Source organism: Sturnira hondurensis, unplaced genomic scaffold (genome assembly GCF_014824575.4).
Source record: "Sturnira hondurensis isolate 20B ecotype Veracruz unplaced genomic scaffold, ASM1482457v3 Scaffold0017338, whole genome shotgun sequence".
Lineage (NCBI taxonomy): Eukaryota > Metazoa > Chordata > Mammalia > Chiroptera > Phyllostomidae > Sturnira > Sturnira hondurensis.
This window is the reverse complement of record NW_028089969.1, coordinates 346,610-490,788: the sequence shown is the minus strand read 5'-3', so window position 1 is coordinate 490,788 and position 144,179 is coordinate 346,610. Positions and strand designations below refer to the sequence as shown.

The 144,179-nt window shown below is 42.3% G+C and overlaps 3 protein-coding genes and 2 pseudogenes across 8 annotated transcripts; 1 reads left to right on the top strand and 4 right to left on the bottom strand.

The window, feature by feature from the left end:
* Positions 1-4,390: 4,390 nt before the first annotated feature.
* On the bottom strand, positions 4,391-22,367 carry CIDEA (cell death inducing DFFA like effector a). Of its 4 annotated transcripts, none has more exons than XM_037067612.1 (5): positions 22,266-22,367; positions 13,747-13,891; positions 12,851-12,997; positions 7,031-7,212; positions 4,391-4,879 (listed from the first exon to the last, which is right to left on the bottom strand). In XM_037067612.1, exons 1-5 carry the CDS (start codon positions 22,301-22,303, stop codon positions 4,732-4,734), a joined length of 660 nt encoding a protein of 219 aa, XP_036923507.1. In that variant the 5' UTR covers positions 22,304-22,367; the 3' UTR covers positions 4,391-4,731. The 4 variants fall into 4 exon arrangements, with proteins under 4 accessions (XP_036923507.1, XP_036923509.1, XP_036923510.1 ...); XM_037067614.1 differs by lacking the exon at positions 22,266-22,367 and adding an exon at positions 22,087-22,234; XM_037067615.1 differs by lacking the exon at positions 22,266-22,367 and adding an exon at positions 21,984-22,005.
* A 1,880-nt stretch (positions 22,368-24,247) lies between these two features.
* Positions 24,248-24,633, bottom strand: LOC119001978 (guanine nucleotide-binding protein G(I)/G(S)/G(O) subunit gamma-5-like). Its single transcript, XM_037067639.1, is given in 2 exon segments — positions 24,248-24,568; positions 24,570-24,633. Coding segments are annotated over 2 exon segments (216 nt in total). The 5' UTR covers positions 24,621-24,633; the 3' UTR covers positions 24,248-24,403.
* Positions 24,634-60,952: 36,319 nt separating this feature from the next.
* Positions 60,953-138,803, bottom strand: IMPA2 (inositol monophosphatase 2). Of its 3 annotated transcripts, XM_037067609.1 has the most exons (9): positions 138,487-138,803; positions 138,113-138,121; positions 108,168-108,301; positions 100,766-100,870; positions 98,446-98,491; positions 96,379-96,487; positions 63,764-63,872; positions 62,865-63,016; positions 60,953-61,508 (listed from the first exon to the last, which is right to left on the bottom strand). In XM_037067609.1, the coding sequence occupies exons 1-9, from the start codon at positions 138,580-138,582 to the stop codon at positions 61,393-61,395; spliced, it is 876 nt and encodes a 291-aa protein (XP_036923504.1). In that variant the 5' UTR covers positions 138,583-138,803; the 3' UTR covers positions 60,953-61,392. The 3 variants fall into 3 exon arrangements, with proteins under 3 accessions (XP_036923504.1, XP_036923505.1, XP_036923506.1); XM_037067610.1 differs by lacking the exon at positions 138,113-138,121 and having other exon boundaries at positions 138,487-138,802; XM_037067611.1 differs by lacking the exons at positions 138,113-138,121; positions 138,487-138,803 and adding an exon at positions 127,680-127,701.
* Positions 111,241-112,243, top strand: LOC119001961 (ubiquitin-conjugating enzyme E2 D3-like; annotated as a pseudogene).
* On the bottom strand, positions 130,106-131,939 carry LOC119001959 (GTP-binding protein 10-like; annotated as a pseudogene).
* Positions 138,804-144,179: the final 5,376 nt, after the last annotated feature.

Genomic DNA, 144,179 nt, shown 5'->3' with positions numbered 1-144,179 from the left:
ACTGCCCGAAATCAAGCGCACATTCCAAAGGCCGCCTGGAGGTTTCCAGTACCGCCTGCCAGGAGGCGGAGCCTGCTCCTGAGGGCACTCTGGGTCCCAGGGAGGAGGAGCCTGGCGGAGGAATCTCCCCTCTCTCGCAGAGGTTTAGAGGTCGCTCTAGGAGGAATCCTAGGAGATTCTTCTCGCTGTTGATGTCTCACAGCCAGGGCACGCAGGGCCAGCTTGGCCTCCCGGCAGCCTCCCCAGGTAGCGCACCCCAAGACCCTCCCGAAGCAACCTATTCTGAGTAGGGACCCGCACAGTCAGCCACACAGGCTCCCTTAGCTCTGCACCTACAGGAACCTTGTGTTATTTAATGTGTCCATCCACACTGGCAGAGACTGCAGGGCAAATGAAAGAAGTTAATAAAAGGCTTCCTTTAGGTTTGGGGGTCTGGACAGGCTCGAGCACGGGAGAGGTAGCCCCAGATTCGGAGAGGAGAGTGAGTGCCAAAAGCACACTTCAGCGGCGGTGTAGTGCCCCTTGTGTCCTGGCCTGGCTGTGGTTTGGCAGAACGTTCTCCCCTGTGACAGGGAAGACCTGGTTTTGAGCAGTGGTGGTATGAGCACTCCATGCAGGAAAGGCAGGGAAGATGCAGTATGACCTACACAGACTGACCTTTAAAGGTCACAGGCAGTGGGCATCTTGGGGGAGGCTTGGATAGGACACAACCCCTGATGGTCAGAGTGTGTCCCTCCAGTGCCCTGGCACATTAGCCATCAGAAGTCCTGTAAGATGAGGGGAGAGCACTCAGTGGAATGGAGATTTGAAATAAAAAGTAGTACACTGACAATCATTTAGAAAAGCCACACTGCTTTTAACATTGTATATTTTAACCACACACACAAACACACACATTCATGCACACAAATATTGGGGTGAGAAAGGTCTACTCTTTGCCCACTTGAGTCTGTGGACTGAGACTTTAACCTGCTCCCAGAGTTTGTGGCAGGGTTAAGTTGGAAGCTACGTGTAGCATGTTTTGACCTTGGCTTCTCTCTGAGGCTCCAGTGATGGAATCTCCTCAGGGTTGTATTGTTTTCAGGGTGTGACAAAACTAAGAGTTGCCAGAATAAGTCAGGTGTTTGCGGTCGTTCATGTAAGAAGTAGGATGGTGCTTCCAACTTCTTTATGGAAACTAACATAATTGTAGTAAAGAACTGGAGTCCCAAAAAAGAAAGGTAACAAAAAGAAGGGATGCTGCCCAAAGTTTCCTTTTTGTATAAATAAATTATTTATCCGAGAGGAGTGGGAGCGGGGGATAGGAGGCGAGCACTTATCCCTGAGTGTGAGCAGCACTCCTCCAATTTGGAGGCAGATCACTGTCTGGGGTTGGTTGCTGGCTGTGAGCAGGCTGGGCCCAGCTTTTTGCAGAAAGCCACATTCCCTCAGGACTAGTGTATGTCCCCAGTGGGCCATGCGCAGATAGGGCCAGGCCATGCTCTGTGAGAGGGGCTAGGGTGGACATGCCCACCTTACATATCTGCATAGGAAGAAAAGCATATAGATGATGCACTGTGTGAAGAGAAAGAGAACTCTCTTTTGTGCAAATGGATCCCAGTTTTAGGATTCTAGTCTGAAAAAGTCTATAGCAATGTCATTGATTTGGGACCCAGGGCCAGCCTGCTAACATATGGCTTCTGCAGGGCTGGGGAGAAGAGTAGAATTGTGGTGAACTGAAAAGTGTTAACAGGCTGACAAAAGACTCTCTGTTTACATTTTGTAAAACCGTGCCAAGAAAACTTGTCTGGGAATGGAATTCCTGAACCACCTCATTTTGATCCTAATTTTATCGATGAAGGAAGAGACTTGTGGCAGGGAAGTCTCTTCACAGAAGGATGATTTTAACCAGAACTATGAGGTAATAATGGCTTTTAGAATATCTCATTCTAACACCCTCAGCTCTTGCCATGCCTGTTCTCTGTCCCCTGCTCAGGCAGAAAGTGCACCCTGAATCTAGCCCACTCCAGGACATGTGGTGGTATGTGTACCTCAAAAATGGGGCATACTGACACAGAAGGATCACGAACACTGAGCCATAGGAACAATTTTCTGTTTTTCTAAATTATGATTCTAGAAGGCAGTGGATTGGAGCTCTGAAACTTGGCCTCATCCAGGGCACAAAGAAAGACCCTGAGCCCTTGAAAGGGACACATGCCAGCAGTGCAAACTCAGCTAATGACTTAGTTATTGGTGACATCTAAATCCCTGCGGCGCCTTCTCCACAGAGTCCTCACTTGGTGCCGTTTGCAGCGCAGCTGGCAGTGAGGCTGTAGTTGAAGTCCGCCACACTACTCCTGCCAACCACAGGACCACGCCCTTCTCTGAGCTAGTGGGCTAAATGTGGGTTGTCGGGAAACTAAGATTAGAACAAGAAAGTGTCTTGTTTGGAATGCACGGCACCTAATCTGATCCAGAGATGGGAGGGAGCAGCACCTGCTGAGACCCTTCCCATAAATGGAGCAGGTTTTAATTCAGCCCATTTTTTCCCATCAGCAGTATCACAAAGGGCTCTCCAAAGGCTTTGATTTCAGCAGAATCAAACTTTGTAGCCCCCTCTCCACTGCCCTTGTGCATAGGAGGCTACAGCCCCCATGGGCTTGTTGGAGTCCTGGAGAGGCCTCCTCACCCCAGGCCATCCCAGTAAGTCAGGGCAGGGAGGGCCATCTCAGAGTACTCAGAAACTCCCAAATTCTGAAAAGTCCTTCTTTTGAATTAATCCCCCTTTTGATGATGAGATGGCTCTTCCTCATTCTCCTTTTGCTTAATTTCCCCTTAAAACAGGCCCGAGTGCCCTCTGGATACAGTGAGGACACACCAAGTGAGAGCAGCAGCTGAGTCAACAGGATCAGGCAGTTCAGTGAAAATTCCTTTTTTGGAAGCCAGGCAGTCACTTTCCAGGACTGCTGAATCCTTGGGAAGTGACGCAAGCCTGAGTCAGCAAGAGGCAGGAGCGAGCACTCCTTGGAAGGTGCCTCCTTGGAAGGTGCCCTAAGTGAGCAGCTTCTGGGGCGCTGTGCTGTCCTTTCACCCCAGACTTCAGCACACAGGGCTGTGGGAAGGGCTCTCCCAGCAGGGCTCCTTATATAGAAAACAGTTGACCAGAGGCTCTCACAGACAGCACAGGAATTGCCTTTGAGCAGTCTACGAAACTCCCTTTACCAGCAGCGCGTCTTACTCTGTTATCTCTATCAGAGAAGAGCCTGGGTTCTGAGGAATGTCACAGTGGTTCCTTTACTGTTTCCCTTCCTGCCGGGGGTCCCTGGTTCCTGGCCCAGTTCTCCAAGTAGGCAGTTCAGACACAGTGCCAGCCCAGGACCGGAGCGGGCCCTGGTGACAGGGACTGGAGAGGGGAACTCTGGACTGTTTGTGAAGGGAAGAAACCTCTGGGCTCACCAGGGATGGTTTGACAGTGGGCAGAAACCACAGAGGTGGTTTGGGATGCAGGAAACCCTGGCTTCTAGGGTTCATGAACGGCCTGTGGCGTCTTTTCACTGGGCTTGAGCTGTCAGCCAGGAAAGGAGAAAGATACCTGTGGCAACATTCCTAATAGGAAACCCACAAATCTGAATAGAAGTAGATCTGTCTCCTAGCATGTTACCCTTATTCTAGTAGCAGCACCCCCATTTCTTGTAGGGAGCCACATCTCCCCAGCTGACCCATGTGGTTGGGGCTAGCCTTCCCAGTCTGCAGGATCAGGCATGTGGCCTTGTGTGTCACACCACCTGCGGGGACCGTGGTTCAAAGAGGGGCCTGGCTCAAAGAGTCCCTCTGGAGGCAGTCCGGGACTTCCTGCTCCGGAGCCAACATCTTCTTGCCATGTGAAGAGGTCCTGCTTGAGGATGATACCAACTCGGAGGCAAACAGGACCGAGAAATGAAGAGACAGGTTTCTGGCCACCTTGTTTGAGGGCCCATATCTGCTGTGTCTGCAGCTAGAGCCCCGCTGTTCTCCTCCACTGCCTCCTGGCTTGTGGCAGCCAGAGTCAGAATTCTGTTACTTGTAACCAAGGGTCCCAACTGAGAACACAGGTGACATCAGGAAGTGAAGACAGGGTCCACTAGCATCGTTTATCAGGTCTAGGAGTCAAGCAGTTTGTTTTTTTTTTTTTTAGGAAAAAAGCTGAAAGTGCTGTTTGAAGACATCCTTAAGCTTTTGGGTCCCTTTAGCTCATTTAGGGTCCACATTAAAAACAAATCACTAACATTTGACAGCTCATTAGTTCTGTCTCACCATATACTAATAAAGACTTAAAAGTGGTTGTATCTGTAAGCATAATATTTCTGGCTGAGTTTTGCTTCTAGATGGAAGAAGAAATGGTCACCAGAAAGTATTACACATATTACGAGTCGCTCTTGTGATTGGTTTATTGCAGGAGGTGAGGAGCCAAAAGGGCCTAATGCAGGTGGTGTTGCTCCTTAGCCACCCAAGACACTCCTACTTTGGAGTCCCTTCCTCCCCACACAGAGGCACCTACACATCTGCCACTCAGGGCACCCCGCTGCACAGCCCCTGTGTCATGTGCTGTCTGGCCCCCTTCCTTTTATCTGGGTACCATTCCTGAGCAGAAGTGATGGACAGCTTACAAGTGCATGTATATGTCGTGTATAAGTGAACATAAGCATCTTCAAAATTTGTCATTTGAGAAGGAACATGTGGGTCAAGGCTGGTTAAGCCCTTCAAAATGCAACCCTATCCAACTGTGAATTTCTGCCTGAGGCACAACCCAGGAGAAGTCGGCTCTTCTGTGTCACCCAGCACTCTGAGCATGTGCTTGCCCGTGTAGATGAGGAAGTGTCCGGTTACTTGGGCAGCATGGGACAGGAACCGCAGCAGGCTCCTGTAACAGAAGGGACAAGGACGTACATCAGGCTTGGCGTTCTGAGCCAGTGAAGAACAGATGGAGTGGGAATTTTTCACAACCCTCATCCCTGAAACATGGGCTCAGAGTAGGCAGTGCTCATACCCCCCTCTCACTCCACTCGGGTTAGGGAACACACAGATGCTACTCGGAATGTCTGAGTAGGACCTGGAACTCTGTTTCTGGTGAGCTCCCAGGTGATGCTGACGATGCCCACTGGACCTACCCTTCCACTAGCCCCCTAACTAGAAAGAGCTGAGTAGGCTCCTGAGAATAAATACTATGTCCTATCTTTGGCCACTTGCTTACTCTGGTGGCCTTGGGTGTGTGGGGCTTGTTACTGAAATCAGTCAAATCAGGTGTGAACAGAGAAGTTAGCTTAGAGAGAGGCTTACAAAAATTGCAGCTGTGATTCTGTGACCCAGTTTGCTTAGGGCAGCTGGGACATCCCAACTTGACCCTGTTGGCATCTAAGTTCTAAGGCTGCGTCTGGGATTCATGTTATTTTGGACTAAAAAAGTTGCTCTCATTCAAATTCTTATCTGCCAAGTTCAGAGCTAAAGGGCTTCATCCCAGTTTTAAAGCTGTCACTTCCTAAAGACAGCCAAATCTGGGGGTCAGCTGTGTGGGTCAGGACAGCCCTTGGCTCCTGGTGTCCCCAAGAGGGGCTTTGGCAGGGGGTGCCTTCCATCTGGGGGCCTTTGTGACTTCTGTAGCTGCTTGTGGTGTCATCAGACTTATCTGATGCTAAGAATCAGTGACAAGAAGGCTGAATTTTTGGTGAGGTTTTACTTTATTATACTTTTCTAAGTTGTAATTTTTCTGTCTCACTTTAAAATTCAAGCAATTTTCTCCCATTTCAGCAAAAAGATGAAACTCTCCTGGGAGTCAAGATTTCAACAGCAGGACAGTGACAGTTGTCTAGGAGTTTGGCCCCTGACGGTTCTGGTGGGAAACGGAGGCTACGCAGAAGTCATCACAGACCTAAGCGTGTTCCAGACCCTGGAGGGCTGTCTGTGGAGAGCAGTCTTGTTTCTGAAGCCTTTCTCCTCCTGAGCTCTGGGGAAGTCAGAGCAGTCCTTACAGGACAGTGGAGAAAAGGGCTCTCAGAGGAGCAGGCAGGCCTGCCCAGAAGGGCTGTGCAGACAGCATGGAGCCAGCAGTTACAGCCTTTTTACATCAGCTTCAAAGACCTTCTGCCACTGTAGTCTCTCCGCCCATCCATCCCTCCATAGAGAACTAGAGCTATGGAGGGAGCATCAATGATGAGTTTACTGGAGGGACAGATGTAGGTGTCTTCCAAGCCTATGCAATCATGAAGAACTTGGAAGCAACCTTCTCATTTTAAAGATGACAAAACAGAGGCTCAGAGAAATTAAGTAACCTGTTAAAGGTCATACAGCTACTTGCTTAGAGGCTGAGAGCAACTGTAGGTGTTCCTCTTAGTTCAGGGCTCAGTGACATGGTGTCCAACCTGGTTACATCCAAGGAGTGTTTCTGGTGAACACACAGAATTTGTTCAGATAGGTTGGGGTGGGCACCAGGGATCTGTCTTCTATAGGCTTCCCTGTGATCCACATTAAAAACCAGCCCAGAGCTCAGCCATGTTCCCATGCCACCTTACTGCTGGCTTTGAGGTAGTGGTGATACAGAAATACTGTAAGAGAGTATTTATCCAGGTTTGGGTGGCTACTGTCTACAAACCAGGTCAGAATCTCCATGGCTCTGATTTTTGCTGTCATTGCTGAGAATTAAGGTTTAAAAATGCACAGCTCTAGTTTTTTTTTTAAAATTGGTTGTTCTTTACATTTATTAAATTTTTGTTTCCATTAAGCATTTAATGGTCTTTGGAGAAAGAAATACATATATTTTGGAGTAAGACTTTTTGTTTTCTGAAATAAGTCTGGAATAAGAGCTAAACTACTCTTATGACTGTGAATTACTCAAATGACATTATGAATTAGAGTGAATTTCAACAGCTACATTCAGGTCAGGACCTCCGAGGAGCAAGCTGGGGACAAGCTGCTGGGGATGGGCTGCTGGGGACAGGCTGCTGGGGACAGGCTGCAGGGACCAAGCTGCATGTGGCTTCCATGCAGTTGACCCTCAGTTGACCCTGAAGTCTGTTACCTCAGCAGGGCCTTGAGCCCTGTACACCGAAAGTTGTAGGACACTGAGTACATCTCATACATGGTGGCCTTCACGTTGAGGCAGCCAAAGATATCCTTGGGATTCAGCTTGTACAAGTCGAAGGTGACTTTTGCTATTCCTGATTTCTTTGGTTTCTGGCGGGCGGTGATGTAGTTAGTACCCTAGGACAGCAAGGGAGGAAGAGAGATAAGGAGCATCCTGCCTATGACATGCAAATCCTGTAATTCTGGTTTTATGCCTGTGTTCACTGTTGGTTTAAAAACTGTCAGTGACTCAGCTGCTAATTATTTGAGGAATGTTCTTAGCAGACTAATATGCTGATACTGCTCCCAGGTCCAAACCCATAAGAAAGTACCCTTCCTTAATCTGCTTTGAGTTCAGTGACTCAGGATGACTGATTGGGCTTCCGGGCCTTGCTTTCAGGACCTAGGGATCGATGACTGGCTGTGCTGTGAACCCGTGGTATTGAGAGGAACTCAAGCTCATCACTGAGGGTGACCATTGTTACTTGATTGACATGGATGGTCTCATGACTATGAAACAGTCTGATTAAAGAGAAGCAGTCAGCATTTTTTTCCATTTTATAAGAGGCTTCTGGACAGAGAGTTTCAGAATCACATGGCCAGAAGAGGAAGGGGCAGTGTGAGAACTCTTTTAGGGCATCCCTTATTTTCTAGTAACTGCTCTGGAGGAAAGCTGACTTCCTGGGGACACCTAAAGAGGTTTGGTTCCAGGACCCACTCCCAGTCTACTTGAAACATCACAGACCCTTTAGGGTGGGAGGAGAAAGTGTTTATAAACAGCATTGCAATATAATCTTCCCCACCAAGGGCACTGAAAAGAAAAGAGCTGTGCCAGGGTACACACGCCAGACCCAGGGCTTGCTCTTCCACACACGGGTCTTGCAGTGTTTAGGTTTAATGTACGTAAATCAATAGTTACAAAGCCTGTGTTGGTTCTGGGGTTGGGAGTGGTCAGGCTATGAATGTTAAATCCATAATGAAAATAACCTACTACATCTGAGGTGAAAACAAATTCCCATTAAAGCACTCCAACCCTTTTGCTGGAGCCCTCTTCTTCCCTCCCACGCAGACCATACACAGTGAGATCCAGGCTGTTGCCCAACGTTGAAGGCACATGAGGTCCTGCAGCCTCTTCACTTTAGGGAGTGCAAGCACCCCATCGTTTAGGAAATATATATTTTTTTTAAAGATTTTTATTTATTTATTTATAGAGGGGAAGGAGAGAGGGAGAGAAACATCAATGTATGGTTGCCTTTTTGTGCATCCCCTGCTGGTAGTTAGCCTGCAAGGAACCTGTTCGCAACCCAGGCATGTGCCCTGACTGGGAATCGAACCGCGATCGTCTGGTTTGCAGGCCCACGCTCAATCCACTGAGCTACGCCAGCCAGGGCCTAGGAAATATTTTTAAAAATCAAGATTATACTGCTGCAACTGTTTTTTTGTTGCCTCATGTTCCTTTCTGTTTTATGAAAGTTTTTTGTCTTACTTTCCCTAAATGTCTTCCTTGAGTGTGGTCTTAAATCCAAATTAAGATGTGCTCACAAAGCTAATGCACTTGCTATCTGACTCAGGGCATGTGGAGATCTGTACTGCTGATTAAGGAAGGAGGAAATGAGAGCTGCTGAGGGGGCTCTCATTTGAAATTCAGAAGCTGCTTCCTCATAGGCTTTGTGACTTTGAGACTAAAGAAGGGAGACCCCTGGTGGTTATTTCTGGGCTGGAAGTTCTTGCCCAAGTCAGATAAAATTTGCCTCACTGGTAAAAACACCTCCAAGTGGGGTAGGATCTTTATTCAGTTCTGAGGTGCACATTTCCACCTTAAAGGAAGGTGGCTAAAAAGTGGAAGTCAAGGGAAGACTCTAACCCAAACTCACATGTCACCCAGGCCACACTAGACTGAGGATGGCTTTAGGCCTCTCCTAAAACCATCATATCTCAGACTTACTTGTATCCCATGCTCCCTATCACTGCCCTATGGGCATCCCAGTGCCCATCCACACCTGGGGCTTACACATGGTACATATGTTCCATATTAACCAATTCCTCCCAGTGACTTCCATGATCTACCGGCATGATCAGCTGCTTTAAAGATACTTTATTTTAAATTGTATGCTTTTTATAATTGGTCTGTAGTTTTCTTCTTCCACTTGGAAAGATTACAAAGTATTTGACATGTAAAGGAGCGTATATATATGTAAAAATAAGGAACAATAAGATGCATGTACCTACTCTACATAAAAAACCAGTATAACCCTATCTGCCTCTCCCAATTATATTCTTCCATTTCCCAAGAGAAAAACAACTTAAGTTGTGCATCATTCTATTACTTAAAAAAGATTAGCATGTGTATCTTAAGTATTATATAGCTGATTTTATATGCTTTTTGAATTATCTATAAGTTGTTAAATGCAGAGGTTCTCAAAGTGTAATTTGGAGACACCTGGGGGATCCTGAGGTCCTTTCAGGGGATCGAGAAGTCAAACTATTTTTATAATAAACACTAAGCTGCAATTTGCTTTTTTACTCTCATTTTCTCACAAGTAGTGGCATTCTCCACTGTACATTTGGGAAAGCTGCATAACTCAATGAATCAGTATTTTCTAAATAACTAATTCATGATGTTAAAAATCATCCCTGCCAAAGACATCCACTAAAGTGCAAGATGGACCAGTGCATTCCAATGTAACAGATGAGGCAGACTTCACAGGTGTGTCTTCAGATTCCAAGCTGCACCAGCCTTTGGGACACACCACCACTTGTTGAGTTGTGGTGTAGTATCAAAAGAGCATCCTCAGCCATCAGAAAAGACCATTAAAATACTCTTTCCTTTCTTACTACCTATATCTGGTAGGTCATACTTTTTTCACACACTTCCATCAAAACAATATATTACAACAGATTGAATACAGACACAGATATGAGAATTTAGCTGTCCTTTATTAAGTGAGGGATTCAAGAGGTTTGCAAAAATGTAAAATAATTTTACTCCTCATTAAATATTTGTTTTGAGAAATAGTTATTTTTCATAAAAATATGTTATTTGCCATTAACTGTTTTGGGTTATTGTTTTTAATGAGTAATACATTTTTAAAAATTCTCAATTTTAATTTTGAATATGAGATCTATATCTGTAGCTTAGAGTTTCTAAGCCTTGGCATGATGACAGTTGGGGCTCAATAAAGCTTCGTTGTGGGGGCTTTCCTGTGTGTTGTAGAATATTTAGCAGCATGTCTCATTCACACCCACTAGATGTCAGTAGTATATCCCTGTTCCAGAGGTAAAAAACCAAAAAGGTTTCAGACTTTGCTAAATGTCCCCTGAGGAACAAAATAATTCCTACTTGAGAACCCCCTGCTCAGTGAATATCTATAGGTTCTATTGATCTAACTCACAGAAACAAAGCTATTTGGGATCTTCATTAATTTTTAAGAGTGGAGAGAGAGATGAAAAAGTATGAGGACCAAAAAAAAATTCTGAGGACCCCTTGCTTAGTGTATTATTCTGCTATGTTTTCGCCCAACATAGTTGGTGAGATTTATTCACATAGATGTCTGTAGTGGTATATCATGCATTTTCACAGCAGAAAAGTACTCTATCCAATGAATATACAAGGGTGTGTTTATTTATGTATATTGATACAGAAGCACTTGGCTGGGTATTTTGTGCTGGGTATATGTGTAAGAATGGACTTGCTCGGCTCAACTCAATGGGATAAAGGCAAGTAGTTTTAAACACTTGTTGGTGGGAGCATAAGAGGGTTCATTGTTCCACATCTTAAAAACCAGAAAAATTTAAAAGCCTAACAATACCAAATCTGGTAATGGTGTAAAAGAGTATCTTGCTGTGCTCTTAGGTTTCATCAGTCACCAATGAGGTTGAGTGTTTCCCCATGTTTTATTGTTCATTCTGCAGATGCTTGTCCCTTGTTTCTGATCATTTTTCTATTGGATTGTCTATAGTTTCCATTTCTGACTTGTGTGAGACCTTTAAATCTGAGAAATACTAATTATTTTTCAGATTATCTTGGAAACACCTCCCCACTTGCAGCTTCTTGTTTTACGTCCTTTATAGTATCTTTTGATGAACAAAATTTTTAATGAAGTTGAATTTATCATCTTAAAAATAGTTTGTGTGTTGTGTTTTGCTTTAAAAAAATAACACCTGAGAATGCCAAGTAGATCTTCTCAGTCATGTCTCCAACTTTCTTCCTGTTCCCTACCTCTCTCTTTTTGTGTTACAACATGGGCACCTTCTTTTGACATAGCTCTGGGTCTTTTATTATTATCTATAGTCCTCTTGCAGTTTTCATTCACTGTAACTGCTATTATTTTTCATTTTTAGAAATTTTATTTATCCTTTCAAGTCTATTTAGTTTTAAAAGCTCCTTTTTGTTCCTTATTACTTTAGATTACTTTTTATGCCTCTTTGAACATTTTAAATACGCTATTTTATACCCTGTACCTGATGATCCAACATCTGAGGCCTCAGCAGGCCTGACTTTGTTATTCTCTGTTACTCTCACACTTAGTGCTTGAGTCCTGTGTTTTGTATTTTATTGGGAACTCACATTTGCTGGAACTTTAGGAACAAAATTCTTTCAGCCTGGGTCAACGCATTCATTCTGAGCCTATTTGCTCCTGCTAGTTACATGGGGCACATCAGCTCTCGATCACTGGGACTGGAGGGAGAGGCTATTCGAATAAAGAGTATTCAACAAGTAAACTCCTTCCACTGATGCTTCCTCCCTGGATTTCTGTAAACTAAACTTTCAGCTCGGGTGACTTTAGAATCAACGATCCCTATAACCCCACGAAGGCAGCTGTCTCACAGATCCCCAGGAAGAACCTCTAAAAGTCTCTGCTTTATGGGCAGCTCTGACTTGCACTTTTCTGTTAGCCCAAGACTTAGTTTCCTCCTCTCAGCATCCATCAAAACCAAACCCTTAGTCACTGAGGTCAGTGGATGCCCACAGGTGAGAGCCAGCTTTAGTGTTTGCTTTCCCTTCTGGATTCTGGCTCCCACAAAAAAAATTTGGCCTCTGAGGATTTCCTTTTCTTAAAGATCAGTTAGGCATATAAAAAGATGTTCTAATATTTGTTTCACATTTCTAGTGGGAGGGTTTTCCAAGATATAGTTTAGAAACTATATAATCTATAGTTTTCCTAGAAATAAATAACTTTATTCTATCTCTTTTCTTTTTAAAAAATATTTTATTTATTTGTTTTTAGAGAGAGGGAAGGGAAGGAGAAAGAGGGGGAGAGAAACATCAGTGTGTGGTTGCCTGTTGTGCACCCCCTACTGGGGACCTGGCCCACAACCCAGGCATGTACCCTGCCTGGGAACCAAACTGGCTACCCTTTGCTTTGCAGCCCCATGCTCAACCCAATGAACTACATTAGCCAGGGCTGTCTCTTCACTTTTGTAAATACACACTTTTGTAGTCACACACACAGTCTAATTTCATTGGCTGTGTTAGCTTGTTGGCCTCCTAAGGATAGAAGACAGTGAAAGGTCAGCAGGTCATATCTACAAGCTTTAACAGGATCCGTAGCTATTCACTGCTCAAACCCTAGATCAGAGAGCATCAGCTCACAAAGATGCTACATTTCCTAGAAATACTTATATGAATGCCTCTGAGGGTGATACATCCAGTTATTAGGTGCATATATAAAGGATATTTTAGAAAGTGGGCAAGTCAACACCAAAGTAGGGAATTCATTTTTGCAGGTAAAAAGTCTACCCAGTAGCTATTTTGGATAACAGTGTGTTTGCTTACCGGTGTCCACTTCTGTCCTTTTTCCAAGATCATGAAATGCGTGTTATCTCCCAAGGTCTGAAAGAACTCTTCTGTGTCCACCATGGTGCCGTCTTCCTCCAGCACCAAAGTGACCAGCGTGCTCGTGATAAGTAGGGCATCCAGAGTCTAGGTTGGCAATACATCAGAGACATTTGACCATTGACAGACATTAACTATGTTATAGAAGAGCTGGGGGATTTTGATAAAAGTTTAATGGTCAAAATATATCTGAAGTGGTATCTATGATTCAGTCCTGGCTTGGAAAAAGACAAATTAATTAAGATTTTAAAGGGACCTATCTCCAGAGATTTCAATGACATAAGATAAATGATTACATTTAATAATATTTACAGTTTCTAGAAATACCTGTTTTGACAGATAAAAAGAACAATCCTCCACATATGATATTTAAGGAGCTTGAGTCTTATGTGACATATTTGAATGTGCCTCTTACTTAAGAGCCTGCACGTTGGATGCTTGTTTCTCATTTCCCTGGGTGTCTGTGTCTAGGTTATGCCTCCTGTGATTCTCCCGTATTTTATGATCTAGGACACTTAGATTAAGGAATATTCTTCACTGGCCTTTATAACAAAAAACAGATTTTCAAAGTCTGCTGCTTCCCTATATTCTCTCTTGCCAAACAAAGTTACATTATCAACTGATGGCTGTTTGTAAGGTTTTTGTCTTTGTACTTAAATCTTTTATGGTACAAAGATGCAGTAATGTTTCCTTTCATTCTTATTTAACCACTTAGAAATGGTCTCCCTTAGACTTTTCAAGGCCAAAGACATGGACATTTCATTCTTTGCATTGGCTTAGTACCAACACCCTGAACCTTCTAAGGACTGGTGGGGAGGCACTGTGGCTGGTGGTACCTTGCTGAGCAGCTCCTTCAGACTGCTTGCCATCACCCCCCGCCGGCTGCTTCTGTCGTGGTTGGAGACTCGGAAAGGGCGAGCTGAATGCATGATGGGAGTGAGTAGGACTCTCTTCGTCTGTGATCCTACAAATGTCAGGGGCCTGGAAATGGAGAACAAAAGTAAAAGATATATTTGACTCTAAAAGGAGTCTTTAAAGAGAGGTTTGGAGTAGTACAAATATCAAACAATTTTAATATCTACACCTAAAAGAAAGAAATCCAATGGTTGGAAATTATAAAAAATTATGTGTCACTATCTATTTATCTCCCAATATCCAAGGAACAAAAAAAATAATACATAAAATTAAAGACACAACCATTATTACACCAGAACACTCAAAGTCCTTGCAATGCAACATTATAATCTGGATCTAGAAACTGATTAAAAGTGAAATTTTTGCTGAAAGTAATTGCAGAAATCAACCAACCAACCCACCAACCCACCAACCAAAGTCCTTGCAGTAACTAGTTGAGAAAGAATGATAAAGGTATTAAAAGAAATAAGAATTCTATTCTGACCCTGACTGGTGTGGTTCAGTGGGTTGGGCATTATCTACAAAAGGAAAGGTTGCTGGTTCCATTCCCAGTCAGGGCACAGGCCTGGGTCACATGGGTGCACGCACACAAAGTAGTTACATATTTGTACAATAAGACCAAGCCAGAAATTGATCACTACAGCAATAAACCAATTTAAAAAATTAAGTTAGGGTCAACAAGCAACAACAGAACACTGTAATAACTGTGGTTGGAATAACAAAGAAGGAACAGAACTTTGGACCATATATCACATGATCCTTTGAAGTAATTTTCATATTTATCAGAGAATTAACTCAAAATTTCTCTACAAAAAAAGAACTAATGTGGAAAAAGAGAAGAATAATAGCAAAACAAGTCAAGAAAATTTTTTGAGAAAAAAATCTCTACCTATGGTTATTAAATTTTCACCACCTAGCAACTATGAAAAAGTAATAGAATGGATAAATGAGAAATACAATAGCTGATAAGATGCTTACTATGTATTCAAGCTATTTAATAAACCCATATTTTGCTCTATAAATATTAACTCAATCTTCAGAAAGCGGTGATAGTTTAAATATTCTCAATTTACAGATGGTGAAAATCAGGATAGTGAGCTGCCCACAGCCGGTAGGAGCCAGAGTTGGGATTCAGCCCCAGGTACCTGTTCTTTGTTTCGTAAAAGTGATAAGTTACTAGTTACTAACTAAATAATGAGAAAAGTTTGCATATTAGTGAACATATGAAGCTTTCGATGGCAATTAAAGAAATATGAAACCATCTTTGATACTCCACCACATGCTTAGAAACCAAAATGCAAGCAGTTGTTTAAAAATAACTCCATAAGAAGAAACAGATGTGCCTTGCTGGTAGTACTAGAGCACAGGTGGCAAACACAAGCTCCGTGGGCCGAATCAGGCCCTCCACCTTGTTTTATCCGGCTTGGCACCTTGTTTCTACCTGGCGGCAGCTCTGAGCTCCTTGCCCCTACTTAAGGAGTAGTTACATGTATACAGTCCTAAAGTGCAACATTCAGCCCTTTGAAGGCAACTGCCAGGCTGATGTGGCTCCCGGTAAAAGTGAGTTTGACACTCCTGCCCTAGAGGGTGGTTGCACTTTTTGGAGGCAAGTCTAGCAACATGTAAAGAGCTTTCATCCAAGACTGTAGACTATTTTACACTGAGGAATATATCCACGTAGAAATTATTCAAAAGAATATAAACAGTAATTAGCTCTTTGTAAAGTATATGATTGTCCAACCACTATGCCATATACCTGAACTTAATACAAAATCATATTGAAAGTAAACTATGATTGAAAAAAAATAAAATTAAAAAGAAGAAGTTAGCCCTGGCTGGAAGCTCAGATGGTTAGAGCATCACCCCAAACACGAATGTTGCAGGTTCATTCTCCAGTCAGGGCACACAGGAGAATTTACCAATAAATGCAGAAATAAGTGGAACAACAAATCAACGTCTGTCTGTCTCTCTTCCTCTCTAAAATAAATAAATAAAACATTTAGAAAAACAATGTCTTAAAAAAAGAGAAATTAGCAACATTTCAGGCAGATCTTGCTTCATGTTGGGTGCTGTGATCAGGGACATGTGACCTTATTTAATCCCCAGGACCTCAAGGCACCAGCGCCTATAGCTACACTCTTCCTAGAGGAGGACCCACCTTTAGATGCTCAAAGAGTTGTTGACAATTTAGACAAATACTTGCACTGTGAGATTCTAGAGAACGACACAAAGGACAACCCTGTAGAAAATACCAAGTAAGGACCTGACTGCTTTCTAACACTTATGACAGTTTGTTTAATCCAATGAAGGCTAAATTTCTAAATACCTGTACTGCTTTAAAATGCCTATCACCTAGGATTTAGCACTTTATTTTTATACACACACATTGTCTTGTTTATTATGCTTTGTTTTTCCAACTAGATTGGAATTTCCTTATGGACAAAGGCTTCTTTGTTGTATCCATAATGCCTAGCTTAGTGCTGAGCTTAGAACTTCTACATAGTATATTGTCTAAACTGAAGCTTTATAAATGGACATAAATGAAAATTCAATGCCTCACAAGTAATTTGCAATCTGGGAAACTGATTGTATCATAATGAACCAGCTCTCAAACACTGTCAGGCTCAGTTTATGCTATCAACAGTTGAAGGAGGCATCCCATAATAGTGAGTGTTTGTGTCTTATCCCTGTGCCTCATCAACAGACTGGAATTATGGAAACAGACCTAGATTATTAGCAAGAATTTGGCCTGAAACATATTCAGTCAGCATCACATTAGTGCCTCATCAGTGCTCACATCTGAGCACTTGCTATGACCAGCAATGTGCTAGCCCTTTACATAAATTAACTAATTATCACCACAACCTTACAAGGAAAGTATTATCCACTTCTCAGATGAGAAAACTGAGGCTCAGAGTGGTTTCTCAAGGACACTCAGTTAAAAAGGAAGAGAGGTCTGAACTTCACACCTCAACAGTAAGCATCAGTCAGGAGCGCTGTGAGGAAGAGCTGCTTTAGGACCGAAAGGACAGCAGTGTTCTCAGTTCGCCCCTCAGCCCGTTTCCTTTCGACCACTAGAGTCACTATATACTCAGTTTCCAGGGAGGCAACAGCAAGGGGATTGTGCCAGGTCAGTGGTCTCCAGTGGGGCTCCTCGTCAGAATGACAAGAGGCCCACTGGGTAAATCAGAGCCTGAGCCAATGCGGCAGTGGGACTAGCATCAGCCTGTGAACATTTGCCCTGATTCCCAGGAATTACAACAGGTTCCTTGTCACACAACACAGTGAACAAGCTGCTCACATTCTGTTGAACTGATAGAGAGAATTTGTTTAGTCTCAACCCTGGTGACTGTGTGGACGGGGCAGCGAGGATTATTCATATTATAACTTACGTTTAGAACACAGGTGGCAAACAATAGGCCCGTGGGCTGAATCTGGCCCTCCACCTTGTTGTATTTGGTCCATCACCTTGTTTCTACCTGGCAGAAGCACCGAGCTCTCACTTAACTGTTAAAGAGTAGTTACATTTATACAGTCCTAAAATTACATTCAGCCCTTTGAAGACAACCTTGAGGCTGATGTGGCCCCGGGTGAAAATGACCTTGACACCCCTGCTATATATCTTAGCACCCTGCCTAATAACTCTACAGGACCAGTATTACAGATGGGGAAAATAGGCTCAGGACATGGAGAAATTAATTAGATCAGAGTCAGCAAGTGCCAGCACAGGGGTTCAAATCTAGCCCCCACTTTCACAACATGGGGCCTTCCCTACCAGGTACAAACCCTCCTATAGCAGAGGGGAACCTTGGACCCTTACCAGCAACAGCTTCTCCTGCCACAAAGTGGGAAGTCATTGCCATTGCCCACGAGGCCTTCTAGATTCTATGGCCACTGAGACCAGGGTCTGTCTGTACATTTTTTACTTCCCCACAGCACTCACTCTGTGTTGGCACATGACCTAGTCACTGAGTAAAAGATAGGACAAAATCAGAGAAATAGGAGAACAAAGTTCATGTCTTGGAATGCTAGGTCCATGCCCTGGTGGCCATGGCACACCTTGTGGGCATGAACAGCTTTGACCTAGTTGGTCCCATATCTCTCCATTGGATACAAATGCTCACACCTGCTCCAGTGACCTAGCACAGCTGATTATACAAAGTTCTTGTTGTCCTGTAACTTCTGACAAGAGCTGGCAGTTATTTCTGGTTCTCCCTCTTCACACTGCCCTCAGGATGGTCATTCTTACTAAAAAATTAAGTGGGGGCATACAGTCTATTGTTCTTACCCGTTACAGGAGACCTGGGTCATTGTTGGAGAAAAGGCTCATGGAAGACACATAAACATTTCTGACAACCTGAAAATTAAATTCTGCCCCTTTTTGCTATGATCAGGATAAGTGATTGGATGTACCAAATTATGTATAGTCAAGACTGTCTTATATACAACATAAAAAGGGGTTAAATTAAATTTTATATATACTAAATCTATTTAACAAATACTATATGAATGCTTATTCTGCTCCAGCTAAATGAACAGCAGAGTTAACCAGCTAGCTACATGAGCGAAGCAATACAGGGTGGGAGAAAACTAGGTTTACAGTTCTGAGCACGGGAAACATAGAATTCATTCTTGTATTATTATTTATTAATTATTGCATTATTTTCCATATAAACAACTATAAAAACTATAAACCTACTTTGTCCCACCTTGTGTATTAATCCAACTCTCTTCTGGTTTTCTTAGTAGAATAATTTATGTCACTGGCCGTTAGCACAATGCCTAAAATATGTTGCTATCTCCCCCTCAATTTCTTACAATATGTTGAAACAGGAGCACTGAGAAGCCTTAAAATTCTGTTCTTAGATACACCACATATTAGTCACCTTTCCACCCGGGAAAGTGTGGACAATCATATGAAGCAGGAAAGGAAGCAGCTCACGAAAAGGAAGAATACAGACAAGGAAACATACAATGCTGTTCAAGGAAATAGATTGTTTCAGGGAAATCAGATGATAAGTGAAGTCAGACTTCATAGAATTAATCTTCAAAATTGTAAAGGAACATATCTTTCAGAAGTGAAGGAAACAGTCTGTATTTTTCCTCAAGGGAACAAGGCGTCCTCAACTTATAAAATTGTGAGAAATAAAGCTACAAACAGACTGACAGTGGATGTGAACTTTACTCCAGTAAAACAAAGCAAACCCCCACAGGCCATGAGAAAGCAACTTTACGTGGCACCCTGTGGGTTGAGGTTCATTCAGAGAGTGCTGGAAGAGAAGGCAGGCCCAAGAACAGGGTCTCTGTCAGCCACAGAGAAACGTTTTGGTGTCAACAGTGATGAGGTGACTCCGTAATTCTGGGTAAGAGACTGCGCAGGAAACTATACACAGTGAATCAATGACCAAGGGAACCCCATATTTCATTGCTATGTGGAAAAAGAGGAACCCATATGAAGTAATAAAACACAGACAGGGGTGGGCTATAAGTCAACTGAGCACTATTGCCAAAGCCAAGAGTGACAAGGGAATGTTAAGGAGGGAAGTATTGATTGCAAATAAGGGAAAGCAGAGAAATAAGACGGCTTGGGAAATATTCCTGGCTTTGGTGAGGTCTCCATGAGCTGTAGAAATTTACTTGTAAGTAAACTTAGGGATATAAGCAAGGGATATTATGGTAAAAATTTGTACTGTCAAGCTGAAATTGCAGCTTGACAAAAACCTAGAGTTTCTTATTCAAGAAAAGGAAAGATGTACTAAACAGCTAAAAAAGCAGCTATAAAATGCAATGTATGCATCAGCTTTATAAGAACTTCAGAGTTGGCCTGAATGTTGTCACTGACAGGGCAAAAAGACAGGGCAGGCTCTGTCTGGGATGACACACACGAACCTCCTCAAAGTCCAGTGTGTGTTAAAAGACTTCAGGCTCCTTTTGTTACAACTAAGGCCTTTCTTTAGTGATTAGAGATGAGTAACGGACTAATGACTGGTTAAAGATCTGATAATCACTTACACATAGCTGATCTTAAAAAGATGTGATTCGGTCACTTTCTTGGCAAAATGCAGTTATTTTTTAAAAATATTTTATTTATTTATCTTTTTAGAGGGGAAGGGAAGGAGAGAGGAAAGAAACAGCAATGTATGGTTGCTTCTCGTGTATCCCCTGCAAGGAACTGGCTGGCCCCTGCCGGAAACTGGCCTGCAACCCAAGCATGTGCCCTGACTGGGAATCGAACCTCGATCGTCTGGTTCGCAGGCCTGAACTCAATCCATTAAGCCATACCAGCCAGGGCCTGACTCTGTCTTCTATTAGTAAATAACTGCATTTTAGCCCTGGCTGGTGTAGCTCAGTGGATTGAGTGCCAACCTGTGAACCAAAGGATCGCTGTTTCAATTCCCAGTGAGGGCACATGCCTGGGTTGCAGGCCAGGTCCCCAATTTGGGGTATGAGTGCGTGCAAAACGCAACCAATTGATGTATCTCTCACACATTGATGCTTCTCTCCCTCTTTTCCCCACCCTTCTCCACTAATAAATAAAAATAAATAAAATGGTAAAAAAGGAAAGAAAGAGAGATAGTTAGGACATATTCTCCAGTTAGTTTTATTAAGGAGCACTGAGAGGAGAGAGATGTCCTGCAAGACCATAATTACAAATGTGGCAGCGAATGGCTCATGTGGCTGTTCAGCCTGGACATGGTTTTAAAGAAGGGCCAGGAAGAAAAGTGTGTTCTTTTCAACAAGTATTACAGATTATTTTCTTCCTGTTTAGTTTGGAAGCAGGTAGATTCCAAAGAATTACAGCTCTCAGTTTGGAAGCAGGTAGATTTCAAAGAACTGCAACAATAAATAGCTGATCGCACCTAGAGCTTGCCAAGTTCAGAAGGAAGGTGTTTCAGGAGATAAGATATTTCCTTATCCTTTGATTTGCCAGTATTTCATAAGCCAGTTGAACCCGTGGAAACCTCATACAGATACACTTTGGATTTGGGGACACTCTTGTAGGGGTCAGGTGCAAGGGGAGGGTCAGCCTTAATTCTGCAGGTGTGTTGCCTCCTCCTCCTCCTGGTCCAGGCAGTACCAGGGAGGAGCCAGTGCCCTCTTACCCCTCCCTGAAATTCAGCCCACCAGCTCCTCAGTGTTCTGAGGAACTTGGAGAGTGGGTGCTTGGATGTTCATGGGAGAAAAGTTTGGAGAATGAACTCCAAACTCTTCACAGTTGTTATGCCTGGGAGTGGGAGTGGGAGTGTGGAGTGGGTAGTGGGGGAAAGAGAAGAAAAACAGGAAGGAAACCAAGGACCTTACCTTGATGATTAAACCATGTTAGGGAACACACATGAATCAAGTCTGTTTCTCACCTTCCCAAGGTCCCACCACCTGACATCTTTTCCTTCCCCCCCCCCCCGTTTTAAAAAAGAAAGCCAGTGCAGTCCAGACTGTTCATCTATACATTTTGGAAACTGTTTTTCTAACCTTCAGTTTTACACACAGCCTCTTTAAGAACCCAAGTTCAGAGCCTAGTTTTATAAAGTGATTCTCCCCTCCCTTTCACCTACTCTGTCCCTCCCCTCCATACAAATGGGATCCATCATCTTTGAAAACTTGCATTTTAAAGTTCACAGGGGCTTCTCCATCCTCTTTGGAGTACTTCTGAGATCTTCAGAGAAACAAGGTCTCTTTCTTAAACCTCTAAAGTTACAGCCACGTGGAATCTTTAGGATTTATCAACAGGGGTTGGTGTGGTATGTCGACAGGATGTGTAAGAAACCCAAGACGGGAAAGGAGTGGAGCTAAGCCAAGCGGCTACGGGGTCTGCGGGCTCCGGATTCCTGCCTAGGCATCTGCCTTGGGATGCAGGGTTTCTCTCCAAGCCCCGCCCGCTACAAATCCGGTGGGTTCAGCAGCCCGGCCCGGGAACTTACAAGTGCCTCCCCGGTCAGTCAACCCTCCGGTTGGAACCCACAGCCCGCACTCGCTCGGGGGGGAAAACCTGGGTGCCCGAGGCCTCTGAGTGTCCCCACCAGCTCTCCTCCGACGCCCCAGCTCCCCTCGCGAACCGGAGGACCCCGAGAAGCCCTGTCCCCACGCACCTGGGTTCTGGGACGTCGCCCTCCTGTGTGTCAGCCCCTAAGGCAAGAGATGCGGCCACTCCCGCACTCGCCCCTGATACTTGCTTCGCGGACGCCCGCGCGCGTGGGGCAGCCACACCTGATGCTTGCAGCCAGCTGGAGGACAGGGAGGAGACCGGCTCTGGCTCTGCCTACCCAGCTGGCCCGCGGCGTGGGCGCCAGGGAGTGGGTCGGGCCGCGGGGAGCCGGGCGTCGGGGAGCGTGGGAATGTGGGGCCCATGGGGTGCAGCCGGAGGGGGCTCGCGGAGGGGGCGTGAGGGGTTCACTGCGGTGCTGGGCGCAGGAGGCTGCGGGGCGCCTTGCTCGGGACTCGCCTGATCAGGGCTCCCGCGTAGTCTCGGGCTATCTCCATGGGTCTGGTCTCTTCACAGGCGCAGCCTCTACCGGAGACCGCGGCCTCTTAAAGCGCCGCCTCTTAAGCGCCGCCGCCAGCCCCGCCCACCGCGGCCAGACCGGCGGGGAGCGGACCTTGGCGGCGGCCTCGCCTGCGGTCGCGGTGTGGCGCTCCGGGAGCGCGTCCGAGTCCACGGCCTGCCGGCCTCGTCGAGGGGCGCAGCTCTCCGAGACCGGGGCAGAGAACAGGACCGACGACCCCGAAATCCCAGATACTGCATGGGTCTCTTCATGGTCGCCTGTGAGCCTTCCTTTACCTTGCAATTTCGGGTTGGGGCAGTTGACATCATCAACCCCGACAGAATGGCTTTGGCTGTGGAAAGGTGGATGTGCTGGTTTAAACTCAGGTCACAAGGCGGGGGGAGAGTGGGGTGCAGGATGTGCGCCTTAGTGACCCCCCAGGCCGTGCTCAGTCAGCGCTGGGGGGTCACTGCCCCCCCCCCCGGCCCGCCCCCGACTCCTGGAGCTATTTTCAGAGGCGAGGACGTCGGGGCAGACACTGGGACACACCAGAGGCACCTGAGCTTCCTTCCGTGAAGTTGCCTCCTGGCTGTGTCATCGACATTTCAGGAACAGTAAGAAAGGCATTCAGAATAGAGGGGTAAAGGAATCATTTGGACTTCATTGACAATCTTTTTGCTATAGGCACGGGACTTCTCAGAGTAGGGAAGGCAAGAGGGAACCGAGCCAGGACTAAGGGTGATTCTATCCACCTTCCGCTTACACAGATGTCCATGTGGGAAGATGCAGTTCTACACGTTTCAGACAAGCTGAAGAAGAGGGGGAAGGTGGCACTTCTCAGGAATTCAATAGAGCTCTTAATTACAAAACTGAAGAATTCTCTTGAGATATAGGGTTTGGGACAGATCCTTAATTCCAGTCATTTAAAAGGTGTACACTTTCTGGAATAGAGATCTGCTAGTGCATACCCTCTTGCGCATAATTCAGTGATTGGCTCTACCAATTATTAGCAACTGATGACTGCCCTGTTGTAAGCCATGTTCCCAAAGAGCTCTAGCTTGACCTGAAGCTCATTTCTCCTGCCTCAACTTGTTTTTAGCACGTTGACTTAATGACTTAAATTGTGCCCCTTCCACCTGCCCTACTCCTCAGCTGAGCTCACAGAAACAAACACACTCTTCTTCCGCTTTGGAGTCACCGGTGCCAACGAGCCTCTTGTTATGTGAAGGAATGTTGAAGCTGAAAGCAATTTCCTCCCAGAATTTTGAATTCAAAGGGGCCTGCTGAGACTCCCCAGTTCCAGGGCCCAAGGAGGGTTTGTTTCCTGCCCAGGGCCACTGGGGCTGGAGGGGGTGGCACTTAAGAGATGATTAGCAACCTCTCCCACTGACACCCTGCTGTAGCCTGAATGTTTGTCTCCCCAACTCCCACATACATATATTGAAATCCTAATGCCCAATTTGGAAGGGGCTTAAGTCTTGAGGGTAGAGCCCTCCGGGATGGGAATAGCACCTTATAAAAGAGGCTCCAGTCTTGGCTGGGTAGCTCAGTTGGTTAGAGTGTCCTCCTGGTATGCTAAGGTGGGGTACAAGAAACAACCCGTGAATGCGCTAATAAGTAGAACAACAAATTGATGTTTCCCTCTTTCTCTCTAAAAAATTAATAAATATAAAAATAAAAGAGGCTCCAGAGAAGTCCTTAGCTCCTTCTGCCATGTGAGGACCATGAGAAATCAGCTAACCGTGAAGCAGGAAGGGTGGCCTCCCCAGAACCCTGTCCCCACGCTGGCACGCTGATCTCTGACTTCCAGCCTCCAAAACTGTGAACAATAAATTTCTGTTATTTATAAGCCACCTAGTCTATAATATCTTTTTAAATACTATGTATTTATTTGTCTGCTGCTGTGCGTGTATGTAAAATAATCATCCTCGTGAAATAGAAATTCATGAAAATTTAGAGGTAGGTAAAAAAGCCGAAGTCTGTATAGTGTGGCATGTGTTCCAGGGATAAGCTTTTTGTACAGGCTTCACATTTGGATCTCTCTGAATATGCACTGGTTCATTGAAAGTGGTTTAGAACATCTTCAGAGATTCATTCACTACAAAAAGGAACGGATGTTCTGGGATCTGAAGGGAGTGGTACTTGAAAATACTCCAGTCAGTGGGGGGTCATGTTGAGCATTGTGCAGACAGAATTGTTTCAGATCTGCAGCTGCCTGGGAAACTTCGTTGAGCCCAGCCTGGAGCTGGGCTTAGAAACACCTAGAGCTGTTGAACCACTTCCATCATACGGGTGGCTCTGGAGGAACCAGACATGGTGCATGCGAAAGCTGGGCAGATTGGTCAGTAGTGCTTCAGTGAGTCGAGGTCTGTGGGGCCAGATGGGGAGGCAGCAAAGCGCGGGGCCCAGTCTTATAGCATTCTCTGAGGGCAGCTGGATCAGACTAAGACATACCACAGTTTGATAGATGAGAAAATGGATCCAGGTTATGTGGACTCTGGCCTGAGAAGTCTGTGGTTGTGGCTGCGAGAGACAAATTCACACGGACCACAGAAGTCCTGTGGAGAAAAGGGGACAGCATGGGAACCCTTTGAGTGAGAGAGAGGGCCCTGACCCCCACCAGGACAAGCTTTTATTGCTTTTCTGGGTACACTACATTGAGGATGGTCCTCATTTACTATGCACAAATTTGCTGCAGGTGATTACCTTTTACAGATACAAAGGAAAGAATGTTGCTAATTACTTCAAAGGGAAGGATGTTGCAGACCAAGGGGGAAAGTGGTTGAATTGGTTACATCCATACTTGGGAGGTTTAGTGCAGATTTTAGGAAGTTAAAGATATGCAATAAACGTTTTCTGCCTCAATCCAGGGTGAGGGAATTTAGGAAAAGCAAGTGTCATAGCAGCCTAGGTACAATGCAGGCCTGATTCTCCACGGAAGAACCTATCCATGGGTGTGCGTCCTGTGTGCCAGACTTCACTCCCCATTGGCCTTTCCGAGATGGGGCCTGGGCTACATTCTCATGCCACTTGGAATGGCTCCTTATAGCCAGTCAATTCAAGTCATTCACTTTTTTAAAAACCTTTTATTGTGAAAAATTTCAAATATAAATGACATTACATGAGCACCCTTACACCCAGTGCTTGGGTCCAACCACTGTTAACATTTTGACATATTTGCTAGTTTTTTATGTGTATTTTTTATTGTTGTTCAAGTACATTTGTCTCCATTTTCACCCCACCACGCTCCCCCTTTATGTGTGTTTTTATTTGAACCCCCCCTTCACATAAAATCATTTAACTTGCATCTCTGTAGAAACAAGATCATTCTCATCCATACTACAGTGACATCATCACTCCTAACAAAATAAAAATGATCTGGTAGCCCCTATTAGCCTATAGTCAAGCTCCCCCACCGTTCTGGTTTATTGACACCTTATGTATAAGGCAGTATACCCATGCCTGAGATAGTGTATTAGACCTGTTCTGGAGCAGTGACGATCAAGATGATGGGTGATTCTCACATACCAATAACCAATCAGGGCAATAGGTGCTATTCAATCACTTATCCCTAGGGCCTAGAGAGGCCTCTCTGTCAGAAGGCATTTAGTGTAGGCTTGTTAATGACTGACTGAACGAATAAGGTGCTATGTTAGCAGTGATACAGGAATGCAAATTGCAAAGGGAACAAAGTAATGAATTCTGCCCAAATAGTGTCCAGGAAAGGACAAAGATGAGTGAGGTGCATGATGTGTGGGGGTGGTTGTGACTATTCTGCAGTGCTTTTAGGAAGGCCAAAGGGACAAAGGGATAGACAGTAATGGCACATCTGGCAGTCCTGGGTGGGTGTGGGCAGAACGCTAGAAGAGAATGGTAGGAACTAGTTAAGCAACCATGTTGGAGTGAATCTGCATAGCCCCGAACACATAGTGGGTGTTGCTCTGGGTGGGGAGCCAGCCAGTGTGGCAGGGTGACCTCTTCAGACATAGGTTTGGAAAGGACATTCTGGGGATGGCACAAAGGCCAGACTGGACCAGGGAAGACTGTAGATGATCCAAGTAAACAACCCATGGGCATTGATAGTGGGCATAGAAAGGAGGAAGGAGCCAGGGGAGATTTTATAGGATGTGGTGATGAACAAGCAGGGGAGCAGCAGGAGACAATTCCAGGATTTCTAGTTTGGGAAACTGGAGAGGCGGCATGTCTTTGAATGAGAGGAGAAATACTGGCGGGGAAACAAGTTTGTGGTTGGAATTGAGATTATGTTGAAATCCATGGAACCGTGGGCCACACTCAGAAGTGTGTGCTGGTGCCTGGGGAGAGGCCCTACTGGAAATCAGGGCCAGCCAGCTACCTCCCTGCTCCTAGGTGGGGATCTGTATCATATAAGTGGGAGGTTCACTCCAGGAGGATGTCTGGAGGTGGAGGTGAGGGCAGGGCACGATGTGCTTCTAAGGACTCAGCTATAAAGCCCAACAGATGGCCACAAAGAAAATGGGTTAAAAGGCAGCACATACCCAGATGTGCTGGGAGGGTGCCTTTCCAGCACATTTCCATCTTCTGGTTCTCATACAAAGCTCCTTTCCCATTCAACATCACTTAGTATATTTTATTCAGCAACTACAATGTCTCAGTACAACTAAGATTACAAATACAATACTAATCTTAGTACAACTAAGATTAGTTTTGTGCATAATTCAGCCACTGATTGTTCACATGTCTCTGTAGAACCTGTGTGTCCCCCTGACAATGTGCCTACAGGAGGCCTTCCAGCATGCCGACCTTCCCACTCCCTGCAGCTGTCTGTGAGGTTTATGCTACAGTTGACTGGAAACCTTCTCCAAGGCAGGGCTTCCTCTGACCTTTCAGAGTCCTGACACGTGATTGGCTGAGCGCATATTCTGGAGCACAGAGATCCGGGTTCCTAGTTGGGCTTTACCTCATTGTAGCACGGTAACTGCACAACTCTCAGATCTGCATCTGTAAAAAGGCACACGGCTTTCTGTGTCATAGAGTTTGGGGAGAATCAAATCCTGTGAGGGGCAGGCTGGCCTTGTCCAGTGTCCAGCCCAGAGTGAACATGACTACCATACAGGTGGTGGACAGCCGGATTCCAGCTCCTAGCCAGGGGCAGGGTTTCTGGTACTGAAACTGCTTCTTATGTATAGGGGCTGCATTACAGACAACATTTATGCTTCAGCTCAAAGAAACTTGTGCAGACATCTAATCCTATTTCTATATTTTATGTACAAAGTGGATAAAACAATGGATGTTGAGTCTGAACTTTGGCCTTGCTTCTTTCAGATTTGTTATTTATGGGCAAGTTTTCAATTTTTTTTAAACAAGTGAGCTTGAATTTCTTTGTTTCTAATAATCCCTGATGATCAGTATTTCTTAGTAACTTCAGTGGGTTCCAGTGAGGGTTAAATGAGATAATGCTTTTGAAATACATTGTAAACTGCCAGGCACTAACAAGTTTAATATCTTGTGGACAAAAAGGGGCCACATATTGGATGGGCCCAAAAATATGTTCTGTTTTAAAGTAAAAATAAAAGACAAATTTTTCATTTTCACCAATAACTTTATTTAACAACATATTCACTGTTCTATTCCACTACCTTCTGCCATCTACAGGAAGCTTCATAATTCCATCTTCCTGAAACTTTTTAAAAATGATATTTATTGATTATGCTATTACAGTTGTCCTGATTTTTCCCCCTTTGAACCCTCTACCCAGCACCCCCTACTCCTTCAGGCCATCCCCCCACCATTGTTCATGTCTCTGGGTCATGCGTATAACTTCTTGGGCTATTCCACCTCCTATACTGTACTTTACATCCCCATGCCTACTCCGTAATTACCTATTTGTACTTCTGAATCCCCTCACCTCTTCACTCATTCTCCCCCTCCCACCTCCCATCTGACAACTACCTGGTAACTACTTCTTTTCTCTTGCTGCTTTTAAGAGTCTCTATCTTTAACATCTGCCTGTTTGATAATGATGTGTCTTGGAGTGGGCCTCTTTACATCCATCATAATTGTAAAGTACCTCAGAGACAAAGCACCTCTTTGTCTCTGTGCTTCCTAGACTTGCATGTCTATTTCCTTCACCAAATTAGGAAAGTTTTCTTTTACTATTTTTTCAGATAGATTTCTAATTTCTTGCTGTATCTCCTTTTGGCACCCCTATGAAGCAAATGTTGGACCTGTTAAAGTTGTCCCAGAGGCTGCTTATACTCTCCTCATTTTTTTAGATTCTTTTTTTATTGTTTTCTTAAATTATGTTTTATTATTCTATTACAATTTTCCCAATTTTCTCCTTTGTGCCCCCTCCACACCCAACTCTCCAGCATCATCCCATCTTAGTTCATGTCCATGGGTTGTATATATAAGTTCTTTGAGTTCTGTTCCCTATACCATTTTTGACCTCTCCCTGACTACTTAATGCATACCAATTATGCTTCTTCCCTGTACCTTTCCCCCGCATTCCTCCCCCTCCCTCCCCACTGAAAACCTTCCACGTGATGTCCATTTCTCTGATTCTATTCCTGTTCTAGTTGTTTGCTTAGTTGTTTTTATTGTCTTTCTTTTATTTTTTAGGTTCATTTGTTGATAGTTGTGAGTTTGTTGTCATTTTACTGTTCCTAGTTTTGATCTTTTCTTAGATAAGTCCCTTTAACATTTCATATAATAATGGCTTGGTGATGATGAACTCTAACTTGACCTTATCTGTAAAGCACTTGATCTGCCCTCCCATTCTAAATGATAGCTTTGCTGGATAGAGTATTCTCGGATGTAGGTTCTTGCCTTTCATGACTTCAAATACTTCTTTCCAGCCCCTTCCTGCCTGCAAAGTTTCTTTTGAGAAATCAGCTGATAGCCTTATGGGCACTCTTATGTAGGTAACTCTTTCATTCTCTCTTGCTGCCTTTAAGATTGTCTCTTTGTCTTTAATCTTGGGTAACTTAATGATGATGTGGCTTGGCATGTTCCTCTTTGGGTCTAACTTCTTTGGGACTCTCTGGGCTTCCTGGTTTCCTGGAAGTCTATTTCCTTTGCCAGATTGGGGAAGTTTTCCTTCCTTATTTATTCAAGTAAGTTTTCAATTCCTTGCTGTTGTTCTCCTTCTGGTACTCCTATAATTCAGATATTAGAACTTTTCAGGTGGTCCCAGAGATTCCTCAGCCTCTCTTCATTTAGTTCTATTTCTGAGGTTATGCTGTGTTCTTTCATTTGGGCCATATTTCTTTGTCTTGGTGCATCTGAGAAGTTGTAAGGGGGTGGGGCCTTAGGAATTCACCTGGGCAGGGCCACCTTCTTTGCTGTGCTGCCTGTGGGGGAGGAGCCAGAGAGGGAACAATGCAGCTCACCTGCTTGTCTCTAGTGCACTTTTCAACAAACTCTCATATGAGACTGGATGTTTCTCCCACCATGGCAACTGCCATAGTCCACAGCCACCTCTGCGTCTCAGTTTCCTCTTAAGTCAGCCCCACCCTCAAAGCCTGCCCCGCCCCCACAGTCTTCTGCCTCACTGCAGGTTCTCTGTTCACCACCTTACTTACTGGTCTGGACGTTGTCTTTGACCATTTCTTGAATTCCATGGTTGTTGGAGTTCCATGCAATTTGATTTTCTGGCACTTTTGCTTGTTTATCAATCTTAGATTGGTTGTTTTTCTCCTTTTGGTTGTGCAAGGAAGCGAAGGGTTTCTACCTACACCTTCATCTTGGCTGGTATTCTCCTTTTTTCTTATTGTTCTGATTGTTTTTCACTTCCTTATGTTCCAAATCATTGATTGGATTCTTGGCTTCATCCATTCTACTATTGTTTCCCTGTAAATTGTTCTTCATTTCAATTAGTGTATGCTTTGTTTTTGACTGGGTCTTTTTTATGCTTCTAAGATCCTCACTAAGTTCCTTCAGCATACTTATAAACAGTATAAAGATGAATCTGATAGATTGCTTATCTCCACTTTATTCAGCTCTTTTTCTGGAGTTCTGATCTGTTCTTTCATTTGGGCCAGGTTTGTCACCTTGTTTTGGCAGCCTCCCTGTGTTTATTTCTATGTATTAAGTAGAGCCACTTTGACTCTGTGTCTTGGCAGTGTAGCCTAATGTAGCAGGTATCCTGTAGCATCCAATGGCACACAGCCTCCCCTATCACTCAAGCTGGGTACTCGAGGTGCACACTTCTTTTGGGCTGAGTACACCCTCCTCCTGTAGTTGAGCCTTGGTTGCTATTGGCAGATCAACAGGAGGGAATTACCCAGGCCAGTCAGCTGCAAGGACTGGCTATTATCACTGACCATCATCCTCCATGCTTTGTGGAGGATAAGTTCTTCAGAGGCAGGATGGTGGTGCTCTAATATGGCCTGTAGCTGTCACCTGGGTGTATTGGCCCTGGGGTTTCCTGGGAGGTACAGGCCAAGGAGAGCCCCCATTTGTGTTTTGTGTGGGGCACCATGCCTGAGCTGTAAAGCAATCTGGGATGGCTGCTACTTGTGCTGGGCTTGGAGATCCCCAGAAAAAGCTAAGCTGTGACTCTAATCTCGCTGGAACTAGGGCTCTCTGAAGCCAGCTGTTTCTTGTTTGATAGTATTTAGGAGCCAAGATCTTAATTCTTACTGAGAAGCAGCTTGGGGTGAGCCCATAATAGGTGGGGTAGAGCCTCTGTGGATCTCCAAGGTGAGTCACTTAGTGTTAGCCAGGTTGATGGAGTCTCAGGTATGGCATAAGCCTACTGGCTCTGTGGGGGAAGGGCTCAGCAAAGGGACAATGGCCTCTGCTTGCCCTGATGCCAGACACTTCAGTCTCTCCTTGTATTCCACTGGTACCTTTTAAGCTGCAACCTCAGTGCTGGAGCTCAGAGGAAGTGAATCTGAGTAGGTAAGTCCCTGTGTGGGTTTCCCAGGAGGAACTGCTTAGGGCTCCAGCAGCCTTATTCACTGACTCAATCCCTGCTGGTTTTATAGCCATAAATTGTGGGGACTTACCTTCCTGACACTGGAATCCTGGGTTGGGGCCCTTGTGTAAGTCTGGGACTTCTCACTCCCGGGCTATCACTCCCGAATTTCTATCCATGTGGGTGTGGGGCCAGCCCTTTCCGCATCCACACCCTCCCTACCAGTCTAGATGGATGAGGTTTCTTCAATTCCATAGTTGTCAGATTTCCATTCAACTCAATTTTGTAGTTCTCAGGTTTCCATTCAACTTGACTTCTGAATTTCTGATGTTCCCGAGTGATGGTTGTTCTATATTTTAGTTGTAATTTTGATGTGGTTTTGTGAAGAGGCAAGCCATGTCTGCCTACATTTCCATCTTGACCAGAAGCCCATAATCCCAAAACATTTTATGTTTTTGAGCAAACAACTGTTATAAATATCTTTTGCAGTCTTCCAGGAACTTGAAATTTTTCCCATTAAGAGGATTTTGTAAAGACCAAAATAAATGGCAATCTGAAGGTGCAATGTCTGATGAATACAGTGGATGAATCAGAACTTCCCAACCAGACAGTTTTTGTCTGGACATCAAAGAAACATGCGGTCTTGTGTTACCCTGATGGAAGATTATACACTTTCTGTTGACTAATAGTAGACACTTTCTGTCAAGTGCTGCTTTCAGTTGGTCTATTGGGAGCAGTAGTTGTTGAAATTAATCATTAAATTTTCTGGTAGGAGCTCATCACTGAGGACTCCCTTCCAATCCCACAACATACACAACATCACTTTCCTTGGGTGAAGACTAGCCTTTGGTGTAGTTGGTGGTGGTTCATTTCACTTGCCCCATGATCTCTTCCCTTCCACAGTAATGTAAAGTATACACTTTTTGTTACCTGTCACAATTTGTTTTAAAAGCAGAATTTTCATTATGTTTCAGTAGAGAATCAATCACATGTGGAAATATGGTCGAGAAGGTTTTTTTTTTGATTAATTTATGTGGAACCCAAACATCAAAGCAATGCAGATAACCAAGCTGGTGCAAATGATTTTCAGCGCATGATTTGGATATTCTGAGTATGTCAGCTACTTCCCCACATGGTATAACATTGATTGTTCTCAGTTAATGCCTTGATTTGATAGCTGTCAACTTCAACTTGTTTATCTGACCTTGGAGCATCATCCAGAAAGAAATCTCCAGCATGAAACTTTGCAAACTTCTGGGAGGATGGGGGGTGGGATGGGATGGGAGTAATAGACAGAAAACTGTACTTGAAAAATAGTTTAAAAAAAAAAGGATGACATACTTTAAAAAAAAATAAAAAAAATAAAGAGAATTAAAAATCTCAAAAAAAAAAGAAACTTTGCAAACTTCTTTTGACACATTTGATCAGTCACAGCACCCACATTCTCCCTACACTGCACAAATCTTTTATTGTGTTTCAGTTGTATTTTTACCTTTCCTGAAATAATAAAGCATAATATGCCAAAAATGTTGCTTATTTTCTTCCATTTCAAATATTAAAATGGCTATACAAAAATTCACCAATTTTGTTAAGTTTTTTAAAAATGCACAGTGATATCACAGCTGTCACAGTAAAGCTAACAAAATTGTTTCAAATTAAGTTAAAGACAATTCAATGCTACTAGAGCTATCTTACAGAAAAAAAACAAATGAACTTTTGACCAGCCCAATACTAAACGTGACAAGCAGCATGACAGTCTTACAGACTCAGAGACTTAAAGTAGCCACATAGGAAGGTCTGACATTTAAAACTTTCTGACATTTAAAACTTTCTGCTTTTTCTGACTAAAAGCAGGTCATGGCTGGCAGTCATGTTCCAGGCTAGAATCTTCCCTGACAAAAGTCAGTCTTTACCTCAACTGAGCCTGTCTATTGTCTTTGCATCTCCCATAATAATTTTGGAATGTCAAATTTCCTTTTCTGGACCCCTCAAAACACAGACACCACACCAGGGGGAGACCACAAGTCCTCACACTGTTACTGTTATCATGTTACTTGTCACTTTTTATACAATCCCAGAGGTTTCCCTGTTTTGCTTTCTTCCACCTCCCCAACCTATCACCAATGGATTTCATGTAATACACTTATATCTTCTCTTTGATTGTAATGTATAAAATAAGATGCAAAGCTGCCATTTTTCCGGAAGCATTTTCTCAATCCGTTAAGGTTTTCCTTCCTGGCAATTGTCGGTTTGGCTCAAGGTCATAAAAATTCTTACAGGTTTAGGTGTTTCTTACATTGACAGTCTTATTATGACATTGATAAGGGCATAGAGCCCTGGAAAGGTACTAACTCAGCTACTGTTGACTTCATAACCAGGGTGTGTTTCACAGAACTGTCAATAAGACAAAAAATTTCTTTCAGTTTGCTCCCTTATTTCCCACAGCCAAAGTTCCCAGAGTCCTCCTATTTCCATATTGCTTTCCAGCAATTCCATATGTTTATTCCATACCAAGGTATTAAAATAATTCCATGTTTATTCATACTAAGGTGTAAATGATTGCTATTTCACTCAGCTATTCCATGAGAATCCTGGTCATTATTCCCCAACCTACCCCCAGTGCATTCTCTGCCAGCTCTTGGGATTGCATTAGAGATGCTTTGCCCTTTGGCTTCCTGTTGATTTCATTAAAGAGAGGCACTGGTGGACTTTTTTAAAAATTAAAAACAATTGTATTGCAGAATAACATACATATGGTACAGGGCACAGCTCTTTGGTGTACAACTAATACAATTTTTATTTATAAGCACCTTAGATCAAGATAAAGAATATTTGCAACATTCAAGCAGGCTTCCTCTTGCCCCTTCTAGGCACTACTCTCCATCCTCCACCAGCAATAACATTATTTTGACTTCTACACAGATTAGTTTCATATGCTCTTGAATTTTAGATAAATTGAATCAAACAGGATATTCTCTTTTATGCCTAGCTCTATTTGCTTGTCACTGTCTGTGAAATTCATCCACATCATTGCATAAATTAATGGGTCTACTGTTGATAGATATTTGGCTAGTGAGAAAAAGGCAAGGCTACTATGAGCATTTTTCTACATATCTTTGGTGCACATTGTGCTGCCTTCTTTTAATTAAAAAACAGGCATGGAATTACTGGTTTGTGGCATGGGTATAATTTTAGCTTTGTGCGTATTATTGGCAGGAAACTGGAGATGGAAGATCAGTAGGCAGCAAGATTGGGGAACCGTCCACCCACCTGTCCTTTCTTTGGTTCTGGTCCAGCTCCAGTACCAACACCCCTGATCCCTGTCTCCTCCCTTCAAACCCAGGGCGGTAATAGCTGCCTAATGTTGCTCTTGATTCCAGGACTGCATCATCCCCGTGACCTCTTTCACTCCGCCCACTGCTGTCAATGGCCCCTTCTTTAAGGTCTTCCCAGTTAAATCCTTCCAGTTTCACTGCATGCCACCCAATTTTCTCCTACCTGCCACGTTTCAGGTGCTACCACCGGAAGTGGACCGTCCCTCCCCCTTTGGAGCTCATTTGAGAGAGCACAGATGTGTCCACAGCAATTACAGTACAGGGTGCTATATGAGAAAGGAGGAAAGTCTCCATTTTCCCCCTCGGGGAGAACAGGGAAGATTTCAGAGGGGAGCTGTGTCTTGACCATATGTAGTTTTCTTTTAGAAAAAAGTGAAGATCTAGGCAAGAAACAGAAAATGTCTATAGAGACATGAAGGTAAGAGTGCATGCAAAACTTTACATAACCTGAGGCTGGTAACTTGGATGAAAGGCAGAGAAATCAAAGGGACAGAGGGACAGGTAGGAGAGGGACACATCTGAATGGGGTGATCAGCAGGACACATTTGAACAAAGGAAAAATTAGCAAATCTCAGGACTGTGGTTCTGATGGAGAGACTTCATTTCTCAGGGGCAGGTGTGGAAGGTATGATTTAGGGGTTATACACAAAGGCTGGCTTGGGCATCTGCATTCCCACCAGTGCAGGTTTGCGTTCTAGTGCCTTTGAAACCAAGTCACAAACACACAGGACTGTGCCTTGATCATGAGCTGGGTAACAAAATTTGAAGTGAGTTTTCATAAAATTGGGTAGCATTGCTTGTGGTCAACTAAGCTGTCTTTTTTCACATGAGTTAATTAATGAGATGGGGACCACAATTAGGACAGAGGAACGGGGTAGGTGGGAGGAGAGCAGATCTGGTGGATGTATTTATAGTCAGGAGGGGCAGGACCATGAATGGGGTATTAGTTAAGTCACATTTTATAGTCCCAGGGGCTGAGAAGCCCCTGTGGTTTGGAAGGGATGTTCATTCAGAAAGTCAGCGCACAGTCTTCCATTAGTATCCCAGTGGTCTCACATTCACACACAGAATAACCAGAATCCAGAACTGGGGAAGAACATAGGTTGTACTGTGGTGTGTGGTGGAGCTGAACTTGAGCCATCCCCACCACTTGCTGGGGTAAGTAAGACATTGGCTAAGTCAGTCTGTCTGAGGCTTAGCTGTAATATGCTCAGAACAGGTTGGGTGACAATTCACCCTCCTTAGCAGAGCCCCATCTAAAGGCACTCCATGGGGTTGAGCATTGTAAGCAAGGCTGCGGGGAGAGGTCAGGTCAGGAAGGAAACTTGTACAAGGAGCCCTTGATCTGGACAACTGTTTTCCAACTAGATTAAAAGCAAAAATGCCTTTAATGCTGGAATGGATGTTAAGATTTTCACAATTTTTTGTGTAGCCTACATTAAAGACTCAGTTTTGAACTCTTACATGCCTGTGCTATTCAGTGAGGCCCTCAATGCAGTGGTTCTTAACATTTTGGGGTGCAAGTTCCCTCAAGTATCTGATGAAAGCTATGGTCTTTTCCCCAGAAAGGCTCATATGCTCACCTCACTTTAAGAGTCCATGTGCTACAGGCTGGAAGTTGACCCAACCCACAGTGAGCAGGTTGCGCTGGGCTGTGAGTGCCCTGGGCCACTGGCCTCCAGTCCCCGTCTGAATCCCTGAATCCCATTTTGGTTGTTGTTACTGGGTGTGGATGTTTCTTTTCCTTCCAAATGTAGGAACAAAGGTGATGTTCTTTTCCACTGACTTCAATTTGAATCTTTCTCATCAAAGAAAGTGCCCAAAGGAGCCTGTGTTTTGGGGCTAATTCCAGGGTGAACAGTCCTTGGCCTTTCCTAACTGGGCAGAAGGGCACAGCAGAACTCTGTTTTATGTAATCAGTTGTGCCAATGTCAACACCATGACTATAGAAACCAGCACCAGACTTAACACAAAGTGTGCTGATCGTTTACTAAAGTTTCAATAAAATTTTAACTCTACAGATAATACACAAATACCCTGTTGTCATGAGAGTTTTTCCTTAAAACATTACAGAATAAGGCAAAAGCTTCTCAGACCACCCTCACCAATTCTGGCCCCTTTCCTGCCCAGTTACTCTGCTCAATATAAATCTTACATGCCTTTTTCTACACTGTTATAAACACATATAAGTATTTCTTTGTGTGGTTGATTTACATAAATGGTATCATACATACAATTCTCCAAAATTTGCTTTTTCACTCAATAATATGTAGCTCTTCCTATCTTAGTACACCTTTAACTCAAATCAGACTTTTTAATTGCTGCATAATATTTCACAGCATCATATATATTTAACTTTCCCATTTTGCTGAATATTGAGCTACTTTTAATTGTTCACAAGTATAAAAATGCTGTAAGTGCATCTGGTGTACATGTGTGTTTCTCTGGGGTACAAAATAGAACCTCAAGAAATGAACTGGCTGATAGATCTTTCTGGAATGCCATTTTCCTCTCTTCTATTAAACTGTCATCATCACAATAATTTAATAGCTGTCATTTATGCTTTCCTTCAAAACTTACTTAAAACTTTTTCAAAAAATATAAAAATCATTTCCAAAAATGGAACAATAAGTGGCTTGTGAGAAATGTATTTGAGAAAATGTCCAAGCTTCCTAATGAGCAAAGGAACAGAAGTCAAAACAGTACCCAGATGCCACCTTTTGCCTAGGCTTTAGTGAAGATTGTTTTAAAAACCATCAACACTGGTGAAGGTGTGACAAAACAGGAATTTATACTCTTACTTTTGGTGGGAGTAGGAACTGCTCCACCTCTTTGGAACGTGATCCAGAAATATTTATCTTGTGCAGGAGAAATGATCATTAGCTTTTTAAAAAATGATTTTATTTATTTATTTTAGAGAAGGGAAGGGAGGGAGAAAGAGAGGGAGAGAAACATCGATGTACGGTTGCCTCTCACATGCCTCCTACTGGGAACCTGGCCCGCATGAAACCCAGGCATGTGCCCTGACTGGGAATTGAACCAGTGACTATTTGGATTGTAGGCTGGAGCTCAGTCCACTGAGCCACACCAGGCAGGGCTGAAATGATCACTAGCTTTGCTCTGTTAGTTCCACTTCTAAGAATCTACTCTGGCAAATACCAGTATCATTTTTGCCTATTTTATCTTCTCAATCAATCTATAAACTCCATGTTTCTCACATGGAACTGGGACATTGGGAAGCTACAGTCCAGGATACCAGATCTAAATGTTTACTTGTACTCCTCCATTGTCCCTTTCTCTCCAGGGGCTCTTAGTCCTGTCGCCCAGGCCTGCCCTCTGTTGCCTCCAGCCTGGAACTCCTGCTCACCCTGGCACCTCCACTTCTACTCTGCAGGAAATGTCCAACAGGCCTGTCAGGTCATGGTGGCCCTGATGGGAAGCCAGCCCCCGCCTTGCCTGTGGCATGGTTCAGTGCCTTAAGGGGTGGATGGAATACAGCGACTTCTGGGCCAGGGTCACTCAACATCTGCATGTTCAGGGTGTCTCTGCAGATGGGGTCATGCTTACTGTGATGGCTCAGGTCTCTGGCATGTTTTTGGGATGGGTAATGTTCCTGGGACCCACTCTTCCTTTTCAGGTGGGGCAAGCCAAACTCTGCCTGCTGCAGAGTAGGTATTTCCTGGAGGGAACAAAAGGAACGTGCATGGAAAGGGCGAAGGTTTGACATTTCAGGAAGATGTATAGTAGAGCAATAATAGATCATGTATCTCAAGCTCTCTCACTTTATGAATTACTAAGCACATTTGTTAAATAATGTGTCTGGATTCAACGGTCAAGAATTCAGGATAAGGATAGCTTTCCTAAAAAAGAAATTGTATTACACAGCTTGAATCTTCACCACTTCATTATTTTATAATGCCTAGGATTAGCCCTTGGAGACAGGTTGTTCCTACCTTTTCACTTTATAATTAAAACAATGTATAATGGTGGAATCCCAAGAATCATGTAAATAAGTGATAATTGCTTAAAGGAGAGAAAAATATCAGGAACCCAGTAATAATAGTTGCCTATAGATTGCATTCATTATTGACATACATGCATTTTTTTCTTGCCTTTTAAAAAGTGTATCCTGATAACTGTCTTCTCGGGTCCCTCCACTTCTTTCCTATTATGTTTGCAATTTCAGACAGTCATTTGATACACGGATTCAATGAGCTGGTCAGTAAATATTGCCAAAAATAGAAAAAAAAATGAAAACAGGAAAGCTTAACACTTCTCCTCCTGAAAAACCTAAAATTTAGTCAATGTTTCTGTTTATCTATATAAGTGGGAAAAAGAAAATTACATAAGGCTTGTAAAAAATTTTTCTGTTCTGTTTCTAATGTCTTTGGTGAATGACTCTCTTAGAATGAATGAGGGATTGATCATACTTTGTACCAGTGACACACATGTGCACATACTCAAGCACACATACACTCTGCAGCCTCCGCCAGCATCTCCATGTTGAGTAACATGAAGCCTGTCTTTTTAAGTTGTTCAGAGAACTACTAACAGTGTGTGCCTGAGTGTGTGACACTGGGGATGAGAGAGGTGGGTAGGAAATCTGATTCTTAGTCTATAGCCTTTGCACTTTCTGAAGTTTGTGCATTTTAACTTAAACCACATGCATGTATTACTAATTAAAAATATTATTACTAATTAAAAAAGAGTTCTTTTTTAAAAATCAGCTCATTAATCTCTTTGTTGCCTCTCTGCTATACAGGTATAATTATGGAGAATTCTTAAAAGAAAAATAAAACTTACTGAAGGGCCAAGTCAATCCAGTGGCAGAAAGGAAAGTGTTTTTTAACAAATGAGGTGGGAACTACTAAAAAGAAAAAAAAAAGAAACTTGGCCCCTATATCACCTCATCTACAAAAATTAATTCAAGATGGATCACAGAGCTGAACATAAGAGTCAGAATCATAAAGCTTCTAGGAGAAAACAAGAGAAAGTAATCTTTGTGATCTCAGGATAGACAAAGATTTCTTGGACATGGCACCAAAAGCATTAATTACAAAACAAAATTTAATAAATTGGACTTCATTAAATTTTAAAATATCCCAGTTATCAAGCAATAATCTCAAGAAATTTGATAGTCAAGTTACAAACAGGGGGAAATATTTGGAGAAAATATATCTGACAAAGAACTCTTAGCCAGGATGTTTAGAGAACTCCTGCAGATTAACAATAAAAAGATGAACCAAATAAAAAAGGGACAAGAGACTTGAACAGTCACTTCACAAAAGAGGGTATACAAATGGCCAGTAAATACATGAAAGGTACTCAATATTACCGGTCATTGCTGCTCAAGTAAGTTCAACATTTGAAAATCAATCAAGACAATTCATGTTACCATCTCAGTAGACACTTAGAAAGCATTTGGTGAAATTTAATACCTGCTCATAATAAAAACTCTTAGCAAACTGGAAATAGAAGGGAACTTTCTCAACTGTTGGAAACCGAACTGCCTGGTTTCAGAAGCTGTAACCCCCCATGGCTAAGGCTGAGTGAGCGACCTTGGGACAATAAGCCACTTAAGGAGACAAAGCTTATCTCCCTGGCAGGGGCACTGCCTCTACCTCTTTTACTTCACCCTTCCTGTCCCCCAGTGCATGATGGGTTAACCAATGATGGGTAAGATTCTTCAAGGGAGGGACAACCTAAGACAGGCATGATTATGGGGAAGCCCTCAGGGAAGGACTTGGGGGGGCTATAGCAAAAGGGAGTGATGGACCCTTGCCCCTTGGCTTTGACATAGCCTGAGTCATCAGTCTGTCTGTGAGAAGTCTCCTAATCTCTTAGCTGCCTTACTCCCCCTGCCTGACTGAAGCCTGAAACCATGACAGAGGGCAGTGCAGCCCTGTGTTGGAAAGGGCGGGTTCCCTGGGGTGATCAGGCCTAAGAAAGAATACATAAAACCCTGTGAAACCTGCTTTGATAAGAATGTTCTCAATTAAATGATAAGGGTCTAAGCAGGAAATGAGTTTGTTTCCCAAAGTTTTGTAGCCTTTTAACTGATAGACCCTGAGTCAGAATGAGCCCTCATAGTTCTTTGTATGTTATCTATTGTTTGATCCTTACTGCCTGACAATGATTGATGAGCTTTACCTGTATTCCTGTGCAAAATGAACCCAATAAAAGCCCATTCACGAAAAGGTTCTTCTTGGCCCTTCTCCTTTGAAAGATTGGCCACTTTTCCTCCCCAAGCAGATCATGTCTTGGTAGGCTTATTCTCATCTGCAGTGGATGGGGGGCTCTGCAGGCAAAGCTCCCCCACACTCAACCTGATCAAGGACACCTAATTAAAAAGAAGAAAGAAAAACTACACTGGGCTTCATCAAAAGTAAAAATTATAATGTGTCAAAGGATACTAACAGGGAAAGTGAAAAGACAAGTCACAAAGTAGGAGAAAATATTTGTAAATTACATATCAGATAAGGGTCTTGTACCCAGAATATATACAAAGAACTCTGATGACTCAACAACAAAAATAACCTGAATAAAAAATGGCAAAGGAGCCCTGGCTTGTGTGGCTCCGTGGTTGAGTACCAGGATGTGAATCAAGGGGTTGCAGGTTCAATTCTTGGTCTAGGGCCCATGCCTGGGTTTCAAGCCAGGTACCTAGTTGGGGGCGTGTGAGAGGCAACCACATGTTGACGTTTCTCTCCCTCTCTTTCTCTCTCCCTTCCCCTCTCTAAAAAAAAAAAAAAAATTAAAAAATGGCAAAGGAAAAAATAGAAGATTAAATTAAAGAAAGTAAAGGATATAAAGATATTTTCTTTAAAAAAAAAGAGTTTAAATGACCAATAAGTACATGAAGAGCTGCTCAACATAATTAGTCATTAGGGAAATGCAAATCAAAACACAGTGAGGCACCCCCCCCCACACCACTAGGATGGCTATAGTATGAAAAACAGAAAAGAACAATGGAACACAACAGTGGTGATATGAATGTGGAAAAATTGAAACCTTCATCCATTGCTGGTGGCAGTGTAAAATGGTATAGTTGTTATAGAAAATAGTTTGGCAGGTCCTCAAAAGTTATTGTAGAGTTACCATAGTTCCAGCAATTTCACTTCCAAGCATGTATTCAAAGAATTAAAAGCATATGTTCACACAGAAATCTGCACATGAATATTCATTGCAGAATTATTCATTATAGGAAAAAGTGGAAATAATCCAAGTATCCATCAACTGGAATGCACAGACTGCTCAGCATCACTAATCATTAGGGAAATGCAAATCAAAACTGCATTGTGTGTATTACTCCACACACATTAGGATGGAAATTTTTTTAATATATTTTATTTATTTATTTTCAGAGAGAGGGGAAGGGAAGGAGAGAGGGAGAGAAATATCAATGTGTGGTTGCCTCTCATGTGTCCCCCATCGGGAACTGGCCTGCAACCCAGGCATGTGCCCTGACTGGGAATCGAACCGTGATCCTTTGCTTCACAGGCCCACGCTCAATCCACTGAGCTACACCAGCCAGGGCAGGATGGAAAATTTTTAAAAAACAGAAAATAATAAGTGTTGGTGAGGATATGGAGAAATTGGAACCCTTGTGCACTGTTGGTGGAAATATGAAATGGCACAACTATTATAAAAAAAACAGGATGGGACTTCAGGCCAAGATGGAGGTGTAGGTGGAAACACTGTGCCTCCTCGCACAAGTAAGTTTAAAGAAAACGAAGTTTTAGTAACAAAAACACAGCCAAAACACAGAAAATTGAACTGTATGGGAGTCTGACAACAGCAAACCATTCAGCAGACTGGTAAGAGGGGCAGAGTCAGTGGCAGAGGGGGCTTGGGCAGGAAAGATCGTTTGGTACCAACTCAGGAGAATAGGCGGAGGTGGTTGGTGGATCCCAGGCATGGAGTGGTGACAGGCGGACCCAGTGAGGGTGTAGGGTGGCTGGCTGATTGTGGTCACACATTTGCGTGCAGGTAAACCAAGTAAAGGAGTGAACAGTGAGACAGACCGCTCAGGCTAGGGCCCCAGTGAAGGGAATTAGAACCTGAAAGCACTAATTGGAAAGACTTTCGGGGTTGGGGTGCCAGGAGAGGCTCCCAGGCCCAGAGAAAGTTTGTTGGAGAGACCCACAGGGTCCTGGAGAGTACACGGGCCCACACACCTGGGAACCAGCACCAGAGGGGACAGAAATCTGAGAGAGTGGCGAAAAGCGCCATTTTTTTCCCTCTCTGACCCCACCCCCACATACAGCATCACAACCCAGCAACTGGGTCGCCCTGCCCTGGTGAACACCTAAGGCTCCGCCCCTCATACATAACAGGCGCTAACAGACCAAATATTATGACCCAAGAACAGCTCAAAGCCCCAGAGCCGATAACCCTAACCGAAAAAGAAATAGAGAACCTCTCAGATGCACAGTTCAAAACACTGGTGATCAGGATGCTCACAGAACTGGTTGATTTTAGTCAGAAATTAGAGAAACAAATGAAGGCTAATCTAATTGAAATGAAGGGAAATTCACAGGAAACCAATAGTGATGAAAAGGAAACTGGGACTCAAATCAATGGAATGGACCAGAAGGAAGAAAAAAATGACCAAACAGAAAAATATGAAGTAACAAGAATTCAAAAAAATGAGGAGAGGCTTAGCAACCTCCAGGACATCTTTAAATGCTCCAACATCTGAATTATAGGGGTACCAGAAGGGGAAAAGAAACAGCCACAAGTGGAAAACTTATTTGAACAAATAATAAAGAAGAACTTCCCCAGTCTGCCAAAGGAAATAGACTTCCAGGAAAACCAGGAAGCTCAGAGAGTCCCAAAGAAGTTGGACCCAAGAAGGAACACACCAAGGCACATCATAATTACATTATCCAAGATTAAAATGAAGGAGAGAATCCTAGAAACAGCAAGAGATAAGGGGACAGTCACCTACAAAGGAGTTCCCACCAGACTGCCAGTTGATTTCTCAAAAGAGACCTTACAGGCAAGAAGGGGCTGGAAAGAAGTATTCCAAGTCATGAAATCCAAAGACCTACATCCAAGATTGCTCTATCCAGCAAAGCTATCATTTAGAATGGAAGGGCAGATAAAGTGCTTCTCAGATAAGGTCAAATTCAAGGAGTTCATCATCACCAAGCCCTTATTATATGAAATATTAAAGGGACTTATCTAAGAAAAAGAAGATAAAAAATATGAACAGTGAAAGGACACCAAACTCAGTTATTAACACCTAAAACAAAAGCAAACTAAGAGGACAGCTAGATCAGGAGAGGAACCATAGAAATGGAGATCACATGGAGGGTTAGCAACAGGGGAGTGGGAGGAGGAGGGGGGGGAGAAGGTACAGAGAATAAGTAGCATAGATGGTAGGTAGAAAATAGATGGGAGGAGGGCAAGAATAGTAGAGGAAATATAGAATCTAAAGTACTAGAGACACGTGGTCATAAACTGAAGGGGGGGGAATGGTTGGGGAGGGAGTGTGCAGGGTGGAGGGGAATGAAGGGGGGGGAATAGAACAATTGTAATGGCATAATCAATTTAAAAAAAGAGAACAGAATGAAGAAACAAGAATTCAAAAGAATAAGGAAGCTGAGGAACCTCTGGGATAACTTTAAATGTTCCCACATCGGAATCATAGGGGTGCCAGAAAGAGAAGAGGAAGAGCAAGAAATTGAAAAATTAATTGAGAACATAATGGAGAACTTCCCCAATCTGGCAAAGGAAATAGAATTCCAGGAAGTCCAGGAAGACCAGAGAGTCCCAAAAAAGTTGGACCCAAGGAAGCATACACCAAGGCACATCATCATTAAGTGACCCAAGATTAAAGATAAGGAGAGAATCTTAAAAGCAACAAGAGAGAAGGAGACAGTTACCTACAAAGGCATTCCCATAAGACTAGCAGATGATTTCTCAAAAGAAACCTTGCAGGCAAAAAGGAGATGGAAAGAAGTATTCAAAGTCATGAAAGGCAAGGAACTACATTTAGGCTTACTCTATTCAACAAAGCTATCATTTATAAGAGGAGGGCAGGTAAAGTGCTTCCCAGATAAGGTCAAGTTAAGGGAGTTCATTCATCACCAAACACTTATTATATGAAGTGTTAAAGGAACTTATCTAAGAAAAAGATCAAAGCAGTAAAATGACAACAAACTTACAACTATCGACAGCGGAACCTAAAAAATGAAACAAAAAGAAATGAAGCAAACCACTAGAATAAGAACAGAATGGCAGAAATGGAGATCACATGGAGGGTAATTAGCAGGGAAGGGTATGGGAGATGGAGGAAAAGGTACAGGGAATAAGAAGCATAAATGGTAAATACAAAATGGACAGGTGAATGTTAAGAATAGTATGGGAAATAGAGAAGCCAAAGGACTTCTATGTATAGCCCATGGATGTGAACTAAGGTGGCAGAATGCTGGTGGGAGAGGGGGTCCAGGTTGGAGGGAAATAAAGGGGAGAGAAAATGGGACAACTGTAATAGCATAATCAATAAATTATACTTTAAAAATATTTTAAAAGATTTTATTTCTTTTTAGAGAGATGTAAAGCAAGGGAAACAAGAGACAGAGGATCATTGATGTGTGAGAGATACATCAACTGATTGCATCTCACATGTCCCCAACTAGGCCTGCTACCCAGTTATATGCCCTGATGGGGAATCAAACTGGCAACCTTTTGGTTCACAGGTTGGTGCTCAATCCACTGAGCCACATGAGCCAAGGAGGGCTTGTTGAAACTCTTGATTCTGGTGCTAGTTACACAATTGTATGCATTTGTCAAAAATTTGCAGAAATGTACTTTAAAAAAGGATGAGCTTTACTATATATAAATTGCACTTCAATTAAAAAATACTAGTAGGAGTGCAAAATGGTATCGCTTTGGAATTCTTTTTGGCAGTTTTATGAATAATGCATTTACCCTATTAGCTAGCAATTCCACTATTCCTAGGTAGTTTATTCAAGAGAAATGAAATCTTTGTCCACAAAAATTCAGTAATATTAATAGCACCCTTATGCATAATAGTCCCCAAACTAAAACAGCCTTAATCTGCATTAACAGAATGGGTAAACAAATTTTTAGTGCAATTATGCAGTAGGACATACTACTGTTCAGTAAAAAGAAACAAAGTATTGATCCACAGGCATCATGGATAAAGCTCAAAAACATCCTGCTGAGTGAAAGAAGCCAGATGTAATAAAGCACATATTGCATGACTCCATTTATGTGAAGTTCAAGAAGAAATGAAATAATCTGCGGGGACAGAAATGAGAGTAGTGGCTGCCTCAGACAGGGGAGGTCACAGACTGGGAAGGGATACAGGGAACTTTCTGGAGTTACGGAGAAGATTTAGATCTTGATTAGTGTTTTCGTTAAATGGCATTGACATTTGTTAAAACTCACAAGCAATATCCTACAAATTGTGTACTTTACTATATGTAATTATAACCATGATGAAAAAACATATATAATGATAAAGTCAGAAAGGGATTACTTAAAGGGCACTGCTGACAGGGAGGGGGCACAAGGGAACTTTCTAGGGTGATGAAAATGTTTATATCTTGTTTGGAGTAGTCAAAACTCATCAAACTGAAAACATAGAGTGATATAATTTATTATATGTCAAGTATACTCCAATACAAAACATGTGAAAGTATAAAACAAATATGCTGAAAAAGAGAGCAGTAAGACCAATAGGCATCATATTTTTAAAAATAATTTTAAAATATTTTAATTATGGTAAAAATACATAAAATTTGCCATCTTAACAATTTTAAGTGTAGAGTTCAGTAGTGTTAAATATATTCACACTATTGTGCAATGGAGATTCAGAAATTTTTCATCTTACAAAACTGAATCTCCATATCCTTTAATCGATTATCCCTATTTCTCAGCCCTTGGCAACTACCACTCTACTTTCTGTCTCTGTGACTTTGACTGCTCTGGGTACCTCATATAAATAGATGTATACAGTATTTGTCCTTTTGTGACTGGCTTATTTTGCTTAGCATGATGCCTTCAAGGTTTATCCATGTTTTAGCAGATTGCAGAACTTCCTCTTGAAGGCTAAATCATATTTCATTGTATGGATTAACCATATATTTTTAATCCATTTTTCTATCAATAGACACTTAGGTTGCTCCGAGTCTTTGGTTATTGTGAATAAATGCTGCTATGAATGTGCATATACAAATATGGCATTGTTTTTTAAAAATAAAAAAAAACAGGGTCACATAGTTTTACTGTCATCACCTTTCCTTTCCTTTCCTGTATTGACCTTGTTGATGGCCAGAAGTTTGTCAGAGACCAGTGCAGCAACAGGGTATGACACTCATGCCCAGTACTGCATAATCAGTGACTCTGGGTGAGCGAAAGTTCATGTTTTTCTTAAAGGCTAAAATGTGTCTTTGGAGGTAATGTAGAAATACAGTTGGAGGTTATTCCAAGCCAAAAGACAGCAAAGGTCACCTTTGGTATGTGCACAGGGACAAGCCCCAGTGGACCGCCAGGAACAGCAGCTCTAATTTGCGTACACAACACTGACTGTGGGCCCCATTTGGCTCCTCATGAGGCCCTCCACCCACATCAGGAGGGGCCATAGGAAGCCTGCAGGGAGATGCGTATCCATCCACTCCTGGCCACTAGGTGGCAATAAGTAGGACACTCTCCCGGGCACTGACAGACTTAGGTGTCTGGCGGAGAGATTAAACACCTAGGGGACTGGCTGGTTTTTCTCTGGCCTACTCTCTCTCCCCTGCACTGGTCTTATCTTTTCACATTCTATGCTTTGCATAAAGATTCATTAGCCATAGCTGTCAGTAGATAAATTGGTGACACCACTGAGGAAACACAGAGGCTTATATCCACATCTGTTGCTTTGCAAGCTTATACATTCTATAAGCCTCTGGAAAAGGTAATTGTGCTGGATTGTAGTCCAATCACCTGGATCTTTTCAGAACCTGTAGTAGTGATGATGTAATTTTTGCATGCCCTACACACCTGCCTAGCACAGGTATAGCTTCATGTGTCCCTGAACAAAACCACCTAAATCCCTGGGAGAGGGCAAAACCCAGCTCCAGGTGCATTCACAAAGGGTCAGGCCAGGAAGCTAGGAATTTGGCTTCCACTGGGTATATGTGATTTCTCACATATCCTTAGACAGTAATGTGGAATGCATATCCCTCCAGCCCAGGATGACACTTTTCTGTCCTAGCCCAGGGGTTGATCTTCTCCTCCTCACTGACTTGGGCATAAGATCCTATGCCAAGGAGCTTTATACTTGTTATGTTCAAGGTTTGTGGGATGGAGGTCCTAGATAGAAACTGCTTCCCTACTTGTCTTCAAACTTTTCAACGATTCTAAAACAAGCCATGTCTCTTCAATATTCTGCCTCCTCATTCCTTCCAGGTGTCAACTACATTTGGACTATGCCATTGCTAGGATGTCTATTTCATATCCATTTGTACCTGTCCTTGTACCTGACATTCCAACTGAGGTGTGGGGAACCAAAGACATCAGGACCCAGACATATTTCTAGTGAGCAGCAGTTGTTGGCTGAAACCCAAAACAAAGACAAAGAGTTTTTCATCATTCTAACCCTTCTTGAGATGGTTTTTGATAATCTGGTCCAGGTGCCAGATGCATATAGTGCTTGGTTAGTGTGGGGATGAGAAGAGAGGCACCCCAGGGACTGGGAGCAGATGGAGGATGTGCCCTTTGTTGAGCCAGGTCGTGTCCCTAACCTGCTGACCTAGTGAGTGGCACTGCACACTATTTGACCTGAGCAATTCATGGCCTGTACTTCCTCCTTCTCCCTCAAGGTCGATAGGGTATTAACTGACCAATACCATTGTTTTCTATGTTGAACACGTCAGGCAATCTACAATAAAGTTAGTGACTGGTGAGACCTGGAGCACAGAGGTCAGATCATTTACCTGGGTAGGTTGAACCAGGCGACTCTTAAGCCTCCACCCCTCAAGATTCCATTGTTCAGTTAGATAAATCTCCAAAAGGCATTGTTAAAGACCCCAGTTACTTTATGCATAGATGTATCATATCATTCTACTGAACAGAGGATAACTCTACTGCATAACTGATGAACACTGTACCAACCACCTACCTCACAGCTCCCTTTCCTCTTACTTAAAAATTGTTACAACATTAATAAATCAATAAACAAGTACTGGCGAGGATGTGGAGTAACTAACGGGAACCCTAGTACACTGTTGGTGGGAATGCAGACTGGTGCAGCCACCGTGGGAAACAGTACAGAATTTCCTCAAAAAATCCTGGAACACCAATTCAAAAGAACTTATGCACCCCTATGTTCATAGCAGCACAATTTATAATAGCCAATTGTTGGAAACAGCCTAAGTGCCCATCAGTAAATGAGTGGATCAAAAAACTGGTACACTTACATTACACAATGGAATACTACACAACAGAAAGAAAGAAGGAGCTCTTGCCCTTTGTGACAGCATGGATGGAACTGGAGATGTGTTGTAGACTGCTCTGCCTGGTTTTAGGAATTGTATCTCAACCCCTTGTGTCTAAGGGCAAGGGACGACCTCTGGAATGCCAGCCGCAGGAGACAAAGCTTGTCTCTGGTAGCAAATGCTGCCTCATTTTTCACTCCCTGCCCCCAAAGCTTGGTCGGAAGTCAACAACAGGTAAGACCCCTCACAGCAGGAGGCAACCTAAGTGAGACTCGATCATTCGGGAGGCCTTTGTGGAAGGACTCCAGGGGCTGCAACAAAGAAAGAGCGATGGACACCCCCCCTCCCCCGGCTTTGACATAGCCTGAGTCCCCATGTTCTCTGGGAGAAGCCCTTCCTCGCTCTAATCCCCTTAAGCCTGAATACCTGTTGGGGAGAGGTGCAGCTCCTTGCCTTGCTAGAGCGTGTCCTGGGGAAAAATCTGGCATCACAAAGACTTCCTGATAGACCTGTGAAATCTGCTCTGCTAAGAGTGCTTTCATTCATAATGTTAAGGGTTCAAGCAGGAAACTCTAAAACTCTGTTCCTGACAGACTCTGAAGCCCTCAGATTTCTTTGAAATGTTATCTACTGTTTGATCCTTGCTGCCCTGTATCCCTGTGAATTAGAGCCCATTAAAAGCCCTGGAGGTGGGGGCTCGAGGCCTTTTTCTCCTCAGAGAAACTGGCCACCAGACCAAGGCCATTTTCCCAGCAGGGAAAATGGCCACCCCTCCTCCCCAAGCAGATCACATCATGTCTCAGTCATATTTACACACCTCCACCGTGGCACCCGGGCGGGGGGGGGGGGGCTTAGAGAAAAGTCGCTCCCACAGAGATGCAAGTGAAATAAGCCAGGTGGTAAAAGACAAATACCATGTGTTCTCAACTATAACAGGAGCCTAATGAGCACAACAAACAAATGAGCAAAATAGAATTAGAGGCATAGAACAGACTGACAACGGCCAGAAAGGAGGTCGGGGGATAAGGGTGGAAAGAAAGGGAAGGGACTAGTCAAGGAACATGTATGAATGACCCATGGACATGGACAACAGGGTGTGGAATGACTGTAGGAGTGGAGGGTCGGCTGGGCAGAAAAGAGCAAAGGGGGGGGGGATGAGTCAACAGTAATAGAATAACAATAAAATATTTACTAAAAAAATTTGCTTAAAAATCATGGAACTGCACACTTAACAAAGGGCAAATTTTATGGTATGAAAATTATTTCTCAATAAAGCNGGGGGGGGGGGCTTAGAGAAAAGTCGCTCCCACAGAGATGCAAGTGAAATAAGCCAGGTGGTAAAAGACAAATACCATATGTTCTCAACTATAACAGGAGCCTAATGAGCACAACAAACAAATGAGCAAAATAGAATTAGAGGCATAGAACAGACTGACAACGGCCAGAAAGGAGGTGGGGGGATAAGGGTGGAAAGAAAGGGAAGGGACTAGTCAAGGAACATGTATGAATGACCCATGGACATGGACAACAGGGTGTGGAAAGACTGTAGGCGTGGAGGGTCGGCTGGGCAGAAAAGAGCAAAGGCGGGGGGGATAAGTCAACAGTAATAGAATAACAATAAAATATTTACTAAAAAAATTTGCTTAAAAATCATGGAACTGCACACTTAACAAAGGGCAAATTTTATGGTATGAAAATTATTTCTCAATAAAGCAGAGAACATATTTTTGATCTGAAAAAAATTGTTATAAACAGCTCTCCAGCAATGTGCTAACACATACACATGAAGAAAATACTCTCCGGGTGTTTTCAGAATGAAGCAAAGACTGCTTTGCTTAGTGCCCAAGGCCCTCTGAGTTGGCCCCAGTGTCTTTATTGTCATCTTCCCACCCTTCCATTGAGGGATACCATAGCTCTCCCATCCATGCATCCTCCCAAACTCAAAGAGTTTCCTTCACTGCATCCTTGGGGTCAGTCTTCTCTGACCCCACCTGGAATGCCCTTCTCCTGATTCTTGACAACACCTCTGTTCACCCTCCCTGATAAGTGATACGATTCATTGTAACTTACTCCAGAAGGCCTAGTCCCATGCTCCTAGGTGTCCCTGGGGCCCTGTGCCAGCCTCACTTGAGCCCTCTTTAGTTGACCTCCCTCATACCAGGCACTGGACAGGGTGCTGTGGGCTTGGAGGGCAGGAGCTTCATGATTACCCATGTGTATGTTAAGATGGGATATATATGGACAGTCACAAACGGGAGCCACTGCCACAAGCCCAACTACTTACAGAATGCCACACTTCAGGGAGATGTGTTGCTTCTGGAACATGAACTTGTATATTCTGTGCCATATCTAAAAATCTCCCCAGTTTCTCTGATACCAGAATCAGGTCTCACCTGCTACCCACACTTGGTCTTCCTCTCTGACCCTTCTGATTCCCTTGTCCTCTGAACTGCAAGTTCAGGCTATTTTGGACTTCCTAGCCATTTAGTGATGGTGGTCCTGGCCCTCACCTACTTCCATGGGCTCTGTGGATGCACAGAAACTGCCTGTCTGCTTTTGAAACTGCCATTTTGGATCTTTTACAATAATCCCCTTTTTGTACACTAGGTCCTCATATTTTATTCTCTGTCCTTTGTTCCTCTTTTGTTTTGGATTAATCATGGGGTTGCTGCTGATAAATGTGCTGAGTGGCACCTGCATGGACAGGTCCAGGCTAACATCAGGAAGCCATATGACTCACCAGTGTTTTGGTGAATCTGGTCTGGGCACTGAGCTGAGACATACATATGTGAACATCTAGGTGTTTATATTCCTGTGTCCTTTACAGGGACATTTACGAGGTGACTGAGCTGCACTCCACCCCGAGGTCTTCACCAGGATGAAGGAAGCCTAGCAGCCTGGGCAGGTGAAAGGTCGGAAGCAGCTAGGTGAACAGTCTCTGCACTCTGTTTGGCCTCCCACAGACCTGCTCTCCGGCTGTCTGTGTGATGCAAGCATGTATGCACTCTATTTCATTTACTGCACCTGGCCCTGGAAGGGGCATAGTTTAACTCACTTTACAGAGGCCCAGAGAGGTTCCAAGGGTAGTTCAGATTCACCCAGCTGGTAAGTAGCACTCACATGCACAGCTCCTAAACTTTCCACCTTCAACTGGGAACCAAAAACATTGATTTCAGGGGCCTGGTGCTTCTGGCAATCATCCAAGTTTTTAGACCATTAATTTGGGTTTTTGCTTATACTTTTAAAAATCTGTTTTATTTAAACCTTGCCTCCATAGGAAAAAGCACTATGATTAGAGTCTGTTGCATATCTGAATGTGGTTACTATTAAGGAAAGCTATGGGAGGTATTTTCTGAGATTGTCTAAAGTCTTGGGTGCAGAATATTATAGAATTGATGGTAAATCAGTTCAGGCTTTAACAAATCAGTCAAAGCCTATCTAAGCTGTGGTATAATCTGGCTAAATATTTCTAGTTATCTCTAATAGCTAGGCCATTGTTTGGCTATAAAAAATACCATGATCTGTTTACTCTTAAACAATATTAATTGTAAAGGAAAAAAATCACCCAACATTTCACAGCTTTTGATATTTTCACATATTGTCCTGTGACATCTTCATAACACCACTGGAAGGGGGATGGACAGGTTGATGTTCCATGATTCACCAAAGACCGACAGGTGAAGAGACTTCCTCAAGGTCATATAGATATGTGGGACCAGAATCCTTGTTTTCTGACTCTTAGTCTGTTTTGGATAGTGATATTTAATGGTGTATTAAAGAAATGTTGTACCTTTTATTTGAGGTTAGATGATAAAGGCACCAGAATATTTGACAACTCTGGTCCAGAAGATGCTTTCAGTAAAGTTGTTGAAATAAAGGGGAAAAAACTAGGGCAAAAACCAAATATTTGGAAGAATGTAATCATGAAAGAGTAAGTATATGTTATTTTGCAAAGAGTCAAAATACGGTGAGCAGTTTGCGGACTTCTGAGATCACAAAGCTGGGCAGCCCATTTGGTTTCTGGGAGGGGACCCAGACCTCAAGGTGCCACAGCCACCTGTGCCCTTTGCCCTGCCACCAACCTCAGGGCCTCAGACACACCTGTCCTGCAGAAGATATCTCTGCTGCTCCCAAAGGGGCAGCAGTAATGCTCAGGCCAAGTTTACCAAAGTCAGTGTCAGACTATCAGTGATTGAGAGGACAGAAACATACGTGGAGGGTGAGAGGGCCCTTGATGCAGCAACCAGTTATTTCGGCCGTGTCCTCCAGGGTCTCTGCTGCTCTTAGAGCCCATGGAGCGGCTTTTCCTATGGGGAGCACATCTTTGAAGACAAAAACACTTCAGAACTAAAAGACATTACATGATTAAAGAGCACTGCACTTCAAAATGCACACTGAAGAATGTAAGGAATTTCTTGTGCAATTGCATATACACTCAGGATAATTCGAGTATATTCTAAGAAAAGAAAAACTTGCAAATCTAAGCTTAAAAGAACATCAGCAAATTTGGTGAAGCCTGAGCATAAATTTTTAAGCTCTCATTAAAAAACCCATACCATTTATTAAAAAGTCCCATAAAAATTTTATACAAAGCAAAAAAATAACAAATCAAGCTATGCCCAGAGATGAAAGAAAACCCGGTCTCCTCAAAGATGACTTGAACTTACTTTTGGAACTAGTCGGTAGCTTGAGAAGACCATGAGGACAGAGTACTGGAGAAGTCTGGGGTTTTCTTCACAGTTATCAATCAGACACTGGGCAAGCTCTATTTCTAAAAAGATGAAACTGTGATAACGTGGTAAGATGCAAAGCTCACTCTAGAGTGAACTTATGGAGTATGCAAAAAACCCAGAGTTAGTCGAAAACAAAATGTATTCACTATCACAGCTGGAAAATCCATGCTTTCTTTCTCTTCCTGCCTAGGGGAGGCATGGTACTTGCTAGGTTTACAGACTGAGGGAAAAGAATCTGGAAAGAGCCCTAGACAGCACCATTTGCTTAAGTGATTTGCCCAAGATCACATGGCTAATTAGTGGAGAGTCAGGACTTGAACACAGAACCAGATTCTGATCCTTGTCTAGTGTACTACCCACATTTCTGTACGTTTTCCCTCAAACCTTTAAGCATTAAAATTTTATGCCCAATAATCCCATGAATGTTTTCAAAGTTGCAAATGTATGCCTTAGAGATATTATGTTCAAAACAACCTAAATCTTATATTTTGGTATTGTTTTTCTTTATATTTCTATTTTTCCCTTTCGATACATGTAGGTTTCAGAGATGGCTCTCTTTCACTTAATTTTAATGGTATCTCCATATCAGAAGTAGGTTCTCTCAAGGCTCTTTATAAAATACCTAAAGCCTGTCTCAATGTGTGCATGTAAATACAGCCTACAGATTATGAGAGTGATATTTAGGGAAAATTTTTTTAAAAATTAGCATCGTCAGGGTATCAGACAATCTCCCAGCACCATCCACACTGAACCCAGATGATAAAATAGTGGTATGAACACCAGTGGCTGTTGTAACTACACAGGAGCATTTCAAAAAGCTTGGAAAACCCAGAGGGCAGATGTGTTCTGCTCGCTTTTATTAAGCACTGCCTTTACATATATTTAGTATGCACACGATCATTTCAAGGACAGTGGGACAACTATATTTTCAATCTGACTGCTAACACATTAATATCATTTATTTTGAACCCTGGTATTTTTGTATAAAACAATGACCACATATACATATCTAAAATCTATTAAGGTATAAGCCTTTCGCCAGTTTCTTTATTAAGGCAATGAAAAAACATCCCCACTCTTTTACAGCTTTCAAAGCTCACACATCTTTGGGGTTTCAGATCCAAGTTAAGTGTTTACTTCACTATGTCCAGCACCTGAAGAGAGAAGCCTGTTATTGTGAAGACTGCAGACGAAGTTCAGTGGAGTGAAGTAAGTTTTAGAAAGGGGACTCACTAAAGCAATTTTAAGAAGTGATTGTAATCTTCTACGAAAAACTTAGTTCATTAAGTTACAAAACTATACAATCTAGAAAACTGAATTGACAAAGTATCTCATTAGCTTACATAACTATTTTTAATATAGGTTTCTTCTTCATCAGTTATTCTATCAGCCTGAGCCCTGAAATCTCTCTCCTGCTTGGTTCCCAACCAGGAATCTGCAAGGCTCACTCCCTTCAGTGGGAATAGCTTTTTTTCATTTATACTACTAATCTTCAAAATTTGTTAAAACTAACCTCATGCAGAAAGCCTTAGCTAAGTACTTACATATTTCAGTTGTTCCAAATTAATCTGAACATGGCTTGTAATATATAGCATATACCAGTGTAGATACACATGCACACACACACACATAAAATATCAGGCGATTTTCACACTTAGAACTCCACGACTCCTAAGGGTATAGATGATGTCTCCCCTGCTTGTGATTCTAGAGGTTCCCAAAATATTAACACATGAAACCGCCCCTATAGAATAAGGGGGGTACTTGCAAGAATCTCCTTTGTCTACTTGAAAAGTCTAAGGTTCCAATGGCACCAATCCCACCCCCTCCTGACGAGCAAGTCACTCCTCACCAGGCAGAATGCAGCCCAATTTAAAGCTCTCAGATATAGGACTGCTAAAGCTGGTGCACATCCTACATGACAGACAAGCAGGATAAAGACTGGGGAGGTGCTAGTCCACTGGGATTCATAGGGAAACAAAACATTCTTTTAATGTTGTCACATTATTTTCATGAAAGCAGAATTCAGGAAAAAATGTACAGTAATACCTTGGTATTCACTGGCTTCAGAACTCATCAAACACTGTACTCATTCCATTTTGACAAGAAGAAACTGTTTCAGCACTTGGTGCTTGCTTGGAACTCATCACATTTGCTAGAACTTGTATGAGTCACCATGCCACCCCGCAAGGGAAAATGCTTCATCCTTCGGTAGTCGTCATGAGTTTTGGAATGAATTAATGACAAGTACTGGCATACCACTGTATTTGCTAATCTCTGGCAGGTCAAACTGGTTCTCTTCATTAAGCAGTTGTTGAGCACCCATTTAAAAAAGTGTCTCATATGTGCTTTGCACTTAAAGCCAGGACTTACTGCTGGGCACATAAGTGATTCTGGCTGTTATCCAAGGGAAGCTCTGAGACCAACAGTTGTGGATGCTGGAGATGAGCTAGTATCCACTGAGTGCTCCTGGCAGTCCGGCTCTTTGCATGCACCTCAGCAGTCCCAACAAACGTGGGAGGGAGACATATCTGCAGTTTTCAGCGTGCCATCTGAGGCCAGACAGGAGGAGGCTTCCATTCGAATTGGGTTTTTTGACCCCAAAGACAGTGCTTTCTTCTGTGGTGATCAGCGATCTGCAGGCCTTCAGGTGGTGGTGATGAGGGCATGGGCAGAGGGGCTGGCCATGGGAGAAGAAACAGGTCTTCCAGCCAGTTCTAAAAAAGATTTGGGACTCCATACAAACATCCAACTCACAACTGCTCTCCTTCCCTGCCTCCCACAGAACCAAGGAACCGTCTTCCCACCTCTTTCACGTTTTGTGAGGTTTCCCTTCAAGGTTGATTTTAACACAGAATTACCTATAATTCTAAATTCTAATCTGGTTCCACCTTTTGATAACAGGACTTGTAACTTAGCTTGCTCTGGCCCTACTCTGGCCTCTGATTAGCCTCTTGTTCCACAAGCCCCAAGTACATTACACAGAGGTGACATGGGAGCCACTCTGTAGGCAAGACTGCTACTTGGAATCTTGAAGACTGAGACCAACAAGTACTAATTTCCAAAAATCAGGGAAGAATGTGGATTCCACCAAATAGAGGTAAGAGTGCTCTATATAAAATAAATCTAGATTAAAAGAGATTATTAGGGTATTGTTCTATGCAATGCTATCTAATAAAACATTCTGAAATGGAAATATCTACATTCTGCTTTCTTCCCCTACTAATGCATGGGAAGACAACACTATAATTAGGATTTTATAAACAATAGCTACTGTAGGAAACCTAATTAACTGAAGGATTTGTCACATTTAACCAAAAAGTATGTGAAGGAACAGACATCTCATCTACCCTATAAGAGATTTTTTTGAATCCTAAATGCCACTGTATCCTTAAATTGTTCCATAGGTTACTTTTACGTTAAAACACCAAAGCCACATACTCCCCATTCAATTTAACCCAACCCTGGGATGGGAAATTGAGATCCACTGAACACATGTATAAAGGACATCACAGAGAAGCTAGTATAAATCAGACCATTTATAGGCTTGGTGTCAGTCCCACATATTTAGATGGTCTTTTAATACGGAATAACACAGTATTTGAGTTTTTGTTGCTAACACCTCTGCACCAACCAATGGGCCTATGAACACTAATATTTGTGAAGGAGCCCTATGTACACCTTCTGGCTATTCTTTATATATGGAGGTTTTGTCAATGGCCTTTATGCTTGGGCAATTTATTGTCTTGAGAGCTGGAGGATGAAAGGACACTGTACTCTTGCTGCATTTACTATTCCAGTGTCCCTTCACAATACCTCAGAAACTCAACATTGGTCCATACTCTTTAACTTACACTACCAACCAAAAAAAGCTTACTGCCAGATGGTAACCCCTTTAATGGGTGTTGTGGACCACTCTGCCTGGTTCTAGGAATTGTAACTCTACCCTCTGTGGCTAAGGGCCAGTGACGACCTTTGGAATGCAAGCCTCAGGAGACAAAGCTTGTCTCTGGTAGCAAATACTGCCTCAGTTTCCTCTCCCTGCCCCCAAAATCTTGGTTGGAAGTCAATGATGGGTAAGACCCCTCACAGTGGGGGGCAACCTAAGCCAGACTCGATCACTTGGGAGGCCATCATGGAAGGACTCGGGGGGCTGCAACAAGGAGCAATGGACTCTTGCCCCCCTGGCTTTGACAAAGCCAGGCTTTTGTCCTCTGGAAGAAGCGCTTCCTGGCTCTAATCCCCTTAAGCCTGAATACCTGTTGGGGAGAGGTGCAGCTCCTTGCCTTGCTAGAGCGTGTCCTGGGGAAAAATCTGGCATCACAAAGACTTCCTGATAAACCTGTGAAATCTGCTCTGCTAAGAGTACGTTCATCCATATGTTAAGGGATCGAGCAGGAAACCCTGAAAATCTGTTCCTGACAGACTCTGACTCAGACTAAGCCCTCAGATTTCTTTGAAATGTTATCTACTGTTTGATCCTTGCCACCCCGTATTCCTGTGGATTACAACCCAAAAAAAGCCCTTGGAGGAAGGGGCTCAATGCCTTTTTCCCCTGAGAAACTGGCCACTGCTCACGGCCTTTTTCCTCTGGGAAAATGGCCACCTCTCCTCCCCAAGCAGATCACATCATGTCTCAGTCATGTTTACTTTCATCCATGGCACACGGGGCGGGGGGACTTACGAGGAAAGTTGCCCCCACAGATGGGCATTTGGTTGGTTCCTTTTTCCTTGGCCTGGAGTTAGTACAAACGAATATGATCAGAACAGTGATCAGAAACTTATCCTTAACTCTGGTAACCACTGCTGAGTCTACTGCTAAGGCCAATAACAAAAGTCCCTTGCTCTCTTGCTAAGGTGGTTTTATTTTTATTGAAAAAATATTTTATTGTTTATGCTATTACAGTTGTCCCAATATTTCCCCCTTTGCTCTCCTCCACCCAGCCTGCTCCCTACTTCCACAGTAGAACAGTCCCAAAAGGCAGTTCCCTTTTTCAGTTTTCTGAGGAAATTCCATACTGTTTTCCACAGTGGCTACACCAGTCTGCATTCTTATCAACAGTGAACTAGGGTTACCTTTTCTCCACATCCTTGCTGGATTTATTCCAGGGATGCAAGGATGGTACAATATTTGTAAATCAATAAACGTGATACATGAACAAAATGAAAGACAAAAATCACATGATCATATCAACAGATGCTGTAAAAGCACTTGATAAAATCCAGCACCCACTTATGATAAAAACACTCAGCAAAGTGGGAATAGAGGGAGCATTCTTCAACATAATGAAGGCCATATATAAAAAACTTACTGCCAACGTCATACACAATGGACAAAAACTAAAAGCATTTCCTTTAAGATCAGGAAGAAGACAGGGGTGTCTACTTTCACCACTCTTATTCAACGTAGTACTGGAAGTCCCAGCCACAGTAAACACACAAGAAGAAATAAAAGGCATCCAAATTGGAAAGAAGGAAGCAGACTGTCATTATTCACAGACAATATGTTATTGTACATAGAAAACCTGACAGGTCCCATAAAAAAACTACCTGACCTAATAAATGAATTGGGCAAAGTAGTAGGATACAAAGTCAATATTCAGAAATTGATGGCATTTTTGTACACCAGTAATAAACTATCAGAAAGAGAAACTAAGAAAATCCCATTAACTTTGCAACAAAGACAATAAAGTACCTATAACAAATTAAACCAAGAGGTAAAAGACCTATACTTGGAAAACTATAGAACACTGAAGAAAGAAATTGATGAAGATACAAATAAATGGAAACGTATACTGTGTTCATGAGTTGGAAGAATTAACATCATTAAAGTGTTCATACTACCCAAAGCAATCTATAGATTCAACACAATTCCTATCCAGATACCCATGGCATATTTCACAGAAGTAGAACAAATATTCCAAAAATTTACATGGAACCAAAAAAGACTCTGTATAGCTTTAGCAATCTTGAGAAAGAAGAACAAAGTTGGGGAGATCACAATACTTAATATCAAACTATACTACAAGGTCACTATAATCCAAACAGTCTGGTATTGGCACAGGAACAGACACATAGATCAATGGAACAGAAGAGAGAGCCCAAAAATATTAGTCTTAATGGTCAACTAATATTTGACAAAGGAGGTAAGAGCATACAATGGAATAAAAAGTCTCTTCAATAAATAGTATTGAGAGAACTAGACAGGTACATACAAAAAAATGACACTAGTCCACCGTGTTACATCATATACCAGAATAAACTCAAAATAAAGAAAAGACTTAAATATTAGTTGGGATGCTATAAAAATCCCAGAAGAAAACATAAGCAGTAAAATTTCAGATATCTTACATAGCAATATTTTTGCCGATGTATCCCCTAGGACAAAGGAAATCAAAGAAAAAATAAAGAAATGGGACTACATCAAATTAAAAAGCTTCTGCACAGCTAAAGAAGCCATCATCAAAATGAAAAGAGAACCAATTTCATGGGAGAACATATTTCCTAGTGATACAATGGACAAGGGTTTAATCTCCAAAATATATAAAGAGCTTACATGACAACACTAGGAAGACAAACAATCCAACTAAAAACTGGGCAAGGAAACTGAACAGACACTTCTCCAGGGAGGACAGAGGGCGCACAGACCTATAAAAAACTGCTCAACATCACTAGCTATCAGAGAGATGCAAATTAAAACCACAATGAGATATCACCTCACACGTGCCAAAATGACTATTATCAATAAATTAACAAACAAGTGCTGGTGAGGATGTGGAGAAAAGGGAACCCTAGTGTACTTTTGGTGGAGATGCAGATTGGTGTAGCCACTGTGTAAAACAGTATGGAATTGCCTCAAAAACATAAAAATGGAACTGCCTTTTGATCCAGAGATCCCACTGCTGAGATTTTACCCGAAGAATCTTGAAACACTAGTTCAAAAGAAATTATGCACCCCAATGTTCATATCAGTGCTATTTACAATAGCCAAGTGCTGGAAATAGCCCAAGTGCCCATCAGTGGATAAAAAATACGGTACATCTACTCATTCTTTGACTTGATACCAATTGGTTTGGTTTGTGTGGACCCTGGTTAAGAAGAATACTTCTGATTCTTGGTTTGATTCTCCTAATAGTCATCATGAGAGTTGTGGAGGCATCTTCAGCTATGGATTTTGTGTATTGTTCGGGAAAACAGGTGACACACTTATGAAGGGAAACAGGTAAGCAGAGTGCCATTATTTTGATTTATTGCATTCTGAAGTACCATGGGGGAGGGCCTGAGAACAAATCTGCTTTTTCAGCAGTTCTAAAGCCTTATTACCTGAGATTTGCATTCTGGGGGAAAAATCAATACTGAATTATCAATATGTACATCATGAATTTGGGTTTTGGCTCTGATAGAAGAAACTGTACTAACCTGGAAAGGGTCATAGAAGATTAAAGAAAGAAACCAGCTATACACCAAATCCTGGTGAAAGATGTGGGTTTAACCAGAGAGCCAGACACTTTAGAAGAACACCTCCCTTTGGGGTGGTTAAAAATGCAGGAACTTGACTCAAGTGCAGGCTGCTCACGGCAGCTTCCTCCCCAGGGATGGGCTGCCAGCTTTAGCACTTCCAGGAAGAACCAGTTCTTGGGTCACACTTCTCCATCCTCTGCTCCCTTTCACTTATCATCGTCCCGCCCATAGTTAATTGTTTGTAAGGCCTGAGCTATGAGCGTAGCCATTTCTCGGGTGCCTGCAGCAACCACTCTGCAGGACATGAGGTCGAAAGGTCCGCCTGAGGACAGAGGAGGAGAAGAGAGTACCTGGGTTACTGGAGAGGGCAGAACAATCCTGGGTAATAACTAAGCATGTGCACATTCCAAGGAAAACAAAGTTTTCAGGCCGCGCTCAAGGCTGGAAACAAACATTGTGGTCTAGACCTGAGCCTGGCCAGAGAAAGTAGTGATGACATTCAGCATCTGCTCTACCCCAATATGAATGCAGTGGAGGTGCCATGAATCAATGCTGTCCTGCAGGCTGTGTTGGGAGAATGTAATTTGAGGCCCAACATTCAGGACTGAGATTCCAATGATTAGTTAGACCACAAGAGGAGAGAGGAGTTTTCAACCTCTGCACTGTGTGGACGGCACTCAGGACCCTATGAATTGGCCTTTCTGACTGGCAACCCAATTGGTTGCTGTGGAGACCAGGCTGCTGAGGGTGGACAAGGAAGCCTTGTATCCTCCCAGGGGCATGCACAGGACTAATGGCCTTGTTGGAGCCCTCTGTGTACACGTGTACTTGTGTGGTTAAAACCAGTGTCAGCGTGGCTTTTAATGTGAAACTGGTCTGCCTGGCCTTGCCATCTAAGACTGATACCCCTTCACTTTTATACTTTTTTTGTAGCTCAGTTGAGGTCTTTCAAAGGAGAAAGAGAAAAAAAGTAGAAATCAAATGACCAAATATGCCCCCTCTATACCCAATAGTTAAAAGGGAGCCCCAGTGTTTCTGCTAATAAGCGTGGGTCTACAAAGCTAGGAGAGAATGAGATCCAAAAGAATTCACACAGCCTCTAATGGGTTACTCCTAAACATTAGGTGAGCGACCTGCCTGAAGCTAACTGGATGTAACCGGGGTAGTGAGGCTAAATGGGGTCAGATTTGCCTAGTGGGTGTTAACTGGGGTCAATCACTAGACTTGCCTAAGTGGATGTAACCAGGGGTCAATCACTGGGACAAGATAACTTCAAAGCAGAAGTAACAGGTCATCTTTCAGATCCTCAGAGGGTATCCCACACTGTATACCATGCTGACCCAATGCCAAGACACTGGGCCATGGGGGTACTAGTCTCCTCTTTGTCAACTGGGGAGCACAGTGCCTCCTCTGCCATTCTCATTGGATTATGTGCTTAGAAAACTGTCAAATGTTATGTAAATGGGAAGCAGTGGTGGTATATTCTGATCCTAGGGTATATTTTCATGTCTAGAGGCACAGAGTAGGAAGGGAGGAAGGGTGGGAAGGCACTGGACCACTGCCTTTCTAATGCCCTCTCATCAGTAGAGAAGGAAGTGAGGGACGTTCAGTCTGGAGGTGTTACTCTGCTGTTGTGACTCTGGGGATTGAGGGCAAGCCAAGGGTCAGATGGGTTCACCTGAGGTATCCATCACAATGCCGCCTGCTTCTCTGATGATGACGGTAGCAGCAGCCAGGTCCCAGCAGTGCAGGCCAAACTGGTAATAGGCATCTGCGGCCCCTGAGGCCAGGTGGCAGAGAGCCAAGGTGGAGCTCCCGATTACTCGGACCCTGGAAGAGAGGGAAAATAGCAATACATGTGTGAGTGGCACTGTGCATAAATTGCACTGGTCTTAAACAATGTGCATGCTAACTTCATCCAAAGTCACTCCCTCTGCTGAGCACTCTCAGTCATTAAAAATGCATCATGGGGCTTCTACCAACAAGCTATAGATTCAAATCTAGAGTCTAGCTCAGTGCTGCCCAACTGAATTTTCTATAAAGATGGAAACATTCTACGCTGTGGTAGCTCTAGCCACCTGTGGCTATAGGGCACTTGAAATATGGCTAGCACAACTAAATAATTCAATTTTTAACTATATTGAACTTTAACTTAAATTTAAATCACCTCATGTGGCCAGTAGCTATAGCACAGACCCAGATGCAGGATGGGAGATGAAGAGTATTCAATCAGACTCGGACTTATTTCCCTAAATGTTTACTGGAGAAACATCATATAGGATGGACTCTAAGCAAAAACAAGATTGGCTGGATGGGTGGCTTGAGATCAGTTCCATGGCTTCTCAAAGTTGCTAAGAAAGGAACAAATGTCCCCTATCTGTTTCCTAACAGCTGGCTCCATGAGCTCCCATACTGAATGATGAAACGCTGTGTGGCTTCCCTGGGCCTTAGCACGGGCTGCATGTGTTCCTGCCACAGGGATCTTTTCTCTTTCAGCCCTCGGGGAGTCTGTAGCAAGACTGTGTTTGGCACACTCCTTCTTGGCCCCAGGGTGTTCCAGGAATTGAAAAGTCATACCCATGAGCTTTGGCGTGGAGTAACCTCTCCATGTTGCTCAGGAACAATTTCAGAGTAGCAGGGTCACGTTTGGGACCAATTTCTGTTAGAACCAAGGCCTTTGAAAGATCTGCAATAGAAAAAATGTCCCATAATCAAAAAAAATCAAGTCTTGGTTCTAACTGAAGAGTCAGGGTTTTCCCTGAAGCAAATGTCAAATATCAGAGTCTCATTCCTTGTAGAATAAGTATCTTTTGAGAGTGGTTTATGCCATAAAGTTTTTCTGATAGCTATGTTGAAAAGTATGGACACAACAGAGAAACAAAATTTGCACTCTATTTGATCATTATTCCTTTAAAACTGCGTTCTGATTCAGATTTCTGAGGGAGCAGATTTTTCAGTTCTCTCTTTTCGGGAATAGTTAGTGTGAGAACTGGAAAAGACACCAAACTGAAGGTCTTTTCTGACCTTCAAACGGAAGGTTTGGTGTCTTATGGAAGCCCCCATCATTCAATCACAAATTAAAACAAAATGATTCCAAACCAGGACCACCCAATGTTTGAAGAAAAAAAATGCCTCATCAATTAAATCTGTCTTTAAAAGCCATTCTTGGGATCAACTGCTGGGATCAAAAAGATGGAAATACCATTATCCCTGTGGAGAAGGTACCTTTTAAGTAACATCTTTGGAAAGAGAGCCCTCAGGAGTAACCACCTAAGTATAAAGACCAATGCTGTAGCTGTGTGGCCTCCTTGGCACAGAGCAGTGAGGTGCTCACACCAAGCCCACAGTTCCTGTGATAGGACTGGAGGACCGCCGGTGCCAGGAAGCCGGCCCATGGGTATGGAGGGATACTGGGCTCCCTTCCTGCGCCTGACTCACTGGTGAGGGACCACAAGTGGCTTGTCCTTGCCTGGCCACATACCCAAACACCACCAAAGTTAGCCTGTGATGTCTCTTCAGGCCCGTTGCTCAGACATAATCAGCTAGCCACACCAGGTATGTTCAGATAGCACAATAAAACCACTTTATGAAGTGGAGGGAACACACACTCCCGAAGTTATTGCACTCAATGGACCTACTCTCTCACTGAAATCTGCAAAGTCATCTTTAAGGGACCAGACGACTGTGAGAAGGCAATCTTCTCTCAGACAGAATCTGTACCAAATCTCCCTCTTTTCTTATGTCAGATGCTCTCATTTTATACTTTAAACACTCCCTGAAACACCACTTGGCTCCACATCAAAGCTACCTGCCTTTGGGAGCTCTGAATCATTTCTCACCAGGTACACCCAGCACTAAAGCTGAGCTAATGCACCTCCCACAGGTGCAGTGAGAGTGCACTGGCACTGCCCACAACAAGGGATGAGGGGGCCAGGCAGCTCCATGATCTCCATGAGCAGGACCCAGTTAACCCCAGCACCCAGGCTATAAACTCAGATGGTATGTTCCCTGGAAAAACAGACTTCTTTGGAAGAAAAAGATATCCACAGGGCCAGGCACAGTAGACATTCAATACATAGTGAACCAATGAATGCTTTTTCTCAAATACTAGCATCAAAGAAATATTGATAAGTGTCTTCTTGCTTGGGCTGGGTTGTTAAATTGCTAGTATTTTAAAGTTTGTTAGAATTTTTGTGTCAAGTAGAATTTTGTTGGCTAGCTTAAGAATCTAATCACTATGTACAACACTATTTTGGTGGGAATAAATTCTGAATTATAAATATTTAGCTAAAAATGTTCCTTTGAATAATAACATTCCAATTTGGGGAGTACCCATTATATTAAAAATAAAAAAAGACATTAGATAGTATATATGTTATTTCTGCCAGGGAAAACAGGAAACAAGATGAATAGTTTCAGAGGAGGCCAGGGAAGAAAATGGAAATCAAGCTGCAGTGGTGTCTTGCCTAATTGTACTTCTAATTTCTTTTTCGAACTTCAAATCTCATCTATACCCACAGGTATTTATAAACATTATATTTTTACCATTTAAAAAATCCTCACCCAATGATACGTTTATTGATTTTAGAGAGAGAGGAAAGGGGAGAGAGAAACAATGATGCGAGAGAGAATCACCCACTGATTGCCTCCTGTATGCGCCCTGACCAGGAATCAAAAGGATTGAACCTGTAATCTAGGTATGTGCCTTGACAGGGAATTGAATCTGTAATCAATTGGTGTACAGGACAATGCTCCAACTAACTGAGCTACCTGGCTAGGGCATGAACATCATATTTTAAAACATAGTTTTATAGGTTACTTTGTTACTTGCTCTTTTGATACAACAATGTACTGAGTACACCTTTTTCCATCCTTCTATACTTGTAACAACTGAATGTTATTCTAACCAATGAAAGAAGTGCTTTAACCATCCTCCCAGATAAAACAGTTTTAAGTCTTGTTATTGTAAACAATGTTATCTCTTTTTCTGTGTGGATTTGTGTAGTCACGTTGATATATTTTTCATGATAGATTAATAAAAGTAGGATTTCTGAATGAAAGAGTGCATATTTCAGATTTTGATAATCACAGAAGACACTGAAGATTTCCCCCCAAGAACTAGAAAGTCAGACAATCAATTTCCATAGAGAGATAAGCACACAGTTTTAATCAGGTTCATAAAATATGACTACTGCTCAGGCCAAGGCCTAGTCCAATCTGTCCTTATCAGAGGGAGAGCCTGGTGTAGTGTGAATAGAGAGAAAGTCCCCAGAGTGTCAGCCTAGACAAGCAGATATGCCCACATGCAGGGCTGGTGCAGGAAGAGCAGGGATTTTCAAATTAAGTGCCATTAGACTATTTCACAAGGGAAATTAAGCAAAGTGTGGAAACAACAATTGCTCATATCTTATTCTCTTCCAGACACTTCTATGTATGCTTGCACTCTTATATCAGATTCATGGTCTCACTGTCCTTGTTTCACAACTGAGGAGACCAAGCTCAGAAAAGTGACCTGCTTGAAGTCAGGTAGCCCCTAAGTGGTGGGACCCAGACTTAAAACTCAAGCTTGTCTGGTGATATGTAAAAGAAGGGGTTCCTTTCCATAGTTTTAAATTCATGAAAAGATATCTCTGTATCCAGTACCTTCCTCTTTTTCTAGCTGCAATGTGTCTATTCTTTCTCACTCTTGCTAAAACATTTTTTTCCAAATGAAATCAAGAACAGAGAAAAAAAAAAAAGGAAGTCTCAGTGCTGCCACCTTCAGGCAAACTGCTTTACTGTTTTATTTTGCTACAGATAAGGAAAAACTAAATCTCTTCTATTTAACATCTTCTTATATTATGATTATTCCTGATTAATTATACACAACTAGTTTGATTTCTGTATTTTATTAACATTAATTCAATGTTTATCATAACATTTTAGTTTTTAATGGAATGCTAATTATATTTTTAATTTAAAATATTCTGTGTCTTTGTGGGTGCATTTCTTGGGAATGGAGAGTCATTGTTGAATGGATACAGAGGTAATGGCTGCACAACATTGTGAATGTAATAAATACCACTAAATTATACACTTAAAATGGCTAAAATTGCAAATTTTATATTATATGTTATATATTTTACCACAAAAAATACTAATAAATTTTGAAGTAGAACATCTCTGTATACTTCAGCAAACAGATTTTATTTAGGGGGAAAAAATGTAGCCCAATAGTTTAACTTCCAATAGTTGTGAAAACCCTTTTTCTAGTTGAGCAGTTAAAAATGCACAGAGTATCAAAGAGAAATTTTACAACTTAAAGGCAAGGGAAGCAAGTTGTGTGTATACACTGAGATATGAACTCATAGAGAAAGACGCGATTGTGCTTTAAGTCTGGAAAATACCCTCTTTGGCCACTAACTGGTTTTGCTGAATGTGAAGCTCCTGAAACAATTATACCAGCATGTATTTTTATACATGTCCTAATCCGTTCAGACTTCTTAAAAAACATTACAAGCTATTCATATAAAAATAAAATTTAACTTTATTTAACTTAGATACATAAGAATGAAGCCTGGTGACTGGAGGTGAGTAGGAAGAGGAGATGTGAAGGAGAAAGTACCTAATGGATTTAGGGTTTTACTTTGGAGAATGCAATTGTGCAGTCCTTTGAACACACTGACACTGAATTGTTCACTTTGAAATGATTAATTTTATGTTATTTGATTTTCACCTTAAGAAGTTAATTTTAAAATGCAAACAACTTGGGAAAAAAGAGTATTGCTTAGAATCCTGGGGAAAACAGGATTGGAAATCTATGCAACAACCCATGTAGATTTTAACTTCCTTAAACATTCTCTGATAAAAACAGACAGAATGACTAGAAGAGCAAAAGACAAAACTATAGACATTATCTTAAAAAAAGCAAACAAACAAACCTGTATTGACAAGGTATAGCCAAACCCCAAAACACAATGTGTGTGGCAAACCTCTAGCAGCTTCAAGACCACATGGTATTGTGACTTCAAGAGAAAAGAAGCATCTAGCATATATTGGACCCAAGAACAGGAGAACCTCAAAATCATCAATAGCCACTCACTGGAAACCAGCTTGGAGCTATGTTAGAGGAGCTGTGCACCCATCAATTCATGGGCCTCTGGTATGGGATGTGGGTTTTTTGAACACTTCGCAAAAACAAAAAAGGGAGCTCTAGAGTTGTGAAAAAGTACAAAAACTGTCTCAAGCCCTCCCCCAACCACAAGTTCAGGAATACAGATTTCGAATAGAAAAAAGAAAAGTAAAAGGAAAACAATCATGGTTAAATCCCATATACAATTATCATAAGAAAAAAAATTAGGGGCAGAAAAACATCTTTCCAGCTTATCAAAGAATGTCAGAAAGATTTGTCCACAAAACAGAAATAGCTCTATGTAAAAGAAATAAAGATTATAATATTGAATATCAATGGTAATTGAAAAATAAAATTAAAGAAATAAAAAGTAATAATATATGAAAAGATAACAAACAGCATAACTAAAAAGTAGAGGGGACAGAACTTAGTAAAGAATCAGAAAACATTTCAGATAAGAACACTAAAATAAAAAAATACAAAATAAATAACCCAATGTATCATCCTTTACAAAAAACATAAAATGAATAAGAGAAGATTAAAAATATGATGAAATAGATGAAAAGGATTCAAAAGAAAGTGATAAAGACAAGGTTAAGCAGTGAAGACCCAACATACAAGGCAGTGCCCCTCCAACCAGGAATTTATAAAAAACTGTATTTATTTTTTAATTAAATTATTGTTCAAGTACAGTTTTCTTTTACTCCCATCCCAGGCCACTCACCCAGCACTCCACCCTCTTTTCCATTTCCACCCCCCTAGTTTTTGTCCATGTGTCTTTTATACTTGTTCCTGTAAACAATTCCCCTTTTGCCCTGAAATTCCTTCCCCTCTCCGCTCCGGACATTGTCAGCCTGTTCTCTATTTCAGTGTTTTTGGTTACATTTTGCTGGTTTGTTTGTTTTGTTGTTGAGGTTCCTGTTAAAGATGAGATCATGTGGTATTTGTCTTTCACCACCTGGCTTATTTCACTTAGCATAATGCTTTCTCCAGTTCCATCAATGCTGATGCAGAGGGTAGGAGCTCTTTCTTTCTTTCCACTGCAAAGAATTCCATTGTGTAAATGCACCATAGTTTTTGGTCCATTCATTTACTGATGGACACCTACCTTGCATCCAACACTTGGCTATTGTAAATTGTGCTATGAACATTGGGGTGCATCGGTTCTTTTGGATTGGTGTTTCAGGGTTCTTAGGATATAACCCTAGCAGTGGAATTGCTGGTTCAAAAGGCAGATCCATTTTTAGTTTTCTGAGGAAATTCCATAATCTTTTCCATAGTGGTTGTACCAGTCTGCAATCCCACCAACAGTGCACTAGGGTCCCCTCTTCTCCTTAACCTCTCCAACACTTGTTATTTGTTGCTTTGTTTATGATGGCCATTATGACTGTTGTGAAGTGGTATCTCACTGTGGTTTTAATTTGCATCTCTCTGATAGCTAGCGATACTGAGCTTCTTTTCATGTGTCTCTGGATCCTCTGTATGTCCTCCTTGGAGAAGTGTCTATTCAAGTCCTTTGCCCATTTTTTTAAAATTGGGTTGCTTGTCTTCCTTCTTAGAGTGGAGTCGTGAGTTCTTTACATATTTTGGAGATTAAACCCTTGTCTGATGTATCATTGGCAAATGTTTTCCCAAACAATTGGCTGTTTTTTTATTTTAATGCTGTTTTCTTTAGCCATGCAGAAGCTTTTTATTTTGATGAGATCCCATTTGTTTATTCTTTCCTTTAGGTCCCTTGCTCTAGGGGACATATCAGTAAAAATACTGCTGTGCAAAATATCTGAGAATTTCCTGCCTATGTTCTCCTCTAGGATCCTAATGGTGTTATGCTTATATTTAAGTCTTTTATCCCCTTTGAATTTATTTTGGTGTATGGTGTAAGTTGGTGCTTGAGTTTCATTTTTTTTTGCACATAGCTGTCCAGTTCTCCCAACACCATTTGTTGAAGAGGCTATTATTACTCCATTTTACGTTGCTGCCCCCTTTGTTGACTACAAATTGACCATAGAGACTTGGGTTTATTTCTGGGCTCTCTGTTCTGTTTCACTGGTCCATGTGACTGTTTTTATGCCAGTACCAGGCTGTTTTGATTACAGTGGCCTTGTGATACAGTTCAGTATCAGGTATTGGGATCCCTCCTACTTTGCTCTTCTTTCTCAAAATTGCAGCAGATATTTGGGGTTGTTAATGGTACCACCTAAAATTTTGAAGTGTTTGTTTGATGTCTGTGAAATATGCCATTGGTACTTTAATAGGTATTGCATTGAATCTGTAAATTGCTTTGGGTAGTAAGGACATTTTGATGATGTTAATTCTTCCAATCCATGAACATGGTATATGTTTCCATTTGTTTGTGTCTTCCTTGATTTCTTTCTTCAGTGCTGTGTAGTTTTCTGCATACAGGTCTTTTACCTCTTTGGTTAGGTTTATTCCTAGTTATTTTATTTTCCTTTTTGCTATATCGAATGGTATTTTTTCTTGATTTTTGCTTCTGCTGTTTCATTATTGGTATACCAAAATGCCTTTGATTTCTGGATATTGACTGTGTATCCCGCTGTTTTGTCAAATTCATTTATTAGGTCGAGCAGTTTTTGGATGGAGTATATAGGATTTTCTATGTACACTATCGTGTCATTGGCAATTAATGACAGTTTTGTTTCCTCCTTTCCAATTTGGATGCCTTTTATTTCCTTTTCTTGTCTGAATGCTGTGGCTAGGACTTCCAATACAATATTGAATAGAAGTGGTGAAAGTGGACAACCTTGTCTTGCTCCTGATCTTAGTGGAAAAGATTTTAGTTTTTGCCCATTGACTATAATTTGGCTGTAGGTCTCTCATATATGGCCTTTACCATGCTGAGGAATGCTCCTTCTATTCCCACTTTGCTGAGTGTTTTTATCCTAAATGGGTGCTGTACTTTTTCTGCATCTATTGATATGATCTTGTAATTTTTGTCTTTGCTTTTGTTTATGTGATGTATTACATTTACTGATTTGTGAATATTGAACCATCCTTGCATCCCTGGAATAAATCCCACCTGGTAAAGGTGTATGATCTTTTTAATGTATTGTTGGATGTGGTTTGCCAATATTTTATTGAGGATTTTAGCTTCTATGTTCATCAGTGACATTGGCCTCAAGTTTTCTTTCTTTGTTGTGTCTTTATCTGGTTTTGGGATTACGATGATGTTGGCTTCATAAAGAGTTTGGGAGTCTTCCACCATTTTGAAATTTTTGGAATAGTCTGTGAATGATAGAGGTTAGCTCTTCCTTAAACGTTTTGTAGAATTCTTCTGTGAAACCATCTGGTCCAGGGCTTTTGTGTATTGGGAGTTTTTTGATTACTGCTTCAATTTCATCTGCTGTTACTGGTCTGTTCAGGCTTTCTGCTTCTTTTTCATTGAGTTTTGGAAGATTATATTTCTCTAGAAATTTGTCCATTTCACCTAGGTTTTCAATTTTCTTGGCATACAGTTCTTCATAGTAATTTCTTACAATCCTTTGTATTTCTGTGGTGTCAGTTGTAATCTCTCCTCTTTCATTTCTGATTGTGTTTATTTGGGTCATCTTTCTTTTTTTCTTGATGAGCCTGCTTAAAGGCTTGTTGATCTTGTTTATCTTTTCAAAGAACCAGCTCCTGGATTTATTAATCCTTAGAATTGTGCTTTTTGTGTCTATGTCATTTAATACTGCTCTGATCTTGGTTATTTCCTTCCTTCTGGTAGCTCTGGGCTGTGTTTGTTGTTCCTCGAGTTCTTGTAGATGTAGGGTTAGGCTGTTTATTTGAAATGTTTCTATCTTTTTTAGGTAGGCCTATATCACTATGAAGTTCCCTCTCAGGACTGCCTCTGCTGTGTCCCATAAATTTTGAGTTGTTGTGAGTTCATTTTCACTTGTTTCCAGAAACTTTCTGATTTCTTAATTTTGTTCTTGATCCATCCCTTATTTAATAGCATGCTATTCAATTTCCATGAGTTTGAGCGTTTGGATTTTTTCCCCCTTGGAGTTGGTTTCCAGTTTCAGTCTCTTGTAGCTGGAGAAAATGCTTGGGATGATTTCAATTTTCTTGAATTTGTTGAGGCTTGTGTTGTGTCCGATCATGTGGGCTATTTTTGAAAATGTTTCGTGTGCATTTGAAAAGAATGTGTATTTAGCTTCTTTGGGATGAACAGATCTATATATATATCAGTTAAGTCCATTTCATCTAGGGCTTTGTTCAAGGCCACAATATCTTTGTTGATATTTTGTTTGGAAGATCTGTTTTTGAGAGTGGGGTGTTAAATTCCGCTACTATAATTGTGTTGTTTTCAATATCTTTCTTGAAGTTCTCCAAGATTTTCTTTATGTATTTGGGTGCTCCTACATTGGGTGCATATATATTTACAATGTTTATGTCTTCTATGTGGATTCTTCTCTTGAGTATTATGAAGTGATCTTCTGGATCTCTCTTTATGACCCTTTTTTCGAATCTGTTTTGTCTTAAATGAGTATTGCTACTCTGGCTTTTTTTTCCTGTTTGCTTAGAAAATTTGTCTCCAGTTCAACTGGGTGAATAAGGAGGGTGCAACTGGGTGAATAAGGAGGGTGGGGCACTGGGGTCATGCTATTTTTGGTGAAAAACTGCTAAACATTTAGAATGGTGTGGGCAGGTGTGTTCGTAAATCACCCATCATGAAATGGGCAAACACATTAAAAGTCTTAAAAAAAATCAGTGAAGCTAAATGCAGCCTCTCACAACACTAGCTGGTACACTGATACAGATGGGTTCCTAGAATACTCACCTAGTGGGGGAAGCCTGTATTACAAGAGGCCCACCCTCCAGAAGATAATTCCATTTTGGTGGGGCGGGGGGTGGTGGTTCCCACTCATACAATTAATAAAGGACCCAGAAGGCAAACATCTAAGCAACCAAATTTGGAAATAAATAAGTACTGAGAAGTATAATTCAAGAAAACTCAAATTATTTTAAAAAATATTTTACTTATTTATTTTTTAGAGAGGGGAAAGGAGCGAGAAAGAGAGAGAAAGAAGCATCATTGTGTAGTTGATGATCATTGATGATCATTGTGTAGTTGATGATCATGATCATTGATCATGTCCCCTCCCCTGCCCCCACCAGGGACCTGGCCCATAACCCAGGCACGTGCCCCAGGTGAATCGACCTGGGAATCGAACAGACAACCCTTTGATTTGTGGGACAGTGCTCAACCACTGAGCCAAGCAGCCAGGCCCTAATTTTTTTAAAAAAGACTTAAAATTACATATTGGAAGCGTATGTACCTAGGAAAATGGACTTGGATGAAACAACACTCTATTAAAATTACTGTACTCAAAAAAAACCCTTTGGGCATTCAGGTAAAAACTAAAAGTCCCATATAAGGGGGGGAAAACTGCAGACTTTTCAATAATGTGCTTATGCTAAAAGATGACAGAAACAATTTAAGGCATTTAATACAAGAAAATGTGAGCCATGCATTTTATTAGCAGAAAAATGGATTTTCAAGTATAACGGCCACTGGTAAATTTATGAACATATAAGAACTCCAGGAATACTGTCCATGAAGCTTCCTGAGAAATCAACTGGAGTAGTTCTCAAAGTGTTGCCCCTGAGCTTCTTTTAGGAATCAGTGAAGTTAAAAGCAAATTTCCTAATAATGCTAAGACATTTGTCTTTTCCATTGTGTTAATATTTGCATGATGGGTAGAAAAAGCAAGGAAAGGCCTCACCTGTTCTAGTAATCACTGCAGTCTCCTCTGCTACACTTACATACTGGGGAAAAATGTCAGTTTTACTTAATAATGATAAAGCTATAAAAATAATTAATTGCACTAAATCTTGAACTCTAAGATTCAATACATGTCTTTTGAATTAATACTGTATTATTAGAGACTTAATAAACTAGTTATTCAGAGATAGGTATTTGGAAGATTATTTTTTTGAAAGTGAAAAAAATCTGCCCATCACTTCAACTAACAAGGTTATCACTGATAGAATTCAAGCTCTCAAGTAGAAATTAGAATTTGGGAAGTCTTCTATGCACCATTGTAGCTTGATACCTAACCAATACCTAAACATTTCTCATGAAAGGAAGAGTGGTGATATTAATGAGCATGACTTTTAAAGTATTTATAAATTAAACATCAACATTTGAAAAAGGTGAAAATCTCAGTGAACCTGTATTTTCCACATGACCAGTGTATGCTATTATGAAATCATCCATGAGCAAAAGATCCATTCAAAGTAGAAAACAGCCCAACAGATTTTAATGAACCTGAGTACAAAGAAAATTCATTGGTATGCCATTATATTTCACATGCAACTAACGCGTGCGTGCGTGCGTGTGCGTGTGTGTGTGTGTGTGTGTGTGTGTGTGTGTAGGGTCAAATTTTCTTCACACATTAAAACAATATATTACATGAAGGATCAAAGATGGGAAGATGGTGGAGGAGTAAATGGAAGCTACACTAACCTCCTCCCAGGACCAATCTGGAATTACAACTAAATTGTAGAGAAATCATCCAAAATGACCAGCTGAACACCAGCTGGAGAGAAGCCTTATAATTAAGGGCAGAAGAAACCACTTTTACCACAAGAAAACTCGTAGGCAGTACAGAGGAGGTTTGAGAGGGTTGGCTGGGTTTCCACAGGCCACAGCTGAAGTTACAGAGAGATATTTCAGCAGCCAGAGGTTCTCCCTAAGGAGAGTGGGTCTAGACCCCAAGCAGTACCAGAGGCAGGGAAGAACCCAGGCAATGTCCAGCTGTGAAAATCAATGGGTTTCTGTTTGCCAGGAAGAGACAGCTGGAGTTGCAGAGAGTCTCTTGAAGGGCCAACATACAAAATTCCACTTACAGCTATACACCCTGGGCTCTAGCAGAGGCAGGGCAGAGTGGACTAGAGATGTCTGAGGAGAGTCTGGACCTGGTGGCTCTAGGGGGAGAGCTGAAGGAGCAGCCACTAGGATCCCTGTGCTGAGTCATTCTGCACACTGCAGGAGCCATCTTTCTCAGGCAGAGCACTCCTCTCCAAGCCGCCTCAGCCTGAGAGGAAGCAATAGGTCTACCCTGTGGTGCTTAGGTGAGGCTCCTGATTACAACTAGATTAGAATAACATCTGATCAGTTTAACGACTAATTAGTTTAACAACTGAGGCAGAAAATACAAAGAAACAGCCAAAATAGAAAGACAAAGAAACATACCCCAATGAAAGAATGGGAAAATTCTTCAGAAGAAGACCTAGGTGAAATGGAGGCAAGTGATTTATAAGATGGAGCATTTAGAGGAATGATCATAAGGACAAACTCAACAGCATGAGAAAAGGACATAGAAACCATAAAAAAGGACCAGTCAGAAGTAAAGAATACAATATCTGAAATAAATAATACACTGGAGGAATAAATAGTAGGTTAGATGAAGCAGAGCACTGAATTAGTGATTTGGAAGACAAGGTATAAAAAAACATCCAGGCAGAGCAGCAAGAAGAAAAAAGAATTTAAAATGAGAACAGCTTAAGAAACATTTTGGACAACATCAAGCATTAGAACATCTACATCATGGGAATACCAGAATGAGAAGAAGGTGAGCAAGGGATCGAGAACCTATTTGAAGAAATACGGAGTGAAAACTTCCCTAATCTGGTGAAGGAAAAAGACACAGAAGTCCAGGAAGCTCAGAGAATCCCCGACAAGTTGAACCCAAAGAGGCCTCTACAGAGACACATCATAATTAAAATGACAAGACTCAAAGACAAGACAAGAATCCTAAAAGCTACAAGAGAAAAGCAGGTAGTTACCTGTAAGCGAGCACCAATTAGACTGGCATCTGATTTCTCAACGGAAACATTTCAGGCCAGAAGGGAGTGGCATGAAATATTCAAGGTGATAAAAACCAAGGACCAACAATTAAGGCTGCTTTACCCAGCAAGGCTATCAAGTAAAAATGAAGGAGAAATAAGGAGCTTCCCAAACAAGAAAAAGTTAAAGGAGTTTGTTAACATTAAACCAGTACTGCAACAAATGTTAAAGGACTTGCTTTATGCAGCAGCAGAAAAAAAAGTTAAAGAAAATAAGGAAAAAAACAGAGGAAAACAATCTGCAAGAAAATGGTACTACAAAAAATAAAAGTAAAATAAAATGGTACCACATATGTATCTATCAATAATCACTTTAAATATAAATGGTTTAAATGCTCCAAACAAAAGACATGGATAGCTGAAAGGATAAGACAACAAGACCCGTATATATGTTGCCTCCAAGAAGCCCATCCCAGATCAAAAGATACATACAGACTAAAAGTAAGGGGATGGGAAAAGATATTTCATGCAAATGGAAAAGAAATAAAAAGCTGGGGTAGCAGTACTTATATCAGCAAAACAGGCTTTATAATCAAGGCTATCATAAGAGACGAAAAAGGATACTACATAATGATAAAGGGAACAATCCAACAAGAGAACATTTACGCATCCAACATAGGAGCACCTAAATATGTAAAGCAAATCTTGATGGACATAAAGGGAGAGACCAAGGAAAATACAGTCACAGTTGGGGGTTTTAACACCCCATTGACTTCAATGGATAGATCTTCCAGGCAGAAAATAAACAAGCAGATAGCAGCCTTAAACAACACACTAGATCAAATGTATTTAATTGCTATTGTCAGAGCATTTCACCCCAAAGTAGCAGAATATACATTTTTTCAAGTGCACATACAACATTTTTTAGGATACCCCACATGTTAGAACACAAACCAAATCTCAAAAAACTTAAGAAGACTGAAATCATATCAAGCATCTTCTCTGACCACAGTGCTATGAAACTTGAAATCAATCACAAGAACACTGAAAAACAAACAAAGACATGGAAGCTAAGTAACATGTTATTAAACAATGAATGAGTCAACAATGAGATGATGGAAGAAATCAAAAGATACCTTGACACAAATAAAAATAAGGACACAACAATCCAAAATCTGTGGGACACAGGGAAAGCAATCCTAAGAGGAAAATTAATAGCATTACAGGCCTATCTGAAAAAAACAAGAAAATGCTCAAATAAAAAATTTAACTTCACACTTAAAGGAACCTGAAAAACAAACAAAAAAATCTCAGAGTAACTGAAGGAAGGAAATAAAAAAGATCAGAGCAGAAATAAATGAAACAGAGTCTATAAAAATGATATAAAACATCAATGAATTGAAGATCTGAGTCTTTGAAAAGACAAACAAGGTCGACAAGCCTTCAATGACACTCACCAAGAAAAAGAGAGAAAGTACCAAAAGAAATAAAATCAAAAACAAAAGAGGAGAAATCACAACCAACACTAAAGAAATACAAAAGACTGTAAGAAAATATTATGAACAACTATATGCCAATAAACTGGACAACCTGGTCAAAATGGATAAATTCCTAAAAACATACAATCTTCCAAAAGTAAACCAGATAGAATCAGAGAATCTGAACAGACAGATTATACCTAATGAAATCTAAGTAATTATAATAAAAAAAATCCAACAACAACAAAAAAGCCCTAGACAAGATGGCTTCACAGGTAAATTTACCAAACATTCTGAGCACTTCTCAAACTGTTTCATAAAATTCAAGAGGAGAGAAGGCTCCCAAACTCATTTTTCGAAGCCAGCATTAGCCTAATACCAAAGCCAGGTAAAGATACTACAAAGAAAGACAACTGTAGGCCAATATCCCTGATGAACACAGACACCAAAATCCTCAACAAAATATTAGCAAACCAGATACAGCAATGCACTGAAAAATCATACACCATGATGAAGTAGGATCTATTCCAGGAATGCAAGGTTGGTAAAACATTCGCAAATCAACAAATGTGATTCACCACATAAACAAAATGAAGGATAAAAACCACATTATCATATCAATAGATACAGAAAAAGCTTTTCATAAAACCTAACACCCACTATTGACCAAATCTCTCAGCAAATTGGGAATAGAGGGAACATACCTAAACAAAATAAAAGCCATATGTGAAAAACCCAGTGCCAGCATCATACTCAATGGGCAAAAACTCTAAGTGTTTTCCTTAAGATTGGGAACAAGACAGGGATGTTCACTTTCACCTCTCTTACTCAACATATTACTGGAAGTCCTAGCGACAGTGATCAGATAAGAAGAAGAAATAAAATTCATCCAAATTGGAAAGGAAGAAGTAAAACTGCCTTTATTTGCAGATGACATGATACTATACATAGAGAACCCCAAAGATTCCACCAAGAAACTACTAGAACTGATATATGAATTCAGCAAAGTGGCAGGACACAAAATTAATATGCAGAAATCAGTTGCATTTTTATATGGCAATAACGAACTAAAGGAAAGGGAAATTAAGAAAACCAACCCATTCACAACAGCTACAAAAAGAATAAAATACCTAGGAATAAACCTAACCAGGATGTAAAAGATCTACACAAGGGCAATTATAAGACACTGAAGAAAGAAATTGAAGAAGATACATATAATTTGGAGCACAAACTGTGTTCATGGATATGAAGAATTAACATAATTAAAATGTCCAAACTTTCCAAAGTAATCTATAGATTCAAAGCAATTCCTATCCAGATTCCAAAGACATATTCCACAAAACAAATATTTCAAAAATTTATATGGAACCACAAAAGGCCTCACATAGCAACAGCGACCCTGAGAAAGAAGAACAAAGTTGGAGGAATCACACTACCTAATATTAAACTATTTTATAAGTCTATAGTAATCGAAACAGCATGGTACTGGTATAAAACAGACGCAGAGATCAATGACATAGAACAGAGAGCCCAGGAATAAACCCAGATATTTATAGTCTATTAATATTCAACAGAGAAAGTAAGTACATATAATGGGCTAATGATAGCTTTTCAATAAATGCTGTTGGGAAAATTGGACAGATATGTGCAGAAAAATGAAACTAGACCACCCTCTTATACCACACACAAGAATAAATTCAAAATGGATCAAAGACTTAAACGTTAGACCCTAAACCATAAAAATCCTTGAAGAAAACATAGACAGCAAAATCTTGGACATTGCTCGTAGCAATTTTTTATTAAATATATCTCCCCAGGCAAGGGAAACAAAAGAAAAAAAATAAATGGGACTGCATCAAACTAAAGTTTTTGCACAGCAAAGGAAATTGCCAACAGAATAAAAAGAAAACCCATAGGATGGGAGAACATATTTGTCAATATCCAAAATTTACAAAATATCCAAAATTTATAAAGTACTTACAAAAATTCAACACCATAACAGCAAACAACCCAGTTAAAAAATGGGCAATGGACTTCCAGCCAAGATTGAGGCGTAGGTTGAAACACTTTGCCTCCTTGCACAACAAAAGGGACAACAAATTTAAAAACAAAAAATAGCCAGAACTGCCAGAAAACTGAACTGTATGGAAGTTAGACAACCAAGGAGTTAAAGATGAAACTTTAATTCAGACTGGTAGGAAGGGTGGAGAAGGGCAGCTGGGGTGGAGAGGATATATCAGGCAAGGCAGCAGCTGGAGGACTGAGTGGGTGAGGCAGTAGCTGGTGGACCAGGCAATCCCACATTTGCCTGCAGATAAACTAGGAGGAATAACTGGGGAGCAAGAAAGACCATGTAACCCAGGGTTCCAGTGCGAGAAAAGAAAGCCTCAAAACCTCTGGATGCAAAAACCTATGTGGGTTGTGGTATTGGGAGAAACTACCAGCCTCACAGGAGAGTTTGTTGGAGAGTCCTAGAATGTACACAAACCCACCTACCTGGGAATAAGCACCAGAAGGGCCCAATTTGCTTGGGGGCCCTGGGGGAAGTGACTGAAAACTGGCCCAGAGCTGAGCAAGCAGCAGTATTCCCTCTCTGACCCTACTCTCACTTATAGCACAACAACACAGTGAGTTTCTCTGCCCTGGCAAGTACCTAGGGCACTGCCCCTTAAAACGTAATAGCTGTGGCCTAGACAAAAAAAGATGGCCCAAATGAAAGAACAGATCAAAACTCCAAAAATAGAAATAAGCAATAAAGAGATAGCTAACCTATCAGATGCAGAGTTCAGAATACTGCCAATCATGATACTCATGGAAATGGTTGAGTATGGCAGCAAAATAGAAGAAAAAGTAAAGGCTATGAAAAGTGAAATAAAGAAAAATATATAGGGATCAAACAGTTAAGGGAAGGAAATCAGGACTTAAATCAAGAATTTGGAGCAGAAAGAAACAACAAAGAATGAAGAAACCAGAACAGAATGAAGAAACAAGAATTCAAAAAAATGAGGAGAGGCTTAGGAACCACCACAGCAACTTTAAACATTCCAACATCCAAATCATAAGGGTACCAGAAGGAGAAGAGGAAAAGCAAGAAATTAAAAACTTATTTGAAAAAAATTATGGAGAACTTCCTCAATCAAGCAAAGGAAATAGATTTCCAGGAAGTGCAGGAAGCTCAGAGTTCCAAGGAAGTTAGACCCAAGGAAGTTCACACCAAGGCACATCATAATTACATTACCCAAGATTAAAGATGAGGAGAGAATCTTAAAAGCAGCAAGAAAAGAAAAAAGGAGATAGTTAACTCCAAAGAGTCCTCATAAGACTATCAGCTGATTTCTCAAAAGAAACCTTGCAGGTAAGAAGGGTCTTGAAAGAAGTATTCCAAGTCATGAAAGGCAAGGACCTATATCCAAGATTTCTCTGTTCAGCAAAGATATCATTTAGAATTGAAGGGCAGATAAAGTGTTTTCCTAATGAAGTCAAGTTAAAGGAGTTCATCATCATCAAACCCTTACTATATGAAATGTTAAAGGGATTTACCTAAGAAAAAGAAGATGATCAAAACTGTGAACAGTAAAATCACATCAAATTCACAACTATCAATAACTGAATCTAAAAAAAAAACAAAACAAAAACCAACTAAAAAACAACTAGAACAGGAACAGAATCACAAAAATGGAGATTACATGGAGGGTTATCAGCAGGGAGGGGGAAAATGGGAGAAAAGGTACAGGGAATAAGAAGCATAAATGGTAGGTACAAATAGATGGTGAGGTTAAGAATAGCATAGAAAATGGAGAAGCCAAAGAACTTAGATGTATGACCCATGGACATGAACTAAATTTGGTGAAGGCTGATGGGATGCAGGGCAGAAGGGTATAAAGTGGAGAAAAAAATGGGACAACTGTAATAGTATAATCAATAAAATATACTTTAAAAATGGGCAATGGACCTCAATAAACTCTTCTGCAAAGAGGACATACTAAAAGACATAGGGAAAGATGTTCAACGTCACTAATCATCAAAGAAATGCAGATTAAAACCACAGTGAGATATCAGCTCACACCTGTCAGAATGGGTATCATCAACAAATAAATTAAAAATGGATATGCCTTTTGATCCAGCTATCCCACTTCTGGAATATATCTGAATGAACCTAAAATACTAATTCAAAAGAACATAAGCACCCCTATGCTTGCTGCAGCATTATTTACAATTGCCAAGATATGGAAGCAGCCCAAGTGTCCATCTATAGCTGAGTGGATAAAACAACTCTGGGACATTTACACAATGGAATTCTACTTGGCCGTAAAAATAAAAATTTCACTTTTTGCAACAGAATGGATGGACCTGGAGAATGTTATGCTATGTGAAATAAGCCAGTCAGAAAAACACAAATACCATATGATCTTACTCATATGTGGAATATAATGAATGAACTGATGTAACAAGCAAAACAGACACAGCCTCATATATGGAGAGCTGACGACAGCTAGTGGCAGGGGTAATGTAGGGGGTTGGAGATATTCAACAAAAAGGAAAAAGGACTCATGGACATCAGCGTGGTGATTGCTAGAGGCAAGGGGGTATAAGGGGACTAAACGGTAATGGCAAAAAACAACACAATAAGAATTAAATTTTAAAAAAGAACAAAAACCCCCCAGAACATATGATAAAAGATTGAATACAGAAGCAGATATGAGAATCTAATTGTCTTCCATTAAGCTAGACAGCAAAGATATTTGGGGAAAAAAAGTAAAACATTGCCACTTTTCTCACGGCCAAAAAATTTTTTTGCTGTGGAAAATGTGGTTATTTTCCATAAAAATATACTATTCATATTAACATTTAATTAAAGTTCTTCATTTAAAATAAATTTTAAAAAGCTAAATTAATAAGTATTTTTAAACTTCTACTCAAATTTCAAATATATAAATATAGATATGACATATAAACAGAAGGTCTTTGGAGATTTTCAACAATTTTTTCAGGAATGTAAATAGGTTGGTCCTAATTTCAGAAAGTCTGAGAAAGCTGTACTAGTGAATGAGCTTCATACAACCAAAATGGTTGCAGAAACATCAACATAATGTGGTGGATATTAAAATCTACATTTACTTGGAGGACTTCCGCCAAGATGGAGGCATAGGTGGAAACACTGTGCCTTCTCCCACAACCAAGTTTGAATACAACTAAGGTTTGGAGAACAAAGACGCACCCAAAGACCAGAAAATTGAATTATACGGAAGTTTGACTACAACTAACCGTTCAACGGGACGGTAAGAGGGGTGGAGCCAGCAGCAAGCAGGGTCGGGCAGGACATGGCCCCGACCCAGGCGCGCAGACCGGAACCAGTTGGGGTGCGGGGCAGACCGCGGGCGCATATTCGAGCACAGTGAGACAGACCACACAGGCCCCAGGGGGCGAGGGCTGACGGCGGTGGCACACTCGCGTGCAGTGGGACGAAACGCGTGGGCCCGGTGACGGCAGCAGCTGTGGCACCGGTGAGGACCGTGGCGGCAGGCCGCGGACAGGACGCCATAGTCCCTCTTTGACCCCGCCCCCACATACAGTGTCACAACTCAGCGACTTAGTTGCCCTTCAGCACCGGTGAGGGCCAGGGCAGCAGGCGGCAGGAGGCACGCCAGAGTCCCTCTTTGACCCCGCACCCACATATAGCGTCACAACCCAGCGACTTAGTTGCCCTGCAAGACCAGTGAGAGCCATTGTCCCTCTTTGACCCTGCCCCCACCTACAACGTCACAACCCAGCGACTGAGTTGCCCTGTTCTAGTGAACACTTTAGGGCTCTGATCCTGCTATGGAACAGGCACAAACAACCCGAAAGATGGCACAAGAAGAACTCAAAGTCCCAGAGCCAATAACTCTCAGCGACCGAGAAATTGCCAGCCTCTCAGAAGCACAATTCAGGACACTATTTATCAGGATGCTCACAGAACTGGTTGATTATAGTCACAAATTAGAGGAACAAAGTTACAAATTAGAGGAACGTGTGAGGGCTGGACTGATTGAAATGAAGGGAGATGCACAGGAAACCAATAGTGATGGAAAGGAAACTGGGACTCAAATCAATGGAATGGACCAGAAGGAAGAACAAAACATCCCACCAGAAAGGAATGAAGAAATGAGAATTCAAAAAAATGAGGAGAGGCTTAGGAACCTCCAGGACATCTTGAAACGTTCCAACATCCGGATTATAGGGGTACCAGAAGGGGGAAAGAAACAGCCACGAGTGGAAAACATATTTGAACAAATAATAAAGGAGAACTTCCCCAGTCTGGCAAAGGAAATAGACTTCCAGGAAATCCAGGAAGCTCAGAGAGTGCCAAAGAAGTTGGACCCAAGAAGGAACACACCAAGGCACATCATAATTACATTAGCCAAGACTAAAATGAAGGAGAGAATCCTAGAAGCAGCAAGGGATAAGGGGACAGTCACCTACAAAGGAGTACCCATCAGACTGTCAGCGGATTTCTCAAAAGAGACCTTACAGGCAAGAAGGGGCTGGAAAGAAGTATTCCAAGTCATGAAATCCAAAGACCTACAGCCAAGATTGCTTTATCCAGCAAAACTTTCATTTAGAATGGAAGGACAGATAAAGTGCTTCTCAGATAAGGTCAAGTTCAAGGAGTTCATCATCACCAAGCCCTTATTATATGAAATGCTAAAGGGACTTATATAAGAAAAAGAAGATGAAAAATATTAACAGTGAAAGGACAGCAAACTCACAGTTATTAACAACCACACCTAAAACAAAAGCAAACCAAGAGGACAGCTAGATCAGGGGTGGAACTATAGAAATGAAGAACACATGGAGGGTTAGAAACAGGGGGGTGGGAGGGGGAGAAGAGGGGAGAAGGCACAGAAAATAGCATAGATGGTAGGCAGAAAATAGATAGGGGGGAGGGCGAGAATAGTGGGAGAAATATAGAATCCAAAGAACTTGAGACACGTGGTTATAAACTAAGGCGGGGAGAATGGTGGGGGAGGGAGGGTGTGGGTGGAGGGGATTGAAGGGGGGGAATAGAACAACTGTAATGGTATAATCAATAAAATATATTTAAAAAAAATAAAATCTACATTTACTTGTGGAATTGAGGCTAAATACTAAATGACAGTTTTAGGGTAAAAGCATAGCATGTAATGGCTATTTGCTCTGCCAAGGCATCTATAACACAACCATTCAAAATTGAAAAGATAATGGCAGTATGTGCCCTGGCTGGTGTGGCTCAGTGAACTGAGTGCAGGCAATCCAATCCAATCCAATCCAATCCAATCCAATCCAATCCAATCCAACCCAACCTAAGGAGTCACAGGTTCAATGGCCAGTCAGGGCATATGCCTGGGTTGCAAGCCAGGTGTCCCAGTAGGGGGCGCATAAGAGGCAACCACACATTGATGTTTCCTCTCCCTCTCTTCCCCTCTCTCTAAAAAATAAATAAATAAAATATTTTTAAAAAAGATAATGGGTGTGGATGTGACAACTAGAATATGCTCACCAATTATGTTGTAGTTTTGGAGAGTAAAAGAATATTGTTTTTAAATGATATACTGGAGTATACAAAGGGCAGGGAGAAGAGGTTACAAGTTCAGTTTAGTATTAATAATAATAGGGAGTCAATAGAAAATAACTACAAAAAGAGAGAACTAGGGATATTTTATAAATGTTTTAACTCAAAGATAATTATTGGAATAAAAATATAAACCTTTCTAAATACCAAAAATTATATGAAAATAAAAGCAAACAAAACAGCTGCTTATTTTTTTAAAAAGAACAAAATAAAAATAGACCAATAAACAATTAGAAGTTTTAATAGTTATCTATAGGGTAAAAAGGACAAGGGGCAGAAGCTAAATTTCTTTGAATGTATTTTGCATTACAGATTTGACTTTGGAACCATGCACTTTTGAAAAAAATTATTACAAAATAAAATCTACCTGGCTGGCATAGCTCAGTGGATTGAGCGCGGGCCTGCGAACCAGAGGATCGCGGTTCGATTCCCAGTCAGGGCACATTCTTGGGTTGCAGGCCAGTTCCCTGCAGGCCAACTCCCAGCAGGGGATGCGCAAAAGGCAACCATACATTGATGTTTCTCTCCCTCTCTCCTTCCCCTCTAAAGATAAATAAATAAATAAATTAAAAAAAACAAAAACAAAATAAAATCTATTTTACAGAAGTAATCCTTCCAAATAAAAAAAAGTAAAACAAAGTTATCTAAGTGATTATCCTCAGTTGGTGGCATAACCTAAGGGAACAAAGAACCACTTCAGAGACTCTCACAGCAATCTGATCCCAGACCCTAGGGGAATATTTGGGAAGGACAAAAAGAATTCCAAAAAGACAAAAGAAAATAACACCAAAAAGACTCCTCCAAACTATTTTTAGTAATGATTTGTTAATAGTAGGGCTAGTATTATATTCTGGAAATGATAGGTGTGTGTTGTAGGATAGAGCAAACACTACTAAATTCCTGGCATCACTGTGCATAGGGATTTTCAGCATGGAGCAGAGGAGATATACATAGAAGTGTTAAGTAAAGACCAGAAATACCAGTACAAACTCATGAAGAATTTCATATTATAAAACAACTAAATTTCCTAGGAGCTATGATGACTGCTAGAACCCAGATTGTGGGTTTGAAAGGCCATTTTCCATAAATGAGATAAGTGGCAATTTGAACACTGACTGGACACTTAATGACTTTAGGAATGATTATTAATTTTTGGAGGGTTGTGATAATTGGTATTGTGATTAGGTTTTCCGGAACTGTCTGCCTGTTTTAGAGATCCATACTGAAATACTAGCTAGAATGTGGAATCATGTTTGGGATTTGTATCAGGGAATTGCATGGGGGAGCTGGGAGTTGGCTGCGGGTATGGATGAGGCAGAATTGGCTATGAGTTGGCAATATGGGAGCTGTGTGATGGGTTATGTGGGTTCACTGTAATTTTCCTGTCTGCTTTGTAGATGTTTGAAATTTTGCCAAGTAAAATTTGAAGAAAAGGCTACTAATAAAACCTGGCCTCATCTAATCCTTTACCCCAATCTGGGGTAGCTTTTTTTTTTTTAGATTTTGTTTTTGTTTTTGAAGACATTACAGAAAGGTGTAACAGGAAATGGAAAAGAGAAAGCAAAGAAAGCACAGCAAAAAAATCAGTGGTGTTCATTTTAAGGGCTGTTTCCTCCAGAAATGCATTTTAATTTTAACAATGGGCTATAACTGATCTTGTGCAAAGACTCAAGTTTCTTCTTTGATAATGTCTATTGCTAATCTTTTAACTTTCAGTCAAGATGCTGGAACAGGTAAATGCGGTACTCACCAACTCCCACATCCACATCAAAATTACAACTAAACTGCAGAACAACCACAATTCAGAGCCACCTGAAACCTAGTTAGAGATTTAAAGAGGCCATACTGAATCTAGTAAGAGGGGTAAAGACATGAATTGGGCTTGTCCCACACCGATGTTTAGTGGATAAAAATCGGGAGGGAGTTCAGATTCAGAGGTTCCCACTGAGGACTGAGGAGCCCCATCCCCACACCAGGACCCCCAACCCAGGGTTCTAGTGCCAGGAAGAGAAGTCCCTATTGACTGTCAGAGATTGTGGCTGAAGGAGACAGAGGGCTTCTGGAGTCCCATGCAGTTCCTCTTAAAGGGCCCATGCATGGACTTACTCTGATTTACTCATTCTGAGCTCCAGCACAGGAAAAGCAGCTCAAAAAGCACCAGGGACACATGGGAAGGAAATGCATTGTCTGGCATCAGGGTAAGAGCTGAGGGGGCAGCTTTCTCCCAGGTAAAAGTCCTGGCAGAACTGGAAGATGGGCACCACATCTGAGTCTCCATCAACCCAGCTGACACTGTTCCCTCTGCTTTGGTGATTCCCTGAGACCCTGCCCCAGCCAATTTTTGGGCTCACCCAAGCTGACTCCAGTGGCTTATCCATATGAATAGCCTGTCTCGGCTCACGTTTCAGACTTTCCTAAAATCTCAAAAAAAAAAAAAAAAAAAAAGGAAAAACAGTTTCTGGTATCAGCATGCCCAGTACCTCTCGCTAGGTGGTCCCAAACCCAGCTCTAGTGGCAGACAGCCTTGGTTTTTCAGCTTGACCTCTCCTGGGCACCTCCAAGCTCACACAACTAGCAGTCATCTGCAGATTGCTTTGTAGCTCATGCCAGGTAACCCTGTGCAGAACACAGGTGGTGGCTGACCTTGGCCTGAACCTCCGATAAGGCCTCAGAGTCAGCACACCTGGTGGGCAGCTTCAGACCATGTGGAAGCATCACTACCCGGCCACCTCTAAAAGTGACACACTCAAGGGGTAGATTCAGCCGGCACCACAGCCCTGCTAAAGTAAGTCCTGCTCTGTGGGGCAGGCCCTGGAACAACTGATCCTCCATGGTGGTTGGTGGTTGCAGTCAGTCCATATCATTGATAGGCATGGGGGTACATCCCTTTCATTGACGTGTCAAAAGCAACCAAGGCTCAAATATAACAGAAGGGTGTACATGGAGCAGGACATAGGGCAGGGGTGGGGCATACCTGTAGTACCCAGCTTGAGTGATTGGGGAGTCTGTGCCACTGGACCCTACAGAACACCTACTACATAAGGCCACTCTACGAAGACCAGGAGACATAGCAGCTCTAACTAATACATAGAAAAAAAACATAGGGAGGCTGCCAAAATGAGGAGATTAAAAAAAACATGCCCCAAATGAAAGAACAAAACAAAATTCCATAAAAAAACCTAAACAAGATAAAGATAAACAATTTATTAGATGCAGAGTTCAAAACAGTGGTTATAAAGATTTTCCATGAATTTAGTGAGAACCACATCATCATCAAAAAGTACCAGCCAGAAATAATGGATACAATAATTGAAATGAAAAATAATTTACAGGGAATCAACAGTACAGTAGCTGAAGCCAAAAATCAAATCAGCAATTTAGAATACAAAGAAGTAAAAAATACCCAAACAGAACAGAAAAAAGAACTGCCCCCACCCCGCTGCCAAAAATGAAGATAGTGTGAGGAGCCACTGGGACAACTTCATGTCTATCAACGTTAGCATAATGGGTCTCTGGAAGCAGAAGAGAGCAAGAAATGAAAACTTATTTGAAAAAATTATGACAGGAAACTTCTGTAATCTGGTAAATGAAATAGATATACAAGCCCAGGAAGCGCAGAGAGTTCCAAATAAGATGAACCCAAAGAAGCCCATACCAAGACACAGCATAATTAAATGCCAAAGATTAATAGACAAAAAGAAAATATTAAAAGAAGCAAGAGAAAAGTAGTCAGTTACCTACAAGGAAGCTTCCAAAAGACCTTCAGCTGATTTCTCAACAGAAACTTTGCAAGCCAAACAGTTGTCAAGAAATACTCAAAGTGATTAAAAAAAGGACCTACAAGCAAGATTATACAGCAAAGCTGTCATTTAGAAAAGGACAGATAATGAGCTTTCCAGACAAGAAAAAGTTAAAGGAGTTCTTCACCTCTGAACTTATATTACAAGCAGTGTTAAAGGGTCTTCTTTAAGAAAAAGGGAAAAAAGATAAAAAATATGAACAATAAAATGGCAATAAACACATATCTATCAACCACTGAATGTAAAAAACAAAAGAAGTGAACAAGCAGAACAGAAACGGACTCATAGATAGAGAATATTTTGATGGTTGCCAGATGGGAGGGGGGTTGGGTAAATGGGTGAAATAGGTGAAGGGATTAAGCAGTATAAATAGGGTACAACCACTATGGAAAACAGCATGGAACTTTCTCAGAAAACTAAAAATGAACCTGCCTTTTGAACCAGCAATTCCACTGCTAGGATTATATCCTAAGAACCCTGAAACACCAATCCAAAAGAACTGATGTACCCCAATGTTCATAGCAGCACAATTTACAATAGTCAAGTGCTAGAAGCAACTTAGGTGCCCATCAGTAAATGAATGGACCAAAAACTATAGTACATTTACACAATGAAATTCTATGCAGCAGAAAGAAAGAAGGAGCTACTACCCTGGGCAACAGCATTGATGGAACTGGAAAGCATTATGCTGAGTGAAATAAGCCAGGTGTTGGAAAAATACCATATGATCTCACCTTTAACAGGAAGCTAAACAATAAAACAAACAAGCATGCAAAATATAACCAGACACTGAAAGAGAGAACAGGCTGACAGTGACCAGAGGGAAGAGGGGAGGGGATTTCAGGGGAAAAAGGGAAGGGTTTACAGGAACTAGTATCAAGGACACATGGCCAAAAACTAGGGGGTGTGAAAATGGGAGGGAGGTGGGAAGGGCTGGGGGGGGGGTGGGCTGGGATGTAAAAGACAGAAAACTGTACTTGAATAACAATTAAAATAGAATAAAATTAAAAAAAAGAAGTACAAAGAGGTAGTTACAGAATAATCATGGAGCTGTAGAACACAGCATAGTGAATATAGTCGTTAATATTTGAGTAACTAGGACTTCCACCAAGATGGATGCGTAGGTGGAAACACTGTGCCTTCTCCCACAAACAAGTTTGAATACAACAAAGGTTTAGTAAACAAAGATGCAGCCAAAGAACAGAAAATTGAACTATACGTAAGTCCGACAACAACGAACCGTTCAACCAGACTGGTAAGAGGGGCAGAGCCAGCAGCGGAGCAGGGTTGGGCAGGAAAGATCCCCCAACCCCAGGTGCCCAGGCAGCTGGGGTAGCATCGGGTGGACCCAGTGAGGGCGCGGGGCAGCAGGTTGACCGCGATCACACACTTGCGCACAGATAAACCAGCAGAGGATTGAGCAGTGGGACAGACCGGGCCCCGGTGGCAGGAGGCAGCAGAGAGAACCGCCATTGCTCCCCTTTGGCCCCACCCCCACATACAAAGTCACAACCCAGCCACTGGATTGCCCCACCCTGGTGAACACCTAGGGCCCCACCCTGGTGAACACCTAGGGTTCCGCTCCTCATACATAACAGGCACAGACAGTCCAAAACATGGCTCAAGAAGAACTCAAGGCCCAAGAGTTGGTAACTCTAAGTGAAAAAGAAATAGTGAACCTCTCAGATGCACAGTTCAGGTGATCAGGATGCTCACAGAACTGGGTGATTTTAGTCACAAATTAGAGGAACATATGAAGGCTAAACTAATTGAAATGAAGGGAAATGCACAGGGAACCAATAGTGATGGAAAGGAAACTGGGACTCAAATCAATGGAGTGGACAAGAAGAAAAAGAAACATTCAACCAGAACAGAATGAAGAAACTAGAATTCAAAAAAATGAGGAGAGGCTTAGGAACCTCCAGGACATCTTTAAACGTTCCAACATCCGAATTATAGGGGTACCAGAAGGGGAAGAGGAAGAGCAACAGGTGGAAAACTTATTTGAACAAATAATAAAGAAGAACTTCCCCAATCTCACAAAGGAAACAGACTTCTGGGAAATCCAGGAAGCTCAGAGAGTCCCAAAGAAGGTGGGCCCAAGAAGGAACACACCAAAGCACATCATAATTACATTACCCAAGATTAAAATGAAGGAGAGAATCCTAGAAGCAGCAAGAGATAAGGGGACAGTCACCTACAAAGAAGTTCCCACCAGACTGCCAGTTGATTTCTCAAAAGAGACCTTACAGGCAAGAAGGGGCTGGAGAGAAGTATTCCAAGTCATGAAATCCAAAGACCTACATCCAAGATTGCTCTATCCAGCAAAGCTTTCATTTAGAATGGAAGGGCAGATAAAGTGCTTCTCAGATAAGGTCAAATTCAAGAAGTTCATCATTACCAAGCCCTTATTACATGAAATGTTAAAGGCACTTATCTAAGAAAAAGATGATAGGACTTCCGCCAAGATGGAGGCATAGGTGGAAACACTGTGCCTTCTCCCACAACCAAGTTTGACTACAACAAAAGTTTTGGAGAACTAGGACATACCCAAAGACCAGAAAACGGAATTATACAGAAGTCCGACAGCAACTAACCGTTCAATGGGGCCGGTAAGAGAGGCAGAACCAGCAGCGGAGCTGGGTCGGGCAGGACAGATCCCCCGACCTAGGTGCTAGGCGCGCGGGCAGCCCAAAGGCAGTCGGGGTGCGGGGCAGACTGACCAAGGTCGCACATTCGCGCGCAGTGAGATGGACCATGCAGGCCCCAGGGGACAAACCCAGTGGTGGAGGGCTGACAGCGGTGGCACACTCGAGTGCAGTGGAACAAAACGCGTGAGCCTGGTGACGGTGGTGGTTGCGGTGCCGGTGGGGGTCGAGGCAGCGGGCGGCAGAGGGCAGCCATTGTACCTCTTTGACCCCACCCCCACATACAACGTCACAACCCAGCGACTGAGTTGCCCTGCTCTGGTGCAAACCTAGGGCTCCAATCCTGCTACTTAACAGGCACAAACAGCCCAAAAGATGGCGCAAGAGGAACTCAAAGTCCCAGAGCTGATAACTCGAAGCGACCAAGAGATGGCCAACCTCTCAGAAGCCCAATTTAAGACACTATTTATCAGGATGCTCACAGAATTGGTAGAGCACAGTCACAAATTAGAGGAACATATGAAGGCTAAACTAATTGAAATGAAGGGAGATGTCCAGGAAACCAATAGCGATGGAAAGGAAACTGGGACTCAAATCAATGGAATGGACCAGAAGGAAGAACGAAACATCCAACCAGAAAGGAATGAAGAAATGAGAATTCAAAAAAATGAGGAGAGGCTTAGGAACCTCCAGGACATCTTTAAACGTTCCAACATCCGGATTATAGGGGTACCAGAAGGGGGAAAGAAACAGCCACGAGTGGAAAACTTATTTGAACAAATAATAAAGGAGAACTTCCCCAGTCTGGCAAAGGAAATAGACTTCCAGGAAATCCAGGAAGCTCAGAGAGTCCCAAAGAAGTTGGACCCAAGAAGGAACACACCAAGGCACATCATAATTACATTAGCCAAGACTAAAATGAAGGAGAGAATCCTAGAAGCAGCAAGGGATAAGGGGACAGTCACCTACAAAGGAGTACCCATCAGACTGTCAGCGGATTTCTCAAAAGAGACCTTACAGGCAAGAAGGGGCTGGAAAGAAGTATTCCAAGTCATGAAATCCAAAGACCTACAGCCAAGATTGCTTTATCCAGCAAAACTTTCATTTAGAATGGAAGGACAGATAAAGTGCTTCTCAGATAAGGTCAAGTTCAAGGAGTTCATCATCACCAAGCCCTTATTATATGAAATGCTAAAGGGACTTATATAAGAAAAAGAAGATGAAAAATATGAACAGTGAAAGGACAGCAAACACACAGTTATTAACAACCACACCTAAAACAAAAGCAAACCAAGAGGACAGCTAGATCAGGGGTGGAACTATAGAAATGAAGAACACATGGAGGGTTAGAAACAGGGGGGTGGGAGGGGGAGAAGAGGGGAGAAGGCACAGAAAATAGCATAGATGGTAGGTAGAAAATAGATAGGGGGGGAGGGTGAGAATAGTGGGGGAAATATAGAATCTAAAGAACTTGAGACACGTGGTTATAAACTAAGGCGGGGAGAATGGTGGGGGAGGGAGTGTGCGGGTGGAGGGGAATGAAGGGGGGGAATAGAACAACTGTAATGGTATAATCAATAAAATATATTTAAAAAATAAAAAAAATAAAAAATAAAGAAAAAGAAGATAAAAAATAGGAACAGTGAAAGGACAGCAAACTCACAGTTATTAACAACCACACCTAAAACAAAAGCAAACCAAGAGGACAGCTAGATCAGGAGCGGAACCATAGAAATGGAGATCACATGGAGGGTTAGCAACAGGGGAGTGGGAGGAGGAAAAGGGGGGACAAGGTACAGGGAATAAGTATCATAGATGGTGGGTAGAAACTAGACAGGGGGGAGGGCAGGAATACTATGGGAAATATAGAATCTAAAGAACTTGTCACACATGGACATGAACAAAAGGGGGGGAATGAGAGGAGGGGTATGTAGGGGGGAGGGAAGTGAAGGGGAGGAATGGGACAACTGTAATGGCATAATCAATAAAATATATTTTAAAAAATATTTGAGTAACTATGTATGGTGTCAGATGGGTACAAGCTTTATTGGGTAAACTATATAATGTCTAATCATTGGTATGTACAACTGAAAACTACTATAATATTATATGTCTACTGTGACTAAAGAACCAAAAAATGATTAAAAGAAGGTAATGACTCTGATTTGGGGGGGACCGTGTGCCAGGGAGTTTCCCAAGTGCTTTCTATATATAATTTTATCTAACCCTCAAAGTTTTCATTAAGATGATAATTATCATCATATAACTTTATATATGAGGACTGAGGTTCGGATAGGTTACCTGACAAGCCACAGCATTAGAAAGTGGTAGAATCAGGATTTGAAACGAGGTCTGCACAGTGCCTAAAGACTGTGCTGATAAAGAGTATACTCTATCACTTCCCATAGAAACCTAGTCATCCATTAAAATAGAAAATGACCAGGTTGAAACACTCACTGGACTTTGGAGTGCTGTTCCACAGACCAAGAGGTTGTGGACTTAATTCTCAGTCAGGGCACATACCAGGTTTGATCCCCAATTGTGGCATGTATGAAAAGGTCACCAATTGCTGTTTTTCCTCTCAGATCAATGTTTCTCCCTATTTCTCTCCCTCTCTAAAAAGCAATGAAAAAAATGTCTTTGGTAAAGATAAAAAATTTTTTTTAAATCACAAAAGAGTTTTGGAACATGTGTGTAGCCAAGGAGGGTTTATAACACTGAGCAATTAACACTCTGGAATGAAAGGGCCAATGATGGGCCAAATACAGTGCCCACATGGGTGGGGTGCACCAGTGCAGGACAAGAGGTCTAAGAGCCCCAACAAGGACATGAAGTTCTAATGCACTACCGAGCAACGCAGGCAGCTGACTAGAGAGTTGAGTGTGTGTGAACAGAGTTGAGTGTTACAGTCGGACTAAAGATAGAGCAAAGTTCACATAAACATATTTAATAATATGCCTTCTCACTACCTAGTTACACAATTCAGCTTGAGTGGTTGCCTCTTGGCATGTGTGGCTGTAATTAATCCCACTTTTTACACAGCCAAACAAAACATTTCTGGGAGAGGGAGGAATGGGGCAGGGCTGGGACTCAAGTGGTAACTGGTTAGTATGTCCTGCTTCTCCCACCTCTGTCTGAAGCCTATCGTAACTGTTTCCCCTTCTCACCCTGGGTGTGCTCATGACTCTCATGGGCCTCCTTGGGAGCCCCCTCAGACTCCCCAAGACAGTTCTGCTCCAACCTTCATACAATGACAGGTTGCCTCCCTAACAGACCAGCTGTTCATGGGATAATAACACTGCAAGGAGGAGTTTGTGCCACCGCAAATAAGCAAATACTTCCTGCTGCACCTAGATCAATGCCTTTGGTATTATAGAAACCCAAATATAAGAAAGTAACAGTGCAGGGCTCATGGATGCTGCTGCTTTCACCAGATCATTGTGGATCACAGCTGGACAGCCTTACTCCCTCAACAGATGAGGCGCAGCTGGAGGGCAAAGCATACCTCTCATTGCCTCTGGGGCCACCTAGGCTCATAGGTGTCATCCAAGGGGGAAGTAAAGGAAGAATGAATAGACAATGGAAAAGGGGCACTAGAAAATAATTTTTTTTAGATCTTATTTATTTTTAGAGAAAGGTGAAGGGAGGGAGAAAGAAGAGGGAGAGAAACATTGATATGTAGCTGCCTCCTGAGGGGCCCCGACTGGGGACTGGCCTGCAACCCAGGCATGTGCCCTGACTGGGAACTGAACAGGTGACCCTTTGGTTTGTAAGCCGGCACTCCATCCACTGAGCCACACTAGCCAGGGAAGGAAAGAAATGTTTAAAAGAGAAGCTGGAAATGGGTAGAGGGAGGCAGTAAGGAAGGCAGAGGAGCTCAGAGAAGTGTTGACACCACAAACTGACTCCATGATGGGTAAATGAGACAACTGAGGGGAGGGGGACCTTATGATGTCCCACTGAAGAAACACACAAGTGAGAAGTTAGTAAAAATGTCCAAACATAAACATTATGGATCTTTTAAAGTCTTCTAATCCCACTGCTCCTAGTCTTGGGCTCTTCTATTTGTCTTGTAATTTTCTGTCCCTGACAGTATCCTACAAAATGCTAAAATATCACCAGTTTAATCAGTTTAATCCCTCTCTCAGTGAGAGGGAACAAAAAGAGTAAACCACCTAAACCAGCATATTGTTATTGATACAGTTATATGTAGACTAAGTATAACATAGTCCCTTTATAAGAACTACTGGATGCCCCTGAGGTTCTGCTTTAGGAATAACAATGACAATGGAACATTGGTGGTGAGTGAAAACATTACTTGTGTATATGGCTTCTCACAGAAACTGAAGCCAGCGATAGTTAGTCCACACCCAGGAAGCCACAGACTGTACCTGGGTGACATCATCCAGGTGACATGATTACTGGGATTCATCTGAACAAGGTGAGGCCACAGCATGCTTCTGACTCTGTGGCATTCATTGGACTGCTAGAGACCAAATCATAACTAATGACTGGATTTCTTTTAGTACCGAAGAAGAAAGATGTGAGTACAAAATAGAATGAGACTACTTAAAGCTTCTGGCCAGCTTGACAAAAACATTAAGATACAGAACTGGCTCAAATTCTAGTTATTCAGGGACATGGTGTCCCTAAAAAGAGACTGAACTCTCAGCAGGAGATTTCACCACTGTCGCAGGGAATGGTGATTTTTGGCATTTTCCATTGACATTTCTTAATCTGAAGTGAACTGTGACAAGATGCATAAAGCCCCACCTGTCTCCCCGGAGACCTGTAGTCGCTGGCCATTGCAGAAGGCACCCCGGCCTCTCCGACCCGTGTACAGTCGCTCCTCTGTGCAGTGGTAAATCACTCCAAATTCAAGCTGGGGGGGCAGGTGCAGTACAGAAAACAAGTGCCATTCATTTAATGAGTACAGAAAATAACACAGTAATTCAAAGGTGAAGGTGTTCTAAGTGTTCTAACTAATGCAATGATGATGTGATAGAAAATACAAAAGGGAATTTAAAAAATCAGCATCTAGATTCAAAATGGCATAAAAACAAGATTTCTTAAAAATTACTGTATTTAAAAATATACTAAAACTAAAAAAAAAACACATTAAAACTTAACATCATAAACATTAGTAACTAAAAGTTACTGAAAAAGCTTGACTCTTTAGAAAGGCTACTTTTTTCTGGGGGGTGGAGTGAGGTTACTTGTGCCTCTAATCAAACTCCACAAGAGCCTCTCAAAATTGCTGATGTTCGAAGAACAAAAAATGTTAGCAGAATCACAGAACCCAAGGGCAGTCCCAGGAAGAGAGCTATGACTCAGGAAGGGGGCTCTGCCCTGAGGGAGCATATGCTAACCAGCAGCAGCATTGCCATAAATCAGCAATGAGGCCATGGGCCACAGTTACTGATGGTAAAAAAAAAAGGAGGTGAGTATGAAAAAAATGCTACCTGACCCTATGTGTTGTTGTTCCTTTCCTCTACTGACTTCTCACTGTTCAGGGTTAACAAGAGCAAGTGTGCTTGAGGTTAGCTAAGTATTCATCTCTCTGGAAAATAAAGAGAGACCCAGACCAGAAGCCTCAGGAAAGTTTCTGCTGGCCCTAGCTGAGCTTGACCACTGTGGGAAGGAATTGGGTTTACTGCTGGGAAGGATGTTTCAGCCAGCACTTACTAAGGGCCTATAGCCTTCCAGCAATACTTAACCATCCTCCCCCTTCCACTACTCTGGCTTTAAAGAGCTTCCCAAGTACCAGGTCAGTCCCAGAATTGGGCTGGACTCAGGGAGCCTACTGTGGGGGCCCTGTGCCCCTGGGGCCAGCAGGTGGCCCTGAGGCCTTGAGGGAAGGGTGGGATGCTCCCTTTGACCGGGGGCCATCCACTACAGGCCCAGACCACTTGTGCAGTTGTACACACCAGACCCATCAGAGGGTGTGGTTTTGCCAGCGGGTGACCTTGCCAGACCACAGCACTTGGTCCTCTCCCTCAGTTACTGACACTGTGGTGATGAGCATCACCCTCTGAGGTGAACGCTCAATCCGCCACTTGGTTCAATGACAACATTTAATAGAGAAGCAAGTGAGTAATTAATTCCTTACCTAAATTTCAATATTAAAAATCTTAAGTACTTCTACACGGGTATAAACTTCTCTAAGTTTCCATGTTAGGGAATCTATGGTAACACTGAGGATTAAGATGAAAAATGGTGCTGTAAAGGAAGGATTCTTTTGAAAAACACTGAGCCCCCAGTCTCACTTAAATGTAAGTGTAGTAACTACAAAGAAATTAGGGCTTTTCTAAGTGTTATTGCTTAAACTGACTAATAAAGTTTAAGACTCTATCCCACGCCTTTGTTGCAGGCCCTCTGATCTTGCTTAGTTCTGAGGGCTTATGGGAACCCTGAAACAGCCACATTCTCACACTAATAGCTAGAGGAAGATAAAGAAGAATTAATAGAATATTGGGATTAAAAATGCCCTCCCAAAATAGTTCTTTTTGTGTGTAACTAAATCACACGCCCCAGGGGTCAGATGGAGACTGACTTGGACAATTTGCTCAGAACTTCCCCTTCCACGGCCATGTCAGAAAAAAAAAAGCACGGTGTTAACAAAGGCCAGCCACAGAGCCCCAAGCCTGCACACCCCCAAACCGGTTTGCATTTGTTTACTTTCTCAGATTTGAAAAACACATGCTTGGACTTACTAGTCATGATTCAGGCACATGACAAAGAGAGCAAAACAGGAGTGCAGAGGTCAGAACCAAAAAGGAAGATGACTAAATGAAACCTGAACTGGGGCCCCAGGGACCAAGGGCCCCACCCACTATGTACCTCTTGGTTCACAGCAAATCCAATGCTTACTGCCACGGTTGGAAATCTGCAAAGGAAAACAGAATGATTTGCACTCTAAAACATAAATGGCCTCTTGCAAACCTCTTGCATGCACTTAGGATCCTCTGTGTGGCTGTGTAGTACCATCACTCATGGCACAGAAGGAACTTTCTATAGTATAGATGGGTTTGTTTTTTTAAAAACTACTTCCCACAATTTTCACTAACTGTTTCCAAAATAAACAGGCTTAGCTGACCACGTTGTAAGTCAGCTGACCTTGAAAGAAAGTTGATATTCTGAAAGTCATGCAAAATTGATGGAATTCAACAATGACCAAGTACCCAATTGAGAGGGACCATACAATAATAATCAGCTTTCTGGTTCTCAGAGACCTAAAGAGACAGCTGAAACCTCCAAAAAGGCCAGACTCGTGTCCCAAGTGGAGTGAGGTGCCTCCTACCCCTGCAGGAGGTGACATCACAGGCCCCAGACCACAGCATCCACCCTCCCAGAGGATGGGTCTGGGAGACAACAACAACCCTTATCACCCTATCACTCATGTGAGTGCCCAAGTAACCAACAGCAGGCACGAGCCACAGTGGTTGAAGGCTGGCTGTGATGTCACAGTTTCCCCGTGATTTATTTTCTGAGTTTGTTGTTGCTATTCTGTGTTTTTGAAATAATCTTTCCTTTATGTGAAGATCATCAGAGCTTAACAACAAGTAGGAACAAGGAAAGGCTGGGTATTGCTAACCTACAAAAAAACTATGAAACTAGTCATACACAGATCTGAGCCCTGACTGCTGAGGCGGCAGCTGTGTGACATTGTCAACATTGGTGGCTGGCTCACTGAGTGCATAGAGCTCTCAGAGGAGCTCTCTCCCACTGGCTTTACTCCTAACACTGCCACTACTGGAGATAAGAACACACAGGTCCTATCTGAGCTGTAGTGGCCAAAGGCTTCTGGATGCCTTTAGGCCATGAGAATCACCTTGATGGTGTTCTGTAAGGGTCAGCAACACAACTTGTTCTCCAACTGATGCTCTTCTCTAAGTTGTCTCTCTGGCTCCACGTTCCCCTTGGCCCTACGGTCTGTGGATGTGTGGCCTTCACCACACCAAAGGGCTTGGCTGGCTCTGTCTTCGTTACCAGCATACTAGAATGGCAGGTGAGACAAAAATAACAGCTGCTCCACTGGGCAAACACACCTAAGAGGGGAGATCTGTGATTCCACATAAACTCCCCAGGAAGTGTCAAGCTTTAGTTAAATTATAGTCTGGTGACATTACTGCTGTCACCAGATGGCACTGTTCAATTGCCACAAAAGGGTCACCAGTGTGGGCATGACTGGCTGAATTCTTAAGATAAACCACATTTAGAAAAAGGGTGATGATTAACATGCTACATCAGAATTAGTTTACATACTTATATATACAAATATACTGTTTGCAGCAACATATAAGAGGACAGTAACAAGAGTGACGACCCCATCATCTAGCTTTCATCACTAAGTGAGAAAAATGGAGCATTTCCTTGTCATCTATGGCAGAAGCTCTCAAAGTATGGTCCAGTGATGCAAACCCATGGGCTGTCCCAACCTGGTGAATAGGGACCTGCGGATGGGCCAGGAACCTGTGCCAGCAGTCCTGGGGTTCTATGCATGTCCCCATAGGAGAACCGGGCTCTGTGGAGACGACGGTGTTTTCAATGCCCTTAGTCCTGGACAAGTGGGTATAGTTCCAGCACCTGTCCCATTGGTCGGAGCTTCCAGAACCATGTCCCTGTCACCTCCCAAGCTCTATATCTCACTTTCCTTCCCCTACCTCCAGTGGCCCCCGGCTTCTCTAAAACCGTCTGCTCTTTGGTTGCACTAAACCAGTCAGATGAGCCCTAACCAGCTTCTGATGGGTTCCTTGTCCCATCTCATGGTGACATGGGTTTTGCTCCCATTCTGAAGGTGGCTCTGGAAAGTCACCTCCCACATGGCCCTATCTACACCTCATACTCTGGCAGCTGCTGGGCTCTACATGTTTCTTTCTAAACTTGCTTGCTTCTCCACAGATCCTTCTTAATCCAACCCAACACAAAGACAATGGCTTTTAAACAAATGAAGATTTTCTACATGTTCTGAGAGTTTCTCATAAATGGAAAACCTTATTTTAAAAATATCAAGACTTGATCACCTTTGTAATGAAACTATAAGCCTACTAGAGGTTTGCTATATACTCCTGCCTCCAAAAATACTACTTTAGGAAAGACAAGCTATTAGAGAAGAGGACAGCTTAGGCACTAGAATGAGGTGACCCGTGCTTATGCTCACCTGTGCACAAAGTTGCAGGTGCCATCAATGGGGTCAACAATCCAGGTGGGGCTGGGGGTGAGGACGCACTTGGCCCCTGCAGCTGCAGCCTCTTCTGCAATGAACCTGTGGTGGGCAGGAGCTCAGCCTGAGAAAATGCACCAAGAACTCAAGACAAAGCACTTCGAATTGCTTCTGGTCCCATCAAAGACAAAGCTGACACAGTAAAGACATTTCCTTGTCATTTCTCCAGGTCAAGCAGAGGCAGAGTCTATAATAGACTTATCTGTGTTTTCATCAGTCTGCTGGTCTTCTGACTCAGCAGGATTTAGAAAACTCGAAGTAACACCTCAGTGTAGGAGTTTTGGAGAAGCGTCAGGGAGGTGTGAGTGGGCTAGGTAATAAAGAAATACAAGAATGAGAAATCCTGGGAAGCAGATCTTATAAAGCAATGCTAACTCTGTTTTAACTTTAGTCTAGAGAAGAGAAGGCCAAAGACACACAACAAGGAAGAGCATGAGGAACACCAGCCTCAGAGCAGGGCCCAAGCTCCACTTCTCCCACCAGTAGTACTATAGTAGTAGCGTCTGGGGAAGACAGTCTTGATGGTTCTGAGGTGTTAATTGCCACCTAGAGCTGATACTTCCCAGGCCTCTACCCAGCCGGTCTCTCCTAAACTGCAGAAAAGGTGACAATGGTATCCGTGCCCACCAGCCTTCACCACATGGACTCAATGGGAGCTAACAATTCTCCACCAAGGCCCTCTCCACTCTGGCCTCTGGCCCAGGGACCTGGGGTAGGCTGCCCCACAGGGTACTCCTGCCCCTTACAAACTCAAGGGAGAGGAGAAAGTGGGAGGATGAGGTCATGATTATTGCCCTACCCCTTCCTTTTTAGGTCCCTTACTCACCATCCCTGGCAGTCCCCATAGGTGCATCCCAGCCTCAGGCCCATGCGCCATCCTGCACCAGGTACAGCAGGCCCCATCCCTTGCCCCTCCTTTGTAATTAGTCCTCTGTGGTCCAAGCTTCCTGAAACCACACTCATTGGAGCGGTCATCTACTTCCTATTAGGGACCTGGATAAAACAACCAACATCTCAAATCAGCCTGCACAGAAGAGCGCTCCTGGCTGTCCTTAGTCATATCTGCAGCAGCAAAGGCACCACCAAAGACCCAGTTCTTCCCTCCTGTCCTTCTCCCTCCTCCAACCATCCGCACAGGCTCGGCTCAGCATGGTGAGGGTTATTCAGGCACTGGTAAGGGCATCACAGCTGCCATCCACAAGCTGGGGTCCCACAAAGCTGGCTACTGCTTATACCCCCTGGAATTATTCTCAGGAGGAAAGAGCATATTCTATCTAAATCAAATAAAACAGTGCTTGGCATGCAACAATGTTCAGTATGTGTTCTTAACGGTCACAGAGCCAGGTTCACCAAGGGTGGGGCGCCTGCCCTGCACTGTCATGTCACCAGGGCCTGGTCTGTGGCAGGTGTCAAGCCAACCTTTGTTTTATGTGTGAACATGAGGCCCTGCTGAGAGGTCTTTCATTAGCATCTCGTGAAATGTCCATGTTTTTACTAAGATGGGAACACTGAGTGAGAAAAAATGCTTCATGTCCTACTGCTGGCATTTGGTGTACTGTCAGTCATGGTAATCAGGCAGCTGCTTAGCCCCTGATGTCGGAGGCTACAAGGTCAGAGGGCTGAACAGGACACTCCCTTCTGGCCTCAAGGCACTCCTGGAAATCACTTTTCCCAGAGGACCCATGTGTCCTAAGACTGGTCATCAATGGACTTGCAGATGAGATTGACATCATATTGTTAATAAAAAGACTAAAATGGAAACCTCTGTAACTGCCCTATCCAATCCAATAGCTACTAGCTACCTGTGGCTGTTTAAATTTTAAAAATTTAAAATAAATAGAATTAAAAAAATTCAAGTCTGTTCCTTAGTCTCTCTAGTTACATTTCAAATGTTCACTAGTTACATGGGCTCGAGGCTATTACAGTGGACAATGAAGATAGAACATTTCTGTCTTCACAGAAGTTCTGTGGGTCCTGAGGGTTGTCCTGTCATGCTCTATAATGAGAACAAGTACCTTGCATTCTAATATCACTTCTCAGTCAATTAGAGTGCTGTTGTATGCACTATTAATTCACTGCTCCCTAACATCTCTGGAACTACCACTTCCATTTCAAAGATTTATGAAATTCATGCTCTATATGCACACATAATCATCTAGCCCCCTCACCTTATAGATAAATTATGTGGAAATGCATGAGGGTATATGATGAGTGTATACATATCACCTTCAGATTGGTGCTTCCACCTTCTCTTCCCCATGGTCTTATAGAGAAACCCATGCAGAAACAACCAAAGCACTGAGGTTGGGAAGCACTGACTGAGACACCTGAGAAATTCATGCCCTGGAAAATGGCAGCTGTGTAGGAAAGCTTGGGCAAGCCCCATCTGCCCCCAGAAGCTTACAATCCAGAGTGTGATTGGAGACAGTGGGTGCTGGTTCCCTACTTCTGTCTGCTCAGTGTCCCCTCCTCCAGCTGGGAAGTGCTTCCCTACCATTACCTCCCTCCATGAGCTGTTGGATCCTATGGCTCATATCCAGGCAGGCAAGTCCAAATGGAAGAAATAGCATGGTGAAAGACATGAAGAAGTCAGAGGAGCCATGCTGGGCAGGGTGTGGCCAGGCAGTGATGCCAGAATTCCTGGCCACAGCAGAAGCATACATAGGTGATGTGCACAAAGAATCACTCCACTTAGCTGATGATAAAACATGGTATTAGCTCTGCCAGCTTCCTTGTCCAAAGTCTTAAGGAATTGAACCTATTTTGAATGTCTTCTTTTGTAGTGAAATGATTTATTCCTGAAATGGCTTATGGATACATTCTTAAAGACAAGGGTCCACACTCTAAAAACACTTGGACCAAGTACCAAAGCTGAAATTCACCATAAGTTCAATAAAGCAGTAAGAAGACATTACTAAGGTCAAGATGGGAATGGAAATGACTTACATGCAAAGATCAGTTCCCAGAAAAGTAAGGAGAAATGTGGAGTTTTTTTCTTTTTTGAAATTAAATGTGATTTTAATGGGAAGCTGGTACCTATAAAAGGTAGAGGAGAAATTGCTGGGGTCTCCTGGAAGGAGGAAGGAAGAGCCTCTTGTGAGACTGATCACGGTTGGTAGCATGATCTCTGACGCTCTTGTGAGCAGCACAAAGGTCATTCACCCGGCGCACCAACAGGGCTCCTCAGACACACAGGGCCAAAGGATCTGTTAGTTCATTAGCAAAACGTGTGGAATGCCATCTCTCGGGTTCACCAGGCAGCTTCTTTGCAGCAGCATCCATAATGCTCCTGTTAACACAGCTTTTGCCCTGCACAGCATTTCTGACAGCAGTAACTCAAAGAGCCCCTACTGAGCCCTGAACTTTTTTAGCAGTTGTTTATTCATGCCCAAGAGTTCTCCTTTTTACCCATCTGCCTGAGTGAAAGGAGATAGATGGTGTGTCAGTCACCTCCCTACCTGCTCTGTGCCTGTGGGTGGCATTCTGGGGCTGGGCCTCCTGGAAGCTAACAAGGGTGTGGACCGTGTCCACTCTTGAGGCACTAAAAATACCTCACTGGTATGTAGAGAGGGATGTAGGGGTTTTATTCACTTAAACCAGACTGTCCTTGTGTGGGAAGTTAATACCACGGAATAGAAGAGAACATTCTTCAGCTCTCCAGAGAGGGGGTGGGGACACCACCTTGGACAAATGGAAGTGAGAAAAGAAAAAGTGAGACCTAAGAAGAGCACTGGAACATCTACATAAAATCAGCAACACAAATAGAAAGCAACAATGCATGTGACTAAATTTGAGGAGCTCAAGGGCCACTTCATTGGTCTAGCTAATGTATAAGAGGAAAATAACAAATGGGATATGGTTTGAAGTTTGGTAACAAATCAGAATGACACATTTTGCTGTATAATTTAAATACTGTGACTGATGACCAAGTGCATCTGGGGCTTTTCTTCCTGGTTATTTCCTCTGTGACAAGGTCAGGCCGCTAGAGAGTCAATGTTCTTCAGCCCCATCTTCTCAGGCTGTAGCCCTCCCTACTCCCAGCACCTCAGCAGCTATGCTGCTCTGGACATCTGTACCCAGTGCAAAACACAGTGGGGACATGAAGAAAAGCAAGTGTCTAGCTGGCAGTGGCTGGGAACATATTTCTCCAAGTCCAGAACTGTGCTGAGCATACTGCAGGGCACAGGAGTCACCATGATGGACAGGCCCCATCCCACCAAGGGGGGCTCAGACCAGGACAGAGCAGGCAGTTGTAGATACCGAGCAGCTCAAGCTGCTGTCCTTTGCCTATGTCAATCCAGACAAAAGGGACAAAGAGTGGCATATATATATATAGTTCAGTGATGCTACTGCATATTTTCAAAGTTGCAAAACTCGGATTTAAATTAAAATCAACTGAAGACAAGTTTGAGCATCCAACATGGGCAGGCCTGGATGGAGATTGTGGAACTCTCAACTTTGACCTACCTACTGGGTTTGCTTGCTGGCATTACCACCGTATATCAGCATTGGTGCAGGAACTGCAGGGCTGACCTTGTTGGGTCCCTCATTCCCAGGTGAGGATTTTGAGGCCCTGGGAAGCAGGGTGATTGCCAAAGCTGGGGCAGAAGCAAGTTTAAACCTTACTAATGTTTGATTTAGTCTATGCCTGTTGTTCAGATCAGAAACCCAGACTTTGGATTACATGAATGAGTAAAATAAAATAATAAACCAGGGTGCCTACATCAGGTAGTTAAAACAAAACAGTTGGAATCTATCTTTAATATTCTTTCATAAAAGACTAAAAATGAGGAAGGACATAAACTCAGAATGAAAGTCCTTTCTAAGAAAAGTTGGTAGGCAAACTTCTGCTAACATATTGTTTAAAAGATATAGGAAATACTGTGAATGCAGAAAAATTACAAGGTACTATTTTATTTTATGACATGAACACAATTTTTCCCATCATAAATTTGTCTATGATCTAAAACATAATTAAATGCCAACATTTCTGGTACTTTTCTTTTAAATCTTAGTCATTGGCAAAAACCAAACTTGACTGTACATGTGTTAAAAAATTATCCCGTCTAATTTGAATTTTCTAGGCCAACTAAGCAGAGAATAGGAACAACAACATCCAGCCTTAAGCCATGTCCCAGCATGCCCTCAGAGCAGAGAAGAACGTGGTAGTAATGAGCCAGGGGCTGACCACAGGCCAGCACATCTCTGCCCTCATGCCTGGGTGGTATGACTTTGTGGACTGCAGTTTGGGAACCACCTCCCTAAATCACTGATTTCTGGTCAGGTGTGTGTATTCACACCCCCCAGGGCTTTTCAGAAATGGAGGCTTGGCATGAACCAGTTGGAGATGCTCCTAGATGAGCCTGTTGAACACCCTAGGTGAGGCACTCTGCTCTAGGTAGATGGTTTTCCAAAGGGGCTTTGGAGCCCAATGGTCCCCTGGTGACTGTGAGGCTGCCAAGTAGAGGTGGAAGAAGTTGCATTCACCCATTTAATACACTGGCCTTTATTCTGTAATACACAGCAATATTTAAATTTACCTTGTAAAAATGAAATCCATGCCCCATCTTGACACAATGGTGAATCCAAACCACTAGCAACTGCTGCCAACATATACAATAGGGCATGTAATTTCAGAATTTGGTTTGTCAAGTACTATAATCTGATTGGAAACTTCTAGAGCCCCGATAATGCATTTATACTTAGTCTGCAGCAACCTCAAGCTCTTTACCAGGACCCCGCATCGCTGACCCAGCCCTCATTTCTGTCATAGCCAACTGGACCAATCCCACTGAAATCTCAAGAACCCAAATAGTTCCTTAACCAGAAATAGTGGGCTGGTTGCCATAGTTATTTTTCTCTCAAAGAATAAAAGCAAACTACATGATTCTTTTGACACTGCCATTTAATTTAAACTTTAAAAAGTCAAGAGACTGTAAACATTTTAGAGCTTATTAAGAACTCTAACAGCCCTGGCTGGGTAGCTCAATTGGTTAGAGTGTTGTTCCAATACATCAGGTTGTGGATTTGATCTCCGGTCAGGGCATATACAAGAAACAACCAATGAATACATAAATAAGTGGAACAACAAATCGATGTTCCTCTATCTCTCTTTCTCTATCTCTGTAAGATCAATCAAGAAAAATATAATGAATGTCAGGGATTCTGACTTCACACAGCATAAGGACATATGAAATAACAGACACTCAAACACAAAGGCTATCAACAAAAGAAAATAAATACAACCCATTGGCAGAGAGAATTCTGAAGGGAAAGGCGATGACCCTGAGATAACCTAACCAGTTAAAAGGAAACAGTAGGAGAAAAAGGAACTAAGTTGAACATTACCTTGTCCTTTCCTTCAATTAATCATTCAGAGGGAAAAATAAAAGTCTATTGTGCCTACCCTCCACTAGATGGCTTCTGAGGGAGAGGGCCTTAGATATTTCTGCTGCATATATACAGCGAAATGTGGAATCTGACCACTGTAGTGATCTATATCCAGAAATCCAATACCTGGTATTCTAGTTTTAGCAATTCTCCACAATAAAGGAAAGAGACCCCTTGCACCCAAGGCAGTGGTTTCCAAAGTTGGTCCTGCTGCACTCCGGGGGTGATGGAGAGACCTGAGAAGCCCCTCAGAGGTCAAGGAGAGTCTTCTTCTGGGGCCTATGGCTTCCTTGGAACTAGATGTCAAATGTTGTGTAAATATTTGAGTTTTTCTGAGGAAAATATTTATAATTTGCACTGGATTCTCCACAGGGTGACTTAAAAAACATTAAGAACTTGTCTAGAGAAGAGGGTGGGGTCCTCATAAAGACCTAGGGGTGAAGAGCAGCCTTCCCTGTAGCTTGCTGTGGCCTGCTAAGGAGACTGCATCACCACACACCAACAGGGGCATACCATCAGGAGGTGGGCCCGGGATCACACAGCTGACAGCGCCACTCACATCCTCAGAATATCTGTGTGCACCACCCAGCAGACATGAGCTGCCAGGGAACATTACTGCTCCAGCTTCCTCCAGAAATATGCTAAGTGGCAGAAGGGAGCAGAGCTTTTCCCTGAGCACATGCTCATTTTTTGTGGAAAGTGAAGCCTTTCCAGTATTTGGAAGGTAATGCAATGACATGAGGGTTATTAAGATAGTAGTAAAAAGAATGAAAACAAGGGTCAGTTTGTTTACCATGCAATCAGAATATCAGGGGGCATACAGTGAGGCTTCCATGTTGAGGTCTGTCCCCACCGAACAACAGCATAGCCTCCCCAAGTTAGACCCTGTTTTTTTTTTATGAATGTGGCACCATGTGCCTGGGTTGTTTTCCCCAAGGAATAGACCTACCTGTGTGAAGGAAACTTCTTCTGCAGCTCAGAAATAATTAAATCTTCTACAAGGTGATCTGTTTCTGTCACAAGATCTGCAGCTGATGTTTTTGTTGAGACATGTTTTTCCTCAGAAAGGGCTTTTCTGATGATCTGGAATAAAAGTCCAGGAGCGTAGGGTAAACTGACAAGCATCCTCTTGTCCCAGACAAAGGAAATCTCCCCTCCCGTGGGGCTAGCTCTGACTGGAGAGCACTAGGGAGAGGTGGGTGTGGGCCTGTAGACCACTCACTTCTACCATAACTGACAGGCCCTCAGGGCTTAATGTTACACTTAAGCCTTTCTGTTTGGGTCTCTAGTGAGCCTTAATTACCTGATATTCTTTTTATAAGAATGACAGACACATTTGTTGAAATTATTTGATCTACCTGTGAAACAATTTTTCTTTAAAGAGAAAGAAAAACAATGTTTGCAAAGAACATGAAACCTCACTCAATGTAAGATGATGTGACATACCTTTGACACATAGGGTCCCATTAATTTGAATTTATGAAATTTCAGTGTAAAAACTTATTTTCCCTAATTCACTTTGTGAATCAGGACTTCCGCCAAGATGGAGGCATAGGTGGAAACACTGTGCCTTCTCCCACAACCAAGTTTGAATACAACTAAGGTTTGGAGAACAAAGACACACCCAAAGACCAGAAAACTGAATTATACGGAAGTCCGACTACATCTAACCATTCAACGAGGACAGTAAGAGGGGCGGAGCCAGCAGCGAGCAGGGTCGGGCAGGACAGATCCCCCGACCTAGGCGCGCAGGCAGCCCGGAACCATTTGGGGTGCGGGGCAGACTGACCTCGGTCTCACATTCGCGCACAGTGAGACCGGACCACGCAGGCCCCAGGGGGCAAGGGCTGACGGCAGTGGCACACTCGAGTGCAGTGGGACAAAACACGTGGGCCCAGTGACAGCAGCAGCTGTGGCACAGGTGAGGGCCGCAGCAGCAGGCGGCAGACAGGATGCCATTGTCCCTCTTTGACCCTGCCCCCACATACAGCATCACAACCCAGCGACTGAGTTGCCCTGTGCTAGTGAACACCTTAGGGCTCCAATCCTGCTACGGAACAGGCACAAACAGCCCAAAAGATGGCGCAAGAAGAACTCAAAGTCCCAGAGCTGATAACTCTCAGCGACCGAGAAATTGCCAGCCTCTCAGAAGCACAATTCAAGACACTGTTTATCACAATGCTAACAGAACTGGTTGATTATAGTCACAAATTAGAGGAACATATGAAGGCTAAACTAATTGAAATGAAGGGAAATGCACAGGAAACCAACAGCAATGGAAAGGAAACTGGGACTCAAATCAATGGAATGGACCAGAAGGAAGAACGAAACATCCCACCAGAAAGGAATGAAGAAATGAGAATTCAAAAAAATGAGGAGAGGCTTAGGAACCTCCAGGACATCTTTAAACGTTCCAACATCCGAATTATAGGGGTACCAGAAGGGGGAAAGAAACAGCCACGAGTGGAAAACTTATTTGAACAAATAATAAAGGAGAACTTCCCCAGTCTGGCAAAGGAAATAGACTTCCAGGAAATCCAGGAAGCTCAGAGAGTGCCAAAGAAGTTGGACCCAAGAAGGAACACACCAAGGCACATCATAATTACATTAGCCAAGACTAAAATGAAGGAGAGAATCCTAGAAGCAGCAAGAGATAAGGGGACAGTCACCTGCAAAGGAGTACGTATCAGACTGTCAGCGGATTTCTCAAAAGAGACCTTCCAGGCAAGAAGGGGCTGGAGAGAAGTATTCCAAGTCATGAAATCCAAAGACCTACAGCCAAGATTGCTTTATCCAGCAAAACTTTCATTTACAATGGAAGGACAGATAAAGTGCTTCTCAGATAAGGTCAAGTTCAAGGAGTTCATCATCACCAAGCCCTTATTATATGAAATGCTAAAGGGACTTGTATAAGAAAAAGAAGATGAAAAATATTAACAGTGAAAGGACAGCAAACTCACAGTTATTAACAACCACACCTAAAACAAAAGCAAACCAGGAGGACAGCTAGATCAGGAGTGGAACCATAGAAATGAAGAACACATGGAGGGTTAGCCACAGGGGAGTGGGAGGAGGAGAAGGGGGGAGAAGGCACAGAAAATAGCATAGACAGTAGGTAGAAAATAGATAAGGGGGAGGGCAAGAATAGTGGGGGAAATATAGAATCTAAAGAACTTGAGACACGGGGTTATAAACTAAAGGGGGAGAATGGTGGGGGAGGGAGTGTGTGGGTGAAGGGGAATGAAGGGGGGAATAGAACAACTGTAATGGTATAATCAATAAAATATATTTTAAAAAATTCACTTTGTGAATCACATGAAATAGAATATGCTCTTATATCCAGATTACAAATGTTCAGATTGAGAAGCCTGGGAAAGCTAAAATGTACTCAAAGAACATGAAGATACAATCTCCCTGCTGCTCTGGGTAAGGGCATTATTGACCATCCAAGAGTACTCGCACAGAAACTAGCTTTGGTGCCAGTGGCCTCCCTGAGCCCTCAGGGCTAAGCTCACAGGCAAGTTCTGCAGATGTGCTGGCTACCAGCACATCGTGTTTAAACCTACTGTGGCTAAATATAGGGCCCAGGAATGGAGGGCATCTGACCTCTACTACCTCCCGCCTAGCCTAATCTGGTTCCAGGAACTCCTGAAAACCAAACAGGACAGAACAGGAGGGCAGGTAGAGTGGTTAATCAGTCATAGGATGCTTCAAAGAGGTCCATTCTAGTTTGTAAAATCAAAACTACCTATTCCAGCTCAGGCCCTTCTTGTAATTTCCGTCACTTCTTACCATGATGACAAAATTAGAACACCTAAAGACGACATTAGATCTCTCCTCCAAAATTGGACACTACCCCAATATCTTGCATTTCTTTCCAAAGCACCTCACTCAGCTTCCCAGATTTGACATCTTTTGCCCATCATAACACTTATTCTCCTACTTTAGATAAGCATTTCCTAAGTAACTTTTTCTTTCCAGCCTGTATTACACACTAACGAAGCTGAAGAGGAGGGCAGGCAGAGATTCACCCAGAAGTTTGCAGATAGCAGGAGATGCTCACATGGAATTTTAAAGGTTAAGCAGGAGAACGAACCTTCTAGTCATCGAGTACTTACTTCCTCCTCTTTTATTTCTCACAGTAGTCTCTTGTCCTACTACTAGCGTAAATACTGAGCCTAGACAGGTTTTGTGTTTTTTTTTCCATCTTAGTTGCAAAGGTAACAGATACAAATCATAGAAAATTTGGAGTATAATGTATTTTGCACAGGCAGACATCCTGTGGCTATGTCATGTGTGTGCCTGTGTTGGCACAGCCAGTGTGCAACGAAGAGACTACCTTCCCTGCCACCAGGATAATCAAGAATTTTGGCCAGATGTTTGAGTGCATGCTGAGATAGAGAGGAGCCATATGTAAAGCTCTATGGTGCTAAAACAGATTAATAAGGAACTTAGTGATTTGGCCCATGACCCTCCAGCACAATGTTCTGCAGGTAGGTCCAGTTGGGGATGGTAAGTTTTCCTTTTTTTAGTGTATCACTGGCAAGCCACAATTATGGGACCTAATGGCATCCCACATCAAAGCAGTATATTCTTTTTGACAATTCATTTTCCTAAAGTCTACCCCTTGAAACCACCTAAGGATGCATTTACAAGAATTTATCATCCAAGTATTACCAGTAATGGCAGTATTTGTCTCAATAGTCTAAGGTCTCCTGGTTTAACTACTTCTAAAGTTCTTTTATCTTCTTGTTCATTGCCATATGATCCAAACCTAGATGACCTCCTAGTGCCAGAGACTGTACAGATCTATAAAACAGACAGATAAGTACAACAGAACATCTCAGGAATGAACCTTTCAGTCTGAATAACCTGCATTATAGCTGGAATAAACTTTAAACTGCTACTCCTTTTTTGATTTTCTTATCTGGCTGCTCCCCTATCAGACCTCATCTTTTTAAATTTTATTGTTTGTTTACCTCCCTCCATTAATTCACATGTTCATCTGAGAAGATTTAAATTCTTCCACCTTTGGACAGTAGCTGCTTTTAGAAACTGTAGTTATAAGAGAACAGTTGCCCGTGATTCAGAATTTTTAAAAAATGGAGCATGTGTATAATGTGGCCAGTGTCTTCACTCTAACTTGGTTATGAGGCCAAAACCATTCCTCACTGCCCTAACACGCTGAAGAAGTCGCCTGAGGGGGAGGGAGATGGACACTCAGTTGTCACATCAAAGGAAGCAGCATTGTTCTAGCAGCATTCACTTTTAAAATATATATATATATTACTGATTATGCTATTACAGTTGTACCACCTTTTCTCCCCTTTAGTCCCCTCCACCCTCCCCACCTTCATTGCCCCACCTTAGCTTATGTTTATGGGTCATACATACAAGTTCTTTGGCTTCTCCATTCCCCATACTATTCATAACCTCCTCCTGTCTATTTTGTACCTACCATTTATGCTTCTTATTCCCTGTACCTTTTCCCCCATTCTCTCCTCTCCTCCCTGCTGATAACCTTCCATGTGATCTATATTTCTGTGAATCTGTTCCTGTTCTAGTTGTTTGCTTAGGTTTTTTTTTTTTAAGGTTCAGTTGTTGATAGTTGTGAGTTTGTTGTCATTTTACTGTTCATATTTTTTATCATCTTCTTTTTCTTAGGTAAGTCCCTTTAACACTTCATATAATAAAGGCTTGGTGATGAAGAACTCCTTTAAATTGACCTTATCTGGGAAACACTTCCTGTGCCCTTCCATTCTAAATGATCACTTTGCTGGATAGAGTAATCATGGCTGTAGGTCCTTGCCTTTCATGACTTTGCATACTTCTTTCCAGTCCCTACTTGCCTTGCAGTTTCTTTTGAGAAATCAGCTGATAGTAGCAGCATTCATTCTTGTTTAAGCCTTCCACTGTTGAGATCTGAGGTTACGTGATGTACTTTATGTTCGTAACTGATGTGGCTAGAGAATTGGCATTGAATTTATAGCATCAGCAGAACAGAAAATGTGATGCATTTTATGAATGTCAATAAAAAATAACCTGTTTTTGTTCCACAGAGAATGGAAACTGGAAGTCAAACACCCTTTGTATTCCAAAATAGGGTGGAGACTTGGAGCTATTAGTTAATCTATCTTCCAATATACTATTTAGTACAGCACTGAATGAAAGATGCAGTTTGTCAATGAGTGAGTGATCAACTAATAGCTCTGCTAGTAATTGATTTATTTTTTCTTCAATGAAGTTGAATAAACTGATGAGTTAGCTACCTGGATTAATCAGTACAGGAAACAATCTTTTGTAAATACAAAACTCTTTTTGTATATACTGTTGAGATTTGCTTCGTTGTTTAATATCAAATGATGATGTGAAGCTCAAAAGACTGAATATTTTGCCATGTTCAGTTAAAAGTGCCCACTCTGTTACAGGTTGACACATTGACTTGATGTATACAACATTAAGAAACTACACGGTTAGTGTAGCTTTAGTATGCTGCACATGAGACCGGCAACCCTGGAGTTCATAGATAGACTTGGGGCCCAGCAGTTTGGAACAGGTATTTGGAGTTTAGGAAATTTATTTTCCAGATGCGACCTCCGTCTTACTAAATTTTTTCTTTACCTTGTATACTTGACAGCTAAAAGACGACAACATGGGAGTAATAACAGGTTTAAATTTACAAAATAAAGTACTGTTTTGGTGTGGGGGAAAAAAGACAAAGCACATAGCAGTCACGCATTAACCAAAGACAGTCCCATTCGTATTTCTTTTTTTTTTCCCTCAATTTTTTTATTTAATTATTTTTCAAGTACAGTTTTCTGTCTATTACTCCCATCCCATCCCACCCCCCATCCTCCCCCTCCTTACCATTTCCACCCTTCTCAGTTGTTGTCCATGTATCCTTTATATAGGTTCCTCTAAATCCCTCCCTTATTTCCCCTGAAATTCCCTCCCCTCTCCCCTCTGGTCACTGTCAGCCTGTTCTCTATTTCAGTGTCTTTGGTTATATTTTGCTTGCTTGTTTGCTTTGTTGTTTAGCTTCCTGTTAGAGGTGAGATCATATGGTATTTGTCCTTCAACACCTGGCTTATTTCACTCAGCATAATGCTTTCCAGTTCCATCCATGTTGTTGCAAAAGGTAGGAGCTCCTTCTTTCTTTCTGCAGCATAAAATACACAATGGAATTTTATGCTGCAGAAAGAAAGAAGGAGCTCCATTCGTATTTCTGTGCCAGCCCCCAGAGGCCTCCCCGGTTCTTCTATTTGCAACATCCTGTTCATTGCTGTCAGGTTCATCTTCTTAAAACACCAATTTGCACACAGATTTATATACCACCAATTAAACCTCCATTGGTTCCTTGTTTATAAATACCAAACTCTTCAAATCTAGCTCATATAGAACCTGCCCTGTCCTCCAGGAATCCCTAAATTTTGAGCTAGTCCAGAATTCCCATCCATAGATCACTTGGCAGTAAGCTTGTATTTTGTATGGCAGGCAGTTCAGTGATGTGGGGCAGGTGAGGCATGGAGTGTATGTGGTGCGTGATTTATATGTGTGTATGTGTGGGGATGTATGGTGCTCATGTGGGGGTTTATGTGGTATGCTGGGGGAATATGTGGTATGTGGAGTATATATATATATGTGGTACGTGTGTATGATTTATATGTGCTTTTGAGGTTGTTGTATATGATTTGTGTGAATATAGATATGTGTGTGTATATATAGTTAAAAATAGAGAGAAATACATTCTAGACAGAGGACATGCCATCAGAGCTTACCAAATACTAATGCGCATGAATCACCTAGGGCCTTTTTGAAATGAAGTTTGTGGCTGAAACTAGGTATGGGTTTTGAGGTCTGAGATTTGCATTTCTGGAAAGTTCTGTAGCAACACTGATGCTGGGGCCACACTTGAGTAGCAGGGACTGAAGCAGGCTCTGAGTGAGGAGGGTACTCAGAAGGACGGGATGTTGTGGGATTGCATGTGAGTCCTGGGGCCTCCACCTTGAAGGACAAAAGCTTCATTTTCACTTCACCTATCCCACGTGTATCCCTATACCCTGATCCCACACAATTCAAGATCATGATTCCAACCCTCCATCTGGTGGTTTCTATGTAGAAGCTGGATTGAGAATATTTTTATTTTTTAAAATATATTTTATTGATTATGTTATTACAATTCTCCCATTTCCCCCCCTTTATTCCCCTCTGCCTTGCACACACCCCCACCCACATTCGCTCCCTTTAGTTCATGTCCATGAGTCACACATATAACTTCTTCATTTCCTATACTATTCTTAACCTCCCCCTGTCTATTTTGTACCTACCATTTATGCTACTTATTCTCTGTACCTTTCCCCTGCTCCTTCTTCCACTCCCCCACTGATAGCCCTCCATGTGATCTCCATTTCTGTTTGTGAATCTGTTCCTGTTTGCTTAGTTTGCTTTTGTTTTAGGTTCGGTTGCTAATAGCGGTGACTTTGTTGTCATTTTACTGTTCTTATTTTTTATCTTCTTTTTCTTAGATAAGTCCTTTTGACATTTCAAAGAATAAGGGCTGAGTGAGGATGAACTCTTTTAACTTGACCTTATCTGAGAAGCACTTTATCTGCCCTTTTATTATAAATGAAAGCTTTGATGGATACAGCAATCTTGGATGTAGGTCCTTGCCTTTCATGACTTGGGATACTTCTTCCCAGCCCCTTCTTGCCTGCAAGGTTTCCTTTGAGAAATCAGCTGACGGTCTTATGGGCACTCCTTTGTAGATAACTGTCTCCTTATCTTTTGCTGCTTTTATTTATTTATTTTTCTTTTTTTAATATATTTTGATTATACCATTAGTTGTTCTATTCCCTCCCTTCATTCCCCTCCACCCACACACTCCCTCCCCCACCATTCTCCCCCTTTAGTTTATAACCCCGTGTCTCAAGTTCTTTAGATTCTATATTTCCCCCACTATTCTTGCCCTCCCCTCTATCTATTTTCTACCTACTGTCTATGCTATTTTCTGTGCCTTCTCCCCCCTTCTCCTCCTCCCACTCCCCTGTGGCTAACCCTCCATGTGTTCTTCATTTCTATGGTTCCACTCCTGATCTAGCTGTCCTCCTGGTTTGCTTTTGTTTTAGGTGTGGTTGTTAATAACTGTGTGTTTGCTGTCCTTTCACTGTTCATATTTTTCATCTTCTTTTTCTTATATAAGTCCCTTTAGCATTTCATATAATAAGGGCTTGGTGATGATGAACTCCTTGAACTTGACCTTATCTGAGAAGCACTTTATCTGTCCTTCCATTCTAAATGAAAGTTTTGCTGGATAAAGCAATCTTGGCTGTAGGTCTTTGGATTTCATGACTTGGAATACTTCTTTCCAGCCCCTTCTTGCCTGTAAGGTCTCTTTTGAGAAATCCGCTGACAGTCTGATGGGTACTCCTTTGTAGGTGACTGTCCCCTTATCTCTTGCTGCTTCTAGGATTCTCTCCTTCATTTTAGTCTTGGCTAATGTAATTATGATGTGCCTTGGTGTGTTCCTTCTTGGGTCCAACTTCTTTGGCACTCTCTGAGCTTCCTGGATTTCCTGGAAGTCTATTTCCTTTGCCAGACTGAGGAAGTTCTCCTTTATTATTTGTTCAAATAAGTTTTCCACTGGTGGCTGTTTCTTTCCCCCTTCTGGTACCCCTATAATCCGGATGTTGGAACGTTTAAAGATGTCCTGGAGGTTCCTAAGCCTCTCCTCATTTTTTTGAATTCTCATTTCTTCATTCCTTTCTGGTGGGATGTTTTTTCTTCCTTCTGGTCCATTCCATTGATTTGAGTCCCAGTTTCCTTTCTATTGCTGTTGGTTTCCTGGACATCTCCCTTCATTTCAATTAGTTTAGCCTTCATATGTTCCTCTAATTTGTGACTATAATCAACCAGTTCTGTTAGCATTGTGATAAACAGTGTCTTGAATTGTGCTTCTGAGAGGCTGGCAATTTCTCGGTCGCTGAGAGTTATCAGCTCTGGGACTTTGAGTTCTTCTTGCGCCATCTTTTGGGCTGTTTGTGCCTGTTCCATAGCAGGATTGGAGCCCTAAGGTGTTCACTAGCACAGGGCAACTCAGTCGCTGGGCTGTGATACTGTATGTGGGGGCGGGGTCAAAGAGGGACTATGGCATCCTGTCTGCCGCCTGCTGCTGCGGCCCTCACCTGTGCCACAGCTGCTGCCGTCACTGGGCCCACGTGTTTTGTACCACTGCACTCGAGTGTGCCACTGCCGTCAGCCCTTGCCCCCTGGGGCCTGCGTGGTCTGGTCTCACCTTGCACGAATGTGAGACCGAGGTCAGTCTGCCCCGCACCCCAAATGGTTCCGGGCTGCCTGCGCGCCTAGGTCGGGGGATCTGTCCTGCCTGACCCTGCTCGCTGCTGGCTCCGCCCCTCTTACTGTCCCCGTTGAATGGTTAGATGTAGTCGGACTTCCGTATAATTCAATTTTCTGTCCTTTGGGTGTGTCTTTGTTCTCCAAACCTTTGTTGTATTCAAACTTGGTTGTGGGAGAAGGCACAGTGTATCCACCTATGCCTCCATCTTGGCGGAAGTCCTCTTTTGCTGCTTTTAAAATTCTCTCCTTATCTTTAATCTTGGGTAGTGTAATTATGATGTGCCTTGGTGTGTTCCTCCTAGGGCCCAACTTCTTTGGGACTCTCTGAGCTTCCTGGATTTCCTGGAAGTCTATTTCCTTTGCCAGATTGGGGAAGTTCTACTTTATTATTTGTTCAAATAAGTTTTCAACTTCTTGCTCATCCTCTCTCCCTCTAGAAACCCTATGATTCATATGTTTATGATTCAGTTCTCTCTGCCCAGCTGCCCATCTCCGCCCCTCCTACTGGTCCGGAAGAATGTTTCTTCAACTTCTTGGTTGTTGGACTTCCATACAGTTTGATTTTCTGTCAGTTCTGGTGTTTTTTGTCTTTAAATTTGTTGTTGTACTTTTTTTGTTGTGTGACGAGGCACAGTGTATCTACCTATGCCTCCATCTTGGCTGGAGGTCCCTGGATTAAAGATTTTTAAACACACATCAGCTTATATAATTTTAATGCTAGAACTATCCAATGGTTTCCTATCGATCTTAGAACAAAGCCCCAGATCCTGCACCAGGTCCTCACCACCTGCCAATCTCACCTCCCAAAGGCCACCTGCACACTTGCTCTCCTTCTGCCACTCTGGTTTTCTGACCCATCAGAACCACATTTGTTTCTGTCCTAGTGATTTCTGTTTTTTCTGGATCTTCTGTCTGAAATTCTTTGCTATCTGAAATCATCTTGTTTCATAGTTGAAGAAATGACCCTCTCCACTGGCACATGAACTCAGGGAGAGCAGAGTTAGCTCTCTTTTGTTCCCTGCCATACCCCTAGGATCTAGAATTGTACCTGGCTCAGAACAGGTGTACAAAATTCTTTGAATCAAGAATATACACATCAGACTACCTGAATAGATTTTTACCCCTTTATCCAACTGGATCACTCGTGTTTGTGTGAATAATAACCACCTTGGTCTTTTTGTTTCCTTTCATTGTGGTTTTTTTAGTTGTCCTGTTAAAAAGTCCTATTGTGCTTGAAGTCTGCCATCCTCTAGCCTCCACCTGCTAGTCCTACCTCTTGGAGCCAGTCCAAATCTGCTTTATAGCACTCAAGTCCATTTTCCACACCATAGCCAGAAGAGTTTGCTTAAACTCTGATCTCAATTATGGCTCTTCCCAGCATAAAGCACTTCAAGGCTCCCTGTTACTCCAAGGATAAAGTCAAAAACTCAGTGAAGTGGCATGCAATGGCTTTTCAGAGTTATAGCAGGCAATTTGACCTCAAATAGCCAGTCTCCCCTTCTTCCTTCTAGCAACATAAGCCCCAAGTTTAGGAAGGCGCAGAGCCACCTCAACAGTCTGTACCTCTCTGCCTTTTGTGCAGATAGGTACGACTAAGTTCTGTGCAAGAAGATGTGAATGGATGTATGTACAATTCTGAGTCACATTTTTAAAAGGGCACTGCTTGCACTCCACTTCCTCTTGTTGTTTTACACTTTGGCACCAGGTGTGAGGTGATTGTCGTGTTGAGAAGTCAGCTTTGGTCACATGGGAAAAAGAATATCCCCTTACAGCAACAAGCAAGAAGAAACCTGGGTCCTGAGTGATTTTGTGAAGCAGAGGCCTTGTTCCCCAGACCTCTAACTGTACTGCCATGGAAAAGAGAAGGAAATCTGCCTTGCTCTGTCATTGGTTTCTATGAGGAAAGCCAAATCATCAACCTCATAAATACAGGTCTCACCTAAGCTTTGCCTTCTCATCTCCCCCTGCCCCTCCTTCTCATTGCACTACTGTTATGCTTCAGCTAAATTGCATCATTTAACGTTCCGACAGAACTGCCAGCCTTCCTCTTCCCCATGTGTTGTTCTCTTCCTTTGTGACTCAGTTCAAATGTTACCTCCTCTCTGAGAAGTCTCCCATTTCTTTGGGCAAAGCAAGACATCCACACTTCAAGGGTGCTCCTAGAACATTTATGCAAACCATATAACTGGCCCCTTGGGATTCCTTGTTAATCCATGCCAGCTTAAAAACCCTAGTCTGTCTATCTCTATCTACCCCCCACAGGCTGTTTTGCTATACAGAGGCTGCCACACAGTCCGGTCCCTGTGAACATCTATCTGTTCAGTGAATGAAGAAAGATTTCTCGCCTGCTGCACACTGAGCACATCCGGTCATTAAAGTCTGGAAGACTTTTCAGCAAGTGCTCTTGTGAAATCAAATTTAACCTCACTGGTATTTATGCACTTGGTCTTCTATATCCAAAATGCATACACCTCTACTATGTTGAGGAGATGCATGCTCAGGGGCATGTGTGGACAGTTTGGGGAATGTCTGATGACATCTGGGCAAACTTTCCAGAAGAACCAAGCCCCTACTTACAAATCATAAAAAGAAGGGCAGATTTATGGATTCAGAAGGAGCATGTTGCATCATGTTCTCGTTCTATGTATTTCTTTTCTGCTTTTATTAGTATTATTGTTGTACTGTGATCATTGCACTGTGGTATGTATCACAAGGAAGGTCACAGGGCTTAAATATTCATGTGTCCTGTAGGAGCAAGCCAGGCCACATTGCACTGGCAACTTGTAGCACTGTGGCCAGCTCTCTCTCACCTGCTGCTGCTACTTCAGGCCCTGGTTCACCACCAACTCATCCAGTCACACACCCAGATAGTTAGATTGCATTTCTGAATTATTTTCCTCAAGTAATGCTCTTCTCACATTGCCTACTATCACTTGCCTGTATTGCAAAAACTGCCTCCAAACACCCTTTGGTGCTCCTCAGAAGTGCTGTCCACTCTGTGCAGAGTGGCTTCTCTGGAAAGCAGATCTTTCTCCTGGCATTCTCTGTAGCTTGTTGGGCTTATCAAGAGGATTGCAACCTTGTGTCCGGTGTGAGGTCCTCCACAACCAGTCCTGGCAACACTTGGCCCCATGGCACCCTGGCCTTGTCCCCTTTGCCGTACTCAAGCACTCCCCGATGTTCTTGTACATTTATGTCTTTGGACATAATATTCTTTGTGCCTAGAAACCTCCTACCCATTTGTCCTTGAGGACACCATTCAAGCCTATCTCCTCAGGAAGCTGTCTGTGTAGCCCTCCACTCATCAACCCTGGGTAGGCCCCTTCTTTTGGATCAGTGGTTCCACAATGCTAAATACACATCTCAGTCACTACACAGACATTGGTGTTTCACCACTGTCAGGCATGGGCCTGTCTCTTCCACTAGACTGTAAGCTTCCTGTGGGTAGGAGATCTGTTTTTCTTCCTAGTAGCACTAGACTACCTTTCCCTACAACACCAAATAGATTCTATTCTCCCCTTCTTGGACCCAGGCCCACTAGGACAATATGCATTGTAATGAGACTTTACCAAACTTATCTAGTAGATTTCCAAATGCGAGATCATTATAAAAATTAGCTTCCTTTCAGTCACAATCATTCAAGGGCAGTAAACTAATCTAAAAGAAAAACTACCCCAACAACATACAGGTCCAATGCAAATCCTATCAAAATTCGAATGCCATTGTTCACAGAAATAGAAAAAACAATCCTGAAATTTGTATGGAACCATGAGAAACCCTGAATAGCCAAAGCAATCTTGAGAAAGAAGAGCAAAGCTGGAGGCATCACACTCCCTGATTTAAAACTATATTATAAACCTATCACAATTAAAATATATGCTATTGGCTGCAAAACAGACACACAGATCAATTGAACAGAACAGAGCCCAGAAATAAACCTACACATCATGGTCAACAAAGGAGCTAAGAATATACAAGGGGGAAGGATAATCTGTGCAATAAATGGTGTTGGAAAAACTGGATAACATGCAAAAGAATTAAACCGGATCACTATCTTACACCATACACAAAAATTAAACCAAAATGAATGAAATACTTGAACTTAAGACCTGAAACCATGAAACTCCTAGAAGAAAACAGGTGGCAAGCTCTCCTTGACATAGGTCTTGGTGATGATTTTTTTTACTATGACACCAAAGGCAAAAGTAACAAGAACAAAAAAATCAACAAGTGGGACTACATTGAACTAAAAAGCTTCTACACAGCAAAGGAAACCATCAACAAAATGAAAAGACAGCCTATTAAACAGAAGAAAATAATTGCAAATCCTGTATCTAATTAAGAGACTAATATCCAAAACATATAAAGAACTCACACAACTCAATAGCAAAGAAACAAACAATCCAATTAATAAATGGGCAGATTTGAATAGACATTTTCCGAAGACATGTGGATTGCCAAAAGGTATATGAAAAGGTGCTTAACATCACTAATCATCAGAGAAATGCAAATCAAAAATCACAATGAGGTATTTTACCTCAAACCTCTTAGAATGGCTATCATCAAAAACACAAGAAATGTTAGTGAAGATGTGGAGAAAAAGAAACTTGTGCACTGTTGGTGAAAGTGTAAACTGCTAAAACCACCATGAAAAATAGTATGGAGGTTCTTTAAAAATTTTAAATGATCCAGTAATTCCACTTAAGAAAACAAAAACTCTAATTCAAAAAGATATGGGCACCCTATTTTTATTGCAGCATTATATACAATAACCAAGATATGGAAGCAACATAAGTGTCCCTCAATGAATGAATGAGTAAAAAACTGTAAGATGTATATAAAATACATATATAATATATTATATACACATATATTGTTATATGCATGTTATATATATTATATAATATATAAACATATAATATATAAACTGTAAGGCATTTATATGTCATATATATATATCTTACAGTTTTTTACTACACAGCAAAGAAAATTATTTTGCACAGCACATATATATATAAATTTTCAAATTCATAGATACAGAGAACAGATTGGTGGTTGTAAAAGGCAGGGAGTAAAAGAAGAGTGGGAGAAATTGGTGAACTGATTTTTTTTAAAGTAAATTGAATAAAAATTTTAAAAAATATTTTTTTATTCATTTTTAGAGAGAGGGGAAGGGAATGAGAAAGAGTGGGAGAGAAACATCAATGTGTGGTTGCCTCTCATGTGTCCCCTGCTGGGAACTGGCCTGCAACCCAGGCATGTGCCCTGACTGGGAATCGAACCAGCGACCCTTTGCTTCACAGGCCTGTGCTCAATCCACCAAGCTACACCAGCCAGGGCTAAATTGAATAAAATTTTTAAAAAAGATACAGTGGCTAAGGTTCTAGAGCTGTACTATTGAGTTTAAAAATAATCAAAAATAATAATAATAATAAACATTTTAAAACTTGGAAACAGCTCTGCATGAAGAAAGTGCATGTGAAAAACTTCATTGTCTAGAATGTAATTCTTGTTTCCACCAATTTCATAACATCAATAGTGGGTACAGAAGATAAATCTACAGTTTAGCATCAAACAGACCTGATTTCAAACTCCACTTGGGAGACCTTGGGGGAATCACTGAGCTTCTCAGAGCCTTAGTTTCCACATCTGCAATAACAGTAGTGTATCTAAGACAACGGATTGTCGTAAGAATTAAATGAGTAATTGTATACAGTGGACTTGGTACACAAAATAATTTTATGTATATTAATACACAGACGTTCACAATTCTAAATAGTTATTTGTGACAACATGTATTTCACAAACTTTAATGATTTGTGACCAAAAAACCCCCAACAAACCCTACCATATGCACAATGTACAAATCTCAAATGAGATGCTAAAATAGAAAGTTAAGAAAAGATTAATTCATAAATTTTCCTACACTGAGAGGAAAGGCAGTGATAGAATGCTGCGTTTTTCAAATAACCAGTATTAGACTCACACAGCCCTGCCCTTTAGCCACAGCTGAATTCACAGGGGAATGGGCTGTGGGTCTACCATGTGAGTTACTTGTGCAAAGCCCTTTCCCAAGGCTATTTTCTCTCAGTCTCAGATTTTAAACATTCTCATACTGCCAGCAGTAAGTTAGTGCATGCTGTATCTTAATTGATGTTTTTTCAGCTACTCACTAACTATGCATGCACTTCACAGACCTCCTGACCTGGTGGTTCTCTCCCTCTAAATAACATTCTGTTAATGTTTAATATATCAAGTATGGCCTTTAGTCACTAAAGTCTGAATTTCGTATTTTAAAAAAAGGACTAAATCAGCTCTAGCATCAGAGGCATCATTCACAGACATGTCCAACTGACTGTTTCTTGTTTGTATACCAGGTTTGTTCTGTATTACTGTCCCTGAGTCTGTCATACAATTGTCACCCATCACTACAGAGCAACCTGTGTATACCTCACAACCCATGGGAAATATGCCCAAAGATCTGCCAGAAGTGGGGTTTCCAACAGGCAAAGGGGGAAGGGTGAAGAGTTTCCTTTACCTATCAGGAAAATATCACAGGAAAAGACAAGAGGTATGGTCCTGATGATATCGTCATATTTCAGGCTCTAGACTTACTTGAACACAAATGAATGTGACCTGATGGCTAATTTTACAAGTCAACAAGACTGTGCCATGGGGTACTCAGATATTTCATCAAACACCACTTTGGGTGTTTTTAGATGAAAATAACATTTTAATCTGTAGTAAAACAGACTGTTCTTCATGATGTGGGTGGACTTCACCCAATCAGCTGAAGGTCTGAATAAAAGAACAAGACAGACTCTCTGAGTAAGAGGATTCTCCAGCAGACTGAATTAGGACTTCACATGCAACATCAAATGTTGCTGCCTACAGCCCTGCAACTGGGACAATGGCTCTCCCTGGGTCTCCAGGCTGCAAACTGACACAGCAGATTGGACTTGCTAGTCTCCAAATGGTTGTTTCTCTGGAGAACCCTGACTAATACATGTAACAATCAATAAAACCTTTAAAGTAAATCAGATACCCAGGTAATAATGGGGCTATCATGTGGCACAGTGGTCAACAGTTCACATTTGTTAATACAACAAAAATGACTGCAGAACCTTAACCACAGGAAAGTTGGAAGGCTGGTTAAAGCAGAGGTGGGCCAAGGACACTAGATTCTCCTGGGTTCACGTGCCAGTGAGTCTCAAGGCTCTCCAATGTAATTGCATCCCTCTTCAGTTTCATGGCCTTAAACTCGCCTTCTCTACTTTCTAAACTCCCATCATGCTCCAGCCCACTGTCTTCTCTTGCACCCTAGCACCCCTCTGAACTAGCCCTGATGGGCACCAAGCCACCTCCTATGCCAAATTCAGGGGACACTCTTCAACTACATCTTAGCTGTGTTCTCACTGTCACCTAACCCTCTTGGCCAGGGCCTCTGAGACCACTGTCCTTTGGTGCTTCTTCCTTAGAACATTTTTCACAAGAACTGAAGCTGGGCCCCACCCTCAGGAGCTGTGTTCTCTAGATTCCCCCTGCTCCATCACCACAATTTTTGTGCTCACACTTGCTGAGGGCTAGCTCTACCCCAGTTCTAAGCAGTTCATGCATACCCTGTTATTTAGACCTCACAATAACACTGAGATAATCGTAACTATTATTCTTCTGTTAAAGATGAGGAAACTAAGGCACTAATAAATTAGGAAAGTTGCCAAGTAAATGCCGGAAAAGCAATTCTAATATAGTTACTTCAAATTTTCCATGACTAAATGGAATCTACTCTCCCAGGGTGTGCTTATCATGACTGATAGTTGTCAAATCCCTCTCAGGTGCAGTTTCCTCTAAAGCAATGAAATCCACCCAGTTTTCCAAGCAAGGAACTCAAGAAATTTAGTGCTACACCACCAACTTATAATTCATCACCAACTCCACCCAGCATGCAATTAATTAATTGTCAAGATTCACCTTAGTCAGCCTTGAGTGTAACACCTACCTGCAACTCTGCTCTTCACTGAGGGCTTTCTCATATCCCCGAAACTTCTTCCACCCAGTGGATGACTCTCCTCTTCCACCTTATGGTTCAGCCATGGTGCATTTCCTGGGTTGTGCCTTCACTTTCACCCCTTGCGGTGCTGATTTTCTTCCTTTGCCTCCACCCCCTTCTCTTCTTCCCCTCCCCCCTCCCCAATCCCCTCACCTAACTGCTAGAGGTGACTCCTGCCTTTTCTTTTAAAGATACAATTCAGGTATATTTCTTCCAGAAAGCTGTCTCCAGTCTGCCCCTGGGATCACCCCCACCACAGTCATCCAGACTTAGGCCTCTGTCCTGGGGCAGCCTGTGAGACAAGCTGCAATGTCCACTCTGCTCTGTACTAAATACAACATGCAGGTGGCCAAGGCACTGCCTGGCCCCTGGGGTTTGGAGCTGGGACAGTGTACACATGATTCTGAGACTAGCTTAGCTACATGGACACACACTACATGTGAACTGAATTCTTCCCTCATCCCCTGGGAGAAAGATGTGAGCCAGGCCACCCTTAGGTACTGTCACATGGAGCCAAGAGACAGGAAGGAGCCTGGACTCAAAACTCCCTCTTTTCTCCCTTAAACCTCAGGTTCTTTAGATCTGAGCTCCACCATCCAAACCCCCACTTCTAGTGCTGGGGATAGATGATAAGTCCCAGTATGATAAGCACCCTTCTTCTACTCCCTCCCTGGAATCCACTGGCTCCTCTCAACTCAACCCCAAAGACAGAACTCTCCACTACTAACTGCTTCATTGGGGCTACCAAGTAAATGTCTCAGTAAATATCCAAAGAGGCCAATTCTCTTCCACATGGGGTGACACCAGCCTTTCCTTCTATCCTTTTAGTGAGATGCAGGGGTGGAATTCACTGACTTGGTCCTGCAACAAGTGCTGGGCTGATGCAAGGGCTGCAGGTCCAAACATTTCTGAAAAAAAGTGCTCCTTCTCATTTTTCTTTAACAGCTTTTACTAGCAAATGGGCACAAGAAACATGCCACTTTTCTCACAACCATGGATAAGGAAAATGATGGCTAGCCTTGCACACTGGGTCAGGGAGTAGTAGTCCCTGGACACTTGGACCCAAAAAGGGACAGCTGCTACTCTGCACCTGCCAGTTGTTTTCCCACAGCAATTGTCTTGGCTGAGGTTTAAATGTTGGTGAAAGTTTAACAACTGTCAGTGCAGGCTGACTCCTACCCTGTGGAGCTAGGTGAAAACTGGAGGCCTGGACTTGAGCCAAGGAGCACAGTGTGAGGCCATGATGAGGCAGGGGCCTGAAGGTGAGGAAATGGTGAAATCACCACCTGCCACCTTCCCTTCCTCCAGTGGGAGGTGTATTCAGCCCAGCCAGGAGAGTAGGTAAGTCTTTTGTGAAAAAATGGGCAACCTGAGACCTCTACATACTGACATTTGGGATTCTCCTAGAGGAAAAACCAGAGGCTTTACCTGGGATTATCCCACAGCAGAGCCCAGGGGTGGACAATCCTGCTTTTCCCCCCATCCTGGATCTGTCCTTAAAATCATCACAGGTCAATGCCTCTCAAACTGGAGTCTCCACCCTTAATCTCTCCTTAGAACTCTAGTTCCAAACTCAACACCACTTAGAATAATCCATGGGCAATTCAAACTTAACTTGATCAAAACACAACACTGGATTTCTACCTCCAAATCTGTTCCTCCTGCAGTTTCACCATCTCAGGAATGAGAAAATTAATTCAACCAGTTTTTCAAGCCAGAACCCTTGGAAGGCATCCTTGCCTCCTCTTTTTCTCACACCCTAATTCCAACAGCAAAACTTGAATCTCAGCCTTTAAAATACCGTATTTTTCAGACTACAAGATACACTTGTTTTTCCTCAAATCTGGGAGGAATAATGGTTGTTAATGCTGCTGTTGAGTTCTGTTTACATTTACATTGGTGAAAAATTATGTTATTTATGTTATTAAATATATTACTATATTTTTTGCTTCAGAATTTTTTCCTTTATTTTCCTCCACTAAAACCTAGGTGCATCTTATGGTCCAAAAAATACAGTACATGTTTTTGCCACCTTCTTTACTACCCAATCAAACTTACCCTCATTTCTCACCTGGATTATTTTAACAGCTTCCTTTCAGATATCTGATTCTGGTCCTACCATGCTGTAGGGCCCCACACAGGACTCTGCCCAAAACTTCACATCACACTCAAACTATAGGCTAAAGTTCTTTCTAGAGTTACTCTGTAAATATTTGTTGAGTAAATACATAAATTTCTAGTCAGCATTTTAGTACCACCATTTTTAAAAACAGGATATCCAGGAGGCCAATAAACACACTCGAAAGACATTTAAGTTCATTATATGGGACATACAAATTAAAACCATAATAAAATACTCCCTCAAATCCATCAGAATGGTTAAAATGAAAAGACAGACAATACCAAGTGTTGTATAAGATATGGAGCAACAGGAACCCTCACCGCTAGGGGAAGTGTAACTTGGTACCTCCATTTTATTTTATTTTTTACAGGAATATCAGAGGATTTGATTATAGGTAGACTGGCCATAAAATTATAAACTGTCATTTTTAGCTCACAGTTACTTTTTTACTGTCAAGATCAAAGCTCCAAGAAAGAACTAAGCAATGAAGAGATAGCCAACCTACCAGATGCACAGTTCAAAACACTGGTAATCAAGATGCTCACAGAAATGGCTGAGTATAGTCACAAAACAGAAGAAAAACTAAAGGCTATGAAAAATGAAACAAAGGGAACCAACAGTGATGGGACAGAAATCGGGACTCAAATCAATGGTTTGGACCAGAAGGAAGAAATAAACATTCAACCAGAACAGAACGAAGAAAAAAGAATTTGAAAAAAATGAGGAGAGGCTTAGGAACCCCTGGGATGACTTTAAACATTCCAACATCTGAATCATAGGGGTGCCAGAAGAAGAGGAACAGCAAGAAATTGAAAACTTATTTGATAAAATAATGAAGAACTCCCCCAATCTGGCAAAGGAAATAGACTTCCAGGAAGTCCAGGAAGCTCACAGTTCCAAAGAAGTTGGACCCAAGGAAGCACACAGCAAGGCACAGCATAATTACATTATCCAAAATCAAAGATAAGGAGAAAATCTTAAAAGTAGCAAGAGAAAAGGAGATAGTTACCTATCTACAAAGGAATTCCCATTAGACTATCCGTTGATTTCTCAAAAGAAACCTTGCAGGCAAGAAAGGGCTGGAAAGAAGTATTCCAAGTCATGAAAGGCAAGGACCTATATCCAAGATTACTCTACTCAACAAAGCTATCATTTAGACTAGAAAGGCAGATAAGGTGCTTCCCAGATAAGGTCAAGTTCAAGGAGTTCATCACCAAACACTTATTATATGAAATGGGACTTATCTAAGAAAAAGAGATGATCAAAAATATGAACAGTAAAATGACAATAAACTCACAACTATCAATAACTAAACCTAAAAAGCAAAAACAAAGCAAACAACTAGAACAGGAACAGGATCACATGGAAGGTTATTAGTGGGGAGGGGGAGTGGCAGAATGGGGGGGAAAAGATACAGAGAATAAGTAGCATAAACAGTAGGTAGAAAATAAACAGGAGGAGGTTAAGAATAGTATAGGAAATGGAGAAGCCGAGGAACTTATATGCGCAACCCATGGACATGAACTCAGTGGAGGGTGGATGTTGGGAGGTAAGGTGCAGGGTGGAGGGGGATAAAGGGGAAAAAAATGGAACAACTGTAATAGCATAATCAATAAAATGTTTTTTAAAAATTAAAAAAGATGGTTTTCAAATGGGAATAGTAAATGTCTGTCCAGAAAGTATCTGGCCAGGCAATATGAAAAAGAGACATTCACTGAAGAAGATACTAAGTACAAGAAACATTGTACATAGGATGATGACACCTCAGTCCCCTTTAAAGTAAGCACCTAGGAACCTCACACAGTTCTCCCAAGTGCCATCAGTTGCCCCATCACATTTTCCAAAATCTCACTGATGGTCTGGTATCTCTTCCTTTTTCAAAGGTGATAGGGCAATCTTTTTAGTTTTGGGAAAGCCGGAAGTTGCAGGGTGCCAAATCTGGACTCTAAGGGAGCTGAGTCACCTGAATGATTTGATGATTCACAAAAAGACTCTGCACAAGATGTGATGCATGAGTGGGCATGTTGTCATGAAGCTGCCAATCACCAGTTGCCTGTAGCTGTGGATTTCTGAATCATGCAAATAATTTCCACATAGGAATGTTCAAGCTTACTGCAAAATCTGATGCAGATTCATTGCTCTACTAACTCAGTCATTTTGAATGTGACGGCCACACAGTACATACGCCCACTCAACAGCATCTACTGCTCCCACTGATTAGTACAGTGAAGTTATTGTTCACACATGCACATTCCAGTCCACTCTCTTTGGCTGTCAGGTTATATCAATGTTGTGCAAACCATTCTCATCATATCAACAATTGCTGTACTTTTTCCAGACAGACCTTATATATCAGAAAGTTATTAAAATTCGAAAAAAAATGTGTCTGTGGAAAAGCTTTCAAACGAACTCAATTTCAATATCATTTTTAGTAGATTTAAATTATATCCATTCTGGAACTAGCAGCAGCATTCTTTCATGGTGGCTCACTATAAGATACTATATTGGAAATCTGTAAATTAAACAAGTGTTTCTTATAACGCACATCATTTTCCCAGTTGGTGTGTTCATTCAGAGATATCCTTATACAGTTCTTTAATTTGTCAATTCCTTCTCTGGTAACTGCAGAGGTGGAGATGATATGCTGAAACTCCACAGTCCACCCTGGAATCATGTTTTCATTGTTGTTTTTTTTTTTTTCAAATAAATGCAGAAAATCTTTACAATTCCTAAGTTGGTTCATCAGTACATGTAATTTATCTTGGGAAACTGTCAGGTCCATTTTGTTAACTGCCAAAAGTGTAGGTTTTGTTTGAAGTTCCTCTGTATACAACTTCAACTCTTTTGTAAGAAATATTGTAGTTTCCAAGGCACTTCTGCATTCAGTTTGGGTAGAAAGCTAAAATCCAGAAATATCGACCTGTTTGAAACCTTTATACATAAACTTTCAAGTTTAGGCTTTTTAAATGCACAATGTACAATCACAGGTTTTGCATGAGAAGTCTGATTTAGCAAAGAAGATTTTCCAGCATTTGGGAATCCCAATAGGCTTTATCAGCTATAAGTTTTAGATTAAGGTGAATTACTTATTTCTGGCCTTTAAATCCTAAGAAATTTTTAAGTACCACCAAAACCTCCTTCAGCTACCAAAACTGTCTTTTTCCTCATTAACTTCTCCAATAATTTTACCATTTTCATCAGTTACTGACATACGCACAGCTATAGGAATTTCGGTCTTTTCCTATTTGTTCCTTCTCTGGCCACAAACTGTTTTTGAGGATATTTGTCTGTGAGTTGTTTTAAAGTCATTTTGTTACGGGCTACAACCCAGATATCACTATCTTTTTTACTTTCTCCCCCTAAATGATGATAACACATTCCACCACATCCTGCCCTGGTGGAGTCTTAGATTATTAGTGAAGTTTCTGTAACTCCACATATACTGTATTGCACGTCTAAACAGCAGTCCCCTAGCTCTTCATTCCATGTGCACATAAGTCCCCAGAAGTATCTCAAACCCTGTCCCCAAAGAACCATCCTAACCATACCAGGAAGACAGATACAACCTTCTCACCTCTCAGAGACCAACCCCGACTCCTGGAGGGAAGAGATCAGACTATGGTAGAAAAAAAGCAGGCCCCCAGAAAGAAAAAGTAGAGGAAGAGAAGCAGCATCAGAGTTCTCAGGTGGGCCTAGGGACACCTGGCCCTTGGGCATTAGGTGGAAGGGTAACTGACCTTTCTGAACCACAGGAAATTACTATGCACCATGACTGTGATGGGCCAGGATTCACTCCCACAAAAGGTGTACATACACACTTGATACATCCAGTTTAAAAAACCTGGCAGAATTTCATATCTGATGACACAATTTCACTCCTATTATTAGTATATCCCCAGAAGAAATGCATACATACATAACCAAAACACAACATACACACATAATCAAAACATGCAAGAATGTCCATAGCAACATTATTTATAATAACTCCAAACTGGACATTACCCAATGTTTCCTCGAGAGTTGAATGAATAAATTGTCATGTATTCACATAACAAAATACTGTACTATATACAGCAGTGGTTATCAAAGTGCTTTGAAAACATAGAGTAGTTTGATCTGGATGGACAAAGGGGTGTTCTTTAGACCAGCAGTATCAGTATCAACGGGGAATTTGGTGGAAATGCTAATTAATTCCAGACTTTGAGAATCAGAAATTTGGAGTGGGACTCAGCTTGCCCAGAAAAGCCTTCCAGGTGCTTCTGATACAAGTTAAAGTGTGAGGACCACTTCTCTACAGCAACTAAGCTGATGAGTTTGACCATGATGAGAGCATGGAAAATTCTGTTGGGAAGTTGGAAGATAAACTAAGCAAAATTTTTTTAAATAGCTTTTTTTTTAACTGTAAGAAAAACACAAGTTGTATAAGAAAGAAAAGAATATGTAATATTAGGGAGACTTCCACCAAGATGGAGGTGTAGGTGGAAACACTGTGCCCCTCGCACAACCAAGTTTAAAGTCAACAAATTTCAGTAACAAAAAACTCAGCCAAAACACAGAAAATTGAACTATACGGAAGACCGACAACAACGGAACCACTCACCCAGACTGGTAAGAGGGGAGGAGCCAGCAGCAGAGTGGGGTTGGGCAGGAAAGATCTCCTGACCCCCGCGTGCAGGCAGCCGTGGGCGGGTCCCAAGTGTGGGGTAGCAACAGGCGGGCCCAGTGAGGGCGCAAGGCGGCAGGCTGACCGTGGTCACGCATTCTCGCTCAGATAAACCAGTGAAGGAGCAAGCTGAGAGACAGACTGTGCAGGCCCCAGAGGACCCCGCCCCCACATACAACGTCACAACTCAGTGAGTGGGTTGCTCTGCCCTGGTGAACACCTAGGGCTCCTCTCCTCATATGTAACAGGTGCGAACAGACCAAAACATGGATCAAGAAGAACTGAAAGCCCCAGAGCCAATAACTCTAAGTGACCAAGAAATAGCCAACCTATCAGATGCACAGTTCAAAATAATGGTGATCAGGATGCTCACAGAACTGGTTGATTTTAGTCACAAATTAGAGGAACATATGAAGGCTAAACTAATTGAAATGAAGGGAAATGCACAGGAAACCAATAGTGATGGAAAGGAAACTGGGACTCAAATCAATGGATTGGACAAGAAGAAGAAAAAAATGACCAAACAGAAAAATATAAAGAAACAAGAATTCAAAAAAATGAGGAGAGGCTTAGGAACCTCCAGGATATCTTTAAACGCTCCAACATCCAAATTATAGGGGTACCAGAAGGGGAAGAGAAAGAGCAAGTGGAAAACTTATTTGAACAAATAATAAAGGAGAACTTCCCCATTATGGCAAAGGAAATAGACTTCCAGGAAATCCAGGAAGCTCGGAGAGTCCCAAAGAAGTTGGACCCAAGAAGGAACACACCAAGGCACATCATAATTACATTAGCCAAGACCAAAATGAAGGAGAGAATCCTAGAAGCAGCAAGGGATAAGGGGACAGTCACCTACAAAGGAGTGTCCATCAGACTGTCAGCGGATTTCTCAAAAGAGACCTTACAGGCAAGAAGGGGCTGGAAAGAAGTATTCCAAGTCATGAAATCCAAAGACCTACAGCCAAGATTGCTTTATCCAGCAAAACTTTCATTTACAATGGAAGGACAGATAAAGTGCTTCTCAGATAAGGTCAAGTTCAAGGAGTTCATCATCACCAAGCCCTTATTATATGAAATGCTAAAGGGACTTGTATAAGAAAAAGAAGATGAAAAATATTAACAGTGAAAGGACAGCAAACTCACAGTTATTAACAACCACACCTAAAACAAAAGCAAACCAAGAGGACAGCTAGATCAGGAGCGGAACCATAGAAATGGAGATCACATGGAGGGTTAGCAACAGGGGAGTGGGAATAGGAGAAGGTACAGAAAATAAATAGCATAGATGGTAGGTAAAAAATAGACAGGGGGGAGGGCAAGAATAGTAGGGGAAATATAGAATCTAAAGAACTTGAGACATGTGGACATAAACTAAAGGGGGGAATGGTGGGGGAGGGGGTGTGCAGGGTGGAGGGGAATGAAGGGGGGAATTAGAACAACTGTAATGGCATAATCAATAAATATATTTTTTAAAAAAGGGAAAGGCCCTGAAAAAAAATTCACTGTACTGCCTGATTCAACCTTGCATTACAACTGTATGGTTATCAGAATGTGATATGGATACCAATGGAACCAAACCAGTAACACAGGCACACAACATAATATAGTGTCTAAAATGAGCAGTAGAATTCTATTATTTAGAAAATGGTTGTCACATAGAAAATTGAAAACAATGATCTCTGGGAAAATATAGAAGAATGACATGGGCCAGGGCATTGCTATTTTTCATGACAGTCCTTTTAGCAGTATTTTAACCTATTAAATTCCCTGTATCGATAACTGACAAAAATTAAAAACACAAGTCAAAACAATACTTTGTCAGAACCCACCAATGTGCACTCTTTGCTCTTGGGGAGCCAGATAAAACTGCTCCACGTTCAGAGCCCATTGTGAGAAAAGCACACCAACCAGACCAGAGAGGACAGTGTCAGCAGGATGGGGAGAGGTGCCGGACAGATAAGTAAGGTCATGTGGGAAGGTCCACGAAGGAAGGGGCACAGGGGCCTGGCCCTGGAGGAAGAGTGTGGTTTTCAATAAACAAAGGCAACAAAAAGGGCAGGAAAATATCATGTGTGTTTTGAAAATAGAAAATTGTCTGATACTGTTGAACAAAAGGCTTGTTCACTCAGGGGCTGTTGGAATGACAGACTCTACTTCTCAAGACTATGCCTTGGGAAGCATAACCTGCAAGGGTATGTAAGGCCAACTAGACAGGTAATGTATGGAGCCCTAAGGATAAAGGACTGGATTTTTGTCTTCTGCTTTGTCCCGAGATTTTGTTACCAGTAAACAGAGATCAATTTACTGTAAAGCTAACCACACTGAGGCTTTGAGGCCTTTTCCTCACATGAGGTTCTGCTAGGGACCACAGCAACATGTGTTGACACGGTCATACACAAATATCTTTTTTAAGTTTGTAAATTTCAGCTCCTCTAATTGCAGATCTAACTGCTCTTTCCACTATGACCTCCTCTCTATCACATTTCATGTCAGGTGGCATTGGAGTGGGATACTGGCCTTTTGGCTAAAGGGAAGTTGAGTGGACATGCATTTATTTTGGGTTTGATGGGATATATCTGTGGAATTTGTAGTCACATCTGTCTGTATTAAGTTATTATTAGTCTTCCTGTGTAGGAATGGCTTCCAGAAGTGCTTCTATCACCGCCCACATCAACTCACCTGGCATAGCGACATAAAGAACAGGACCAGAGGATTGTGTGAGCATGGGGCAGCCAGCACAACGGATCATGGAAAGAAACAAGGCTTCAACTGTATAGAGCCAGATGCTAGTCTGTGGAAAATTTCCCCACATTTTGCAACTAATATATAAAAGAAAATTGACAGGACTCTCAAATTTGATGGCAATTCTAAAAATTTATAAGACTTCACCAGTAACAAGTTTGAAGTCTAAATAAACTTTCCTAAACCATCACTAATCAATTGTGATCATTCATGTTATAGGAAAGCCTAAATTTATGTTTCTGTTGTCTCCAGAGAAAATATTACAAAATCATTGTCATCTGAAGATGCAGAGTATAAAGCCAAAATATGTGAAAAAGTATTACAGAAGATTTAGAAGCAGTTAAGGAATCTGTTGTATGTATCCTGTTATATTGTTAGCAGCTTAAAAATTTTACTGTTGATTTTTCTTATTCTAAATTTTATATCTAATTTTAAATTTTGTGTTTTTTTTTTGTTGTGAAGAGGGTCACTAACTTGTTTAAGCTTCATGCCCAACAAAACCTGAATCTCCTTCAGCAGGACAACTAAAAAAAGCAGTTTTCCATGATATGTTTATTCACCTGTCACAACCCCCCCACCCCACCCCAGACACCTATCTCAGTGAACCATGCTATCTGTATTTGGTGGTGGTGATAGGTGGGGCTGAACCCCCCCCCCCCCCCCCCCACTCCACACACACACCAAAGCCCAATAGCCAGGGAGGTCTCCTGCAGTGGTGTGGGTGGTTAGGCCTGGAGGGCAAGGGATGACTTTTAGAGGCAATACAGGAATGCCTGGTAGAAAGGCAAGGAGGAAGGGAGGAAAATGGGAAGGCCACCATGCAAGTGCAGCACTCTGGGCCAAGGAGGCCACTCGGGTTGTTTTTGTGGAGACCCCTCAGGACAGAACAATGGGGAGCTAACTGTCTAGGGCTGCCCTGACCTGAACCAATGTCTGAAAGATCAAGGGCAGTGACATTTATCACTTGGGAGTTCTCTCCCTCTGTTCCCACCTTTCAGCAAATAGAATCTAGATTCGGGAATTCAGAATGCAGAACCCTCTCAGGAGCAGCTGAGGGTAGCAAACTCAATAACATAGCAGAACATTGGGTACTGGTGAAAGGGTAGACATGCTGGACCACAAGGCCATGAAAAATGTGCCAAACAGTGCCTTAGTTAAGGACTCGAAAAAGATCACCACTGGTTAGCATTTTATCCTTCTTGGCCTATCTGGTTATAGGGCAGATTTTCTCCAACCAGCACCCCATTAATGTAAGAACATTATTAAGATAATTTGTCCCTCTTTATACAGGTTGTAATGACCCTGAGTGGCTTATTTGTTTCAGCACGGACAGACCATTCTGGCCATCCTCCTCACTGCCCCATCCTCCTTACTGCTGGGCAGGCAGGGAACATCAGCATAATGCTCAAGAGGGAGTCTGGAGTCCTGGGCTCCCTGACCAGACTCCTAATGGCAGAATCTTTATTTCACCCTTTCCGCACTCTTAAAAAAAAAAAGCTTTTTTGTTGTTGGCAAGTTGCAAACACAAGATTGCCTCCTAAGTAAGTTAAAATTCATAAGATTTTTAGAATGGTGCTTGTCATATTGCAAGCTCTACATAATCATTTACTAAAATGTTTAAATCCATCCTCCGCCCCACCCCACATTTTCAAAGATCTAAATTTGAAAAACCACAGAAACCCCTAACAACTCACCAGGATTTACATAGCAGTGCCTGACTCCTAAGCCAGATTCTCAAAATCTCAAGGAAGAAAAGTTTTATGTTGGAACTTAAAAGTTACCCAATATCCTGGTTATGGTCACTCTGGAAAGGAAGGGGCTTGAAGGGAGGCACAAGAGAGTGAATACACACCCCTGCTCACCAGCACCCCCCACACAGTGGGTCTGCTTTCCAGCAAGAATGTTCCCAGGAGCTTCATTATTCTAGCTCATAAGGTTTGGGGGGTTTCCTTCCTGCACAGAAGGAAAAGATGATGAAGCCAAAAGACAGCTTCACAATACTCCTTTAAGTCCTGTATTCCTTACAGAGTCTTGGGTATTTAAAATCCAAGTTTACTCATTGTTGAAAATTAACTATTAAAGAGGAAGAGAGGATTCATACCAAGATAAAGCATTATCCACTGTGCACATGACTATGACTACTCACTTCAAATGTAGGATTCAAAACAGCCTGATTTTTACACTGTGGGCAAACTTACAGAGCATTTTCATACTGGTAGACCTGATAAAGAAAGTGCTGCTTGGATATAAAGTCAACCTCCTCGCATAGCTCCTTCTCTTGTTCATCTTCATCCTCCAGATCACAACAACACAATCATGTACCTTAATAAGCAAAGCAGGAGTAAGCCATCTTCCCACTCAATCTAGTTCCCTGAGAGTCCTGGGAGAGCCAACACACATAGATGAATACCACAATATGGAATGTGTCCCTAATGTGCCAGGCTACTGAAGCTACTGAGGAAAATACGTGGAACAAAACATGGAAAAATGTGAGAAGAGGGGCTGCATTTTTCAAACTCTGGTCGTAGGTTTAAGCTCTGCTATTTGATTTTAATCCTGCAAGTCAGTTATTAATAAGTTCCTCCAATCACTGAGTGGAACCACTTTGAGGTTGTGGGTCCGAGTAAGTTTGCATTTAGGATGCTTGAGGAAAGACAAACAGCAAGCCTCTCAGGTCTCCATGCAGCTGGGGTTTAAACCTGGAGCAAACCACACCCATGTCCTGGCCCCTGGATCAACTCAAAGGTCTTTAAAAATCAACATCTGTGGCATTCAAACCAGGAAGAAAAATTTAAAGCCCTGGACTGATTTGCATAGTCAATATATTCTAATCTGCTCTATTTTACGCAAAAGGTCAAGTAACCTACAGTTAGCCATTCAACTGCCAAAGGAGAGAGGCGGGCCGTGTCCAGTATGCTTTATTGGGTGACTGCCACCACCACGGAAGAAAGAGGTGCTCACCTCCGGCTCCTGGGGTAGAGAAGGTAAAGGAAAGGTCTATGGAGGAAAAGAACACAAAGACTTCTTTCACTGTATCATGCCTCGGTCCACAGTCACCGAACACCCACCGCACACCGCCCAGTCTCGAGGGTCCGGCTTCCCACTCTAGGACCGCCCCCCCTCCCCAAGCCCGCCAGTTCGCGGCCGCACGTGGTCCAGGGCCCTGCTCTCCAGAGGTCCCGAGAAGTCCCCCCTCCCCACCGGCCCGACTTTACTACTGCTCAGACTTTCTTAAGTGACAGATTGGTGCGATGCCTAAAGAGTGCCGGCCGGGCCAGCGGAGCCACGCTCATCCGGACTCTGTCAGGGAGGAGGAGGAGGGCCGCACCGCTCACCTGTCCAGCCCGCAGCGCCAACTGCACTGCCGATTCGAAGCACTCTTCCCAGGGGCCCCCAGCGGGCGTCGCCTGATCCTCGCGGCTTGGCTTCATCACTGCCTCGCCGGGCCCCGCGACCTCCAGCCCTCCACGCCGGTGCCTCACCGGCCCCCGCTGCTCCGAAACCAGGTTCCGCCCTCAGTCTTACTCCCGCCACTCTCTCCTCCGCCAGTCTCACAGCTGTGCTGCGTAAAGGGCAAGCAACGGCCGGGGCGGAGGAAGCTGAGCCGCGCGTCCCAAGCCCCACCCCTAACTCTGTCCGTTCCACTGAGCCCCTCCCTCCTCCTGTCCCGCGCATTGCCCTACTCTGCACGTCTCTCCGCCCCTCCCAGCGCCAAGCCCCGCCTTTCTCGGAGAGTTTTGGGACTCCGCGCCCAGCCTCGCCCCCGGCGTGTCCTCCTCCCTGCTTAAGCCCTGCCCCTCACCGCTCTCAGCTCTACGCCTTACTTAAGCCCCCCGAGCCCCGCCCCTCCCCGCCGAACCCCGCCTCTCTTCACCGAGCTCCGCCCTACCCAGAGCCTGGTGCAGCCTCACGTTTCCGCGGAGTCCCGCCCCTCCTCGCAGCGCGTCTAGCCTTCGGCGCATACCCGCTCTGCCCCGCTCTCTAAAGCCAGTCTACTCTCTGCGCGGTCCGCAGAGCCTGGAGTTGCGCTCTGGTCTGCTCTTGCAAGGAGGAAGAAGGGAGACGGTGGACCTGGGGCAGAAGCCTTCAGGCCTGGCGGGGGCCGGGTCCCGAGACAGGCAGCAGTTTGGGCGGGCATGCGTGGCCGAGGCCAAGACGCAGCCCAGCACTCATGTGCTGGGGACCCTTCCTACTCTCAAGACCCTCCCTGACGGCGGGCGCACACGTGGCCCGAGGGGCAGTCAGGTCTTACAGGAACTTTCTTCAACTCCTAACAAATCGGTCTCCGAGCGGAAGACCACTGGATGTCCAGTGCTGTTCTCAGCCTGCTCGGTCAGCCGCGGGCGCTAGTCCTCGAGGCAGAGAACACAAAGCTCCTGTGTTCCGTAATGCTTGGATGTAAACAAGAACCTTTCACCCCAGCTAAAAACCAAACACTACGATGACAGTCTCTGGATTCTATAACTGTCTGACCTCACAACTCCGATGTGAGGAGTTGTCACAACCCCTAGCTTGTGACTAGCTCCTCTCTATAATGAGGAATGATCTTTCGAGCCTTTAATGCTGCTGAATCCTGGCACCACCTAAACATAAATAAACAAAAGGCATTTCCCAAGAGAGAAACTCCGTGAGTTTCCAGGAGTTTAATTTCATAAGCTGTTTTGCCTGCTAGTCTTTTATAAAAGATGCTGACCCACATAGAATTATTCTGGATTGCTACGTCTCAGAGCCTGGGAGAACAATGGAAGTTTGTACAAGAACCTTTATGGGACATATTTTACCCAATTAACCTAATGGCAGGATTAAGTGTTTTTAGCTTTTGTCTGTGAGCACTTTATGTTAAATAACTTTTCACAACACTCATTGTAAACTCTAGGTGTGTGGTATGAGACAAATAAAAATTTTAAAAAACAACAAGAAGGAATTAGGAAGTGAGAGCTGTATTGAGCTTTAGTCTCTATTTGACTTGCCCAGTCTCCTAGTCCCACAGCTCAGAAAACTAGAACTAGAATTGGCTTGGCTCCCACTACAGGCCATGCTCTACACTATCTTTTGTGTTCATCCTTTTCATGATTTTCAAGATTGGAAGCTGGCTCCAGTACCAGAAGCTGGCCCCCTAGTAACCCATATGGCCGTCTAAGCAAACTTAGAAGTGATGAAATTTCTCTTAGGCCTCTTTTCAGCTTCACTTTCTGAACACCCTGCCCCTCCTCCTCCTACTTTATATTTGGACCAATCCAAAAGTTTAGTTATAGCTTTAGATAAACTCTTATTACAGATCTCAGCCAACCTAATTTTCTAGAGAGAAAGCCATCATAGCTTCCTTGCCTAACTTTCAAATGTCTTAAGGCAGAATTATGTGGGTTTTACCAGTATGAAGTTTGCAGCTGGCCTGATTTTCCCAAGTTAAAACACCAGCTCCAGTTCTTCCTTGCTATGTGGATTTGAGCAAGTTACAGATAACCTCTTTGCCTCAGTTTCTTCGACTATGAGAATTTGGGGGAGTAAATGCTATATGGGTTAATATACATGTGGTTGGCACTTGTGTGTTTACCAATACTAAAAGTTTGCTCACTAATGTAGCCTCCAGTGATCGGCATACAGCTTTGTACATAACAGGGGCCTAATAAATATCTGTTAATCATTGAATACTAAAATCAGCTTTTTTTCTAATGGATTATTCCGCTTTCTCATGCTTTAGTGATGATTCTCCCTGGCAACATAAAATATTCTTCACCACCAGTCTGTACGTTGCTTCTTCAATGTGGGAAATCACATTAACTTTGGTATGCCCCCAGAGTACCTTTCCCTGCCTCAAAAGACTCACCTAACTGCCTCTTTCACATTCCCACTCTGGTCACAGGAGGAGGTATGCAAGGTGCCTGCCTGCACAGGGGCTTTTGTCTCCTTGTCTTGCCCTTTATGTTCTTATTAATCTGAAAGTCCCCCTCCCCCCTGCCATGTCCTTTCTGGAACAAAGCAAAGTCTAAGTAAACAAAATGTCAAATCACATTTTTCTTTCCTTCTACCTACTTTTCTGGCTTCCCAGTTACTTTGAAATCTGATATTATCCTCTAGGGCCAAGATGTGCTGATTTGGACATTTCCTGAGCAGATTTTCACTCCCACTCCATCTAAATTGCTAGAAACAGGCCTAGGATAATATTTGACCCTTCTTAACCTCATATATCGAAAGTTGGTGTCAGGAGTTAAATTGTGTCTTTCCCAAAATTCATATGTTGAATCCAACCCCCTAATACCCCATTATGTGACTGTATTTAGACATAGGGGCTTTAAGGAGATACTTAAATTAAAATGAAGTCATATGGGTGAGCCCTAATCCTTCATGACTGGTGTCCTCATAAAAAGACAGAATTGGACACAGACATAGAAAAAGGGAGGAGGTCATCTGAAAGACACAAAGGAAGGCCTCAGGAGCAACCAAACTTGAGGACACCTTGATCTTGCACTTCTAGCCTCCAGAACTGCAAGAAAATAAAATTCTGTTGTTTAAGCACCCAGTCTGTAGTACTTATTTATGACAACTCTAACAAACTGATATAGCTGGGAGCCAAAGAGGTTTGCTTCACGCATCACTATACTTAGGGTTATCAGGAGCTCTTCTCAGTCAAGAGGTCAACTTGTAAAGGGCAGCAGGGAGTATAGCTCATGGCTCTCCAGAACAGAATAGTAGAGGGAACTCTTCTGGCCACAACCTGATGGGTACTCAGGGTTACTTATGCAATAAAGTCAGTCAACACCACAACTTCTCACTAAATCATGTCAGACAGGTAATTACCAGCAAGTGCTCTGTATCTCAGTATCACCCAACAATCTGTGCACCAAAAAGAACAATTCTATGAGTCCTTGGAAAAACCTCTGCTCCAGCAGAATTGTCTGTGACATTCTCTGTAGGGTCATTTCTCCTCACTTATTTCCACTGTAAAACAGAAGATGTGTTTTCCTACTCTGGAAAAACCTCCTAAGTCATTATTTCTCATTGAGGAAAAGGTTAATGTGTGGTCATTACCCTGCCTGCTGAATGTGATTCACCCCTAGAATTCACAGTGTGCTGTCTTTTAGAACGTTGCAAAGCATTTACGAGACTCCTGTTTCTTCTTTGCTGTGCCCTCCACTCACTCCTACCTTGACCTACGGTCATTGATAGGTCCCGGAGACAATGAAGTTACACTTCAATAATTGGCACCACCTTCATTCTATTAAACTCCAACCTGCAAGGCCTCGGTCCTGTAAAATAATTGAACAAATTCTTTATAATAAGTAAGTCCCACCAGGAAGGTGCCCAGACTTCCTAAAATACTTAATCTTTTTCAATATTTCCAATTTCATGCATCTGAAATTCTTTCTGATGATGTTTATGAAATTAATGATGCAAAGCAAATGGTATTACATAAGGTACATGTAACTCTTTATTTCCCCATAACCGAATTCTCTTCTAGCCTCCCCTCCTGCATGACAGCAGAAAACTGAATCTATTTATTTCTAAGACAACTCAGACATATCAATGACTTTTCAGAAATTTCAAGTTTAAAATTCAATCAATTCAGCTTTGACCTGTTCCCTGGCAGGTGCTGAGATAAGACCTGTCAGGTCCAGGCTCATGCGATCATTCCTCCCTTTGGCTATCCCACACCTAAGTAGCCCCGGTTATCCTGGTTGGGTTTTGACTGAGCCCCCTGCTAGTTTCCTCCTCAAACCCCGAGGTCATTTGGTTCCTGGATGAGCCCTTTGAGCAGCATTGTGGCTTTGGGAGGCTCCCCATGGAGGACTTCCAGCCTGGTCCTCTCATCATGGACATTTTTCCACTGGCTGGTGCTTCCTCCCCCAAGCTGGTATCATGCAGAAGTAAACCAGGACCATGCATGATTCCCAGGTTTCAGGGGAAGGGGCCTAGCCTTCCTAAAAGTTTTCCAGGAAACATCATCTTCTCCAACTGTTTCCAGCTCCACCCTTCAGGAGAGAGCAGGGTGCCTGAACTTAGGTTTTAATTCTTCCTTCACCGTGCTTTTTCTCCGCCCACCCTCCCCTGCCTCCGTCACTGGGAATAAGAGGGACATGAGCTTTGCCTCATATATTTTTCAAAATGTGTACTGTGTCAGCACTAACCAAAGGGGCAATGCTTTATTTTGAGTTCTTCCTGTAATAAATGGCCCCACCCCCTTAGGTAATTTACCCTCATATCTCACAATGGGGAAGGTTTAGGGGGTTGAAAATAAATGGAAGTGGGAACATACTAGCAGATTCTTCTAGCTGCCTATATTTTAAAACTGGATAGTTTTCAAGAAAATGCTTCTCTGCCTTTTTTATTCAAAGTTTATGATCCATTTGCAAAGTTTTCTTTTTTAACCTAAAGAGGCATTACATGTTGGTACATAAAATGCTACAAAGTTATAATACTATTTGAGAGGCAGACACAATGAGACTCTGCTACACTTGTTTCAATTTTCAAAACACTTGACATTTTGAGGTATATGGAACAGTGATCAACAATGAGCCAAGGAAATTCATTTCAAAGCTTTATGTCTTCATTATACAAACAGTGTTTTTTTTTTTTGAGGTGTTGACACATGTACTCTCTTTATCAGGTTGTTTTGGTAACTGCAGCAGAAATGGGGAATGCATGAATGTGCTCAGTCCTCTTTCTTCTCCTGACATATCTTCATTTTTCATATATCCTTCTCCTGCTTTCATATGTTTATACTCCCTCTTTTACAGTAGCCTGCATCTAGCTCCAATGCTTAGAGTTAAAGAAACAAACGTGCAGGCTTTCTAAACCAGCTATGTTGTATGGAGCACTTTAAAAAGTTCATATGCTTTTTGAAGGTAGATTAAATTTATTAAAATGGAACTCCTGGCAATTATCAAATTCAGTCATATTTTCATTAAGGCAACATTTAATATTAAATGTTTAAAAATCTGATTTGAACTTAGAGATTGAAAAAAATGACTGTTCATTGTAGGTGTGTACACACAGAAAAAAGAGAGTAAGTGAGTGCATACATCACATA

Bases quoted from the DNA above. Each gene is read 5' to 3' on its own strand.
- CIDEA (XM_037067612.1), bottom strand. From the start codon at position 22,303: ATGGAGATAGCCCGAGACTACGCGGGAGCCCTGATCAG. The intron at 13,892-22,265 runs GCGAGTCCCGAG...CTCCATTTCCAG, and splicing joins TACGCGGGAGCCCTGATCAG to GCCCCTGACATTTGTAGGAT. The intron at 4,880-7,030 runs GTAACAGACTTC...CTTCTGTTACAG, and splicing joins GGGCTCAAGGCCCTGCTGAG to GAGCCTGCTGCGGTTCCTGT.
- IMPA2 (XM_037067609.1), bottom strand. From the start codon at position 138,582: ATGAAGCCAAGCCGCGAGGATCAGGCGACGCCCGCTGGGGGCCCCTGG. The intron at 100,871-108,167 runs GTAGGTCTATTC...TGCCCACCACAG, and splicing joins AAGAAGTTTCCTTCACACAG to GTTCATTGCAGAAGAGGCTG. The intron at 63,017-63,763 runs GTATGACTTTTC...CCTCTCTTCCAG, and splicing joins CTCCACGCCAAAGCTCATGG to GGTCCGAGTAATCGGGAGCT.